Below are 144179 nucleotides of genomic sequence, written 5' to 3'. Positions count from 1 at the left end.
ATCCATGCATATTTTGAAACGTAACGTGTAATGTACACCACCTTTTATGAGAAAACTACTTGTTCAGAGTCTTATATTCCCAATAATTGACTACGGTTCAGTCGTATACGACGACTCATCTGAAACTTTGAACGTTAAACTACAGAGGGTACAAAGCACATGTGTTCGTTACGTGACAAATGCCAGGCGTGATGAACACACAACACCCTATTACATACAGCTGCAATGGTTGGAGCTCCATGGACGTCTGGAAATCTTAGTAGCAGTTGCTACGCACAAAATTCTCAAACTGAAGACGCCATCCTACCTTCATAATGCATTTCAACCTGTGGAGTCAGTACATAACAGAGATAATAGGTTTACAAAAACAGAAGAGTAAGGTAAATTATGAAATAAAACAGTTGTTTATAATGAAGGGAAGGTTCACATACAGTCAACGGAATTTATAGGAAATCAATAGTATAAGAGAAAGTGGAGGAAAACCGTTCTGGATTTCCTATAAGCCCCCGTTTATTCAATGATTTTAAAATTATATTCATATCGAAACCTTCCCCGGGATGAATATACACTAAATATGACGTTTGGTCGACATCTATCCAGCCGTTTCGCCGTGATGGTGGAACAATCAAACAGACAAACGGACAGACAGACAAGAAAAATAAAAACCACCGTTTCGATCTTGAGTTACGGACAAATATCTGAAAAATTGGTAAAACAAACTACATTGCAGACAGCGGACCCCCTACAACTTTATTTATATAGATTTAATAAGTTAATATTATAAAAATGTAGTTGGTGTGTTCATAAACGTGTACTGTCTTATATGAATCGGCTACATAAAGGGGCTTTTGAGCCTCAGCGGCACGTAAATTATCAATAAATTCAATTCAGTTCAACATTGCCATGTTTTGATGCCGTAATGACCGTTTATTCGATTACGTTTAAGGCATGACCTTGCGAATATCGTGTCATTGTATCCCCCTTTGCATCGTAGGTGGCTGATGTAAAGCTGCCATCGCTTGTTAGGTTCCTCGTCAAACATAATGAGGTATTTTACGCAGGCCATAGTGGATTGGGTAGTTAAGACCAACGCTTGATACGTGTCGCTCGTGAATCTTTTCGCTTCCTCTGGATGCATTTGAATGTTCTCAATATATGCCAGTAAATCATTAATTAACTAACTGAGGCGTTCATCTTCAATGCTGAAGAATGCCAGTTTGTTCTCATGTCCCATACGGGGTGTAGCAGACATCATACGCATCGAACCATTTCATAAAATGCACCTTATAACAAGTTATTTCTTTTAAACTGTCTATGCTCCTGCCAGCCACCACTACCGTCACCATCCGCACGTAACAGTACTGCGGGCGGCCCTGCGCAGGGGCACACCTCTACTAGCAGCCCAGGCGGGCTGTCTCACAGCGTTCTATCTCCAACTATCACATGGGATGAATCCACGGTTACTCACTCTAGGAGTGACCTACACACCTGACGAACCAGGCAGAGCCGCTCGTATCAGCACAGCAGCTCAGTAGCCAGTTCAAAAAGAGCCATTTTTAAGATCATAATTTGTCTTACGGCTACTTGGTCTGCCTGCCTTCCACTGTACTGGGTGATATACCTGGTTTCCACCGTGGGATTATCGCCACCTTGCTGGTAGCCAGGCACCAATCTAGCATCAGGTGGCGGCCCTAGGCTCCCCCTATTTTTTCCAAGCCGAATAGCGGCCAGCATATCTTGCCTTCGTAGCTGGGTTCGATAGTCAGCCCCACTGTGAGACTCGCCGAAACCTAACGGTAACAACATAACCTTGGCTCACAGTGGTAAGCCGCTGTGCGGTTCCTCTGTGTCCACGCCTAGGCGTGTTGACAACCTCCCCCCCCACCACCATCACCCTTCTAAAATCACGCTTAATTACACCAATTAGGATATGGCTGTAACGTTGCGCGGGTAAACAACGTGGGGGTACCGCCCCCACACCTTTTAAAATCTTCTACTGACCTCGGCAAGAGTCAGTCATTCATCCTTCTGTTTCGGATTAACACGTTGGATTAAATATCAAAATTTAGCATGACTAAATGCGGCCCCAAGCGGCTAGTTTCAATTAAGCGCGTCTTCGTTCGAAGGCCAGGGTCTATCTCGCCATGCGATGAATTATATACGGCCAACAGCTGGCCCCGCCTCCTCTATTGCCGCGATGATGTCACCGACCCGGCAAAATAGCCGCACTCCGCCAGTCACCCCCATCTCAAACCCCGATCGTGACAGCCCTGATAGTCCTGATGCTTAGAGTCAGTAAGTAGGTCTATAGGTTACGATACAAACAGGTGCTTAGTCAATGTGACTTGAACCCCAGACACTATTAGTAAACCTTCAATGTAACAAGAAATTCATCTTTTTTTTTGTTTTGCTATTTGCTTCACGTCGCACCGACACAGATATGTCTTATGGCGACGATGGGATAGGAAAGGCATAGAAATGGGAAGGAAGCGGCCGTGGCCTTAATTAAGGTACAGCACCAGCATTTGCCTGGTGTGAAAATGGGAAACCACGGAAAACCATCTTCAGGACTGCCGACAGTGGGGTTCGAACCCACTATCTCCCGATTACTGGATACTGGCCGCACTTAAGCGACTGCAGCTATCGAGCTCAGTGAAATTCATGTTGAGGTAAATCTGAAAACTGCATTTTAAAACAAGTATGTGATGCAAATTGGACTGTTGTAAAAGTAACCCAGTTTTTAATTTTTTTTTCTTCAGATTTGGCGATTTGGAGCTGACATTTTTCAGATAAATTATGGGTATAAGAAGACTATTTTAATTTTCCTATATTTTTTGACTCTAAATATGTGTTTATGAACCAAAAAGGTGACTGTTAATGTGCTCAATTTCATGCAATAAAGACAGATGCAAAACTCAAAATATCTCAATTCCATGTCTGTGTGCGTTAGCTCCCTGTCGCATTCTAGCACTCAATTACTGTTTGTCACTGTGATTAAACTTCTTAATTAAAGTCTTTAGATGCCCAAGATTTGTAACACCCACTGTTCCTCAAGAATCACTGCTGCCAAAACACAAACATGGAAAACATAAACAGAAAAGGGCATTTCTAATCTCGCATCCGCACATCCAATCATGTTCATAGACTTTTCTATAAAATTTTCTGGCGTATGCAGATTTGTTAGAAGTGGCTTTCTGAGCAATATCTAAAAATCTGGGTTAGGTCTACCTAACTTATTTACCTGAGATTTTTCTTCCAGATGCGGTTTCCAAGAGGTTCTTTACTGAGTTTTCAATACTGAACAAACTCGCAAACAACCCCAGCACATATACACATTCCTCATACAAAACTAAGTAAACTCACAATAACATCTGCAATGACAAAACAATCACGAACTTGGAAACACTTGGTGTGAATGTGCAAAAATAGAACTTCTCAATATTTCCAAAAGCATTGAAATAAATCCAGCAATGCCGTTATGCAAACTTGCATGTTATGTTGCTAAAGTGAAATGAATAAACTAGACATTCTGTAATTAAAGAGAATCACAATATTATGTCCTTATTTTGACAATATAAAAAAGTATAATTCTTAAAGTTCGTCGATCGATTTAAAAATGTGGCTGTAGAATAGGCAAGTTGGGAGTGTTAAAATACCTAGCGGGAACAGCTTACACCTTATACAGCATTTTGTTTTCCCGTTTGCTTTGAGCGATCCCCTCTTAAATACTACCGCGGAGTCCAGATGGTGCCACCTGCCACGTTCTCATTTCGGTCGAAATGCAGGTGTGACCAATGCTGCCTCTCTGTGGTCGAACGAAGAATCGCTGTAAAGCGATGTCTTGACTCTTGTTCCCACAGCACAGCACATCGAAAAAGTTGGGTATGCATGCCAAAAGGCAGAGTTCCTGCTTTCGGGCAATAAAGTTAGAAATTTTCGCTGAGCTGTGATTTTCACAGCAAGTACCGGACGCGCAGTACTGCGCATGATTAGTTACCTGGTTGTGAGGAGAGTTTAATGATTTCCTTTTCTTTGGCTGACGTCTTTTTAAATGCACTATATTTCATTGTACTGGTTTTTACAAGTTGCTTTACGTCGCGCCGACACAAATAGATCTTATGGCGACGATGGGAGAGGAAAGGGCTAGGAGTGGGAAGGAAATAGCCGTAGCCTTAATTAAGGTACAGCCTGGCGTGAAAATGGGAAACCACGGAAAACCATCTTCAGGGCCGCCAATAGTTAGATTCGAACCCACTATCTCCCGAATACCGGACACTGGCCGCACTTAAGTGACTGCAGCCATAGAGCTCGGTAGTTTTGGTTCTAAATAATATTATTTAAGTACAGTAATTTATTTTCAAATAGACAGTGTGCTGCAATACTTCAGCACATAAGGTACGGCCGCCTCTGATTGTAAATACGTTGTAAATACGTTGGTCGTCGTTCGCAGAGTTGGTGAAAATGCCGGGTTGTTGTGCTTTCGGCTGTAAGAACGGTGTCTTCCCGTTAGCGACTGTTCCCATTAGCGACGGATCAATAACTGATCATTAGGGCCGATTGTATAAACATCATTGACTGGAGATCAGTTTTAATCTAAGTTCAGAAAATGGTCTACGATCAGACCGGTGTCTTGTTGTATAACACTGATCTAAGATCAACGAATCGAAGTTCAGTTTTGATCCCAGTTCATATGTGAGCGCTTGGCAACAGCGCAGAAACAGCTGAGTATCGTGAGTCGCGTGGAGCTGTGTCAATCTGTTTTCCTTCGTATTCTGTGTGCCGAGCGAAAGAAAGAAAGAAAGAAAGAAAGAAAGAAAAGAAAAGAAAAAATGACTGAACTGAAGCAGAAAAAGGACCGTTCTAATTTTTCCGAGGAGGACAAAGATGCCGTAGTTAAAATCGTACCGAGCGAATTGGCTGTGCGGTTAGGGGCGAGCAGCTGTGAGCTTGAACCCGGGAGATAGTGGGCTCGAGCCCCACTGTCGGCAGCCAAGAAGATGGTATTCCATGGTTTCCCCATTTTCACACCAAGCAAATGCTGGTGCTGTACCTTAATTAAGGCCACGGCTGCTTCCTTCCAACTCCTAGGCCTTTCTTATCCCATCGTCGGCACAAGACATATCTGTGTCGGTGCGACGTAAAGCCAATTAAAAAAACACGAGGTAACTTCACTCTTAGCCCCATACTGAGACAAGGGAACCGTCTTTACACAACTCCAAATGTTCTTTCTATAGCTGAGCTGGTTGCTTTATGGGCTTGGTTCTAAACTCGCTCTGCAGCTGTTTCGGCATAAGGGATTGGAGTGAGCAGGTAACAACACTGATAGCCATTGTCTCCTAGGAGTACGCCTCCTGGAATGTATCCTGTTTCGAACGGAGCATTGCATTGCTATCGTGAGCAGATCCTAGCCATCTTGCTACGATATTTAGGGACCTGAGCCGAGCATCACAATTAACGAAAACCACCCATGACGATTCCTATAAACTTCTGCGTTATCACGCCCAGGAGATATTATAGGTATGTGGGTACAATCTATAGCGCCTAAAACACCAGGGAAGTGTTGCACATCGAAAAAATCACGCATGATTTTCCTCACGTCAATTTGTTCGGAAGGCATTTTGATAAACTCGTGTTTCAGAGCAGTAATAAGATTAGATAAACGATGAATGGCTATGCAGACTGTCGCTGCGTCTACATGCAGTAAACCACCAACGACTAACTGAAAACTTTTCGTGGCAAAGAATCTCAAAGTTAGTAATAACATGTGCATTGGAGACAGAAGTTTGTTTCTCTTGGTAGGTTTAACTAGAATATCGCGCAACCTGAGTTCTAGCTGCTCCACCGTATCTTTTCCCAAGCGATCCCTCAGTTTAAACTTCTTATCATTCAGTTCTCTCATTGGATTTCCTCTTTCACAGACCACACGGGGAGCCCGACGAGATTAATAATTTTCATCATCAGAAGATATATCCGAGAAATCAAAGTAATCAGACATCTGTAAAATACGAACGAGATATGATAATAACGTAAGCAATTTATCGAGGTTATGTTATAGAATTATTACATTACACAGCAGTAAAAGAAGGGTTATATTACCTATATACGGATAACAACTATAACTAGCAATGTATGAGGTTAGACTGCAGTGTATTTTTTCACCATTTATTGTAACAACATAGGTAATATTTTATTAACAATCAGCTGTTCTTGTATCAAAAATCCATAGCCTGTTTCCAGTCATTCGACTGGGTCAGGAATGGAATGAATGAATCCCCCATCCAGCAGCGAGGATGGCAATCGTGCCGGCTGCCGAAGCCTGTCGCACTCCTCTGAGGAAATGATTAATGAATGACACATGAAATGAAATGATATTGGAGAGTGTTGCTGGAATGAATTATAACAGGGAAAACCGGAGTACCCGGAGAAAAACCTGCCCCGCCTCCGCTTTGTCCAGCACAAATCTTACATGGAGTGACCGGGATTTGAACCACGGAACCCAGCGGTGAGAGGCCGGCGCGCTGCCGCCTGAGCAACGGAGGCTCTAGCTGTTCTTGTATCTCAAGTAGAAAACAATTCCTTGAACTAAGATCAACTTTGACTGGAGAAATTTCTCCTATCAAACTCTTTGATCTTAGTTCAGTGCGAATTGATCTCAGATTAACGTTTATACAATACAAATGTCCGAGTTTTGCGTGAACCGAGATCAATGAGTATTCATATTCCTGAGTTTCTCATTAGCGACGGTATGTTGATTAAGTGTGACAGGCCTATGGAAGACCCCTATTCGAGAATTAAGTGCACATATCTGAGATATAAATGTACCCCCCCCCCCCCCCCCGGCTGGTTTGATAACTCGTCATTTTGTGTCTAACTTGGTTTCAGTCCGGTTCATTACGGAGTTTATATCAAATAAGATCGTTATACACATGAGCTATAGGCGACTAAGACAAAATAAAAACGGGCTAGTGAAGTGGTCGTGTGTCGACGTAAAAACACGAAACATAGTGTTAAACTTAGTTATTAAAGAGAATGAATTAGTGAGAGTGACTCATCATCAGAGTGTCTATCTACACTTAGACGGTAACGCCTCTCTCAGACCAGGAAGATTTAATGCAGTGAAGGAGATGCTCGGAGAAAGTGATGGGGATGGCGGCCGTGGCGTATACTAAGAACTGTCCGGACATTCACCTTAGTGCAGGAGAATGGAAACCACGGAAAACCATTCTCAGGACAGCCGACGGTGAGGACTAGCCCTTCCCCGTCTCCCGAATACAGAGGCGTAGAGTCACGGTAAAGCCATGGCCACCGGTTCTCTGCTCGGCTAGTCGGTCGGAGTGCAGATCTGTCGAACAAGGATAAGCCGTGGGCACTTGTAGGCCGAAGCCTACTCTGCAACCGCCGACAATCAGTGTGTTTCGGACGAAGCAGCGCTGGACGTGAGAAGGGCCCTGACCGTTGAGAAGAAGGGAAGCCACGAGGACGACAATGTGCACGCATGCACAGAAATTGAGGAGTGGAGATAGAAAACGGCGTAAGTGCCGCAAATGTAATTTTGAGGTTTTTATTACGACATGTGTCTGTGTGTTGTGGTGATCCCTCTGGAAAGGATTCATGTACCAGAAACATTTAGTGTATATTCGTTCCAAGCACGGTACACATATAGCTTTAGCATTTCGAGCAGACACTAGTGCCAGTGACCGTGGCCTGGAGAGTGACGCAAGTGCCTAGGGAGGTCCGGTCGTCAATGTGGGTAGTGCCGCAGCTCGCACCGCATTACATCGTACTAGCCACTACTGTTATAGTGGTTGTGTGATGCGTTATTACATTGTGTGAAGTTCAACTAGTTGCTTCCCAACTACTTAAAACAAATGTTTCTTTTTCAAATTTAAATAATGCTGTTTTCAAAATTCTTCTGTGTCACCCCTTGGAAGGACATTTAAGGGGGGGGGGGGAGATCTGTACCGGGTGGTACACCCCTACGCCGTACTTTTAAATCTTGCGGCAAGAAAACCTCCTCTACAGGAGAAACTCTGAACTTAAAACTAAACCTCATTAAACTTTTGCTCAGAAGATGTCACTACCTTAATTTTGTGATTATGAAGTTGCCAGTACTGTGTGAATTTCAACTTGTTTTGTTTTCCGTTCTTCAAGAAGTGTAGACATTCTCTCATAGATTTCTCTACTAAAAATTATGATCATGCACCTTAGTGCGAAGTGAAGAAACTTTTTTGAAGAAATTTTGTACTCATAAGTTTTTTCTTTACTAAATTTCGTTCATTCTTTTGTGGGTTGGCAATATTGACCTTTTCTTTCTGCCAGTTTCGAATTCAGCCAATCCCTAATTTCTGAAATTAATTTTCAGCCTATCACAGGTTTCTTCTTCGATTTTGTGTGTAACTTTACATCTACCAATAAAAGTGATAGGGTGTGGCTTGTTTATTCATGAAAGGTCTCGAACTTTCCCCGAGGGTTTATAAACTGCGGATTTTCACGTCTCTTGGCCATTTGATCACCGTCTATGTAAGTGTGTGGATGTGAATCAGGAGGCGGGAGGCGCCTCTTTCATGAGGCAGCAGGTCTTCAGCAAGGTAATGCCCATTTAACATCTTTATTTCTTGCTAGTTCAGCAGTTTAACCCGCGGGGAAGGTCCGAAACCTTTACCATGTAACCTATCTTTCTAAACATGTAATTTTCTGCCGGCTTATGTAAAAACTTAATTAAATCGGTAACTGTAATTCGGGGATAGAGAGTGATTTACCCTCTCCAGCTCCCCTTCATTTTGGTTTGAGGTGACTACGTTTTGGTAACTGATTTTCTTCTCTTCCTTAATGTTTTAAAATTTCTTTCTTATACGGATCATCTCCATAGTTTGGGAATAGCCCCTTTTTCATCGGCCTAGTGCCTTTTAGGTTTTAAGAAGCTACATAGAGGAGTGCAAATATCCGCCTCCTTCCTTTTTTGTTTGGGTCTTTTATTTAACGGTTATTTCTTTTACTCGAAGGCCCTGTAGGTTGGGTACGAGATACTCCTGTTTCAATTTGTAAGCTGGGCCATGGAAGGCCAGAAAGAGTAAGACATTTTTGGTGTTGCCTTGACTAGGCTGGAAAAGCTGAGAGCGTGTCTGCTCTTTTCAAGTATTGTAAAAGTGCCTCTAGGAGGCTTGATATTGTAAATTAGGGAGCAAGTGCTCCAGGTATTAGGTGATTTCTGCCCTTTTGTAAATTTATGCTCCTCTGTAAAGTTTGATCTGGAAGCTCAAAGATTGTAAAATTAAGGGCTGGTAGCCCAAGTGTGTTAAGGATTTGAAGTCTTGGATTTTTCTAAAGCCTTATTTTTAATTTACTATGTAATTGTTATCTCACTAAGTGAGAATTTGTTAACTTGTTGCTTTTCGAAAATATAACCTTCCATTTCAGTTTAAATTCTTTCTTGACAAGTAGTTAGACCCATTCACCCCGGCACCTTCTTTCACCTCTGCTGATCCACCAAACCTCGGTAACAAGTGGTAGCAGAGCGTGGTTGAATGGGTATTAATTTAGCCCCTTTTGACGGCTAAATATTCGATCTGACTTGTACTCTAACAATTTTCTCTGTCGCTGGAATTTTCTTTCCTATTTTCTGAATTTGTAAAGTTTCTGTCATCATGTCCGGCCCTCGCGAAGTCCTCCATCCCGGCTACTTGCGCAAGGAGGAATTGATTTATGAATTAGCTATTAGAAATGTTCAATCTGGAGGCACGGTTGCGGCCGATACCACCAAGCTTAAGGAATCCCTTGGATTGCCAATTAGTATCCCAACATTGGAAGAGAAAGATATTGATGAGGCTCTCTCCACTAGTTAATTTTTTTGAAGTAACTTAAACGGGTGCGAGCTAGACTTTTCCATTTTTACTTTAGAGTTAGCGATCTATTGTCTCTTAAGTTAAACGAAGTTCAGGGTAAGGAGTCAAGTAATCTTGTTGAACATCTTTCTAAAATGTCCAGTAAAGTTAGTCAATTGTTAACTGGGTCTGCTACTCCCAAATCCGACCAGCCCACTGTGATAAACATAGCTAATGAGGAGGATTCTTCCAAGGGTGAAGAAGGTAGAAGATCGGTAGCTATTCAACAAACTTCTGCCCCATTAGGAAATGAATCTGAGCGTTGTACATCCATTCCACCATTTTTTGAATAATGCAATCTCTGAAACAGCTTCTTCGCCCCCTAGGCCTTTACCATGTTACCCGGGTTCAGTAGTTTGCCTCATCCTTTAGTGATGTTACTTAGGGGAATTTCTAAATTTTCGATCAATTCTACTAGTGTTGTCATTTCATTTTTAAGATTTTTAGTTCCTATTCCATTGGTGTCCTCTCAGATAAAATAGTAAGAGCAATTGCTGAAGAGTCATCTATAGAAGACTTCCACGCCCATCTGTTAGCTAATTTCATTCCAGCTAAGGCAATGTCCTCTCTAATACAGAAGTACTATTACCGAGTACAGCGCCTGGATGAGAATCTTGCCGACTTCATACAAGACATTAAGTTCTACACAAGGGTATTTGCTCTTCATTTCCCAGAAGGCCAAATTGTGCAGGCCATTGTGGAAGGAATTTCACCACCCAACAGGTCATATCTGTGTTTTGCGTCGCGTCCGCAAACTTTTGCGGAATTAGAAGCTATGGCTGTCTCAGCCGAAGGAGTTAGGTATGCCGACACATTAAGTGTCGCTAAGGAGCACCCTCCGTCTTCGAGTAATTTTCGGCCTCCACCTCGCCGAACTTCCACAACCCGCAAATGTTATGCTTGTGGGTCGGCAGATCATCTCCGGAATAAATGTCCTTTGATTAAATCCAGCGGGACAAAGAACGGAGCAGGGCCATCCCAAGGCTGTTTTAAATGTGGCTCGTTTTCTCATATTGCCAAGAATTGTCCGAATGCTAACAGCACCTCCTCCTGTTCAACTTCTGGTGCAACCTCCAACAACGTAAATAATCAAAAGTGACTAGTGGCATCGGCTGAGTCGGCGTGCTCACCTTCTTCAGGATCAGCCCCTGTTAAACCCGATGAAAACTCAGGGAAAAGTCAGGGCTCTTCTAATTTATCATTCGAATGTCCCAAAGAATGCCTTAGGATTGCGGCGGAGACCCCCGCACTGGTTTCCTTTCTCAAAATTGGGTTGAATAATGAACCGATTACTGCTCTATTAGATTCTGGGAGAGTGTGTTCCATTATTTCAGACGAATGTTACTCTAAATTAAAGTCGGTCTGTAAATTTTCTGATTATTGTTCGTCTTCGGTTCAATACGTTTCGGCTAACTCTTCTCCATTAGAAATTTTAGGTTTCATCTTTGCCAATATTAGGATTGCTAAATTCACTTGGAAAGTTAAACTGTTTGTGGCCAAGCACTTGTCTTGCCCCATTATATTGGGAGCGGATTTCATGTCTCATACTGGTCTACTGCTCGACATTCAGAGCAAGTCGTGCACTTTCAAATTTGCTAGTAATTTCAAAATCCCCTTACTAAAATGTAATTCTGTGTCATGTTCATCTGTTTCGCCTTGTGCCGTTACCTTGCCAAACACCACAACCACAACCATAACGGCCAGCCCAAGGTATGAACTGGCAGTGACACAACTGGACCAGTTCGTAAGAAATAAGTGGAAGCTCAATCAGACACTATACACTCCTTACAACAACAAGAGAACAAGAAAAACTTACCTTAACAAGTGGAGAAGTGTCATAACAAACCGTGGATCATTTCAATTAACCACTGTACTGGACATCGGAACACCAAAAAGTGAAAGAAAGAACAACAACATACCTTTAAGAAGGTAAAATAATTTAATCTTGATACCCAAAGTAGAACGACTTTTTTTTATTAAATATTAAAAAAAATTAAATAAAACCGTCCATAGAAGAGAAAAACAAACAATAATATAAGGTAATAAACAACTGAGGAAAACTCCTGAAAAACTGAGGTCGGCCAACCAAAAATAAGTGTTAAAGTTACATGACTACATAATAGTTACTTCAAGCGAAAAGTGCCTTAGGGGTGCTTTTCAAAGGGTCACCTTCAAAGTACAAGTTTTCTCTTCATTTACTCTTACTTTCATTTAATTTATATATTCGTCCAGATAGTGTGATCATGGAGCTTTCGCAAGGGGATTAGGGTAATTACGTCTCGAGTGACATAACCACAAGTAGAATAAACAGACTTTAAGACAGTCAAACAAACACAAACCGGGAAAATATCACGTAATGAAAGTTTAGATAAAGTGTTAAAGTCACACAGACACCAAAATAAAATATTGACTAAAGCGTCAGTATCCCAAAAACAACCACTACCATCACTACAGAGTAGCCATGGTAACCAACATATGCAACCAAGAGTTAGCAAAGACCAATCACAAAGCATAAGCATAACAATGGTCGAAACATAAGGTACCCAGAAATTCCAAAACTCATTTACATTTTACAAGAAAAAAATAAAAGGAAAACCAGGAATAAAATTAAAAGAGACCCAAACTTAATTTCTGATACCCTGGAGAAAACTCACATGGACCTAAAACCTTTCCAAGAGGTAGAGTTCCTTTGAAGTACATATAGAGGAGATACAGCTTATCTCCCAAAACTCCACATTAATAATAATCATAACCTTTCATAATTTCCTAAACTAGATGAAACGTAATACACCTTCATACCACACATATCCAGATCATTAGGATATATATATATATTTTTACAGAGGAAACCCGAAAACTTGAACAGTTACTGCCTTTTAAATTATTGAACCAACAATTAGCATTATGGCTTTTTCAACGGTCTTAAACACACGAAGTTCTAGAAGAGGGCATGTTTTCCAAAACATCATTCCGGTCTCTGGAGACTAAGTTCAATTTAAATGAAGAAGAAACTTACAGTTGCAGAATCAGGCTTGTAGTAACATCAAAGCGTCAGTTGCTCCATACTCACGTAATGATATCACAAAATATTGCATTTACTGAAGAAAGGAGGACGGTCTTCAAAATTTAAAAATTAAACCCTTAAGAATGGCAGACAGCCATCGCACTAATATATTATGTCGGATCCATAATGTGCGCTAAGGCCAAAAGCCGGAGCGAGTGAGTAGCATGTCCTTCCTCCATCATGGTCAAGCTTCTTCTCCTTTCATAATGGTCGATTACTCCCGCTGGAAAGGAGCAGTTCAACAAGATGGCGGGGAGCTCCCTGATTGGTCGGAGGCGAGGTCACGTTTCGACCACACCATAATAGATGGCAGCACACAGCAGTATGAAAGTATCGAGAGCAAGTCCCAGAGAATAAATTATTTACTTAAGAAATATGATGGTTTACAAGTAGGAGAAATCCAAGTTGAGAATATAAACGTGACACAGTTTTCTACGGCTAATTGGCCAAATCAAAACCGTTCCTTGGGAAAGCAGTTTTAAATCCGTAATACTGTGTCAGCCTACCCAGGATGAGATGTTGTTAGACCTTAGACATCTACCTAAGGAGCAGGCTGAGAGTATTCGTAAGTTGTGTCAGTCGTTTCCAGATGTTTTCTCCAATACTCTTGGTGTTACTGACCTTATCGAATACAAGATTGAGGTTATTGATTCGATCCAGTTAGGTTTCCAATTTATAGGTTATCCCCACCTAAAATTAAGGCTCTCAAGGAGATCATAGATCAGATGCTGAAAGATGGTATAATTCGGCCCTCTAAGTCGGCATATTCCTCGCCTATTTTCCTAGTTCCGAAACCCCAAGGCGGCTTTAGGCCTGTGATTGACTATAGGGCTTTAAATCGGAAGGTGGTGTTACAATCTGTGTCCCTTCCCGACCTTCACTCTTGATTCCATGGTTTCGGAAAGCTAAGTTCTTTACCATCTTAGACCTTAATCAGGCGTATAATCAAATTCCTCTAGCTGAAGAATACAAGCATCTCAATGCTTTTGCCACAGATTGGAACTTGTATGAGTACAACCGCGTGCCTTTCGGGCTCCCCACGGGAGCAGCCGTGCTTACGAGACTGCTAGATAGGGTCTTCTTCGACATCAAATTCGAGTACTTATACCATTATCTTGATGATGTCGTCGTATTTTCTGAGACCTTTGAAGTACATCTAGATCATCTGAAAGAGGTCATTAATCGCCTTCGTAAGGCAGGGTTAACTGTGAAGTTATCCAAGGTTGCTTTCGCTAAGCCTTCCATGTCATTTCTAGGGCATATTGCGTCGCCCGATGGCGTTTCCATTGATCATTCTAGAACACAGGCCATCCGTGATTTCAAACCTCCTAAGGACATCAAAGGTATTGCCAGGTTCATAGGCATGGTGAATTTCTTCTGGAAGTTTATTCCTAACTTCGCTAACAGAGCGGCGCCCTTGAACTTACTTCGTGGGAAAGGCGTCAAATTTGAGTGGGGCCCTTCTCAACAAGCCGCTTTCGAAGACCTAAAATTAGCCCTTTGTAATGCCCCTGTTCTTGCTATGCCGGATTTCTCGAAGAAATTCATCGTTCAGACCGACGCGTCATCGTCGGCAGTGGCTGTTGTGCTTCTTCAAGAGATCGAACTCGGAAGGTGACCCATCGCTTATGCATCTAGGACACTATCGGCCCAAGAAGCCAAGTATTCCATCTATGAACTTGAAGGTTTGGCAGTCTTATTTGCACTAGAGAAGTTCAGCCTCTATCTGGAACACGTCAAGTTCGACTTGGAAACTGATAACCAAGTCTTATGTTGGGTCTTAGCTAGGCCGCGTCATACTGGTCGTATAGCCCGCTGGGCCATCAGGATTTCTGCCTTCCAGTTTGATGTTAGGCATATAAGAGGATCTGAAAATGTTGTGGCGGACGGACTAAGCCGTATGTTTTCCAATGATGTGGAGACCTCTGAACAGGAAGATAGTTCTTCTCTTCCCGAGTCCATACCTCCTGGTGTAAATGCCATTCTAACTGATGCCTCCATGTTGTTTCGGGATATTGAAAAATATCAACGTTATGGAAACCCTTTCTTCTGGGGAACATGTCGTCCCTTATGTGTTGAGGAATGGGGTATTATGTTGCCCGTCGAGGCATGATCAGAAGACGAAAGTTGTGGTTCCAGCTGTCGCGCCCATGGAACGCCTCTATATCGACCACGTAGGACCCTTCCCCCAATCAAAGGGGAATGCCAACAAATTCATTCTCGTGTGTGTAGATGGTTTCACAAGATTTTACTGGTTATTTCCGACTAAACTGGCTACCGCTCAGTCCACCATTGCTTGTTTAAATACCATCTTTGCTTCTTTTGGTCCATGTCAATATATTGTTTCTGATAATGCTAAAGCCTTTACCTCCAATCTTTTCCGTAAATTCTGTTTTGATCTGTCCATCTCTCATGTAACTACTTCGGCGTATTATCCTCAACCATCTCTGGGTGAACGGGTCAATCGTAAGCTGAGATCGGCACTAATTGCCTATCATCATGATGATCATTCCAGGTGGGATACGTCTCAGCATTGGTTAGCCTTTGCTTTGAATTCGGCGGTTCATGAGTCCCATAATTTCACTCCGGCTTCTTTGATATTTAAATTTGTGTCTAACACGCCGCTCTCTAACCTTTGGTCTCTTAGTGATATTCTACCAGAGACAATAGATCCCGATAATATTATAGATCTTTTGGAAGAAGGCTAAGGCTAATCTTAATGTTTCTTATGAAAAGGTTAGGGAAAGATACGATCGTGGACGGAGGCCCACCAATCTAAAAGTACGAGATCAAGTCATGGTTAAAAACTTTGTACCCGCGGGCAAGCTTGCCCCCGGATTTCATGGGCCGTGCATCATTTTAGATTTCCTGACTCCTGTTACCTTATTGGTGAGCAATCCAGCCACCGAGAGGATCTTTAGGGTCCATATCTCACAGATAAAACCTGTGTAATTTCTTTGTTAACATAATCATTAACATTTTGCAGGATATTAGAAGGTTATATTTTTTGTTTTATGTTAAGGCCTTTTCTCCTATGGTTTATTTTCCCTTTGCGTAAGTGTTGGATGTACGATCTTTCCCTCGGGTTTTCCTGCGATCATTTCCTTTGCGGCCATTACCAAGCTCCCGTCTCCTGCATATCCACACCTGTGGCTAAAATCTTCCACGCCGCCCGGCCCTCAGCATCACCAATAAAGATCGTACCCTAACATCACAAGTCACCAACAACTCTGTTCTGTCGCCGAGATCTTACTGTTTCATTGCCCCATAGCCGTTCGTCGCCGTACCGCCACTGAAGTGGGGTACGGGCCCACTCCACTCCCGTGATGTCTACTTGTGTACGGCGTGCCTGAGTCCATCTCCCGGCATAGGCTAAAGTGCGGCGCAACTACCCCCAAGTCATCTGAGGACTGTACATATATTTTGGATCTGCGGCGTCCTTCACCACGACTCCCCCTCTCATAGTAGCGGGAGAGGTGTATCTGAGGGTACTTGAGGGGTCCGGGCGACCTCAAACTGGATGTCGGCAGCGGCGGCAGGTCTTGCCGTCAAAATTAGCAGAATGTATTTCAAAGTACACAGCAACAAAGACTCTCTAATGCTGAAGCTCAACTAGTTGCTTCCCAACTACTTAAAACAAATGTTTCTTCTTCAAATTTAAATAATGCTGTTTTCAAAATTCTTCTTGTCACCCCTTGAAAGGACATTTGGGGGGGGGGGGAGATCTGTACCGGGCGGTACACCCCTACGCCGTACTTTTAAATCTTGCGCCAAGAAGACCTCCTCTACAGGAGAAACTCTCAACTTAAAACTAAACCTCATTAAACTTTTGCTCGGAAGATGTCACTACCTTAATTTTGTGATTATGAAGTTGCCAGTACTGTGTGAATTTCAACTTGTTTTGTTTTCCGTTCTTCAAGAAGTGTAGACATTCTCTCATAGATGTATCTACTAAAAAACTATGATCATGCACCCTGGTGCGAAGCGAAGAAACTTTTTTGAAGAAATTTTGTACTCATAAGTTTTTTTCTTTACTAAATTTCGTTCATTTTGTGGGTTGGCAATATTGACCTTTTCTTTCCGCCAGTTTTGAATTCAGCCAATCCTTAATTTCTGTAATTAATTTTCAGCCTATCACAGGTTTCTTCTTCGATTTTGTGTGTAACTTTTCATCTACAAATAAAAGTGAGAGGGTGTGGCTTGTTTATTCACGAAAGTCTCGAACTTTCCCCGAGGGTTTATAAACTGCGGGTTTTCACGTCTCTTGGCCATTTGATCACCGTCTATCTAAGTGTGTGGATGTGAAGCAGGAGGCGGGAGGCGCCTCTTTCGTGATGCAGCAGGTCTTCAGCAAGGTAATGGCCATTTAACATCTAAATAAATGAATGTCATTATCATCCTGTTCCTGTTTTGAGATGCGCAGTTGTCACACCATATAACAACGTTTCGTTTGTTTGTATACCCGGATGTCATCACTTTGAATAAACAAGAAGATATTTCATTACCCCCTTGACCTCCGCTCCCTTCATCCCACAAGCACATGAAACTGTCATTGGTGCCTGAATCATGTATACATTGATTATAGCAAGGTAATTGTCGTGAGTAGAACATACTGGAATGCGTGAGGGTCGGAACAAACAGAACCTGTTGCATATCCATACTCACTGTGCAGGTACTGGTGGCGAGTAACTGAGAATCACAGATATCACTTTTCATAAGTGTTTGTGTTTTTTCCGCTCGCTCTACATGTAGCTGTAGTTCACCGTTTTGATCCCCCTGTAGGTGGGAGCGGTGGAATAACACCCACGGTATCCCCCGAGTACCGTAAGAGGCGACTAAAAGGGCCCAGGGGCTCTAAACTTTGGAGAGTGGGTTGACGATCACGGGGCACTTAGCTGAGTCCTGGCATTGCTTCCAGTTATCTGTGCCAGGCACCTCAATTTCATCTATCCAATCCGACCTCCCTTGGACAACTCTTGTTCTTTTCCTACCCCGACGGTATTAGGTTTGCTAATCTTAGGGAGTCTTACATATTCACACCCTTAGTGGCCCTTGTCTTTCTTTGGCTGGTATCATCATTTTTCGAAGTGTCGGATCCTTTCTATTTTTTCTATGAGTAGTTTCTCCCCGTGTGGGTGAGGGCTGTAGAATAATACCCACGGTATCCCCTGTCGTAAGAGATGACTAATAGGGGCCCTAGAGGGTTCAACGTGGGAGCGTGGGTTGGCGACCACGGGGTCCTTAGCTGAGTCCTGGCATTGCTTTCACTTGTACCACGCTCCTCACTTTCATCTATTCTATCCGACCTCCCTCTGTCAACTCTTGTTCTTTTCCTACCCCGATGGTATTAGATTTGCGAATCCTAGGGAGTCTTTCATTTTCACGCCTTTCTTTGGCCGATATCTTCATTTTTCGAAGTGTCGGATACCCTCCGTTCTTTCTCTCTGGTGGTGGTGGTCGTGGTGTGGTGATTTTAGTTTTAAGAGGAAGTGCAACTAGGCAACCATCCTGTACATGGTCTAACACTAATCAGAAAGAAAAAAATGGAAGGGATTCGACACTTCGAAGAATGAAGGTATCAGCCAAAGAAAGACAAAGGCCACGAAGTGCATGAAAATGAAAGACTCTCTAGGATCCGAGTGCTCTAATACCGTCGGGGTCGGAAAAGAGCAAGAGTTGAGCAAGGGAGGTCGGATAGGATAAACGAAAGTAATGTGCCGGGCACAAGTAAGTGGAAGCAATGCCAGGACTCAGCTGAGGGCCCGGGGTCGCCAAATCACGCTCCCAAGTTAAGAGCCCCTAGGGCCCCTTAGTCACCGTTTACGAGAGGCAGAGGATACCATGGCTGTTATTCTACCGCCCCCAACCACAGGGGGTTTCTTCCTATCTGATTAGTGTTACATAGAGGATGGTTGCCTAGTTGAACTTCCTCTTTCAACAATAATCACCACCACCACTCATCGTTTTGAGATGACTTAACACCTAGCATGACAATTTCGGGGGAGGGGCAAAACGGCACTCTGCCCCCACTAAGATCTTTTTTGCGTGGGCAGAAAACGCTTTTCCCCTCCCAAGTCGGCGCCACTGCGACGCAGAGTTACAATATTTGTTATAGACCAGCTATAGAAAACACCGTAAGCTAGTTCTCTTTGAAAAAACAAATTCAGTGCCATTATCACAGGCCTGGAAAAGTACGGTATTTCAAGCAGTGGCGGTTTCTGGTATAGCGCAATGGAGCAATGAACCTCCAGTTTATATCAAATTGTACTCAACTACGTAATTTTCGTAACTCCCTTGTCAATCTCGAAGCTCTTGCTAAGTCCCTCTATCCGTAATATACTCGTACTGGCTTTCAATTCATGTGAGCTGCGCAAGGTCTGTGGCTGGATACTTGTCTGGAATGAACCCTCTTGCAAAGACGATCTCTCCGTCCGTACATAGGCGAAGGGAGCGGCGAGGTGCGGGGGGGCGAAAGCCAGCACTAAGGCAAGACCAGGATATCGCAGAAACGGATCTCTGTTCTTTACGCATGCGCAATAGGCCACTGTCTCAAGACTAGCTAGTCGTGTTGTTGGGGTTGGGGTATGTGCCTGCCATCTGTTGGCCTTACGGGAATTTGACTAGGCAACAGCACCGCCGTCTCGATCCTCTTATACTGCCTGCTCTATGCCACTAGTTTAACACAGGAAGGCGCGACTACCAATAGTTCTCCAAATCGCCCTAAGAGTGCAGCAGTAGACGCACAATCTTCGCTGTCAGTGTGGGTGTAGCACTGTAATATTGGTGCATGAATGTGTGTGAAAACGTGAGTTATTTTGTACAATGAGTAAACGTGTCTGGTCACTTTCGTTCGTACAAGATGTATATTGAATAGAACTGTGAAATGAATTAATTATGTTATGTTTATAAATATTTCAAAAGTGATTTTAAGGTGTTGGTACTTGATTCTTTCCGTTCGTGCAAGGTATATTTTTCGTAGAACTGAAACTTCAGATTCTTTCCCCGAAATATTCAACTGTTGTATACTATTTTGCCAATCTCGGCAAGGTTGTTCGCAGCCTGAAAATATACGACTCCATGAAATACCGTCTAGAAGAGAATTGAGAGAAAAGCGGCTGTCGGCTTTATCTAGGCAAGGACCTAATGAAGGAAGTAATTGGATATCCTCAGATTACTCTCGCATCTGTGCCTTTACACCTTATTTCAGCCTCCGCGGCTCAGGCGGAAGACGCCGGCCTCTCACCGCTGGGTTCTGTGGTTCAAATACTCCATGTGGGATTTGTGCTGGACAAAGCGGAGACGGGACAGGTTTTTCTCCGGATACTCCGATTTTCCCTGTCATATTTAATTCCAAAAACATACTCGAATATCATTTCACTTCATCTGTCACTCATTAATCATTGCCCCGGAGGGGTGCGACAGGCTTCGCCAGCCGGCACAATTCCTATCCTCCCTGCTAGATGGGGGCTTCATTCATTGCATTCCTGGCCCGGTCGAATGACTGGAAAAAGGCTGCGGATTTTTTTCCAGAAGGTGATTAAAGCCGTGGAGGATAGTGGATTCCTTGTGATAAACATTGTGACGGACAATCACAAAACGCCTTCATGTTTAGACATTTTGGACAACCTCAGATATCCAGACGATAATATTCCAATCAAACTAGAAACAGGAAATCAAATCCTAACTTGCGGGTACTAGGTTCGTGTTGTTGAAGAGAGGATGGAGTGTGACATTTGTGTCAGCAACATCTCACTGCCTAGAGCTTCGACACCTCTAAAGGGAACTGATTACCGGTATGCATCAGGACAGAGGAGGAGTTTGATACCCAAAACCTAGTTTTGTTGCTCTGGTGAAGCATCTCCAGGAGTTCGTTTAAACTGATGTGCCCTATTGTCGAAGTCCTTCAAGCGTATGAGCGTAATACGAAGACTTGCGACGTCTTCCCTTTCAGAATACCGGGCGAGTTGGCCATGCGGTTAGGAGCGCGCAGCTATGAGCTTGCATCCGGGAGATAGTGGTTTCGAACTCCACGGTCGGCAAGCCTGAAGTTGGTTTTCCGTGGTTTCCCATTTTCACACCAGGCAAATTCTGGGCTGTACCTTAATTAATGCCACGGCCGCTTCCTTCCCATTCATAGGCCTTTCCTATCCCATCATCGCCATTAGATCCACTTGTATCCGTGCGACGTAAAACAAATATTTAAAAAAAACTTTCAGAATGTGTTTTGTTACAGTGTGAGGTCAAAGAACATCAGCAAAATGTTAGTGATATTATCCTAGCCAAGTTCGTAAGACCTCTATTATTTCATATTGCATTGGCAAGAACACAAAAAGTACGGTACCACTCCAAGCCTTCGTCCAGGAAAATCTTCAAATTGTGCATGAAGAGGCCAACTGCGACATCGTGCAGGTAATATTGCCGGTATTTAATATTACTAATGTAATTTACAAGCTTCAGTGAACATATGACCATACTGCATAGTGTTTTGTAGGCTGTCGTCATTAGAATAAGTTTAGACCATTGTGCGTCCATGTCTGCCATCTAGCGGAGAAATTTTGTCGCAGCGTAGTCGCAAAAAGGCTCGCATAGAGCAGGCAGTATAGGAGGATCGAGACGGCGGTGGGCAACAGAGAATAGAACACGTAACTAGCGCTAGTGTTGAAAAGCATCGTTACTACCAAAAGTCACATTAAACTGTCAAATTCCAATTAATATCTTGTCCCAAATATATCGTTACTTACTAAACACCTATTAATTTGCCTTCTTTGGAATAATTACCTTTTGGAGAGAAACTTAACTCAAAAATCATTGAGGCAAAGAATAGCGGCAAGGTAATACCAATGAAAACTTTTAAATATAGTTGTTACTATTCCCATGACATTGGAAGCAGAAAGGTGTTTCTCTACCCTGAAGAGAATAAAAACTTTCTAGCGCAGCACAATGACCGAGGATAGACTTATTGCTCTTGCTATGTTGTCAATTGAAAGGAACTTTGTTCGAGACTCTGCGGACTTCAATGAAGCAGTTATTTCTTATTTTGCATGTGCTAAAACTCGGCATGTAGGCCTACCGTATTTTCTGCTCCTCTTGTATTTGATCACTTTCTAGAACTTATGTCGTCTTAGTTTAGGAGGTTACGGCCCACGATGGAAGAGAAGCTGGCGGAGATGGGAAGAGGAGAGGTTGGGGGGGGGGGAGGCAATTTTTTCTTCTTTTGAACCCCCAGTGATGAAAGTCACGCGCCGCCACTGATTTCAAGTTCGATTATGAGTCCCTTTGTACCACGATATCTTGAACGGTTCGCGAGTTATTTGAGGTGGACATCTTAGCTGAAGAATTCTGTATAATTATCTAGGATATTTATTTTGTTGAGCGGGTAAAATATAATTTTTGATTGGTTTGCTATCAGTAGGCCTACATACCTACAATTCAGAGGATATTAAGAAACACTGTTTTAACTATTTCTTTCTTTCTTTCTTTCTTTCTTTCTTTCTTTTAATTTTGAGAAAGGTCGGGCATCAATTGCTTTGTGAGGTAAAGTATGTGAGAAGTGGGTAAGCCAACACCTCCCCTCTAGGAGGTGCTGGGTAAGCCAAATATTGTCCATACTTCTATCGTAAGCGGTTCTAAAATCATACGTGGAATTCGCTGGTTGGCTGGCTTCGTTCTCAACTACTATTCGTCGTTACGTCATGATGTGATGTGGGGATGATCAGCTGTTGAGGTGGTTTGGTTCTTTATGTTTTGGTCAGGCCCGGAGGTCAGACGTAGGTACTCTTCATCGGAGCCAGAACTTCTTCCACTAACGCATCTGCTCGAGGTAAGATGGTTGAATGGAGCATAGAGTTAAACCACTATTTTACTGAACACATTTTCACAACGTAAATTAGACTACATACCGGTAAGTAAAATAGCATCGTGTGTCTATAGAAATTTCATGTAAAGCAATACAAATCTAAAATATGTTAAAGAGTCTAGGGTCTTCTACATTTTAGTCTTCCTCGTTATTACTTGTGCATCATTTTCTTATATTGTTACTTTCAGTCCAGCGTATTCATTGCACGATCCAATAAACCAATTTCGTGAAAATCTGGTTGGTATATTCGTCTGTTTGTATATGAAATTCTGTGAATTTAAAATAGTCCTAGCTTTGAGTTTGCACTTTTCGTAACTTCGCACTGAAGATTACTCTAGAAGCCTTAATTTATAATTTTATTCCACATGTGGTCACTTCCTACCCTATTTACGATTTTCATCTCTTTACTCAGTCGTGTTCGCATAGCTGATGTGGACGACTAAATCAAATCTATAATGAGTATTTTATTTTAAAAATACCAGTTTGTATCCAGTATTCGGGAGATAGTGGGTTCGAACCCCACTGTCGGCAGCCCTGAATATGGTTTTCCGTGGTTTCCCATTTTCACACCAGGCAAGTGCTGGGGCTGTACCTTAAGGCCACGGCCGCTCCCTTCCCACTCCTAGCCCTTCCCTGTCCCATCGTCGCCATTCTTATTTGTGTCGCTGCGACGTAAAGCAACTAGCAAACAAAACAAATACCCGCTGTAGAAAAATCTTGGCCTGTTTGTAACATCGAGTGAAAATGTTTCGATCTCAAAGTTAGGCAATGGGCAAAATTGTTTCATGATTAAACTTTTCGTAACTCTGTTTCGTGCTTCGGTAGAAGCTACGTTTGGCTCTGGCGTGTGCAAAGATAGATTCAAAACTATTACATCCATTAGGAAACGGCAACAGGAGGTGATAAGTGATGTTACCGTAATGTAAATAACTTAACATTTAATGTTCTAAGTAAAAGATAGGAATACCAAACAGAAATGAACGGCGGTCAGTCTTACTGGGTCACGGATGGCTCGTGGCAGGTGATTCATATTGGCGTTCTTTTACCAACACCCTTATACCTCGAGGAAACGCCAGTCTATGTATTTAGTTTCTTCACTATTGTTACCGAGATTTGCAGGACTCCCAATCTGATGGCGAGGAGCTGCTACTGGTTGCTTGGCATAAAATTGAACGGTTTTTTCTTGATGCAATGATATAGTCAAATTCGTAACTCCGAAGTACCAATAAAATTGCTACTAACCAATCCTCAAACGTCTGTGAACTAAGTTTCCTTTAAATACCTGTGAATAATGGTGTCGGCCTTGCTTAAATTTGCTTCCAGCGAGTTAACTGAATCATTTACGGTCCATTATTGTGTTGGGTGACAACTTGGCGGGTTCGATCCCGGCTCAGTTCGTTAGTATTTAAGGTGCTCAAATAAAATATCCTCGTGTCGGTGGATTTACTGGTGGTGGAGGGGATGCGTGTGCGCCTTCGAGGCCGCCCATTGAAATTATCATTTTGATATTTCGGCTGTTATACGAGGGTCAGCTGGAAGTAAGCTACAGTACTAATTTTGCTAATACTTGGGCGCACTGAATGCCTAATAGGCTAGGTACTCTAATTTGTTTCGGATATTCGTCCAATACACTTGAATACTGTATCATTCAGGAAGTTAAATCGTCACTGGTTAAGTGGGGTAACGAAGTTAAAGTAAAATGTGGATTAAAGTGGTACCGGGCAACGCGCGATGTGACATGGAACCAGATTTCTAAATCTATATCCATATTAGTCATTATAAAATTATTGTATGTTCTCTGCTACCGTGGACAGAATTTCTGAAGTGATGTCCTCTAGGCATCCTGCCTAATAATTTCGACATTCAGATTGAGCTAACTAGTATCGCAAGCTGAATTCTACTGTGAGTTCTCATTTTGTCGAGTGACAGATCAACATGCTAACAATGGCATGGACTGAGATGATTTTTTGCAGTCCTTCAAAAGTAAACTGCCGTAGGCCTAAATCTGCCGGGATTGAATCCGCGAACTAGGGCTGTTCCATTAGTCACTCTGCCACTGATCCACCGAAGTGGTCTGTTGAAACAGAAGACTCCCTCGTAGACTGACTTAGATAATATGTACGTATTGTTCTTGAATTCAGGTAAAGAGCATAACTACGCCGTTCTCACAGTTTACCCGAAGTTTTTAAAACTTCCTCGCTAGTGGAACAGCTCGGCTAGCTTTCCACCCCAAATCCAGAGATATATTAAAATCTTGAAGTTAAAGCTTTAAAAAAAAAAAAACAGCGCTGAGTCTGACTGTAGAGCGCTGGTCTTCTGAGCTCGGGTTCAAGGTTCGATTGCGGCTCAGTTCAGTGGTATGTTCAAAATACCCCAGCCTCGATTCGGCAGATTTTCTGGCACGGAAGAACTACGGGACGAAATTCCGGCACCTCGGTGTCTCCGAAAACCGTAAAACAAAGTGGGAAGTAAATCCTGTAAAACTGACGTTAGCATTAACCTTTATTTTGATTTTATGAACGAATTTGAACTATTGAAAACTAAATCAGTATTCTCGTAGGGACGATTTCAGTTTTCTCAGTCTGGAAGTTGTAATATGTTTGTCAACTGCGGCATTCTATATGGTCGACTAGCATGTACCCGCGGCTTCGCCCACGTTTATTAATTCAACTGTTAGTGTTTAAAGCATTCATTTTAAAGCAGAATATTAATGCACATTGTTTTTACATACATTTAATTTTTAATAATGTAACTTTCGATACTTAAAGATATCAGATTGGTGGATGGTAAAAATATTTTTAAAACGTTAACTATTTGTTTTCCTTAGAGTTTCCAGGTAAGCTATATTAAGTGTCCTTCCATTTTGAGCTAAACTAAGATGTATAGTACCAAGCTCGATAGCTGCAGTCACTTAAGTGCGGCAAGTATCCAGTATCCGGAAGATAGTGGGTTCTAACCCCACTATCGGCAGCCCTGGTTTTCCATGGTTTCCCCATTTTCACACTAGGAAGATTGTGGGGCTGTACAATAATTAAGGCCACGGCCACTTCCAACTCCTAGCCCTTTCCTGTCCCATCGTCGCCATAAGACCTATGTGTCGGTGCGAGGTAAAGCTACTTGTAAAAAAAGTGTATAGTGCATTTGTCTCACTCTTGAACAACCCACGTAGCCTACCAACTGTTTAGCATAGCACAGTTTCCGAAGACAGTCCGCCAACTTTAAGCGATTGTCCTTGTGCCTTGTTGACGCACATAGCCAAATTCAAACTGGGAACTGCAGACATCTGAATTAACAGTATATCAGAAGGGATGATTTGAATCTAAGAAATGAATAGGCCCGCTACGACTGGTCACATTGACTTTCTATTTTATCCTCTTTGGACCAGTCTATCTCGTAACATCTCTGGAAACAAAGATGGCTATGATAAATACATTCTCCTACTTTATTATGAGTAATTATTGTTAATATTACCCATAAAATGACTAAAAATCCTATATTTGGGACCTGAAAATATTCAAAATGGAAACAAATACATAAATAAATTTAGTTTTTTACTGGTATATCAAATTAATGAAAGCAGATCTTTACCTGTATAGAGATTCATCTAAGAATATGCCTATGTTAACAATTTCAGATCTCTGCATGCCGTCTCTCTCGTGAGGGCAGTAGAATAACACCCATAGTATCCCCTGCCTGTAGTAAAAGGTGTCTAAAATGGGCCCCAGGGTCTCTTAACTTGAGCGTTGGTTGGAGACCATGGGGCCTTAGCGGAGTCATAGCACTGTTTCCACTTGTGCCAGGCTCCCCACTTTCATATCCTATCAGACCTCCCTTGGTAATCTGTTTTTTTCCCGACTCTGACACTATCAGGTTAGGAGGGCTAGTCTTCATATTCACGCAGTTCGTGGCCTCTCTTTCTTTGACTGATACCTTCATTTATCAGTGTTGGATCCCGTCAATTTTTTCTGATAAGTCTTATAGAGGATGGTTGTCTAGTTGTAGGCCTACTTCCTCTTAAAACCATCGCTACCACCACATCTGCATGTTGTAGATTTGGCTGGGCATCGTGCACGCACTCATTTACACTTCCGGATATTATGAAATGAATATGGTTCCTTGTGCCGGGAGCTGACAAATGACTTCCTACGCCATAGACTTGAAATGGCTCCTTGACGTGTGTTACCTATCTTATGTATGTTTCCCAGTGACAGCGAATCTGTGCATTTAATCCTGGAGATGACAGCATGTTGGATTGCCTTATTCAAACAAGTTTTCAGCAATTTTTTCATAACTCTCCAAGCATGTAAATTAAAAATCTGAATTAGACGTGCATTTGGACTCCCATCTACCTATGTTAAAACTGTGCTGTAGATATGGCTGGGAATCATGTGCTTGTGCACACACACGTGCTTTCTTTATTATTATTATTATTATTATTATTATTATTATTATTATTATTATTATTATTATTATTAAGCTCATGTGCATGGAAGTTTTGTAAATAAAATTCACATCTCAGTAACATGCCACATCGTGCTATTACTTTTACACATTACATTCTACATTACAGTGGTGATGTGTGATGTTTCGAAAAATGTTATCACACTCCTCCTTGAGGGTATATTGTTGCTCGCACTGCAGCTTTTTTTATTAGTACAGATGCAATTTCATAATGACAGGCTTGATAATTTATATCGATTTTGTATAAGATAATGTAAGTTGAAAATGATGAAATGCATGTAATATATTGAGCATAAAAATCATAGAAAGTAGCCAACCCTTATCTTCCACTAATTAAAAATGGTTCAAATCATGCAAAATGTATGTTAGGCTACTCATGCACTCATTAGCATAAGGGTTAAAATTAATTTCTAACAGAGCTTAAAGCTTACCTTAATATTTACTATTTGTACTTCAAGCTGATACGATGGCATGTTGTGACATCTAAAATGTCCATCACAGCGTTGTAGAAATTAAGCTTATTCATTAAGTTACTGAGAAATTTTTTCTAAATCGTAATCAAAGAAAGTGCAGAGGGCCTGTCCTCTACTTACGAATTTCTTTGGAAGGTGTGTATCCCTTTTTAAGGTTGAGAAACTTCTTTGAACAGATGTGCTAGTTGTTGGTATGGTGAGAATGAGATCAATCAAATCTGTTCCTTCTGGATATGCTTTATTACTACCACTGGTGTGCAAATATTGGTAGAGGTCATATGCACTATTTTTCACAAAGTCTGATTTCATGTAGAGGACAAAGTTGTTTTAAGTTTCATGCAGTCAAAATTTCGTCCATGGATCTTCACTAATGACTGATAGGCGCTGTTTGTGAACTTCTTTACGAAATTGTTTAACTGGTTAATTTCAATTACATACATCATTAGAGACGGTTACTACTTTCAGCGTTCAGTCTGCATGCCTTCGTGAATTTACTAAACGTTGCCACAATCCTCTACTTGCAACTAATGCTGTGGCCTCATTTAGTTCTATACCTCCTATCTTTAAATCATTAAACTGAGTCTAACCATTGTATTGGTCTCCCTCTTCTATCCTCCATAACAGCATCCATTATTCTCCTACGTAATATATCCTCCATTCACCTCACATGACCCCACCACCAAAGCTGGTTTATGCATACAGCTTCATCCATAGTTCATTCCTAACTTAGCCTTTATCTCTTCATTCAGAGCACCCTCCTGCCATTATTCCCAGCTGTTCGTACCAGCAATCATTCTTGCTCCTTTCATGTCTGTTTCTTCTAACTTATGAATAAAATACCCTGAGTCCACCCAGCTTTTGCTCTTGTAAAGCAAAGTCGGTCTGAAAACAGACCGGTGTAAAGATAGTTTCGGCCAGGAGCGGACTTCCTTCTTTGAGAATACTGTTGATCGCAATGTCAATTAACTGAAGGAAATTCAGGTTAATATCAGAAAACCTGTCAAGATAGTTGCATGGACAGGTCAATTATTTCCAAATGCAATCGGAGGTACAATGTTTTCTTCATTCCTATAAAATCAATTATCTGGCGCTTTTGAGGGTAATCTTGTCTCCATTCATTATCTTGCAACTTTGACCACACAGTTTCAAAATTATTTAAACTGTTGGATCTCTTGGAGCAGAATGCGATATCATATTTTAAGTATCTGATACAGAATATCAGATTGAGGGAGCACTTCAGCAAGTAAATTTAATAGGAAATAGAAATCAGTCTTGCAGGGTAACATAGTAAAACTTAGCTTGAATTCTCATCCGACAGTCCAATTCATCAGTGTTATCTTTCATTTCTCTAAAGAATTCAAGGAGATCAGTACAGAATTTCTATATGCCCATTACAGACTTCGAGGTCTTGCAGTAGGGACGAAGACTGTTAAGTTTAGCATAGGAACTTGTGTCCAGAAACGTACAGTCTTCGCATTACCCACAAAAATCCACCAGCACACATTCAAATTTCCCACATTTACAGCACCACTGACTGGAGTACGTATGTCATTAAATTATCACATGTCCCATACCCCTACAAGTTTGATATTCCATGCCATTCATTTGAGTGTGTGGTCCACACTGAGATGTGTTGTACCTGCTTTTGTGCTTGTGATCTTCGTTCATACTACAGTACAGCACTAATTGTTTACTATGTACACAGCAATAGCTGTATGTACTGTACAGTACTGTACTTGGGGTAGTTCATTGGTAGTGGTGTTGCTGTTGACCATGGCAAACATGTTTACGGATTGTGCAAACATGTTGATATTCTCCAGCGAAGCTCGGTGCAATGGGATAGCTGCTAGTCGGTTGTAAGGGAAGAGCTTTCCAAACCGCCAGACACCTTCACATGCCCTCTTTGCTAAGGTGTATCAGTGAGCCTCGGAGACGGGTGGATTCACCGCCGACAAGACTGGTGCTCCACGGTGGCACTGCACACCAGAGTTTGAAGAGGCTGTACTTCATGCAGTGGAAGAGGACAATACTAAGAGTACCAGAAACATAGTAAGGACACTAAATGTGGATCACACAACTGTCTGGCATGTTCTGCATGAGCAGCAGCTACACCTGTACCACCTCCAGAGGGTACAGGCAATGTAGCCTCAGGATTTTGCATCAAGAGCCCACTTCTGCATGTGGTTCTTGCACAGTTACGGATAGTATTGGCCAGATTGCTTGACCTGCATGTTCACCCAACTTGACATCACTAGACTACTACCTGTGGTCATACAAAAACCTTGATTTAAGAGACCCCTGTTGAATCCAAAGACGACCTACTGGTGCAGGTTATGGCTGTGGTGGATGTTGTAGGACCAGGGATTGGTGATCATGTGTACGAGAACATGGGACGGTGGTACAGTGTCTGTGTTGACCTTGGTCATCACATCGAGCCCCACCTGTAATTGGACCCAAACAGCAGGAGTCAGATAGTAAAAAATGTGGGAGCTGTGAATGTGTGCTGTGGTTTCTTGCGGGTAGTGGGAAGACAGTACGTTTCCAGGCACAAGTTCCTATGATAAACCTAACAGTTTTGGTCCCCACTGCAAGCCCTCAGTCTGTAATGGGTAATTAAAAACAGTGTATAGAGGACAAAACTTTAACCAGCTTAACAGCATGTATCCATGGGACAGATGCTACTGTTGGTAATCTTTGTTACTTTATTAAGGGCAGCAGTCCATTTAAGGGACTACGGAAAAACCCAACACACATAAAAGGTCTGAAAAAATACTTCGCATTCTTTGATGTGGTTAAGATTGCTGTAATACCAAGTTGAGCCTATGACCATAGCAGTGAAAAATATAGTTTGATCATGCTTATGTGACGAGCTTCTGCAACCCACTGTGCTGTCCTGCGATCACTACTGTCATCAAATGTCTGCAACTAACTTTTCACCACACTGAAATTCTTGTAGCACTCAAGGAGATATTTAAATCACAGTATCTGTGTGTCTTTAATTTTGCCTTCAGGACTAACATATCCAAATACAGTCAAGAGTTGTGCTCTGTTAGAAACGTCTTTACTTTCATCTGAAATTATGGAAATAGTTTACTTTCTTAACCTAGTCTTCAATTTTGTTGGTCATAAAAGTAGCTATGACTTCAATACTTTGTATGTCGGATGAAAGTCCTGAGAAAACTGTAGATGGTTCCAAGTGGTGCCAAAATGTAATCTTTCTTAGATTCTTCACTTTCTTGATGATCCCTTAAAGGTAATTCTTGCTTTGAAAGAAAACTCTGAATCTATCGGAGTACTGATGTTATTTTTTACTAGTTCATTATGCTCGTCAATTTTCTTTCTGTACGATGTAGTCTATTTGGGACCTTCTGAACTGAATCATACTGGCAATAGCATTGATGTATGCTTCAGATACCTCATGGCATCTCTTTAAAACTCTGAAACTACTGTATATAAATTCTCCAGTCCTTTTTACAAATATTATTTCCTGAGGAAAATGGAACACATTGCCAATAAGTTTATTTTTGCACAACCACATAACCAATGTAGATCTCTGTACCTCAAGTCATGAAAATATCGTACTGTTCTTTTTGATTCCTTAATTAAATTTATAAAAGATGTGGGTGTAACGTTTTCGATTATGTTTATTTTCTTCATAGGTTCTTACTGAAACTGGGAATGTTCTTTAAACTTTCTATTATACATAAGGAATCTGGGCCCTGAAACTTGCTTATTTTAGAGGTAGAAGTGACAGCACTCATTTTAACATTTAATATGTAGTGCAGTATTATATGCTATCCTTTCCTAACACAAATTAAATATAAATTCACACTTTAGCAAGAAGTTCAATTCTATTATAACAGAAAGCAATAAAACAAATTATAAAATGTACTGTTGACTGCGGTGGGAAGAACAGACAGAACTGCTCAGCACCGTTATAATCATTTGTTACCACTTGTCATTGTGGTAACATGACGAATGTAGGATACACCTGTGTCTGAGGAGAGGGGCTTTGCTTTGCGCAGACGCAGTAATACTCATCTAGCTGTTAGAAGAGATTAAACGCATATCCCCTGCCTGAAGTTGGTCTCTCTCCCAGCTTTGACGGTTATCTACTGCAATTGTTCTTGGGACACATCCTGGTGAAGAAACAAATATTTGTTCCGAGGTATCTGTGGAACAGCAGAGGTGAAAGAAGGTGCCGGGGTGAATGGGTCTAACTACAAGGCCAAGATATGAATTAAAATTGCATTAAAGGTTATATTTTCGAAAATAGCAAAACTTAACAATTTTCACATAGAATTTCAAAATTTAACAAATAACAAGAAGTCAACAAATAACCGCCAATCAGGTACAAGACCAGGAAAGCCAAGATTTAGACAAATTAACAATCTGGGCTTCAAGCCCCAATTTTTCCAATTTCTGAGCTCTCAGCTCACAACCACATATTTATCAAAGGGCAGAAAACCCCTAATAACATGGAGCACTTGCTCCCACCTAGCAATGTCAGGCCTCCTAGAGGCACATATCCAAATACTTAAGAGCTGACCCGCTCTGTTTTCCAAGTCTATTAAAGGCAATACCAGGCTTTACACTAAATTGCCATCAAGGCACAACTTACACAAAATGAAACGGGGGTATCTTGTACCCAGCCTACTGGGCCTTAGTAGAAAAAAATAGGTTAAGTAAATTGCCCAAAATGCAAAATGAATGGAGGCGTGAACTTGCACTCCTATATGAAACTTCTTAAAACCTAAGAGGCACTAGGCCGATGAAACAGGGGCTATTCCCAAACTATGGAGTAGACTCGGATAAGAAAAATTTTAAGGTATTACAGAAGGGAAGAACACCAGTTACCAAACAGTCACCTCAAACCAAAGGAAGGGGAGCTCGAGAGGGTGAAGCACTCGCTATCCCTGAATTGCAGTTACAGATTTAATGCCGTTTTTACATCAAACGGCAAAAAAATTACATGTCGGAAAGACATTGTAAGGGGATTTGTACCTTTCCCGAGGGTTAAACTGCTGAGCTAGCAAGAAATGAAGATGTTGAAACGGCCATTACCTTATTGGAGAGCTGCTGCCTGATGAAAGAGGTGCTTCCTGCCTCCTGCTACATGTCCATACACTAGGTTAGATGTTGAAGTGACAGAGACAAGAAAATCAGCAGTTTTTATACCCTCGGGGAAAATTCAAGACCTTTCATGAATAAAACAGCCACACCCACTCAATTTTATTGGTCCGTGTAGACTGTACTCAAAATCGAAGACACGATTGGTCAAAATTTACAGAAATTCTGGATTGGCTCAATTCAAAACTGGCAGAAAGAAAAGATTAATATTGCCAACCCACAAATGAAAGAACGAAATTTAGTAATAAGAAAACTTATGAGTACAAAATATCTTCAAAGTTCTCTCACTTCGCACCAGTGCATGTACATAGTTTTTTTTTGGTAGTGACATCTGAGAGAATGTCCAAACTTCTTGATAATTAGTAAACAAAAACACTCAAAATTGAGTGACATCTTCAGAGGAAAGGTTTAAGTAGATCCAGTTTTTAAAGTTCAGAGTTTCTTCTGTAGAGGATTTATTGGCACAAGATTTAAAACTGCGGCGTAGAGGTGTACCGCCCGGTACAATATTAAATACTAGCAAATGTACCCTTGCTTTGCTACGATATTCTGCATTGTATATGGATATCAAAGTAAATTACTGTACATGCAGTGAATGAGATTTTTCATTTGCATGCCACTTAGCATTATCCAGAAACAGCACAGGGAGGTTCTCATGTTCTTTCCAATGTAAAGCGAGAGTTGCAGAATTGTGATAATGGCAGGCTCACTAGCCTGCTGCCATTCATAATAGAGTAAGAAAGTTCTCATATTTGGAGGTTCCATTACCTACTGCATGGTCACAATAGATTTTGGGAGTTTTCGCTACAATGGCAGGTGCCCTTTCCTACTTCCAGAGAGATTACAGTTGAGTTTTTAGTATAAAATTGGGCACCTTCCCTACTGCCAGTCAAAATTCAGTTGTGCTGTTATCGTTATCACAGGTCCCTTTTCTTAACGAGTCGCACAGTTAGTTTCAATTATAATAGCAAGAACACTATGCCTAATGCCAGTCATATTTTAGATGGGTAAATTTGTTTATAATGGCAGGCACACTTGCCTACTCCCAAACATAATCAGTTAGTATAGTTTTGAACAAAATTGCATCCTCCCTTGACTTCTAGTAGTCAAATCAAGAAGTGATTTATTATTTACAATGGTAGTCCCCCGTTACTAATGCTAGATACAAAGGAGTTGGAAAAGGATCCCATTCCTACTGTGTCAATCCATGAGGAGAGTAATGATTACAATAGCAGATGTCCTCCTGCTGAGTCACTATCAATGTAAAATATTAATTACAATGGCAAACACACCTTTTCTACATCGCTACAAATTGACTTCAATGAATCTATATAGATCAGCATACGAAATATATGCATGTTTACAATATTGCAAACCTTCATTTACAGATTAATTGCTGCTAAACGATACATCATCGGCAAACGGATTGTACTAAAAGATTCCTCATTTAGCGGTCTAAATGGCTGGTCTCAAGATATTTTCTCCTGTCCCACCTATTTATGGGTGAAATTGAGTTAGAAATGTTGAACAGGGTGAAATTTGCGTAAGGTTTTCTCACAGTGCATTACTTTTGGGTACTAATATGACAACTACAAACATAAAATTTGGCTCGCGTATATACTGGGCGGGCCACGCTCGTGTAGAATTAGATGATTCTACCTTTCGTATAAGTGATTCGAACTACAAATCGTGTACAAAGAGCAAAATGTAGGTATAATTGTGAAATAGACAAATCTAACATAAGGAACAGATAAGATGAAATGTCCTAGGACCAAATTTGTAGATCACACCAAATTGAAGTGAGATTGTGCCATCCGTTTTGTGATATGACTTATGGTTTGGCTGCGAAATACCTTAAAACGAATGTTTGCACAGTCATTAAAATTGCCTCAATATTCTGATATTTTTTTGGGGGTAAAAAATGAAATATTTAAAGATCTTAGCTTTCCGTTGGTTACAGGTTAAGACATATAACTTCGCCAAATTTCAATTTTCTAGCTCGTCTGGCAGATAATGCCTCAATTGTGATTTGGGGGGGATTAAAATTGAGGACTATCAGGAAACTATAGCTAACAACTATGCAGATTGTCATTACACTTGAAACAGATCTGTACGAAAATTTAGCCAATAAGGTCAATGTACAGACACACGGTCGCTATGAATTAATTTATATAGATAAGGAATCTGCGATATGTAAAACACATTTTGGGCTATGTCCACTGGACTTAAGCTGCAAAACAGACCATTCATGATACCTCAATTATTAATCCTACTGAAAAAATGTACATGAGAAAACTTTTTTGAAATTGACTTCCATGAAGGTTGGTCGATTTCCAGTCAGATTGGTCTTGTATATATTGTGGGAGAGTAAAATCAGTTTCAGTTCCCTATAAACCTCCAGTCTATCCTGAGAATTTGACATGGTATGAACCTAAAAACTTACACTTCGACAGGTGGATGCCAAATACGACGTTTGTGTAGAATTATGTCGTAAATACACATTATTTTTGTATCAACTAATTCAGTTTTCAACATTCATAAACAACTTTTATTTTATAATCAAAACATGTTAACGCCCGACCACAGAATACACAAAAACCCAAAGAGTAAAGGAATAAACATAGCCAACTTTAACATCTACAAATATCTCGACATACTCCCACCTAATTTACAATTTTCTCAAAATTGGAAATTATCAAAACATTGAGGGTAACTGAACAATGGATGCCAAGTGGATTCTCTCTCCCCGGCCTCATGAAATCAAAGATTTAGTCTTTTAGGAGGAACCACATTTCTTCCTGCTCTTGTTCTTATTTCTTCAGGGGATTTAGAAAAAAACCTCTTCCTTGAGCTGGGCTTTGTTTGGCAACTCTCGATGCTAGAGTGAACCTCTAAGGGGTACACTCTCTGTAGAGGACGCACAACGGTACCACTGCTAGTCTTCAGTTGAACCACCCGGACTCTTCCATCTCGCCCTGGAATGAGATGCTCAATTCTTGCCAAAGGCCAATCCATCCTCTTTCGATTGTCCTTTTGATCTTGGAATACTTGGAAATTCTTAAGTCTCTGATCGTCTGGGAATTCGAAGGACTCTGCCTGAATGAGCAGAACAAGTTTATCTTCAGCTGCAGCTACCTCACTTGTCGATAACGAACCTCTTCTTTTAATTTCAGTGCGTCGACAGTTGTTGAGAAATCTGAAGATCCATCCCACCATCCGGACAATATTTTCATATTTGCTGAACCGGTGATACAGCCACGTAGTATTGTGAGTGACTGCAATAAGATTATATTCGTTTGCCACTCCGTAGCTTATGTGAGATTCAGGCCAGTTTTCTTCTCCTTCAGCAAGCCATTTAGGCCCTTTCCACCATTCGGATTCGAGCAGTTGCGCGACAGTACATCCTCTTGAGGGCAGATCTGCGGGGTTCAACTCACCTGGTATGTGTCTCCAGCTTCGTACATCAGTGAGTTCCCTTATCTCCTTCACTCGATTCCTAACAAACACAGTCTTGTCTTCATTGCCAAGAATCCAGGCCAGCACAGTGCTTGAATCGGTCCAACAATGAACAGGGACTTCTTTCCAATCTAGACTTTCTCGAACTGATTTCAGTAGACGAGCTCCAATAAGAGTTCCTAATAATTCCACTTGAGGAATGGTCAGGCGCTTAAGCGGTGTTACTCTTGCTTTGGCTACCGCTAACCGAATGTGTACCTCTCCCTGGTAACCACTCCTGATAAAGACAACAGCTGCATATGCATTCTGACTTCCATCACAGAATACATGCAGTGAGATATCCTCCTCGCTGCCGAGGTGGCGCATCATTCCGATTTCTCTTAGGTGAGGCAGGTCCTTCAACCACCTCTCAAATTGTCGTCGAGTATCTTTGTCAATAGGGTCGTCCCATCCTAACTTTCTGGTCCATAACTCTTGAATTAACATTTTCAACCTTATCGTTTCTGGAACGGTTAGTCCAATCGGATCAAAAATGCGGTGAACTATTGAAAGAACAGTCCTTTTTGTCAGATTTTCCATTTCCCACGATTTCTCCCACCAATCCATATTGATCTTCAAAGTGTCATCTCGATGATTCCACCTAATGCCAAGCAGTGTAGACTCCTGGGGAGAGTTGTCTCCAGTCCACTCCCACCCTCGAAGGTCGAACCCGGCCCTCGCCATAATGGTCTTCGAAAGATAAACGAATTCCTCTACTTCTTCTGCTCGGTCGAGGCTTGTCACTAGATTATCAACATAAAAATTATTCTTCAACGATGCCGCGATTTTTGCCTCCTTTGGATCAGTTGATTCCACACATTTTTCTAGGTGGTATCCAATAACTGCTCCAAGAAGAAACCGACTAATGGTAACACCGAATACCACTCTGGCATGACGAAGGACTAGTAGGTCTTTCTCATTATCTTCATACCACAAGAACTTCAAGTAGTCTCTCTCGTCTGGGTGTATTCTTATCTGCAAAAATGCCTTTTTTGTATCAGCTGTGATACCTATCCTCCGTTGTCGAAACCTCAAGAGCAATTCTGGTATGATTTCAACGAGGTTCGGTCCTTCTTCAAGGCAGTCGTTCAGTGACGGGATACCCCTCTCTTTCGCCGACGCATCGAATACTGGACGCACTTTCGTAGTTGCACTAGTTTCCTTCAATACCGGGCGGTGAGGAAGGTAGTGTCCTGTAGATAGATCCATTGCACCTTCGACAATGCCTTCTTTCACCCAGTCTTGTAAGATGGTATCATATTCTTCGTAGACCCCACGCTTTGCCTTTAATTTTCGGGTCATTCGAACTAATCTGCCTTCTGCAATCTCTCTATTGGTTGGAAGGTCTGGAGCATCTCTCCTCCATGGAAGACGTACCTCATACCTGCCATCTACAAAATTAACCGTATTTTTGAAATATCTGAGTGCTGACATCCTCTTCTCCTCCTTTGTTGCATTCTCTACTGGATCGGTGATCCCAATGGTCTCCATTTTCCATAGATCAGATACAGGTAGTTGAGTAATACTGAGTGCAGTGACTGTATTCGCAATACTTGCATGCTGAGCTAGATCGTTTTTTCCTATGGTGCATACTTTCTTCTTCTTCCCCGTTACCGTCCATCCTAAACGGGTTTCAATGGCAACCAGGCCAGAAGGTAGAGTCTTTATTTTGCCCGTCCACAACTTTCCCGCGATGTCAGAACCTATCAAGATGTCAATCGGAGCCCTAGAATCTCTGTACATTGGAATGTGTTCTCTCAGCAACTCTTCCCTCACTTCCTCCCTGACTTCTACTGATGGAACCGCAGCTGTAATTGTTCTCTGGTCTAGCGCCATGAAGTTGCATGCAAAGTCATTACATAAGCTGAGTAAGTGCACTTTATAGCATCTGTGCTTGACTACCCCTGTTGGCTTACCACCAAAAAGAGAGTGTATAATGTTTTCTTCCCCAATTGGAAAGTAGTTCATTTCTTCGACCAAACTACTAGAAATGTACGAACGTTGGGATCCACTGTCTATCAGTACCCTGGCCTTCTTGATTTTGTCACCATTCTTTACATAAACTAGCAGAGTCTGTAGATAGACCTCCGTTTGGGAGCTAACTGTCAAATTGTTATCAACAGATGAAGTATTGAACAAGGAAACCTCTTCTCGTTTGCTCTCAGGATGGCTACCCTCAATACATTCTTTCTCTTCCACTTGGTACTTCTCAACAGAGGGGCATAATAATGGCACATGCCGCCCACGACAAACAACACACCGTGCTCGACATTGCTGCGCAGAATGGCCTGCTTTGGTACAAGAAAAACAGCGCTTAACTTTAAACAGAACCCCTTTCCTATCTTCAAGTGACATTTTTTGTGCATGGAGGCATTCTGTCGAATAATGATTCACTCCTTTACAAAATACACACTTCTGAGAGTCAGATTCAATTCCGAGAGTAGCAAGATCGATTGCAGAGGCAAAATTAACCTTGTCCTTATCATGTGATTTCCCCGGATTCTTAGCCTGGCTATAGGAAAGGGACTGATTATTTGCCATTGCGACTCTCTCCTCCCCTTCTACTTCTCTTTTCAAAAACAACATTAAGTTATCCATTTGCTCCTGCAGTGTCCTATTGGGTTCATTGGAACGTTGCCACACCTTCAATATGTCTGTAGGCAGACACGATTCTATTAGCGGAAACAATAATGCGGCATAATTATCCGAGAAGACATTTAATGCCTCCAGTGCCCGTAACTGAGTTTCTAGTTTGTCATATAAAATACTGATCTTGACTGTCTTCTTTTCCAAAACCAAACTTAGTAGCTCCCGAACATAATACTCGATAAGGAGGTCATTACGCCCAAATCTGCCTTTAAGTGCTTGAATGGCCCTCCCGTAATTTTCACCTGAGGGAGGAAAACTCATAACAACCGCGCGTGCTCGTGAATTTTCTTTCGTAGCTTGAATCAAATACTGAAACTTTTCCTCCCTACTTAACGACTTACTCTCGTCAATTTGTGAGAACTGTGACCAGAATGATATCCAACCGGCTATTTCCCCGTCGTACTTATTTAATTCCAATTTCGGTAGACGAAGAGATATTTCGTTTCCCGAACGATCACCAACACAACTAGATGAAGCATGGGCAGCACTATTCATTGTGATCAAATCAGAGGCCTTACCTTTAATGCTGTGGTAACGTAAGGTATACTCCTCTGCTTTCTCCATTTCTGCCATCAGCACCTCTTCAATCTCCTCTTCCTTTGTTTCAGCACAGATGTTTTCACAAATCTGACTGTCCAGTTCCGATAACTCGTTTCTTCTCTCTTCGAGCACTAGTAAACGCGCGCTTATTAATTGTAAATCTGCATCCGTATGCGTCACTAGTTCGTCTATAGCATTGCAATTTTTCGTGAACAATGTGCGGATAACAGCTCTTTTCTTAGTTGCTTGTGTAGACGTCATGATTACGATGTACCGGTACGAATGTAAACAACAGGATACGGTATACTGGATATACAGACACAGTTATACTCGTTATCAAATTAAAACTCAACGAAGTCTACGCTATGTCCTGTCACGGTCGCCATATGTAGAATTATGTCGTAAATACACATTATTTTTGTATCAACTAATTCAGTTTTCAACATTCATAAACAACTTTTATTTTATAATCAAAACATGTTAACGCCCGACCACAGAATACACAAAAACCCAAAGAGTAAAGGAATAAACATAGCCAACTTTAACATCTACAAATATCTCGACAGTTTGGTTGAAAAATCTTCAGTAGTTTTCAAGTTATAAGAAATATGCTTTACATGCACCCGCTCTTAAGTCCGGTGGGACTAGTACCAAATACCGGTCCATTAATGATATCTCCCTTATTAATCCTCATATCAAAATGATGCACATGAAAAAAGTTTTAGAAGTTTATTTCCATTAAGGCAGGTAGATTTTCATTAAGTTCGGTTGTATATATACTGTGCGAGTGCAAAATTGCGGTTCGGTTTCACATAAACCGCCAGTCAGTTCAGAGATTTATAAACATTAGCCCTAAAACCTACCCAAGGACAGGTGGAATCTAAATATGAATTTTGGTAGAAATATATCCAGTAGTATTCAAATTATAGACAGGCACCAAAGCTGAAAAATATGCAGATGGTCATTATTACACCTGAAACGGATAACTGTATGGAAATTTTGCCAAAATTGTCAATGTAGACACATGATCGTTGCTTTTTGTTTATAGATTAATATTAAAGAAAACTAGATTTTTATATTTTCAAACTGTTACCAGTGGTAACAGTAGATACTAGCACACCTTGCCACTGCCACAGAACCATTTTTCAAAATGGCAACTATCACTAAATTGCTAATCAGTGTAATATTTGTGAGAACTAGACTAACCCTGTGGAAAACATACCCAATTTGTGTGTCTAATGTTCCTGTTAAATTCTGAGTGGTCAGACACCAGTCTCCCAGTCATGAAGGCTCTGAAATATGGCTGAGGATGTAGTCACATGGACCACATGGCACTGTTACTTGCAGGCCATCCAACAGGGCAGCAGCTATTTTGGCTGGCAAAGTCCTTTATTGGATTGTTATGCCATAGGTTTGTTGAATCCACAATGAAGTCAGTTCAGTTGAACACTGATCCTTCTTCACCTAATCACTTCCTACTAGAGCAGTGCATAGATGTAAAAGATGTGTAACCACTGGGTTAGGTGTTGATGACCAGAAACATAAAATGGAATAGTTATTAATACATTGTATTAATGAAACATTACTGCAGAGGCCTATGATCAGACTTCCTAGGTATTTGTGATAATGTGGTGGATCAATTTATACCTTTCTCTTATGTTTAGATTTTTCCAGAATTGTCCTAGAGACAGTCTGTCCACATGAGATTTAAAGTTTTCAGTCTATCTTTTTTGTGCGGTTAATGTTACAATTTAACATGACAATTCTTAATGGTTTGTTTTGGACTTGCTTCTTTAACAAATCTTGTTTGTGCTGGTAGCCCTAGCTCACTTAATATGCTGGTCGGGCCATTGCTTCTTTTCTACACGGTATGCTCTAACAGTGTCAAAAATTGTAGAATTTGATCCGTGAATTGACTTTTACTGCCAGTCAGCCTGTTGAACGTCCCCAGCACTGAAAGTTCCCTGGAACTGAGCTACTTGTTGGTCAAATTGTTCTTGACTAACAAAACCTATCTAAGTCCCTTCCCCTTCACAACTAGTGGATATTTTCTCTGAATGAAGGGGGTCTGTTATATCTCAAATGATTCTGTAAAAGGTGGAGATGATCAAAATCCCTTTTATTAAGATATTCACCGGAGCTCAGATAATACATAACAATTACCAGGATTCAATTTATACATTTATACCAAAACAAATGAAAGTACTAAATGCATTCAAAGTTGGTGTTACTTGTTTCATGTTTAGGCTCCTGAGTGGATAGTAGTATTTACAAGGATGTATACAGGATTGTTTTTTGGCAGGTGTGGGAGGGAAGGTTAAACGAACTTGAAGGGACAAATATCACAGTTATCTCTTAAACTTTCTATTGCCACAACTATTCTATTGCTTACCAGTAATATAAATATTTCAGCATACCTTGGAAGCAACTGATTCCAAGCCTTGGCATTGTGAGGAACCGGTTGTCACACCATCCAAAAGCACAGGAATATTGTCATGCATGAAGACAACCAGTTGTATGTTTCGACTAGTGGTGTTCCTTAAATAACCTTTTAGGTATTTGAGTAGAAAGGTCTTTTCTAGGGTAGCTGTAAAAACTGGGTATTTTGTGAATTTGTAGAAACTTCCTTATTTTGGGGTGGGGGGATTTGATGACAAGAAAGTTACACATCCAATGCATTTTGAGGTCTTGAACTGGTATTCTTTCATCCACATTTCTTTCCACATGTTGAACTCTAGACACTGTACATGACCTGAGTATATTTTCTATTTTTTGAATTGAGCCTCTATGGATTGCGTGGTAACCAATCTCATTTTCAGTGTCTGTGTCTTGTTCATCTGCCAGCTTTGACATCCTGCCAGTATCTCTAGAGCCTGTGTATCAGCACTTTCTTCCCCTCCTCTGGTAAAGGTTCTCTGTCTTGTGGGTTCTGTCTCCACCAGGGAATCCTTATAACTTTTCAGCATCCTTCTGAAACTCTCATTGATTTTATTCTCTCTAATGCCCATCTCTCTCCAATATTTCTCTCTTGGAACAATCTCAACTTAAATGCCTTTTTGATTTTAGAAAATTCCAGATTTTCTTTGTGAGCCAGTCATTATATGGAAGATGTGCCCATAAAATGCACTCTTCTCTTTCTAAATATCTGTTCCATCTTGCTGTATACTGGATTTGTTGAACCTGCCTGTCAACCCATGTGTTGCCCAGGATCTTCCATTGTAGCCTGCGTTCTCTTAAGTAGTTGATTGACTTGTCCTTTTTGATTCATGTACAGGGTCTGTGAAGCATGTAAGCCTTCTGGTCCAACAGTGCTGTAATGTCTTAATTTGACTCTGAAATTGAGTTTTATTATTGATTTTAGTCAGTTGGAATGCTCTAATTTCCAGATATGGATATTGGTCTCTTGTTCTAGCCCAGGGTTTCCCAAACTTTTTCTGACCATCGCCCACTTTCGAGATTTATTTTAAAAAATTCGCCCACCTGATTTCAAAAAACTCGCAAATCTTAAAATTACTAACACATACATTCAAATACCTACGTATAAGTTGAGAAATGAGGATTTTTACAGACATTTTTCTCTTAAAGGGTAAATCGTGTTTATTTAGGTATAATTATGTGCATTAAAAATTTGCAAATAATAGGTCTAAAGGAGTATCAATGAAACTAATTAAAGAAAAAATTAAAATTAAAACTACATGAATTTTTATATCTAAACTACATGAATACCTATGTCTAATGTGAGGGATGGATTTGAGGACTATCAATTTGTCAGGAGCCATTTTCGTTAGAAAAATTCTAAGATCACCTCGCTTTTCAATTTCTAACCCGTTTCCAGACTTCGTGGCAAGATCATTTAATGCAATAAACCCTCTCAACCATGTAAGAGGGAAAGGCTACAAACAACTTTTCTGTGATGCACTACAGTCCAAAATAGAGCTGGCAAATTTCATTTTGAAGCCAAAATGCTTGGTGGCCCAGTTTGAACTTGGGCTTCAGTTCATTTGCAACAAGCTCAATAAACTTTTCTTCCAGAGTCGGGCTGAGATCACCTTGAGAATAACTGTTGAAAGGGTCAAGAATCCAGTCACGTATTTCCAAGGATAAAATATCCTCTAACCTTGAACACATGTCTGAATGAAGCATCTCCAAATATTGGCAGTATGCAAGTAGGTCTTCTTTGGTCGCGGTTTCTAACTTGAAGCTAGGAAATTGTTTTAATTCGTTTCGCTCAAGAGTTCTTAACGAAAACCTTCAGCTTCGATACGAAAGATGAGAGAATGCTCTTTTTTATTAAATTGAGTTCATTCCTTTGCAGCTTCAAATTTATTTCATTGAACTTACTGAATAGGTCTGCTAGATATGCAATGTCACCAGTTGAATTCATTATGTGTCCGTGCAAAACAGTATCTTTCTCCTTTAAGAATTCCAATACGGAGTTTAGTAAAGAGTAGAATCTCTCCAAGCAAGCTCCTTCGGACAGCCACTTCACTTCAGTGTGAAGAAGTAAGCGCGTAAAATCTTCATTCTCCACACAGTTGTTTAAATAGCCTACTACTGAAGGCACTGGTTTTATCTTATTTACCGCCATGACTCTAGAGACCTGCAGTCATTCACTCAAATTTTTGGCCACAAGGTGTTGTCGATGAATGACACAACGAATTTTAAGTAAATCGGGTACACTTTTCTTCAAATATGCGAGGAGCACTTTGTAGCAACCAACCATTGCAGGAGCACCATCAGTAGCTATAGTCAAAATATTGGTTAGTGGTATTTCTTTTTGTAGGAAAAAATCTTCCAATGTTTTAAAGATAGTTTCCCCTTTCATGTCAGTCTTTAATGTTCTGACAAAAAGCAATTCTTCTTGGCACTTTCCTTCTTTTATAAACCGTACATATGATAGCAAGAGACTCGTTTCCTTGCAGTGTTGTGACTCTTCCAGCTGTAATGCAAATCTTGTCATTTTCAAGTGTTCACACAGCGTCTCTTCAATGTTCTCCGAAATCTCGTCAATTCTTCTTTGTACTGTATTATTGCTCAAAGATAATTTCTTAGTAACATCAAAGGCAGGTGTATGGAGCATTGTTGTTAAAACTTATTTAATAGCTGGCAAAATCAACTCTTCCCCAATCGTATGTGGTTTTCCTGATTTTGTAATCATCAATGCAATATTGTAGGATGCACACATGCCATCGTTATTGTTTTGTAACTGCAGAAAACATGCTAGTCAGTGGCCTTGTTCAGATAATGAGCTTACAGATTTTGAAAATAAGACAGGGGTTTATCTCTTTGAGTCCTGGTGAAATTATCCACAATCCTTCATAGCTTCTTTCGTGAAGGTTTTTAGACACATTAGGCATATTGGTTTAGTTTTATCAGGTTTAAATGGAACAATTCCGTACTTAAAATAATCCACTTGATACTGTCATACAGCGAATTTTGTTTTTAGCTCAGACATAATTAGATTGCTTCCTGAAACCAGAAATAGATTACCTTTAGCATTTCTCTGAATTTTTGGAGTATGTTAAGATAAAATTTATTAAAAGCCTAGGTTACATGGTTTATCTTGCACTGAGGGCCTGAAGCCTAAAGTGAAATGAAATGTAAAACCATCATTAGGCTACCATGTTTGGTACCCTTCATTTGTTTATATACCTTCAATCTTCAGAGGGTCAGTGGTTCAAGGCATAGTTTGGTATCTGACTATTAGGGGACAAAACTAGTGGGTATTGATATTTTATAAATAGAACTAAGACTTGAATGATTGTTTACATTATCTTACCTGGTGACCTTTATGTTAAAAACTAACCCATCTAAAACTTAACACGTTTTCTTGCCTTACGAATAAAAAAAGTAAGGTTAGAAATAATATGAAATAATAGTACGTTTATTTACTATCACTAATATATAATTATGGTGAATACAGTTAAAACGTATGGTACTGTACATTAATATTCATCACTATATATAATTGCAAACTTAACCTAAAAAAAAGTGTAAACAAATTTAACTTGTTGCTCAACCAAATCAACACACTAAGTTTAAATAGACGTTATAATCACAACACTAAAACTCTAACCTATCTCATTATTTGTGTACACTACATGCCACTTTTTAGTTGTAGACCTAACCGACACTAATAACAAACAACATAACTCTGCGAATGTTGGTAGGAGACTAACAGAACAGTAAAGTAAACTTACAAACTCTCGCCCAGAGCAGAGCGCTGCAGTCGCCACGCACAGGTGCAGACAATACACAAGCATTTAGTTTTTCAGAATCTAATGTATGCACTGTGCACAAAATGTAAACACAATAATTTAATAAACTAATGTAGTTATAAATAGAATAAAAAAGAAAACATAAGTTGACATAATTAAATTACTTGTTAGTAATTTTATTTTATTCCTTGTTTTTATAGGCAAAAACTTGTAATTTTGTATAAATAAAAACTGAATTACTGGCCCACCAATTTTTTCAAATCTCCCATCGAATTCACATTCTGTCGGTGTCGCCCACTCGCGTGCTAAAATTGCCCACTACTGGGCGAATTCGCCCAGTTTGGGAATCTCTGTTCTAGCCCATTCTCTTCGATTACTTCACCCAGGTACTTAAAACTTGACTCTTCCAATCTTTCCATGGTCTGTTAGCATCCATTCTGGACCATCACTGATAGTCATGTATTTAGTCTTCTCAAAGGAGAGATGTAGTCCTACTTTCTGATTCTTTAAGAAGGCTTATCTTCCTGATTGTTTGCAAATATGGCTAAATCATCCACCAAAACCAGACAATCAACATACTCCTTTGTGTTTGGGGCCTAATTGAAACCGATCTTGGTTTCCTTCTTTGTTATGTGAATAAGTCCATCCCCTTGTCTGACCCCAGTCTTTATCTTGAAGGGTTCTGAGTATTATTGTATGGTACATTACACAAAACATACATAAATATTAAGCACTAATATACATGTATATATTTTGCACTTATGTTTTATAACAGCTGAAAGAATCGTGCAAGCAAAAGTGTGTTCAAAGATTTAGATCTCAATTTTCTATCCATCATATGGTATGGCCTCAGTAGAAGCAATTGTGAAGTCCTGTGTTGATCCAACGAATGACTGGTAGAATTCCACCTGGGGCAATATATCTTCTGTACTTGAAGCTATACACTTCAGTGGAATTACTTTTTCTAAGGATACTATTAGATTCTCAAAATATTAATGTTAGAGAGAAATTTTGATGTGATTAACAGCAAGAATATTTTTTCAGGAACATTCATTCATCAGAGAAAATATAGTGAGGAAGGTAGCAGAGGAAATATATACCAGAGATCAAGAACATTGAAAATTAAAGAATCAGTTTGGTTTTCATTTAGTGGAGGACCAGGCTGCATTGTATTTAGATAATGAGATCATGAAAGAAAGAGAAAAAAAGGAATTCTCTGAGAAATATCTTGGACAGGGATAAAATGTAGTAACAGTGGTGTTCAAAAGATATGAAATACAGAGTCAAGTGCTACGTATGTAAATGGCTCTGGTTAATGATACATGAAAAAAGAGATTTTTTTTTAAAATATAACCAAACGGCTGTATGTACAAAACACATAGTAACAAGTAGTGGAATGTTGTTAAGTCTTCTATCAAACTTGGATGAAAAATTAACTCCAAAGAAATTTAATCCAGCTAGATTGGCCAGAAGATGACTGGGGATTTTTTTACCTTAAAAGTAAGATTTTGTGATGTTCAAAAGACTCTCTTTGTAAGTTAATAATATTAAACTCCAAACCAGATGAAAAAATGAAGCAGAAGCACTGAAAAAGCATATTGAAAGTTAACTAGTTCGCATGCTAGTTTTTTGCTGAAAAATATTATGAACAACAATGTTGTCACACTTCAATCGAAGAGCATGAACTTATCTAAAGCAATAGGGCTTTTGCAAAAGTACATTGAAGAAATGAAAAATTATCCACCACTCGACATACGAAAGTGATGCCACCACAACGAGCTCTGTCAAGACTAGAGATTAGGAGATCCTAAAGGAATAAATGTTTATTTGTCTGATGCTGTAATATATTTTTTTTAAGTTGTCCGGTAGCTTCAGTGAAGCGATATCAAATATCGGTGTGATGGAACAAAGACATTTGGTTATCTTCTGCATAAAATTATTTAAATGGCTAGGAAGGTCTACTTTGAAGAAGTAATAACTAACTACAGAGGTGAAAGCAAGAAGAAAGGAATTTTAAGGTATGAACATTTTTGAGGTCTATATCAAATGTGATAAGTTTCGTGTATAAAATTTTCCTTCCTCTCTAACAGTCAATTTGTGATCAATGTTCAGTCTCGGTTTGAAAATGTGGGTGCAACTGTACCAATTAAAACTATAATCAACATACTCCGGAAAACATTTTACTAATTTTCAATAACTTCTTTCAGGAAAGTGTAACTTGAACTTTTTTCCAAGACTTTAAGCAATTTAAAAATATTAGGATGAAAATAAATTCAAAATAATTTGGGTATAACTTGTAATTATGTTAAGTATCTATTTCAAATATGCAGGGTATAACAAAAATTGTTACACATCATAAAATAATGTCCATTAGAAAAATTGGAAGGGGAAGAGGGCACATAAAATTTTCCAGGAGCCTGTAAGTCTAGTTATGCCACTGATTGTAGATAGTGCTATTTCTGTCACAGGCTATTGTTTTTTAGTGGGGTTATGGTTTTAGGCATTTGGTAATGATCTGTACCATTTCGTTATGGTACACACTTGTTTTTCATAAGCAGAATTCTTCTAAACAGGTGCTGCATATTCTGCTATTGAGAAACTAAGGTCCATAGCTGATCTGTGGAAAATGTAAGGTTGGGCAACCCATAATGTACGGTACCTGTTTTGAGGAGTTACTGATTGTGCAAACCTTCTGCTTCATGTCATTGCAGTGTTTTCTGGAAAGTAAGCATCAGTCTAGTTTCACAGATGTTTTGGTGTGTTACTGTGTTAAAGCTCTTGTCTTCACCTGATGTTTCCTCTTGGCTTCTATTTCTTGGCTTTGGTTTGAAGTGATTCATTTCATAGTAAACAGAAAGTTCCTAAAGGAAAATAACTGTTTTCTTTGACCCCTTCAAGTTGTGTGTGTGCGCGCGCGCGCACGCACGCGTGTAATGATTGCAAGAGAAATTGTGATTAAACTGTAAATAATTCAATAAATTTAGTAGATATCTAATGTATTACCTCTTTGTATAATTTTAATTCTATTTTATTGCAAAAGACATAGCATAAAATGAACAATACAAAGTTTGATACTGATCTTCCATCAAAGGGCCTGCTCATGTTTCTTCACGAAATACACTCAACCACACAAAAGTTGGCCAGTAAAGCAATATTCAATTTCATACATTCTCGAAACTCAAATATTTGTAAATCACTTCATAGCCAGTGGCTGAAGAGATGCTTGGAATCCTACCACCTGCATGTGGTGTTCATCTTATTTCATAAAACAGGATTTTGAAATAAAGTAATCTTCTGCGATGGCCAATTTTTGTACGTTAGTATACATATTTTCTATTGAAGGGTTAACAGCTATTATGTAAAATACCAGGATTAAAATGATCATTCTGGCATTTTTCATAAAGATAGTAGTATTGGTTCCCTGTTATATACATTAACTTCATGTATAGCTTTCATAGAAGGATTTTTATTTCTATATTTCCTGGTCCTTACAGACTTGCTCGTTAATCCTTCCAATGGATCTAGTCAAGGACTCCAGTTGGAAAGTCTCCTTACCTGCACTGCACTCAGGCTGTTTGAAGTTGTCGCCAGTAAACCCATGAAGTCCGCCCACAAGATTCTCTCAACTATGAGAATATGGTAAGCAACTACAAAATTTATTTTCTGAAAATTTCAATTGAAATTTTCTATTCTGACAGATAAAATATACATTTATTCTTCATTGAACATGGGCTGGAAATCTTGCACAATGAATCAGTCACTAAAATCACTACTGATCTGCATTTAGGGCAGTTGCCCTAGTGGCAAAATCGCTATCTGTTGTTTTCCTAGCCTTTTCTTCTATACTTCAGAAGAAATTATGCTGCGGAATCTTGAACATGCTCGTGGAACATGGAATGAGAGTACTGCATGTTAAATGGAATTTTGGCAAACTCGTTACCTGAATTAGGTATACTTCAGTGGGAAAAAAACTAGTGATTCAGTCATACGTAAGAACTAGTGGTACTCTTCCATTTTTGATGCATGTATAAATTGCAATTACTAATCAAAAAGTTTCACACACATAACCAATGAAATTGCACTCTTAGAAAATAACTAGCAACATACCCGTGCTCCGCTACGGCTTTAAAATTAAAGTTATTACATTTTTACATTTGCGAGTCCACTGTCAGCTGAGCCTGTAAAATATGTCCTCAGTTCGTACATCAGACGGTTTTGACTGAATGATTGTTACAATCTAGCACTCACTCGAACCCCGTATGGAAGAATTTGAATGTTTTAAACCATATCTGATGTAACGTCTAGGACGTAAAAGTGACCAACCTGTGAAGTTTTCATTTTTTATGTCTAACAGTAATTGAGGAATAAATACATTTTTAAGGGGTGAGTTTTGAAATATTTATTAAAATCTAGGATATAGAAGACAACCCTTCAGAAAAAAAGTTATGTTCATACCTGAAACAAATTTGGAAGAATGGATTCTGTTTTTGAGAGTGGAACGTTTAAAAATACTTCCTATTTTACACCTAGGATTTAAAATATATACTGCTATTTGGAATTTTGTCTTTGTATGTTGAACAGTTTCGGAGGAGGGAATTAATAAATTTTTTGGATCTTAGCCTCCGTGGCTCAGGCGGCAGCCTCACCGCTGGGTTCCACGATTTCAAATTCGTCACTCCAAGTGAGATTTGTGCTGGACAAAGCGGAGGCAGGACAGGTTTTTCTCTGGGTACTTGGGTTTTTCCTGTCATTTCATTCCAGCAACTCTCTCCAATATCATTTCATCTGTCAGTTATTAATCATTGCCCCAGAGGAGTGCGACACATCGGCAACCGGCACGATTCCTATCCTCGTGAGATGGGGGCTTCATTTATTAAATTTCTGACCCGGTCACCAACTGGAAAATGTGTTGTAGATTTTCATTTTTTTGATCTTAACCCCTATTTAACTCTGAGGGGTTAAATTTGTTTCAAACCTTCTGTTATTTAACACCGAGGATATCATTTGACATTTTACTTCGTAATTCAAATGGTTTCATATAAACGTATATTTATCATTCCCAATCCCCCAGTCAAAACCCCTTAGAGATGTATTGCTCTAAGTCTTATTTATATCCTCATGAAAATAATTGAACTCATTTTACATCCTCCTCAAGATTATTTCCTCCTCCCCTCCCTCCAACAAAATGCTTGTTTCTTTATTTTTAAATGAGGTTCCAAATACCAATTTTACATTGTTTTTGTGATATAAGTATCCTCATACAAACAATTACTCATTTTTCAGTTCATTTACCCACCCTTAATTGGATTTTACAAAAATATAAGAATGAGTGTTTATTTTTAAAGAAGATTCCAAATACCAATTTTCACATCTGTAATGTCTTCAGATTTTGAGATACCAGTATCCTAATAAAAATATTCAACCCTTCTTTCAGTTCTTTTTACCCCCACCCCAAGTACTTTTTCCGAAGACAAAAAGGTATGTTACTTTATATTTAAAAGATTAAAAATACCAATTAGGCCACGGCTGCTTCCCTGCCATTCCTAGGCCTTCTTTATCCCATCGTCGCCATACGACATGTGTCGATGAAATGTACAGCAAATAGAAAAAAATATTTTTTTTATGCATGTAACATATTCAGTATTTGCTATAGAAGTATCCCCATAAAAATATTTCAGCTAAGTCCACTCTTCACCCACCCCACCCCCTCAAATGGATCTTCTAAAAACAAAAGAATACATATTTATTTTTAAAGGAGATTCCAAATACCAATTTTCATGTTTAAACGGATCAGTTTTTGAGATATACTCCTTTTAAAAATTCACCCCCTTAGCGACTGAATATCTGAAAATCCTCCCTCAGTGAACACCTACATTGTAATATGAATGTATCCCCAAAAATTTCATTTATGTCCTGTAGTCTTGACTCGGTGGTGATGAATCTGTTGGGACAAGTGTGTGTATGTGTGTGTATATATATATATATATATATATATATATATATATATATATATATATATATATATATATATATATACATACTAGCAAATGTACCCATGCTTCGCTACGGTATTCTACAATGTATACGGATATCGAAGTAAATTGCTGTACATGAAGTGAATAAAAAAATTTAATTGCTTGTCTCTTGGCATTATCCGAGAAAAAGCATAGGGAGGTCCGGAGACGTTGTTTCCAATGTGAAGTGAGAGTTGCAGAGTTGTGATGATAACGACAGGTCCACTTGTCTGCCACAATTCACTGTGCATAACGTCAGTCACATTTTGATGGGTAAATTTGTTTATATACCTAATGATAAAGAGAATCAGGTAAGAGTTTTTTTTTAAATGCACGCTCCCTTGCCTTCTGCTAGTCAAATCAAGAAGGGAATTATGCATTACAATGGTACACAGGCGTTGGAGAACTACCCCATTCGTATTGCTAGTTAGTCGATGTGGGGAGTAAAGATTACAACAGCAGACGCCCTCTTGCTGAGAGTCGCTATTGATTTGTAAAGTATTAATTACAATGTAAGACACACCCCTTTCTAGATCGCTACAAATCGACTTAAATTAATAAATGTAGATCGACATATGCAAGTATATGCATGTTCACCTTCATTTACAGAATAACTGCTGCTAAACGGTGCATTCATATTGAAAAACGGATTGTATAAAGACTCTGGCCTCATTTAGCTATCTAAATGGCTGGCCCTATATTTCCTCGTATCTCGTCTATTTAAAGGCAAGATTATTTTAGAAACGTTGAATAGGGTGAAATTTGTGCAAGGTTTTCACACAGTGAATTACTTTTCAGATACTTATGCGACAGCTTCAAACATAGAATTTGGCTGGGTGGGCCAATATTCGTGTAGAATTTGATGATCCCATCTTTCCTATAAGTGAATCAAACCATCAATTATATGTGTACAAAGTGCAAAATTTAGGTAAATCCAGAAATAGACAAATTTCACATAAGGGGTAGAGATACGACAGTCATAGGACCAAAGTTGTAGATAACTCCAAATTGAACAGAGATTGTGCCATTCGTTTTGTGATAAGACTTGCCATTTAGCCACCAAACACCTCGAAAGGAAGGTCTGCACAGTCATTAAAATTGCCTCCATATTTCGATATTTTTTTGGGGTAAATTTTTTTTAACATCTCGTCAATTTTCCATCGGTTACAGGCAAAAAGCTATAATTTTGCCAAATTTCTATTTTGTAACTAGTCTGGGGGATTGTGCTGCCATCTTGATATGGGGAGGGGGTTAAAAATGTGGACTTTCAGGAAACTTTTAAGCCCATGAAACCTATAGGTTATTGTTCAGGATAAATTTCACCGACTGTTCTTATGCAGATTTGAAACTCCCAATGTGTCCCTCTCAGAATTTTGAGAATTCGTGGTTTCTAGGGATCCTGAAGTCATCAGCTTGTCTCGTACCAAGTTTTAAGTTTCTAGGATGCCTAGAATGGTCTCGTTAATTCAAGTCTGTTTTCATTTTTATGCTTTAATTTATATATGTACAGTACAGAATATATAGATCGCGCCAAACTGACTTCTATTTATTAATATGGATTATATATTTCACCCGCTTCCGAAGTGGTTCTAGGGGCGTCTTACTCCCACAGTATGTTTTCCAGGTAGTAAGTCATACTTCAAAGTAATACTGGAACATACACACATCTATTACCTTGGGCATTCTTGACAATTTATTTTTTCACCCTTTCTCAACCTCTATGCCAAAGGGGACTGAAGCTGGACTTTAAAAATATGGAATGTTACTATTCATCTCAGCGACCCGAAAACTATGGCTTCGACACTATTTTCGATTATTTTTCACCCTCCACCAGAAAAGGGGATGAACTTGGGCTTGTAAAATATCCGGGGTCTCGCCATTCATCTCGGCGACCCCGAAAAGTATGGATTCGACACTACTTTCGATGATTTTTATATCTCAGCCCCCTCACCCCCCCCCCCCCGCCCCTGGGGTGTCCTACCCCCACGTGGTTTATCTCCTGATACTAAAATTTTGAAGTGTACAATTCACCTCGGTGAAATCGAAAACTATGTATTCGACACTATTTTCGATTAATTTTATATATCACTCGCCCCCAATCCCAAAGGGGGATGAACTTGGGCTTATAAAATAACCGGAGTCGCACTATTCATCTCAGCGACCCCAACAACAATGGATTCGACACTATTTTTTATTATTTTTATGTATCATTCTCCCATCTCCCCCACTACGATGGGGGCTGAAATTGGACTTTAAAAAATTCTGGAGTGTCGCTATTCATCACAGCGACCCTGAAGACTACGTATTAGACAGTATTTTCTATTATTCCTATATATAACTCCCCCATCCCCCCACCCCAACAAAGAGGGCTGAACTTGGACATTAAAAAATTCTGGATGTTGCTATTCATTTCAGCGAGCCTGAAAAGTATTGATTCGACACTACTTTAGATTATATATCTCGCCCACTTAAGTGTTCCGTAAGATGTTAAGTCAATTTGAGGAATCAGAGCTCTGTCCAGCTTATCTTCACTTTTTTCCAAATCTCAACAATTTCTGTACATACTTCTTAAAATTAGGCCCTAATCTGGTTCCGTTCAAGAGCTGTTGGGAAACTTTCAGATTTTTAAGGAGCATAACTATGGCTCCAATTTTTAGAAAAAGAATATGTAGAGGCAAACCATTAAACAAGGAATTAAAGAATTATGTAGGAAATTGATTTAATTTTAAGTGGTGTATTTTGAAAGGTTCAAAGAGATTAATAAAATTATAAATACAGTCCAGAAAACCAAGAATATTGGCCAAGGGGGTTAATTGTGCTGAACCCACACCACCTCGTAATCTGCAGGCCTTCAGGCTGAGCAGCAGTTGCTTGGTAGGCCATGTTCTTTTGGGGCTGTTTACACCATGGGGTTTGGTTTTACAAATAAATAATTGTTTGGTGATAAGCATGTGGCAAAACAGACAAAACCTTTATGAAATCTCTCCAAGAACAATTTGTCCACCAGAATGAATGGAAGTAAGTTGCATATGATACATTTTTTAGGAGATTCACACATATTAATGGATGATTTGCCATTGGGGCTTTATCCCATACTGAGCAGTGCTAATGTAATATTGCCAGGTGCTTTAAAATTTAATTTTAAACCACAATGAATTCTCATTAAAATTTAGAGGAATGTTAAATGTATCTGCACTGTTAAACAGCTGGGCAGCAAAACGGTGGTTATCCTTGTCTACTAAGTACCAGCTGACCACTAAGACACTGACTGCATGTGTGCCTACTTCCCTTCCACCTCTATCGTGCCTGCTGCTCAGTGTTCTAACGCTTCAGGTGAACTAGGGCTTGCCAGTAGGAGAATGCCAATCAGAATGCTACATTTTATTGAATAATTCAAAAACATCTGCTCTGGTCATTGTCCATGTTTCAGAACCACAAGTTGCTGATGGTTGTATTAACAACCTACAAACTGTTTTCCAGTCTTTGACCATGTCAGGAATGTAATGAATGAATCATATATAGGCTATTAGTACAATGGGGTCGCCACTCCCAAAGTGATTATTAATGACTGAGAGATGCTATGAAATGATAATGGAGTGTTGCTGGAATGAAAGATGACAGGGAAAACTGGAGTACCTGGAGAAAAACCTGTCCCACCTCCGCTTTGTCCAGCACAAATCTCGCTTGGAGAAAGCAGGATTTGAACCACGGTATCCAGTGGTGAGGCCGACTCGCTGCAGTCTGAGCCACGGAGGCTCTGTACTCACAGTTGTATTACCGTTCGATAAACTGTCAGCTTATCTTGTACTAAGGCTGCATGATCTGAAAACTTTCAAGCTAACTAAGTCCTATTACCTGCAGCAATCGTTGCTTTTATTTCCTCTTTCATGTCGTCTCATCACCAACACTCCTAACACTTCCCACACCTCTTGTAGTTTATCCCATGTAATTTTGAGTTTATCTTCTATAAGCATGGTCATCTTAATGGGAACAAACAGTTTTTGGTGTTATTCACTCTGTCCCATTTCTCCTGCCTCCTTTTCTAAGCTTTCTCCAGTCCTTCATCTAGGTCTTTAAATCTTTGAGAAAGCATATCAACAGAGGCCAGATTCTTAGTTATGCAGTTAGAGTACTGCCTGCATTTCTGGCCTCCATTTCTCATTATGCACTCCAGAACCATGTTGAAGAACAGAGTGGAAAATACATCTCATTGCCCCAAACCTTGATTTAGTTCAAATTCTTTAGAAAGATTTCCTTCCACTTTAACCATACATTTTGTATTCCTGAGGGTCATTTCAACAAATCTTATCAATTTAGCTGGCAATCCCATGTCCATTGTTTGATAGTTTCTTCCTTTTCACACTATCCTAAGCCTGCTGGAAAACCACAAACAGCTGATGTACATCCATATTATATTCATAACACTCCTCCATTATTTGCCTGACAGTAAAGATGTGGTCTGTTGTTGATCGGCCCTGTCGAAGTCACTCTGGTAGTCTCGTATCTGCTCAACCAGTGGAGTGAGTCTCCTAGACAAAACCTTGGCTAAGACCTTATAATCCATACTAAGCAAAGATATACCTCTATAATTTTCAGTTTGCTTTATCTTATGAATTGGGCAAATAATTGCTAAGCCCCAATGTTCTGGCATATGTTCTGTTTCCCAAACTTTCACAATTAGCTGGTGAACAAGATGTCAGCTTTTCACCCCCCTGCATAATAATCTCAGCTGAAATGTTATCACTTCCTGGAGCCTTATTTAAATACTTAGTCTTCACTGCTTCTATGGATGGTGCAGGTACTGGTTCTAAATCCAGGCTAAGATCCTCTTGTTCTGATGTCTCTGTAACCACATTAAACAGTTCACTAAAATATTTAGCCTATTGGTCAAGTATCTGGTCTCTTCCACCAATCATTTCCTTTATCTCTACAGAATACAGCACATGGTTGAAAACCCCTCTGAAAGTCCTTGATTTTCCCATAGAACTTCCAAAATTCTTGATTGTCATGCTGTTCCTCCAGCTCTGTAATCCATTTTCTCTCTGCCTCCTTTCTTCTACAGTCTTTCCTTCCTAAATTCCTCAACATGTGTTCTGGTTTTTCTGCTTAACATTTTCTTCCTTGCCTCATTTTTTTCTAGTGGCTTTACGCTACACCGATACAGGTTTTATGACGATGGAATAGGAAAGGCCTAGAAGTTGGAAGGAAGTGGCCGTGGCCTTAAGGTACAGCCCCAGCATTTGCTTGGTGTGAAAATGGGAAACCAGGGAAAACTATCTTCAGGGCTGCTGACAGTGGGATTCGAACCCACTATCTCCCGGATGAAGACTCAGCCGCGCGTCCCTAACCACACAGCCAACTCGCTCAGTACCTTGCCTAATTTCTATTCCAACTCCTCTCTTGCAATCATCAAACCACCCTTGTCTTTCAGTTTTCTTCCATCCCTAATACTTCTTCAGCAGTTTCCTGCAAAGCATTCCTCACAAAATTCCACTTTCCTTAGATGTTCTCCACTGCCCAGCTTTGTTGTTTAACCTCAAATTTCTTCTCCAACCTGGATTTATATTGCTGGGTGGTTTCCTTATCTTTCAATTTTGAGACCATATATCTCCTTGGCAGATCTATTAATTGCAATACGTTGCCTGTATTTCACTTGTAGCAAGTGATGGTCCGAATCAGTCAGCCCCCCTAAAAGTGAAGACTTCGAGGATAATGGATACATGTCTCCTAGATTTTTAAGTGGTCTATTTGATGAAAGGTGTTACCATCTGGTGAATACCAAGTGGCTTTCTGGATATTCTTCCTCTGGAACCATGTACTCGACCATCATTGAGTTTTTCCTGTGGCAAAATCAATCGGCCTGTGCCAATTATCATTTGACAAATCATAAAAGCTTTCCTTCTCAATGGTCCCCCTATAGGCTGCTTCTTTGCCTACCTTAGCATTTAAATTTGAGTATGATTTTTTTTACATCTTGTCTTGGGATGCATTCCATTTCATTTTCCAATTGTCTGTAGAACATCTTTCTCTTCATTCTCAGAACCTTCTGTAGGTGCATACACACATACAAAGGTGATAATTGAAAAAAATGGGTGTTAATCATGTTGCAGGCTTCTAAAAATGCCATTTCCTTCTCATCTGAGTACCTGAATTGCTGCTATTCCAATATTGTATTTCTCCATTTTTTGTTTGATTAGAGCTCCTTGTTTATGGAAGGTTCATACATTCAAAGTTGCTATATACATATCATAATTCAGTTTGCATCTTACATTTCCTTGCATGAGTTGTTTCAGTCTGGCTATTTTTGTCTTTGAGTTTCATTTTGATCCATTTTTTCAATATGGAGTTGTTAGCCCCTTGATGAACTCCCAACATGGAGGACCAGGATATTCCTCTTAGTCTGGTCTATTACCTTTGACCTGTCTGGCTTAGAAGGCCACATTGTGACAAGATACCAGTGAGAGATGATACAGCATCTGAAAATTAACTCTTCATGTGGGCACATTGCAGTAGGATAATTACCACACTGAAAACTTGATCTATGTTCATTTAACAGTTCAGAACATTTGTGGTCTTTTGATTAGCCTTGAAGAATAGGGGTATGCTGATCCTTTAATTCAGTTACATTCTTTGAGGCAGATTTTTCTGACATAGCTTTCTCCTAAACCTTTTTATACATTAAGAGAGTCCATGGGACTGCAGGAACCAGTTTTGTCAGACATGCTACAGATCAATCTGTCGAGTAACATTTCTTCAAGATCAAGAAATTCTCAAGGCTCTCTTAATCGTTGCAACTCCTATGTAATATGCTAATGATTCAATGTCTAACCGATCACGTTTATTAAATTTAAATCTTTGGACATATCTACTTGGTTTCTGCTGTAATGATATAAAGTAAGACCATCAATGTGTGATAAATCTTGCCTTGTTAGGAGCCGCTAACAAGCAGAGTATTGCGTATTGTCCCCTTCAGATTTGGCCTATAATGAATATTTTATTATAAGTGGTAAATGGATGGTATCATTCTTTCATTGAGTGTAATATTACAAGTTTTATTCTGACCCAGTCGTGTCTTCGCGCAGGGAACCAGTATGAACAGGTAGGGTGGACTGTATCGATTTTTCAATCGACCAGCTCACCGTAGTCATGTGACCAGCCAGGAATTTCTCAAGGTTGCTCCAATTGCCAGCATGTGGCGAGTGTTCTTGTAGTACTTTCTCGAATTGAGAACCTATCAGGTGAAGTACGATGTTCAATTACGAGGCAATGTAAGGCCACACTTCGAAGTGTATATGCATAAATATCTGTGCTTCAGGAATAAGTGCTCTCTTATCTTCGCTTCTACTTCAACGTGACTTTTTATTGAGACGTTCTCAGAGTGAAGCAGATTCTCAAGGACAAGTTATGTATTCTATGATAATTTCCACGTGGTCATGTGTGTGATTGGGGTGATCACATGCTAATACTTTCGTGTCAGTTTCAGCTCTCATCAAGGCAAGAAAGAAAAGGACCTTTACATACTCGATTATCTCCGCCCGGATGTCTCGCCCATCTTCTGCAAACCGGGCGAGTTGGCCGTGCGCGTAGAGGCGGGCGGCTGTGAGCTTGCATCCGGGAGATAGTAGGTTCGAATCCCACTATCGGCAGCCCTGAAGATGGTTTTCCGTGGTTTCCCATTTTCACACCAGGCAAATGCTGGGGCTGTACCTTAATCAAGGCCACGGCCGCTTCCTTCCAACTCCTAGGCCTTTCCCATCCCATCGTCGCCATAAGACCTATCTGTGTCGGTGCGACGTAAAGCCCCTAGCATCTTCTGCAAGAGCGATTTACGTGAATTTGGAACTGGAGTCTGCTGTCGACATGCAGTGTTAAAAAATGTAGGCACCATCTGACATGGGGAGGATAACAACTGGACGCAGATTGCTATGTGAGAAGATTCCTTCGACGGCAAGATCCAATTTCGTCAGAAATTTAAGTACGGTACCTTTTTATAATTTCTATGTTCATCTTTGTAGAAGTAGTATTATCCTATGCATTGATGGTAGCATTTCTGTTAGATTATTGCCTTTTGGCAATATTTCCATTCTTCTTTCTTATGGGGTAATGGTAGTGTTGTTACATTATGTGTGAATGATTTGTTGGACTCTATTAGCATAGTCAGTTAATGTCTTCAAATATTGTTCTAAATGTCCCTCTAAATGCTTAGAATGTTATTTAAAAATCCTAGACCTCTCCGATAAAAGATAATTTTATGTGAGATTAATTTCTAATATGTGAACTCGTGTGGGACAAAATTACATCGTATCTGATATGCTGACTTTGAGTATATTTCAACTTAACACATTTCAATGGATTTATGCAAGGTAGTGTCATCAGATTCAGTGACGAATTCAGATTTTTGGCAGAATTAATAATCAGCACATAATAATAATAATAATAATAATAATAATAATAATAATAATAATAATAGTGTTGAAGGTCGGGTTAAACTGAAATTTAATTGTCATGAGTGCTAAATGTTATTTGCTATTATTGTGTTATATTTGATGTGTGCTCTATTAGTGGATTATGAGCCTGGAATATGGCAGATCCTGAGGGATTAATTATGTAATTTTATTTGGTGAAGCATGTGTCTAGGGAACCATGCCTTCTGTGAATTCGGAGCACGTGTTAATGTGGATGAGATTTAGGAGTAATAATAGTTTATCGCGACTCATGAACCACATGACCGATGACATTAACGTTTAACCAATATTTATGTGCGTGGTATTTGTCGACCAATTCTTCTGAATAATGAATCGCTGATTTTCTAGAAGATCGACGTTGTGATAACTCTATTTCACTTTTCAAGTGATTGCCCAGATTCAATCACGTTTCTATGAGTGAGTGCAACAATTTATCAGAAACAGTCATCTGAAAATTCCATGGATAGGAAAATAAAAATCTAATCTTAAATTTAAACAGAATCTGATTGTAAAATATGTAAATTATAATAGTGTATGATTTGTATGAAAGTGGAATGAGTGCATTAGTTAGTGATATTTTTCTGTGATTTATTGAAATGTGGTTCTGACCTGGCCACGTGTTCATGTTGGGCCCAGGTTGTTCCGACGTTGTTTGTGATGACTTATTTTGATGGGATTAATACCTTTAGTAAATTTTATTTAATTTTACGTAAAGTTCACATTAACATACCAGTCAAAAATGAATAGGTGCATATTATTTCAAAATCCTGAGACTTGTTCTCACAAAAAACTGTCGCTTCGGTGACATCAATCATTACGATGGATTGCGAAAGCACATGAAGAAGGGTGTATTTACATGTGATATTATCATACATCCAGGTGTCTCCTGGGGAACAGACCAGGACTATTCCTAGATGGGTGATGCTCTTACTCCAGTAGCACTATTACTAATCAGTATGGTCCCTAAATATTTCAAAGGGTACTTTTCAAGACCAAAGCTAACAATACTGTCAGTAAACATGGAGGGCATGACATTGAATAAAGAGGCCATATTATAGCAAATGTGCCACACACACACACACACACACACACACACACACACACACACACACACACACACACACACACACACACAACATTCTTTGTGTACAGGAAACTCACCAAAGTAGTACACAAAACTGACCAAAAGTACCAGAAATGCGACCTTGTCACTGAGACCTCACAGAAAATATGGCAGTGCAATTTTTGCATGCCCTGAAATCAATATACTATCAACCTCCATTTCTGAAGATGATATAGAACTGATATCAATAGAATTACCAAACTGTATAACATTAGTTTATAAACCACCAAATGTTCCATTTCACTTCTCCCAGTCTGTTAATCTTCTAGGAAATAAGATCCATTTTGTTATGGGTGACTTCCATAGCCACAGCTCCATTTGGGGATATAGAGATGACAGCAAAGATTGACTAGCTGTTAAAAATTGGGCTGAAATGAATCACTTGTCTTTAATTCATGATGGCAAGCTTCCACCATCCTTTAATTGTGGCAGATGGAGATGCGGATACAATCCTGATCTCATTTGTTACTGATACCATATCCCATCAATGTGTAAAGGAAGTCTGTGAACCTATTCCTCATACTCAGCACAGACCAATTATCAGGTGTTCTCAGCGGTTCAACCTCAAATAATACCTTTTCAAAGAAGGTACAATTTTCAGAAAGCTGACTGGGATAACTTCACCAAGAGTTTAGATGAAACGATCTTGAACATAGAGCCAAGTCCAGAATCATACTGTAAAAGTTCACTGATGCTATCAAGAAATGTTCATGCAAGTCAACCCCACGTAGTTGCTGAACACAGTACATACAAGGTTTATATCCTTGTGCAGTAAAAGATCTGGAAAAGTACATTTCGCTTTTTGAAGCGGACCCTTTTAGTGAGGAAACAATACAGGCTGGCAATAAACTGATACTGTTGATAAATCGAAAAGGGGATGTTGGATTAATTTGATGGAAGAATTGGATATTACATGTAACTAATCTCATTATTAGACCCGTATTGAACTATACTATGATATACTAACAATTTGTTGGTTATTTTGATCCACCTTCTCAATACAAATTTGTTTATTTGTATTTATTTGTATTTATTTATTTGTATTGAAAAGGTGGATCAAAATAACCAACAAATTGTTAGTATATCATAGAATTGGATATATCGCAGAGCAGCATGAAAGCCTGGAGACTACTAAAATGTTTGAATAATGATCCCACCAAGGCATCTGTTCATTATAATGTACCTACAAATGATCATCGCCCATCAGCTCTTGTTGAATGGCAAAGTTAATAGCTCACCACCAAAATTTCTAAGGAACAATGAAGATGAAACCTGTGAAATATCCAAACCTTTTGTTTCTAGAGAGCTGGAAAACTCCAAGATGTGTAAGAACAGAAAAGCACCTGGCCTAGACGACATTCTTATAGAGCAAATCAACATTTTGGAAATGCTACCAAAGAATGGATACTCACTCTTCAATAACTGCCTGGAGCACTGTCACATCCCAAAAATCTGGAGGAAGGCCAGAGTAGTTGCTATCCTTAAACCTAGCAAGGACCCTAATGACCCTAAGAACTTTTGACCTATCTCCTTTTGTGTCGCCTCTACAAGATCTTTGAAAGAATGCTTCTTAATCATCTTGTACCATCTGTGGAGCCTTTGTTAAGCCCAGAGCAAGCTGGTTTTAGGCCAGGCATGAACTGTACTGCAAAAGTAGTAGACCTAACAGTATACAGATGGTTTTCAATCCGAAAAATCACAGGAGTAGCGTTTGTAGACCTTTCTTGTGCCTGACACCGTACAATATAAAAACATGTTGCAAAAACTGCACAGCCTTACAAAGGATTTCAAGCTTACCAGAATTGTTGCTGCCCTTTTACAGAACTGACAATTCTTTGTTGAATTTCAGGGTCAGCGAAGTTGATGAACGCAAAATGGTCTTCCTCAAGGAAGTGTGCTAGCTCCCTTACTTTTCAATATATATACGACCAGCCACATCCACCTCAGGTACTAAAAGATTCCTATATGCTGATCTGGCCTTGGCTCTTGGAGTGAATGCTTTGAAAGAGTAGAAAACAATCTTGCTTCAGCATTATGAGAGCAATATTCTCAAACCAAATCCATAAAAAAAAACTCAAGTATTTGCTTTCCATCTGAAGAACAAAAAAACTTAAAGGAAGCTGCAAGTGAATTGGAAGGACAAAGTCCTAGAACATAATTACACACCGAAATACTTGGGTGTTACTTTGGATCGTTCTCTCACAGGGAGCACTGTTCAAACATAAAGGCAAAGGTCTCCTCTCGGAAGTCCCTGCTCCGTAAAGTGACAGGTTCAAAGCAGGGCGCTTGCCCTCATACGGTAAGGACAACAGCCATAGCACTTTGTTACTCAGCAGGGGAGTAAGCTAGTCCTGTTTGGTATAAATACACATTCCAGAAAGGTCGATGTTGCCCTCAATGAAACGTGCAGACATATTACACGATGTCTGAATCCAACACCGACAAACTGTACTCCCTTGCAGGAATAGCCCCTCCTGAGATCAGACGTGAAGTAGCTGCAAATGTGGAGAGGTCAGAGGCTTCTACCAGCTCAGCCCACCTACTACATGGACACAAACTACCACCAACTCGATTGGAGTCCAGGAACAGTTCTATGCACTCTTCATCCCCCACTAGTGCAGATGCAAGGAAGACCAGACTTCTACTCTGGAATCAGAAGATCCTTTTTCATCCAGAATGCTTAAAATTGGAGTAAAAACTTCCTGCTGGTCATGAAGAAACCTGGACTACATGGAAGGCACTGAACAGACTACGAGCAAGCATTGGAAAATCAAAGGACAATATGAAGAAATGGGGCATCCTGAAGGGGGATCAGACCCTATGTGAATGCAGCATGGTACAAACAAGGCACCTTAATTGCCCTCTATGCCCTGTTAAATGCACAGAACTTGATCTGGCACAGGCCAGTATCAGTGCTGTTAATGTGGCCAAATTCTGATCTGATATTTTGTAAATAACTGTTTAATTTTATGTAATACTAGAAAGATACCCGTGCTTCGCTACGGTATTATACTGAAATTTATAATTGAATGCTTATTGTTTTAGATACATAATCCGCCGAAATTCGCGATCTGACTGGTTTTCTATTATTTTACGGCACGTTTCCTCCCATTTTTCAATCTTCCTTTCCAGCAATCGATTTCGTACCTCCCGGGCTAGGCACAGGTATTCCTCCCGGTCAGTTGGGTCTGTAAATCTTTGCCATCTTTTCCTATAATCATTGTTAATATGGATAAAATCCTTCAGGAGATCCGGCGTGGTGTCATATTGGGTGCCTTGGCGGCACTGAACCCGCGGCCGGACTGCATTCTTAGTCATTACCCATCCAGGAGCAGTTTCCAGCACGGTCCGCACATTTGACGGTCCGGAACATTATTATTATTATTATTATTATTATTATTATTATTATTATTATGTGTTGCTGGAATGGCTGATGACAGGGAAAACTAGAGTATCCGGAGAAAAACCTGTCCCGCCTCCGTTTTGTCCACCACGAATGTCACATGGAGTGACCGGGATTTGAACCACGGAACCCAGCTGTGAGAGGCCGGCGTGCTGCCGCCTGAGCAATGGAGGATCCTTATAAGTACATTAATAACAGTAAAATCTATTGGTCTCGCCTCCTACACCCCACTGCCGTTAAGTTTATTTACTGCCACCCCCCCCCAAAAAAAATTAAAAGGCTTGTTTCTTTATGTTTAAGGGAGATTCCAAACACCAATGTTCACGTCTATTACCTTCAGTTTTGGGATATATGTATCCCCATACAAATTTACTTTTTTCACTTCATTTCACACTACTCCGCCCCCCCCCCCCCCACAAGTGAATTTTCCCGCAAAAAATACTTGTTTCTTTAATAGCACATGATCTTTTAAATACCAATTATCACGGCTCTAACTTCTTCAGTTTTTGATTTGTGTCCTCATGAAAGGAATTAAACCCCTTTACACTCCTGCCCTCCAAAATGGTTTCCCCCCAAAACTCGTTTTTCTTTGTTTTTAAAGGAGATCCAAATACGAATTTTCACGTCTGTAACAACTTTAGTTTTTATTATATGTATGAGGTTTGTCCGGAAAATAGGTATAAAAGTTGAATAATAACTTTGACAAGTATTCAGGTATTACAATATGGTCTCCTTCAAAGTACTCTCCCTGAGACAAGATGCACTTCTGCCAACGCCGTTTCCACTGTTCATAACATTCTTGAAAGTCTTCAGTTGTGATGCTGTTCAGTTGCCGTGTCGTTTCTCCCTTGATGGCTTCCACATCACCCAAGTGCCGCCCCCGAAGCACCATTTTGCATTTCGGGAACAGGAAAGAGTCGCAAGGGGCTAAATCGGGTGAATAAGGCGGGTGGTCTGTCACGGTGATTGAGCTTCGGGCCAAAAACTCACGCACAACGAGCGACGTGTGAGCGGGCGCATTGTCGTGATGAAGGATCCACCTGCCCCCTTGTGCCAAATCCGGTCGAACTCGGGCCAGACGAGCTCTGAGACTTGATGTTGATGCGCTGTTCCTCAATCAGAGAGCTCCATACCGACGGCAGCTGAAAACGGGTAACTTTCAACAAGCAGCCACACACTACTACTGACACGCAGAGCTCTCCGACTCGAACTGAGCGCTGAGAAGATTGGCGACAACAGCAGTGCCACCTGACGGCGCCTCCACGATACGTGATACGTCACCCCGACGGATTTATACGTATTTTCCGGACAAACCTCGTATGTATTCTCATACAATTAAGTCAATTCATTTTTGAATTCTTTCACCCCCTCCCTCCCCCCTTCATTGGATTTTCTGAGAATACGTGTTTCTTTACTTTTAAAGCAGATTGCAAATATCAAATTTCACGTCTGTAACATCTTCATTTTTGAGATATCAGTAGCCTAATTAAAATAATTCAACACCATTTTGTCACCTTTACCCCACCCCCTCCACCCAAGTGGTATTTCAAAAAACTAAAAATACACGTTTCTTTATGTTTAATAGAGATTAAAAAAATAGTTTTTCACTTCTGTAACATGTTAGTTTTTTTTAGATATACTGTAAAAATTCTCATTTTCAAATTTCAGCCCCCTTTTCACCCCTTTAGCAACGGAATATACAAAAATCCTCTTAGCGAGCACCTACATCTTAATATGAATATATCCCCAAAATTTAATTTCTTTATGTCCAGTAGTTTTGGCTTGGCGATGATGAATCAGTCAGGACAAGTTACTTTATATATATATAGATTGTAATTTCATATTTTTTATCTAATTTGCACCTGTAATCTATTTTGTGCTACTGACACAAATAAATAATAAATTAATTTCAAAATCGTATGAGCAAAGTACCAAAATTGTAAATCTTGTAAAATTTAATTTAGAGGAGTTGTTAATTAATGTTATACATTATTCAAAGCAGTTTAGAAGGATTTTCATGGAAATAATCATTCTTAAGAATGAAATTAATTTGTAAAGTCTTGAATAGACATGATTAAGTAAAATTATGTTAATGGAAATATTTTCAAGAGTGTAGTTCAGCAGAATTCACACCAGAAAGTCAAAATATTAATGGAATTTGTCCATGAAGAAGAAAGATAATAATGTAATATTTGCAAAGTTTAATGACACCATTATCAATTGATTTTCTTCATTAAATTTATCAATTTTCTTGTGTAAAGGTAGATGGTATCACAATAGCCTAGGACAGTTTAAGATAACATGGGATAGCTTATTGTTTAATTTTCTAATTTGCTGATGATTCAACCAGTGTTAGGAGGAGGTTCTCCTGCAATAATTTTTATTTTCATTCAAGCCAGATGTGGGCTAATTATTTTATTTACATTGCAGTAAAATGCAGGCTTTATGGTTGGAGAAGGAAGTTGTAGTGTATCAGACCACCTTAGAAGAATTCAAACCAGTATCAAGATAAAATTGTTAGTTTATTTTGTGTTATATGAAGTGCTAGTTGTAATAAATGTAAAACCTATTGTTTTAAGTGTTTGTTTTTCAATGGTCATAAGTCCTTAAGTCTTACCTGCCCTTTTAAAATAAGCAAAGCCTGTCAGCGAACGGTCCACTTCTGGAACTCTGACCCTCTGGCTGAGCTGACTGGGAATAAAGGGGGCAGTATGTACTGTAGTTTTACTGCAAGCTGAGAAAAGAATTTTCTTCTTCACCTTGGAAGTAATACAGTTTGCTTCAAAATAGAATTCTAGTCCTGCATAAATCTCCCATGATTCAGATGAGCCTCGGACAATTGGGAAGAGACTAAACTAAGATTACTGCAGAGATAAGATTCACCAAGTGTACACCAGGGAACACATAGCGGGACATAAAAGGAATCAGGAAGTGATAAAGCAACTGAATTTGTTAATGTGCCTAATGCCTGTTATACAAAATTTTATTTTTTCCTTTCAATTCAATACTTCACAAGGAAAATTGTAAAGACTTGTCAGGTTGTTCAACATTGCTGAAGGTTTAAGATTTGAAGATATGGCAAGGTTTGATAGCATTTTGTGTTAACATGGGGGAAAGGCAAACAGCAGTTGTGGTTCTTGTATTACCAGCAGGATAATTCATAAAAGGAAAAGAAATGTGCAGTGAACCATAATTGATGTTCAGTTTTACTCTAAGCATACTGCATGGCAGAGTATACTGAATTTCTTGGGCGTCTAGCTGAGTTTTAATGAATAGCCTGTTGTAGGGCAAACACAAACATGTTAACACATATCTTTTACATGCAGACACCTTACGATGTGGAATGCTGAATGGACTTCAGTTTGGGAGGAATCAAAATGTTTTCAATGTATATGCTGCCATATCATTTGTAGAGGTTATATTGAATTTACTAGCATAAAAATGAGCAATGCAACAGAAATTCATATATATTACATGAATAAAATATGCAGAGATCATACATTGATCATGGCTGATAATCTTTACTTATAGGTTATGTACAGTGATAAACATAAAAGCTGTCCACTTCCATGAGATTTTTCTCTTGGAATCTCTTCATATGCTAGAGTTTTATTCATTTTATTTTGTCCACAAACCTACTACGCTGGCGTAGCAGGGGAAGAGGTGATTGTCCTACGTGGCGCATTCCAGGTGACGGATAGCTGGGTCCTAACCAGCTTGCTGGCAGAATTGAGCGAAACAAAATGGCTCTCGCGGACCAAACACACAACCCGTTGTGGGTGGGGGATGCAGACAAAAAATACACCCACGGTATCCCCTGCCTGTTGTAAGAGGAAACTAAACGGGTGACCAAGGGATTATTTTAGAACCATGATACTGTTACTGATTAGTACAATTGAGGAACACCATGGGTTGACTTTTCTTGCAATTACTACCACCATGTGAGGAACACCATGGATCTATGTTACCTAGGAGTAGTACCCTTAGGTGATGAACACCACGGGTCTGGGCGTTGCCTGTGGTTAGTACTATCATGTGTATTCGACCGAGGTGAGGGGTGGGGAGCATTTGGCTGTGCAGGCTGTCTTGAGCTATGATGATGATTGTTGTTTAATGGGGCCTAACTGCTAGGTCATTGACCCCTAATGGTACAAGGTGATGAAATTAAAATCAAAACCCTAAAATGCATCCACCAACTAGTTTAAAGTGAATGATGATGAAAAAATGATTGTGAAACAAAAACAATCAGTGGTTCCCACTTACAATACCCCAAGTACTGGGATGATACCCATCTTAAAGGGTCCAAAATCCAGGAATTTATCCATTCCCCTGTGTTCAGAATGGGTTTGTGCTACCTGTGAGTAGTAGTACTACTTTATGAGAAACACCATGGCTCTATGTTGCCTGTGATTAGTAACATTGTGTGTGAAACACCACAGGTTTGGCTGGTGCCTGAGATTATTACCACTATGTGAAGAAAACCATGGGTCTGTTACGTGAGAGTAGTTCCATTATGTGAACACCACCATGAGATTTATTACCTGTGGGTGATACCATGTCAAACACCATGGGTTTACAGTGCCTAGGATTAGTCCCACTATGTTACAAACACCATGGGTTTGTTACCTGTGACTGGTGTCATTGTGTGTGTGACATACCATGGGCCTACATTACCTGTGATTAGTACCAGTATAGGAGGAACACCATGGCTCTGCTTTACCATTAATTTGTACCGTTATGAGGGGCTGGTGACCTGGATTATGAACCCCTTTAGATAATGTGAATCATCCCAGTGATTCAAGATATTGTGAATTGAATCCACTGATTTTTTTTTCATCACCATTAGTTTAATATTCTGGTCAGCGGATACATTTTGAAGTTTCAATTTTCATTTTGTTGCACCTTGTACCATTAAGGGCTGATGACATAGCTGTTAGGCCCCTTTACACAACAATCACCATTTTGTGATACTTCAGAGTGTCCACTGAATATAGGCAGGGATGTGTATCATACTTAACAATTAAGATGAAGTCATTTTTATCATTTTGATTCCTGTCCTGGCAATCGCAGCATGCCTAGCAGCATAGTGTGCACTGTTACTTGGAATTTCATTGGTCAATTTTGTCAAAGACTTAGCAATTCTTTAATAGATTAGAACATATTTTAATTCACTCTCAAGACTGTTGAAGTGTTGCAAGTGATTTGATAAGTAATCTTGTAAAGTATTGACAATTCTTATGAAGTCTTGAGTTTGACATATTTGTGTATAACAGGCTTTAGATAGTGGAAGGACCATGTAAACAGAATGGAAATGGAAAGAAGCCTAGAGGAAGTGTTAGTGGATGTCCAGCAGCTAAGAGGTGGATAGACTGTAACAGGATACTTGGTCTAATACCTGCTATGATTATCCTTTTCAAGAAATTTGAAATGTTGCAAGACAATGTTTGCTTCTACTGTTTTTTAGTTCTCATACTTAATAATTTGTTTGAAAAATATTTGTGACAAATATTTGTATTTTTGTTTTCAGATGCTGTTAAATCTGGTTGGTGCTTATGCATAACCTTCAATCCACATAAATGAACGAGTTGGACTTTGTACGGGCAACTGTAGGCTTAAATTTGGAAGGTGGTTGTTTGAACCCCTTCATTACCATGAAGATGATTTTCTGCAGTTTCCTATTTTCTTACCAGGCACATGCTGGGGCTCTTCCTTAATGCCAGAGCTGCTTCCTTCTCAATCTCATGGTTGCCAGAAAACTACAAGACTTTGTGTTGTTAAATAATTTGCAAACAAAAAATTTGACCTACATCACTAACTGGATATACAGTATATACTGTAATATAATTTTGAGTGGAATTACAATTTTTATAACTTCCTAGATTTTCCAATGTGTTGACACACATAACATTTTAACATACCAGTAAAAAATATATTTGTAACAGAATGAGATGTTTTGACAGACAGGAAAAATTGTTATATTAACTGAAAATGAACGGCCTCCTTAAAGACTAGGTGTAAAATCTTCTTACATTGTGATAACTGAAAGAGTAAAATCATTAACATAATGGTTTAATTTATTTGTTGGAATTGCCTATTTGATTAATTTTAGTGATCCTCACTTCATACAGTACTGGGCAAGTTATTAAAAATATAAATCTTAATCTTATCCCAGGTATTTCTAGGGTGATAGTCATTGTGATGCATTTTGAGCTTGGGCAAGGCTGAATGATTTTAGTTTCCAGGATAGAAAAGTTTTAATGCAATTATAGAGGATGTTCAGGGTTATGGCACACCAAAATATTACTACCTACTTTTGTATTTGTCACATAAGTTAATATTAAGACTTCATGACAAGGTTGTGGAAATCTAGAGTTGAAAGCAAGTAATGTTTTCGAGGAGTTCTTCCTCACACTTGACTATTGTAAAAATGAATCTGTCAAATTTTCTATATTCTGTCCTGTGCTCTTTTCAAATAAAATATTTCTTGCCTTTTAGTATATACTTCGCCAATAAACTTGTAGTTCTATAGGAAAATGACAAGCATTCAGGGCAATTCATAGCAGAATACAAACTTCCCATGAAAACATTTTTTTTAATGGGGTATGTACAGTATTAGAAGCAATAAAAAAATGCTAGAAGCAAGTAGGACTGAGCTAGATGGCTGCAGTTGCTTAAGTGCGGCCAGTATTCGGAAGATAGTGGGTTTGAATCCCACTGTTGGCAGCCCTGAAGATGGTTTTCTGTGGTTTCCCATTTTCACACCAGGGAAATGCTGTACTGTAATTAAGGCCATGGCTGCTTCCTTCCTTCCTAGTCCTAACCCTTTCCTGTCCCATCGTCGCCATAAGACCTATGTGTTGGTGTGATGTAAAGCCAATAGCGGAGAAAAAGAAGGCAAGTAGTGGCACACATGAATTGAAGTTTCAGAAAGTAGCTGTTGCATGACGAAGAATAAAAATCACTGTTTAAAAGTTTGTGCAAACTAAGGGACCTGGATTAGCTGCAAGTCTACATTGTCTTATTAGATTCATAAATTAGTGTGTAAAATGTGAATTTCTATCACAACAAATGCTTCAATAGATTGAATCTGGTCAGATAGTCAAAGTAACTTCTAGTTTGAAAGGGAGACAATGAAAAAAAAATGTATGGCTTTGAGCAGTGTCCAGTTGGCTCAGTGGTAGCATGTTCTTCTCTGATCTTTGCAATGGTATATATGGTTTATTATCATGTAACACTTTGGTTACTGTACAAAAATTTGATTTACTATTACTTTTTCTTCTCAGTTGTGTAACTCTGAATATCATGATCTCATCTTTGAGATGAACCAGAGATGCAAACATGACAAGGAGCATTGTATGGATTTTTTCTACCTTCAAAAAAATCCTACCTCTGGCAGGTTTGAACTATGATCTTAAGATCTTGAGGCCAACATACTATCACTGATCCAGAGGGGTCAACCATTGAATTGTAATAGTCATAGTTGGAGGGCTGATGGGAAGGAGGCCATAACATGAGCATTTTGTGAAGTGTCAGCTGGGAGAATGTAGATAGGGGTTGAGATTCATCTCAAGTGACTAGTAGGACCCTGTCAGAATGTGTGTTTGAAATGATGTATGAAAATACTAGGTAAATGGATGAGGAATCTGCCATATGGGTGACTGCCTTAAAGGTGGTGATTAATTGTATGGCCTCAGCTGTCATGTGCAAGCATTTTAAGTTGACATCTGGCTGCTTCCTTGTCTAAACCAAACCTGTTGTCTGGTTGATTTCTAATAAATTTTATAGTATGTTATTGGATATTTACATGCAGACGTCTTACAAGATGGAGTGTTGAATGGACTTTCTTCTGCCCATCAAATCAGACTACCTCTGCTAGGTTTGAACCTGCTACTTTAAGAACTGGAGGCTGACAGTGAGACTGATCTACAGAGGGAGCTTTGGACTTCATTGATTAGAGCCCAGTTCAAGATGATTCATGCTATGTGAAACTGTCAAAGGTTGGTGCTCTGACTGTTTTATTGAATCTCTTGTGATAGTGTTGGAGCTTATCTGTAGTTAACTGCAACCCACTAAGGAACAGAATTGTGGGATGGAGTTCTTAGGGCCTGGAAAGATTTCTTCCAGGATGATTATTTCTGCAACTAGGTGGACTCCATGCTGTGGACAATCCAGAGAATTTGGAAAGCCTAGGGGCTGTTTAGCAAAAATACTTAGCCATTTCTTTTTTTCATTGCTGTAAGGACAACCACATCATTTGTAATGCTAAAATAAACTTAAGTTGGGTGCTATGTGAAAGACTTCAGATGCCTAGGCTAAGGAGATGTATTGGACAAAAATGACCATATTCCTTTCTGAGCAAAGTCTAGTCTAATTTTAACCTTAAAAACACTGGCTATCATGTTCATATAACACCACCTTGTAACATGTTGTATAGGACTAACTAGTACTGTATACTAGTGCACAAAAAGTGGCCACTGCAGAAGATTTTTTACATCCTCTTTGAAACTGGATGAATGTTTGAGCAGGATTCAAAACTTAACCTCTTTAGCCAGCTGCTACCCACTGTTTAGGAATATCATTGTTTTGAGAATATATAAAGTTAAATATGCTGCTGGCCAATTTCAGTGGACTAGTGTACATATTCATAATTTCTTACTGGATTGGATGTGGAAACAGTTTGTTCATATTTGTATTAATACTTCTTAATGCAAGATATTTGTCTTATGTCATTAAACTTAAAATATTTTCATTCTGTTTCCAGAAAGAAGACATGAGCTTGCATTCTCCATCAAAGGCACAGAAGAGCTATTACTGGAAGAGTTCATAAACTGCAGTGTACTAACTAGCCAAGAAATGTGAGGAAGGTTCTGTACTGCTTTAGGGCAGGATTGTTAATGAACTGTTAAAGGTTCCTTTTGGCTAAATGTCATTCTTTTTTGAAACTAATGTTTATAATTAAGCAACTAAGATATTTGCAGTAAATTTTAAAAACCTACCTTGTGTATTGTAACATGAACTTTTGCTTTGATTTCTTTTTCTTTCTGTGCTAGTTTTTGTCTCAGGATGTAGAGACTAAGCTATAATTTCAAGTTTTGGAAAGTGGCAAGGAATAGCTCAGTTTAAGAGGTAGGGCTTAATTGGGAAGTTATGGTACTTGTGCAAGGGGTTTGTTTTGCAGAATGCATTTGTCATATTCCCTTCTGAAGTGTTTCAGTTGGTTGCAAGCTGTTTTGCTTCATTTCTTTTCTGTTAGCATAGGTCACTCAAATTTTGATACTATGATGTTCTGGCATAGTTTGTTTTCAGAACTTTGAAATGCTTTATCTTTTGTAAATATTGTCATTAAAACTGTAAAAGATTATATTTGATTGTAGACACACACTATTCTATGAATCTTTAATGGTTATGTCATACTTAGCTTACAGAATTTTTGTGTAGAAGTATTTAATACTAGTTCATTTCTTATGAAGTTCTGTTGCAAAATTGCTGTTAAACTTTGAATAACATTTGTTTCTTTGTAATATGGGTGATAGAAAAAGTAATAAACTGGACTTGCATTACATCATTGTGTATTATCTTACCTTCCAATAATCCTGAATATTCATACCTATCTTTATTAAATTGGTTATTTAAAAACAATACTTAAACTTGATTTTGTACTAAACAGGTTTATTCAGTTTGGACTTAGTTTTTTTAATTTTTTTTAACTCATTATTCAGTTTGAAACAAATTACAAAATTCAGTATAACAAATAAAAAAAGCTTTACAATAAACCTTAAATTTTATTACAAAATTGCTTAAATACAAGAAAAAAAGCTGTTTCAATAACAAAAAAATCATGTAATTTCTGAATTTTTGCTGAAAAAAATGCCTACAAATATACCCTAAGTCCAACACCTTATTTCAAGCGTCCAGCCCCAGCGTCGAAACTTCTATGAATCGAAGAGTTTCCTGTCCAAAAAGAAAAAAATAATTACAAAAGTAATTAAACAGGTACCTACTTCAAATGTAGGAAAGTTAACACAAAGCAATTATAATGCAATGAGATGGGATTAAGACTAACATGTTGATCAGCCAAAAAATCTGGACACATTGTTTACATTTTGGACTTAGTTTTTTTTTTCATTACTGTAAGAATGTTTATATTTTGGACTTTGTGTTTTTTCTTAATGAAAAAAAAAAAACATTTTACTATGAACCCCATCTTCTGTTACTGCATTATAATTGCTCATTGTTATCTTTCCTACATAAATGTTTTTTCTTTCCAAAACCTCACCATACACATTTTAATATAAAACCCATTTCCAGATACTGCATAAAATTGCTCACTGTTAACTTTTCAACATTTTTTCCTTTCTTTCAACCTCACCATTAACACACAGGGCAAAACAAATTTAGATGGTATTTAAAAAAGAAAACTGTATACAACCAAATATCTGCCACCACATTAATTACTTGCAAATAGGAATGAAAACTTCTCATTGGTAATATACATGCTGTGAGATTCTCAATAAGAGTAAGCATGCATTTGCAATGAATCGGGAGGTGGCCTGGTCTCCATGCACTGCAAATGAGCAAATTGCATAGATGTATGTGCAAGGTTGTAAGTGGACTGATTTACTTGAGGCAGCTCACAGAATCTATCCATTTTGAACTTTCACTTTATGGTGGATGGGAAGATCCACCATACAGTACACTGAATGTAATATTCTTAGTGCACATGGATGGCTAAAAATGAAAAGCATGAACATGCTATTCCCGGTGTATTAGTTTCAAAACCAAAAAAAGTCAGACGAGATGAAACATTGTAAAACGGTCGAGCATCAGCCAGTAGCCTTTCTGCTTTGCAAACTGCATTTGTAGCTTGAACAATGTTCCATTCTACTTCATTCCACTTTTTTTTCTTTCGAACAAGTAGTTATAAATACTTTGTATTTAACTGGAAAGTTATAACAAAACATTCAACGGAATGACAATGCTCACTATTTACCAGTATTTAATTGCAGATAATATTTTGTCTGTTTTCAAAGCGCCCCTAACCTGGGTTTTGTTATACTTGCTTTCTTTTTGCAAATAAGCACAGGGTCTTTATTTATGCTTGGAAGGGACTTTATCGCTCAAACTTGGCCGCTGATGACCGGCCGCTGGCGCGCGCGGTTTCCACACTCTGCAGTTGTTGAGAGCTGAGCTCCGAGGTAGTAGGGTGTTCAATGAAGCTACTGCGTACTGTATGTCGTATTGTATTGTGTTTTATTGTGATTGTGTATAGTGCTGTAATGTATGTGAAATATTCATTACGTGAACATGTATATCTGCATAATACTTACATTAAGTGCAGAAAATCGTGTGCTAGGACAAGACAAAAGTTTCAAGCGAAATTGCCAGGGAGACCCATTCCTGTCAATGGGACAATAAAACAACTGACCAAGAGATTCAAACTTACAGGTTCAGTAAACAATAAAAATAGACGTAAAGGTCGTTATCTTCTTACTGAAGCGTGTTTGGTATGAGGATCATAAGTAAAAATCTGTGGCCCCCTCGTAGCCCAGATTTAACGGCATGTGATTTTTATTTGTGGGGAATGTTAAAAAAAAAAAAAGAAGTTTGTGGGAACAACCCTCACACACTAGATGAACTTAAAGAGTTGCAATTGCATCCATCAGTGTTGAAGAACTTGGCAGAGTAACCGAAAACTTCATTAGGAGATGCTGATTATTTTGGCAGCGCATGGGGAACATTTTCAGCATAAACTGTAAAAATGGTGAGTAAAATGCATGATAATGATTTTTGAGCATAAACTGTAAGCATGGTGAGTAAAATGCATGATAATGATTTTGAGCACTGTATTCTGCCGTACATACGCACGCGCGGTAGCCGGCAACTGAACCGCCACTGGCGGCCAAGGTCGAGCGAGAAAGTCCCTTTCAAGCATAAATAAAGACCCTGTAGTTATGTTGATGCAGACATTAGCAAAGAAGATCCACAATATATGGTACTCTGTATGCACGGAATTCTAAAAAGATGCGTTTGAGTCCCGCATTGAACATGCTGTGACTTCCACACGAACACAGAGAGCATACTGCTATTCAATTTTACTCTATATTTTGATTGTTGGCCTCAAAACTCTCAATGAAGAAGGATTCCCATCCCTACTTGCCAGTGTTGCAAGGAAAGTGAGTTTGAATTCCATGTTGTACAGGAAATCATTTCAAGAATGACTTACTGGAATTGTATTTTCTTTAAAATGTTCACCTGTATCATTTCTCATCCCATCCCTAAAAAGTCTGAAATATGTGCATTAAAACAAACACCACAGTAACACACATAGCCTTGGCAGATGATCTGGCAATCCTTGTGAATTATGTTGAATCAGCCAGGAGACCAATCAACATCCTCAGAGAAGTTCCTATGACGACTGGTCTACAGATCTCATTTGAGAAAACAAAATACAGTACTGTATATGACAAATATAAAATTGGCTCCAAGAATCATGAATAGGAACAAAGGAAAGATAAGTTAGCTTCAAATATCTTGGAGAAATGGCTTAGAAAAGGAAGAAATCAAAGCAAGAATACAAATGATCGAATTGGCATACCAACAAGAAGTCGATTAGTTTGAGAACAAAAGACGTTATAACACAGTGTTTAAATCAGAAGGATTGCATGTTGCTGAAACAATGGATCTAACAAGCAAAGGATTGAAACAACAATTAGAGAAGAAGGAAAGGAAGATTCTAAGGCCTAGCTATGTTAATGGACAACAAAGACCAAGGCCAAACAAAGAAATGTACAAAGAAACAGAACGAATTGTGGAATCCATGAGGAAAAGACTAGACTAGAGTAGTCTTATGGGCATCTCTTAACGATGAACCATGAGAGACTTGCACAAAAGATCCTGATGCATTTTGAAGGGAAGAAAGTTGTTCCTAGGTGGCTCACTGAAACCCATTTAGATATGGACAAAATAGGCATCAAACAATATGATAAATTCAGAAAAGAAACTCTTTCAGACATATGATATTAGACTTTAAGAGTTTTTGAGAGGAAAAGGGAAGGAAACCTCCAAAAAGGTGGTTTTCTCGGAAGAATGCATGAAATGAATAAGCCACTAAATGAAGCAATATGGCAGAACGTCAAAGCCAAGGGTAGAAGAGGATGAACACAATTCCAATATACTGAAGTTATTACTCCATGGTCCATACTGGCCCAAATCAAATAGAAGAAGAATATACACAGAAACACAGACATGGGCTTTTGCAGCCATACTTTGAATCCTAGCTGATGTATGTGGGATTTAAAAAATATGAGAAAGTTACATTCTTATGGTTCAGAACCCACATAAAGCAAGAGGGTCTATGATTATTATACTGATGTTCATGTAAAGAGGGTTTTCTTTATACAGAATTCACATGGATAATGCAAATAATAATGCTGTATGTTTCTTAAAATCTATACCAATTGAAGAGATCAGAGTGCCATAATTGTGCGCTGCCTGCTTAAACATGCCACTAAATCTACTGCCCACAATCTACTGTATTAATGCATTTTTGAATGCCAACCAATTAGGCAAGGATTACTTTTACAATATTAAGTGTAGGAGGAGAGTGCCTAACCAACAATTCTATGCAGCTGATCTTTCATAAGACATATGACATATGCACAGCTGCTGACAACTATGTAACCCCAAAATAAAACATCCTTTCCAAAGGAATTAGGTCCTACAGGAGCTGGAGTTAGTAAGCTCCTTTCTAAAGAACTAATTTCAAAGAGTTCCTGATACAGAGTGGAATTTAAGCCACTCCCTTACTGACTTAATTTTCTATATTAAGGAAGCTTGTATTTCTAACTAATCTTTTGCCCTGTGTGTTAGCAATGCTGATTCCATCAGAGCCATTTTGCTTGACAAAGCAAGACCACCATATTGTTTACATTACTGTATATAGGGAATCATCACATTTAAATTCTAACAGTAGTCTACCATACAGTATTGTGCTGCACAGAGTGTATTTCAAAAAGTAAATAAATATGAAGGCATAACTAGCAATTTTTAACATCTAATAAGTTGAAACTATACCCACGTTTATGGTGGATTCTCTTCTGTCAAACAGAATGTCTCTCAGGCTATGTAAGACTCTACATATCATACTAATTGCTTCACAAGTCTTTACCATCTGCAGAAATCTGTAGTCTCTAAGAAGATATAATTACGATATACAGTATATAGAATATAGTACTTCAAAGTGAGTTGTTCTTAGAGTCAAATCTGTTCTAAATGTGGTGAAGTTTATACTTCAGGATCCTATCTGTCCAATATCACATATAGATGATGGATTACCTACCCGAACCAAATCACTTGCACTTCATTTCTGTAGAGGTACTTTCATTTCGGAAATATCTGGGGTGCAAGCTTTAGGTGATTTAACCTGTATATTTTTCAACTTCATCTAATCACGTATGGAAAAGAAATAAGGTCCAGAGATGGTTAGCTAAACACGATGAAATCAATCAGGAAATTGAGGACTTGTGGGCTGAGACAAAGCGTATCATTAGGGAGAATTGGCCTGACCCCGCCTCAAGATAACCTTTGGGATCTAGCCGTTGATGTCTGGGAGGAGGTTGCTGAGAGCAAGCAAATTATTGCTCCTCTTATGGCTTACGTTCCTCGCAAACTTCAAAACTATTTGATTTCTCATGTGTTTGTATAAAAGTACTGATTTCCATTCTACAATACATATTGACTACAGAATACTGGAAATAATATGACTTATCCAGCAGATAAAATAATAATATTCCACGATTATTGCCTGTATATCCTCTAAAGCCTTAACGACAGTCAGAAGTTTCCAGACACTTTATAACTATCAGAATTATAACTGTAAAATGCTTACTGATTGCAGTTGTTGTTATTATTATTATTATTATTATTATTATTATTATTATTATTATTATTATTATTATTATTATTATTGTGTATCAATTTTGATGTTTGAATTACTCCACCAGACAGCAGAGAAACATATCTCTACTGAGCAAACTATGACAGAGTTTTAATTAGTTTTGTCGGGTAAACACCAAATGTGTCACCAGAGATCTTTCACATACCAACAACATCATACAATGTGGAGTGTGTCAAATGCACTTTTTTCTGTCCTTCAAAAATTCAACTGCCAATTCACCTGAGATGTTGGGGTCTGGAAAGTGACACTTCACCATTGATCCATAGAGGTCGCACAACTATGTCTCGATAATGAAAGAAACAAAACTATGCATATAACGCAGTCATAATGTTAGTTTCGGTCATTGTTCTTCAGGGGAAAAAGTGGTCAATAAAGCTTATCAAGAGCTTTGGGCTGCTAAAATTACTGCTGTCCAGTCAAATGGCCTCCAGATATTGGAGTTTTGTGTGGTTAGCATAATGACTTCCTCAGTCACATTACTTGGCTTTTCCACAACTACCTCAATTGAAAACCTAATCCATTCCTCAGCCCAAAATAGAAATCTATGGACAAGCAAGGAATAGAATCTGAGGCCTTTAAGCAAGAGGCAGAGGCACTATTCCAACACCATGGATGTGGTGAAAATGTAAAGTCTAAATGTTATTTTATAGTTACACTAGGAAAAGTGAAACTTAAAAAAATAACACAAATTCAAAGTTTTCTCTACCTTTGGATGACATATTTTTGTATCTTTATTTTATAGTTACACTAGGAAAAGTGAAACTTAAAAAAATAACAGAAATTCAAAGTTTTCTCTACGTTTGGATAACATATTTTTGTATCTAAATATGCCTTTTGATGAAGAAAATTTCCAAGTTAGAAACAGTAAGTCCCTTTTGATACAAAATTTGCTAAATATGATATTCTCGGGCTAGAAAGCCAAGAATAATGGCTGAGAGGATTAGTTGTGCTGACCACACGACACCTCATAATCTGCAGGCCTTCGGGCTGAGCAGTGACCGCTTGGTAGGCCAAGGCGCTTCAGGGCTGTAGTGCCATGGGGTTTAAATATGGCATTATTAGAACATAAAACTATTCTCTAGTATGTCAGTTTGATTTGTAAAGGATTAATAAAATCTTTTACTAAATTTCTTCAGAAGTTTCAGTAGTACTTAATTTTTTTCAAGTGCCATCTCCTCTCAGAAGTTTGCCAACTGTCACAGAGATCTGGGCTTTAGATGTTGCAGCACAAATAGCTCAGTAGTGGTACGGTAGAACTGTGTAGCCATGAAATGCACCTTGTTCCATGTGATCTTATGCCTTGTATCTTCCCTTGAGTGACCAAGTGTAATAGGTGATAGTTCTCTCCTCGACATCACATAACCAAGGTATTGCAGCTTTCTGATCTTGACTGTACTTAAGAATTCCTTTCTTTTCCCTATATGTCTCATCACAACATCATTTGTGAACCAAGCTGTCTAACTCAACTGCAATATTCTTCTGTAAGCCTCACACATTTTCCTGTCCTTCAGAGTCCATGTTTCCACTTCATAGAATAAGATCAAGAGGATGTAACATTTCAAGTCTGGTTTTCAGATTTAGGCTAAGGTCCTTATTGAAGAGCATTTTCTTCATTTTATTGAACACAGTTCTTGGTTGGCATAGTCTAGACTTTATTTCATCAGTTCAGTTGTCCTCATTCACAATTTGTTCCTAAATACTTGTATTTTGATACTTTCTGTACTGTTTCCCCATTGATCATTAAGTTATCTTGGGGTAGTGTTTGAGATATTACTATATAATATGTCCTCCAGACATTAAGTGTTAAGCCACAATGCTCACTACCTTCCATGACTCAGTTGTTTGCTTGTTGTTAATGTCCAATAACGGACCAACTATATTGGTATTGTTGTTAACCTTCCAAACATTCTGCCGACAGTATTGTGTCACCTAAATACCTTAAGGTTTTTTTTTGCTATTGGTTTTACGTTGTATCGATACAGATAGGTCTTATGGCAACGATGGGATAGGAAAGGGCTAGGAGTGGGAAGGAAGCAGCCGTGGCCTTAATTAAGGTACAGCCCCAGCATTTGCCTGGTGTGAAAATGGGAAACCACGGAAAACCATCTTCAGGGCTGCCGACAGTGGAGTTCGAATCCACTATCTCCCAGATGCAGCTCACAGCTGCGCACCCCTAACTGTACGGCCAACTCCCCCGGTCCTTAAGTTGTTAACTGGCTTACTGTTAACTTTGATACCTGCCATTTCTTCCTGCAGAACTACTCAAATAGGTTAAATAATAACAAGGGGAAAGGACACAACCCTGTCTCACACCTTGCTTTATTTCTACCCTCATCAGAGAAATTTCTCCCTCCCTTAATTACAATACTCTGATTGTAATGGAAGTTGCTGGTGATTCAAATGTTCTTCATCTCAAAATTATTGTTTCTAAGCAGTTGTATGGGGTAGTCATGACAAATGTTGTCAAACACTGGTTGGCTGACTTCCAAGCATCTCTGTACTAGCACATTATGGGCGAACAACACTTTTCTTCTTTCTAGCTCCTTTCTGAATCCAAACTGCGTTTCACTCATATCCTGTTCTAATTTTCTGAAGATATGCTGATGGGAGAATTTTTAAGAATATTTTCAGTGTGTGACTCATTAGATACTGCAATGACGAGCGTTTGTCTTTTTAAGCCGTGGGACAATGCAGAGTGTAGTCACTCACTGACTTTCTAACATTGGGAGTCAAACTGTTAGCACACATTAGGCGAACCAATGCTTTAAGTGTGCATCAAATAAATTCATTCTTAATTGGAACTTGGTAAACTTCATTAAAGAAAATGCACTGCCATGTAAGTATACTTATGTTCATAAAAAACAGAACACCTTGAAAGACTAGAGATAAGAAATTCATACTCACAGGACATGTTCATTAGTATATTCTGCAGAAACAATTAGCATTTCAGTCACCTAGGTTCAGCATGTGTCCTGTTGACTAACAGGCACTGGATTCTTGGAAACCCGGAATATAGTGGGGAAGTGTATGCTGAAGATTGTAATTCATCAATGTGGATGAACGTGCAAAATCGCTATCTGCTCTATACTGGGTTCAAAATCACTGTAACTGTATACTTCGTCTACATCATCATTGTCCGACTAGTTCAATATATCATCCAGACTATCTGCACTAAGTCTTCTACTGCTTGATTTACTCATAGCGACTTAAAGAAGGGAAACTCACAGCACTGCACACATACATAAACAATCCGTGTGCGAGATAGACAATGACTTTGTCATCCTACAAAGCACTCTTGACGTACGACCCGATATGAGGATATGAAGTTCAAAAACTTGACTGGCCTCACGTACCCAAATGGGGTCGCTTAGCACTCAACGTGTTAATGTTATCATTATTCCTGAAACATTGTCTTTGTCTTGTATACATATGTTAAAGTTATGACATGATCTGTTTAATTTTTATTTGGCTGAAGATGGCCACTAAGCGGTTGAAACTAGTCCCAAGACTGATGTAACATTATTTACTTGATATATTGTATTGAAGAGGTGGACTCTCCTGTCAATTTATTTCTTATACTTACAGACCCATCTCGTCGTGTTCTACGGCCTTTTGTGAATCATTCTGTACACACCCATTGCACTGCCGACACACTTCATCCCACACGAGCAGCAATTTCCCAGATGGATGCATCACGTGCTCTCATACCAATAATGCGCCCTCTTTCAAACTCGCTCATCTGATGGTACGGTTCTTGCATACATCTGCAAGGCAACCTGCATGTCTGCTCAAGTCACACTGATCCATTACCTTCGGTTTATAGCGACGACGAGAGCTGCAGGCACATTTTACCAGTCAGTGGTGGTGCACCGAGATATTGATGTGGACCTTGAACCTGAGGGCCGACATGGTTCAAATGCTAATCATTTCTTCAGAACATACTAATGCACATGTCCTCAGAGTATGAACTTCCTATCTCTAGTCTTTCAAGGGTGTTCTAGTTTTTATGAACATGAGTGTATGTTATCCCAAACATGCTTATTAATTGAACTGTCAGGTTGAACCGATAGTGTTGTGCAAAGTAAAATTTTTCCCTTCAGCTTACGATTAGACTGGTACTCCATATAGAATTTAACTGTAAAAAGAGATGCAAAGATAGTAAAATCCGAATCAAAACTAGCAACATTTGCTGAACTTCTGTTTAAATGTCTCTATCATGTAACACAGCCGGTGACTCAGTGATGAGATAGGAAGCCTGACGCGGTCAGCTCCAAGTTGTTGGCGAGACCCACATTTAGCTCTGCTCTCAAAGCCACATTTGTTCATCACTGGCATACAACTTCCTTTGTTATATCCAGACCATATTCATCACCCATATCTTCATTTGCTTGCTGGTCTTGCCTCTCATCTTTGAAAACCTCTTTAATATATTCTTTCCATTTCTAGTCTTCCTCGAGTTATGAGGTATGATGATGTCATTTTTGTCAAGCAATATATTCCCCTTTATGGAATGAATATCAACCAGTTCTTGATTTTTTAATACTCATTTTTTGATATTTTGATATTCTTCAACCTTCCTTTCTGAATACAATTTCTCCTTTGCCATTCAAATCTTCCTTCCTATCTTAGCATATTCGTCTAGGTTTCTTACACCGTCTTCTCTTCTCCATTAATTGCAGTATTTTATCAGTCAATCATGACTCTGTAACTCACTGTACATCTCTTGACTTGTATGCAGAAGTATGGCCTTGAAGGATTTCCATTTATCATTGACATCAATGGGCAATCTCTCTCGATTTTATCAAGTATTTCATTAATTCGTTCTGCAAGTTGTTCTTTGATTGTTGGGTCTTGTAACTGAAAGTTAAGTATCCTTTCCTGATGCTGTTTACGGAGTATATTCTTCAGTTCCATTTCAAGTCTTGCAACTAGTGTATTGGGATCTCATTACACATTTGCTCCAGGATAGATTTTTGCTGTCTTAATGGAATTCCAACAGAAAATAAATTTCATTTAGAACAACTATTAGCTCATTTTCTTGACTGTACTATGCCATAGTTTCTCCTCTTCCATTCTGTATTTCCAGTCCAAAATCTCCTATAAAGTCACCCTCATGTCCTTTCCCAAGTTTTGCATTAAAATTACCCAGGATGATTGTGATATCCCTGGATTTTGTAGTATGTGATGCTTGTTCAATTTTATTATAGAACTGTTGCAGTTCTTCTTCACTCTTATCAGCAGTTGAGGCATAGGCTTGAATTATGTAAGTTTTACTCTCAGTGTTTGCAGCTGAAGAGCAAATAATATGAGAAGCTTTTATAAAATACCGATAGTGTTGTGCAAAGTATAATTTTCCCTTCAGTCTACGATTAGACTGGTACTCTATATAGAATTTAACTGTAAAAAGGAGATGCAAAGTAAAATCTTTGGCATAGGTTGCCAAAGGCAGGAGCACTATAGATGGACCTACAGCAGCTTTTGGAGAAGAAGTTAGTGATCATGAAGCTTGTCAATGATTACAGCAACTCCATTCTAGTGATAAGTTATCACTGTTATTGGAGTAATACACTTTCATTCGAATGATGAAGAGCTCCCCTGAGTTAGGCTATCTCGTTTCACTCAATCCCAATATATTTATTTTTAGTGATTGTATTTCTTGGACCAAATTATACTCAGTAGTACTTCTAGGTCCCATCCGATTTTCGGCAGAATGTTGTTATACCTACTCCCAAGAAAGCCGGTGCTGACAGGTGTGAAAACTACCGCACCATCAGTTTAGTATGTCATGCCTGCAAAATTTTAACACGTATTATTTACAGAAGAATGGAAAAACAAGTTGAAGCTGAGTTGGGAGAAGATCAATTTGGCTTCAGAAGAAATGTAGGAACACGTGGAGCAATCCTGACTTTACGTCTGATCTTAGAGGATCTAATCAAGAAGGACAAGCCCACGTACATGGCATTCGTAGATCTAGAAAAGGCATTCGATAATGTTGATTGGACCAAGCTATTTATGATTTTGAAGATGACAGGGATCAGATACCGAGAACGAAGAATTATCTACAATCTGTATAAAAATCAGTCTGCAGTGATAAGAATCGAGGGCTGTGAAAAAGAAGCAGCAATCCAGAAAGGAATGAGGCAAGGCTGCACTTTGTCCCCTCTCCTTTTCAATGTTTACATAGAACAGGCAGTAAAGGAAATCAAAGAGAAATTTGGAAAGCGAATCACAATCCAAGGAGAGGAAATCAAAACCTTGAGATTTGCCGACGATATTGTTATTTTATCTGAGACTGCAGAAGATCTCGAGAAGTTGCTGAATGGTATGGATGAAGTCTTGGGTAAGGAGTACCAGATGAAAATAAATAAGTCCAAAACAAAAGTAATGGAGTGCAGTCGAATGAAGGCAGGTGATGTAGGAAACATTAGATTAGGAAATGAAGTCTTAAAGGAAGTAGATGAATATTGTTACTTGGGTGGTAAAATAACCAACGATGGCAGAAGTAAGGAGGACATAAAATGCAGACTAGCACAAGCAAGGAATAGCTTTCTTAAGAAAAGAAATTTGCTCACTTCAAACATCGATATCGGAATCCGAAAGATGTTTTTGAAGACTTTCGTGTGGAGCGTGGCATTGTATGGAAGTGAAACATGGACGATAACTAGCTCAGAAAGAAAGAGAATAGAAGCTTTTGAAATGTGGTGTTACAGAAGAATGTTGAAGGTGAGATGGATAGATCGAATCACGAATGAAGAGATACTGAATCTAATTGGTGAGAGGAGATCAATTTGGCTAAATTTGATGAGAAGAAGAGATAGAATGATAGGACACATTTTAAGACACCCAGGACTTGTTCAGTTGGTTTTTGAAGGAAGTGTAGGTGGTAAGAATGGTAGGGGTAGACCAAGGTATGAATATGACACGCAGATTAGAGCAGATGTAGGATGCAATAGTTACATAGAAATGAAAAGGTTAGCACAGGATAGGGTGGCATGGAGAGCTGCATCAAACCAGTCTATGGACTGATGACTCAAACACAAACACAGTACTTCTAGAAAATAAATTCCTTAAAAATGAATTTAAAAGATGTTAAGATACAACCTCATGACAATGGAGATTTTGTCACTGCTACTGAGAATATTACTTGCTACAAGCTGAACTACAGTATTTAATCTTTATTGAAAATAAACTGCTCAAAAAAGAAATCTGGTCAAGTCTTTGGATGTTGCTAACTACATTGTACAAATGCATAGTGGGATGGGGATTGGATTGTTGCAGCAATAACATACCCAGTTTTTGTAACAGAGAGCTACACTGCCACCGGGATGTTTGGAAGGTGTCAGTATCAGTTGAAAGGTACGAGTGCCTCAAATCAAAGTGTGTACAAAGGTTGGACTGTGTGGAGTGTAGTGTTTACAAGTCATGGCTGATCGTGCAGACTGAGGTAGGCAACAAGGGGAGCAGCTGTCGTTGAAGGAAGCCACTCGTTGCATTTACTGCTTCAAGAAGGTTACTTGCATGTTGCTAGAATACTAGGGGTTGATCAGAATGCAATTTCGTAGCTGTGGAAACGTTTCCAGGAGACTGGAAGTGTTTCCTAGAGCCCTGGCATAGGTTGACAAAGGCAAACAACCCAGGGCAGGAGCACTATAGATAGACCTACAGCAGGCTTCTGGAGAAGGAGTTAGTGACCAACAGTCAGAAACACACTTCAACAGACCAATTTAAGATCCCAATGTCCCATTCTGGACAGAGAACATCATGGCAAGAGATTGCAGTTTGCTAGAGGTCTTCTGGACTGGCAGCCAGCTAAGACACTGGTATCCTGTGCTGTTCCGGAATGAATCCCAGTTTACTTTGTATCATTCAGATGATTGTCAGGTAGTCTGGAGAAGACATGGGGAGTGATTTCATCTGACAGTGTACAATCTACAATTGCTTAAGGAGGTGGATCTGTTATGGTGTAGGCAGGCACAAGTCTTGACAAAAGAAAAAAAAAAAAGGATCTCCTGATCATTAACTTCTCAACGGTACACAGGCGAGATCTTCATGTCACGTGTGATTCCTTACATAAGGCAACTTGGAGTAAACACATTATTCATGCATGATAATGCTAGAGCACACGATGCCAATGTCAATTGGAAATTACTGCAAGAGTACCAAGTGCAACGAATGGAGCGGCCATCCTGATATCTTGACTTGAATCTGATCAAACAGGTCTGGGACAAACTAGAATAATGCATCCAAGTGGAAATCCACCTCCCAACTAGCCCACCCACACTAAAAGCCCTTGAAGATGCTCTCTTTGGAAGAATGGGGATGTCTACCTCAACGGAATGTGCAGTGCCTTGTCAGAAGTATGAGATTTTTCCTTTTCGTTTTCTGAGGGGGGAAAAAAGTATTAGAAGGCGTTGTGAAGCAGTTATCCATGCATAGGGTGGCAAAACTTTGTATGATGACACTTAATTACCACATAGCCATTTCGGTGTATGACCAAGAACTATATTGCTTATGACATGTTGTGCAATGACTTTGTGTACTCAGCGTCCAAATAACACTTTTCATTTCAATTCTTAATTGTTGCAAAGAAGGTTTGTTTTACGAAGGATATGCCGAAAGTTTTTAGCAGTGCGTAAACCATAATTCTGAGGACAATGGGATTATTTTTATTTGAAAGAGCGATGTTTTTCGACCTTGGAACATGCGCGTGCAACCCCTCCTAGCGGTAGTTCCTCCACAGTGAGGGAAGAAAGCACAGGCAGTGCTGAGTCAGACACGTTGCAACATGGATCTGTCGCGCTGCGATTTTCAAGCAATGATTTTTTATGATTATAAAAAGAAATTAAGTGCCAAAGAATGCCATTCTTCTTTGCTGCGCATTTTTGGTGAGGCTGCCCCTTTTAGAGCCACATTTGGAAATTGGTTTTGCGAGTTTTCAAGGGGTCGGGAGTCAATTGAAGATGAACCTCGTCCCGGTCGCTCAGCAACAGCTGTGACTCAAGAAAACATTGATGCTGTGAGGGAAATGATCAAAGCAGATCCACATCTTAAATTTTATGACATTGAAGGGACCTTAAATATTGGGTCAAGAGCAGCACAGACCATCGCTCACGATTATTTAGGCCTTACCAAGAGATGTGCCCGTTGGGTGCCACATTCCCTGACAGAAAGCCAAAAGGAGGAGAGAGTGGACTGGTGTCATTTCATGCTAGAAGAATTCAATGGAGGGCAGTCCGAAGACACCTACAATATCGTCACAGGTGATGAAACATGGGTCTACCGTTATGACCCTGAAACGAAGAGACAGTCTTCTGTGTGGTGCTTTCCAGGGGAGGAACCACCCACAAAAGTTCGACGAAATCGGAGCTCCGGGAAGAAGATGGTGGCAACTTTTTTTTTACGAAAAGGGGCATCTCACCTCTGTGACCTTGGACACATGTCGTACAGTCAATGCTGAATGGTATGTGAATGACTGTCTTCCCAAAGTCCTCACCACTTGGAGGTCACAGCACCCAAAGTCCAAGAGTGGCACCTTCTGTTGCATCACGACAATGCATCTGCACACAGGGCTGCCAGAACAATGGACTTTTTGGAAAGGGAATAAGTGAAAGTGTTACCTCATCCCCCCTATTCACCTGACCTGGCCCCATGTGACTTCTTTTTGTTCCCTTAGACCAAGGAAAAAAATACGTGAGTAGCGTTCTTCGTCAGATGAAGAGGCCATTGCAGCGTACAAGAGGGCACTAAGTGACACCCCGAAAGAAGCTTGGACTGAAACGTTTTCTAAGTGTTTCAGAGAATGGAAAAATGTATACGTGCTAATGGAGAGTATTTTTAAAAGTTGTAATTGTTGTTTCGCAAATAAAATTTTTTTCTCACACTCTGCTAAAAACTTTCGGCATAGCCCTCGTAACTGCATGCCTATTTTCATTTCAATATCGGATGCATATGAAGGAGGTATGAATATACAAAAAGTGACCAAATTTCTTTTTTGAGTAGTATGCCATCTGATAATTTTGCCTGATGTTGAGGATAGCTGATAGAGATATGGGATGAATATACAGTCATTATTTTCCCTCTGCATTTATGCATTAATGAGGCAAGTTTTAGTGATACAGTACATTATTAGAAATACAATGATTCATTCTATGTATAAAGATGACTTTGTTAGCATCAAATGATGCTGAAATAAATTCTTAAACTTTGCAAATACAGTATTATACAGAGCACAATGAAAGCGGTCCAAATATATTTTTCACTGTATATGTCTCGAAACTTTTGACTGTATGTTCAGAAGAAGTCAATTTTCAAACACCACTGTGGTAGGCAGAAGTTCACTTTTGTTCAAAATAATTTGTATTTATGGCTGGTTCTTAGATAGTACAACAGTTTTTCACCCAGTTGGAAAGGGTTTGATTCCTGGCTCAGCCATAATTTTGAGCCAAATCTGACAGCCTGGAATTGAGTATGCCTAGAGAAGTAGGTTAATTTTCCATTCTTGGCTAACCTAGAAGATGGATCTGTACAACTGATAGTGATACATGTAAGTTATTATTACAAACTACTGGATTAAACTGTGCAGATAATGTTGCATGTGTTGACTAGTTGAACAAGGAAACATTTTATTTTTAGATATAAAAGCGAGTCATAATTAATTCCTACAAAGAGAGGTTTGAAATATCAAACAAGTAAAAGAATCTAGAATGGAATATTACATTACACTGCATAAATAATGATTATAAAAGAACATGTAGCCACCAGAAAGCAATGCATCTTTTTCCAACCCACATGAAGCCACTGCTACCACTATTTTTCTCCTTGATTAACATTGCATTAAAAAGCTTTACGCTTGTTTCATTTGAATTCTATGTACAGTATGTAACGTGGTAGACTACAGTAATGAAATAATTATTTTTTTAAATGTCTACTTCAAGTCAGCTATTGGTAAAGACTTATGAAACCAAATAAAACAGAGGTTTCTGTTACATGCAAAATGAATAAGCAGGTATGGGCATTCTAGAAATTAAACAAGGTAATTCTGAATTATAGCACAATTAAAAAAAAATAGATAGCAAGTTAGATGGAGATGAAAGATTTATGCACAAAACAATAGAAATATGGGGTAAAATCCTCCTTCCCTCCAGTCAACAGCATCAGAGCCTTCAATGCTCCATTTAGTACCCACATACTGCCATTTTCTTCCATGCTGTGAATATATGCATTTGTCTGACTCTATCTTCTAACTGATCTAATCAATATCATACATTAACCCTCAACGGGCGACTGTCAGGCATTTTCTGACATCGTCGTTTTCTGTCCTGTTGGGATATACCTGCCACATGTTTCCGTAGTAACGATATTTCACATGCAAAGCTATTATGTGTGTTGCTGCCATATGTGGTTATCATATAGAACTTCTAGCAATGTCACAGCCTTCTACATGTATTTTAACTTTGTTTTGTGAGTTTTACAGGTAAGTAAAGAACGAGTTGTTATTTACGTTAGTCAACTGTGAAAAAGCTAGCTCCAAAGATGCCTGCCTTTTACCCGGAGGCCACGTGTTCATCTCCCGGTCAGGTCATGGATTTTTACCTGGATTTGAGAGCTGGTTCAAGGTCCACTGAGCCTACGTGATTGCAAGTGAGGAACTATCTGACAGTGAGATGGCGGCCCCGGTCTAGAAAGCCAAGAATAACTGCCGAGAGGATTCGTCATGCTGACCACATTACACCTCATAATCTGCAGGCCTTCGGGCTGATCAGCAGTCACTTGGTAGGCCATGGCCTTTTGGGACTGTTGTGCCATGGGGTTTGGATTTGTTTTTTTAGCTGTGAATATGGCAGCGCGCTGTAGGATAGCGTTAGTTCACTGGTATAACTAGATATTTGGATAAAACTGCTAAGAGCGATGATGAATTATGTCTGTCATGGACAGTGAGTTTAATGTTTCTGAGAGTGAAAATGAAAGTTCTAGCAAAGTGGATGTAGTTGAAAGCAAGAATGGCAATGCAAATGGCAGTGAATCAGACATGGTCAGAGAGTTATCGCCCTGATTGTGAAGAAACTACACATTCTTATTAGTGGATTCTCACCTTTAATAGGTAAGAAAACATTTACTCCCATTGAATTTTTCAAGCTTTTTTTTTTTACGGAAGAATTATTACAACAAACTGTTCATGAGATTAAATGTTATGCCAGAGAAAAAAATGAACACACCCCTGAGGGAGAGTAGCATGTGGGCTACTTGGACTGATGTCATACTCGCAGAAATGAGGGCTTTTCTTGGTGAGATACAATAAAATTCTAGGACAGGGGCACAGGAGAGCAGAGGTGGAGGCTCGGCACAGAGTGATGCTCCTTTGTTGTTAGTTCACCAGAGTGCCAATAGGGAGATTCGTTAGGTGCTAACAACTGCTGAAGGAAATGTAGGTTTGTTGTTTCCTTCATTGGTTTGCGTACGTCTGGGAGATGAGAGTCAGCCCCCGCATAGTGGGAGAGACTCTGTTTCACGTCAGCCATTGGCCCACACTGTTGGCGCCTGCGACGCATTTGAGATTATGACCGTTTTCTTCGGATCCAATAGAGACACAAAGTTGGCTATTATGTCTAACTATCCTGAATTATGGGAGGGGAACCATGTTTATGAAATGCAACCAATGGTAGTGAGTGGATATTTATGGTAATAGTGGAAAATTTCTCTGTGTTTGGATACAAAAATAAGTTTCTTTTGGGGGTGGGAAGGTGGGGTTAGCACTGATGATGTAAACACATCTCCTCTACAAGTATTTTTAGGTAACATTCATACCTCCCACCAACCAATGGTAGTGAGTGTTCAGTAGATATTTATGGTAATAGTGGAAAATTTCTCTGTGTTTGGTTATAAAAATAAGTTTCTTTTGGGGGTGGGAAGGTGGGGTTAGCACTGGTGATGTACATACATCTCCTCTACAAGTATTTTTAGGTAACATTCATACCTCCCACCAAGTAGTATTTTATATCCTGTGCTACCATCCTAGAATGCTACCATGTGATACTCCATATGGGCATGAATCTTAACACCAGAACCGCGGCTGGGTCATTTTTGACCCAGCTGTTAGTACTTTATTCTCTATACTCTAAAAAAAAACCCTATTTGTAGCAAGTGTAAACAGCCAATGAATATACCAGTGCCTGTGCTGGATTTTTTAAAAAAATTTAATATTCATAATATATTCTGGTGTAGAATATTAACCATGCAAATAAGGAATATGTGGGCAACAGGACTGCCCCACTTTGCTGACGACAATGAGTCCAGTTATAAGCCCCTGCTCCTATGACACCGCGAATGTGCAGTATAGCAAGAAAGGCTTGCACCTCCTCAATATTTAGAGACCATTCATCTGACATCAGTACACATGATGTACATTACGCTGCATATAATTTATTTGTAGGAATGGCACATCAACATGATGCACGCGTTGTGAATACATAATATTCATTGAGTGTACACATGCTACAAATATTCATTTTACTTTTGGCAGAAGATAGGGAAGAAAGAAATAACAGCTGGGTCACAATTGACCCAGCTGCGGTTCTAGTGTTAAACCAGATGTGAAGGATTATTTTGCTGAAGACTCTATAGACAAATGCCCATTTTTGAAAGATGGGTTTTCCAGGGACCGTTTTCTAACCATTTTTTGGATGATTCATGTGTGTCCTTCTAGTCCTGCTACTACTAGAACTAGGGGAGACAAATTATGTAGTGGACTGTTTGAAAGTGAAGTTTAGAAAGTATTATATTCCAGGGCGTAATATATTTATAGATGAAAGCACAGTGGGCTTCAAAAAATGCATCATTTTCAAGTATTACGATCTCTAAATACCCACTAAGTGGGGACTGCACATGTTTGTAGCTACAGACTCGAAGACAGTGGTTGTATGCTCATTCATTCCATACTATGGTTCTCCCACAACAAATGCACTAACACATGCAAATCCACCATTCAAAACAAGAACACTGTTCTTCACTTATGTCAACAAATGCTTCAGAATATCAATGGTATTGCTAGCTTCCACAGCTATGGCAGATTCTATACTAGACGAAATTAGGTTTTCACACAACAGGAACAGTGAACACCAACAGGAAAGGACTGACAACTCAAATTAAGTCAATGGCTTTGAAGACGATGAAGAAGCATGATGTTGAGGCATATAGGAATGAAGATAAAATAGTTGCTCTTTCATGGAAGGACAAGAGGATTTGTCAATGTTGAGTACATGGCACAATAACAGCATGCAGAAATACGCATCTAAAAGTAGGAAAGATACTGATCCTATTTCGAAGCCTGAAATTATTTGTGATTATACTGATTATATGGCAGGAGTGGACATCTTCGTCAACATATAATTTTGGGAGGAAATCTGACAAAAGGTGGCATAAACTTTTCTTTTGGTTGCTGGATGTCTGTGTGGTAAACAGCTTCTTACTACTAAACTTGGAGAGGAAATCACAACTGCAGAAGCCACTAAGGCAAAAGCAGTACAGGAATCTACTCATATGAGAGTTGGTTGGTGATGTCCATAATGGAAATGTCAACAAGAGAAGACAGCCATCAACTAGTAATAAAGAAGAACTGAATAGGAAGTCACACTTGATGTAGTCTAACCCTAAGGGACATTCTAAAGATTGTGCTATGTGCAGAAACTGGCATAAAATGGAGGAAGCATAGAAACAGTGTAATTCTGCAACACCTGTACATAGAAACCTGGACTTCACCCTTGAATTTGCTTTGAAGAAGAAATATATGTAGGAAAGAGCCCGGTCTTTGGCATGCAATTTAGTGATTATTGATTACGAATTGTATACCACCACCTTTCCTCCCCTGCCGGCCAACATTCTGATGGTGACTTTTTTTTTTTTTTCCACAAATGGGATCAAACCAACCACAGTGTCAGACCACGAAGACCAGGCAGGCTTTCCTACACGTCTTTTGTTCCCTTTCCATCACGAAAACAGGTATAAATAAAAACACAAAATAATTTGAGGTCTTTGTTCATCAGTTTTATGAAAGTGGCTACGCTACAAATTGTGTTAGTTTCAGTGTGTTTAGAGAGTGTTTAAAGAGTATCTTGTGCAGCTGAGAGGACCAAATGTATGATTATGAGAAAATAGGTAAACAATTGAGTTTACAGAATCCTTTAACCTGGGTGCTATCAAATTTTACAAGATAATTATTTAATTTCTTAAACACAATGTGTACAATCAAGTTTTTCACCACTCTGTCATTTCTGTGATTGCAGATTGAGGTCTGTTTACACATTCCACTAAATGGTATTTAGAGCATGGATTATAAGAAAATAGTGTAAATTTGATGTATGATTCAACATTGAAAAAACAATGAGCGTGTTGATAAAGAAACAAGAAACAGAGATTACATAATTCAACATATTAATTGTTGTGTTTCAAAGCACACTGCATCACAGTAAACTAAAGTACAGGTATTTGGAATAATGTTACTGGTTTTAAGTCTAAATATTCTTAAGGTTTTTGGAGATGCCGAGATGTCATAATCTTGTCCCACGAGTTTTTTATGTGCTGATAAATCTACTAACATATGGCCAGTTTATTTGAGTATCTTCAACCTGCTATCTTGGGCTCAGAAGGCTAGCGATCTACTGTCTGAGATACCCAACCCAGCAGCAAAAGGGACAAGGAATTCATAGCCAGTCAAAGTTGGGCATAATGTTTCATATGCAGAGAATGGACTATGTTTTCAGAGGAGAGGACTATCTTTATTTAATATCAGTGCTGATTAGACTTGAATTCCCTAAGACAAGTCGGACAGTGCGATACTGCTGATGACTGGAGAGGTATTTGGATAGACTCATTTCCTCTTTCACAGCAGCAGCTAAATGATCACAGAAGCTATTTCAGTTTCAGTTTTCAAGCATGACTGCTGGCCACCATTCCCCCACTTCAGCTATTCTCATGATGATTACTATTAGTTGGGGAGCTACTGAATAACACTACATTCTTACACCAATCTGGTCCATGGATCAGTTACATTCTTAAGAAACAATATCTGCATTCTGCCTGCAATTCAAAGAGATTGCCCATGCCTCCTTATCCTAATCACGGAAATCCACCTTACGTTATTCCAAAAATAATGATGCTATGATGAGATAATAAATTTTATACATTATATAAATGTAACTCTTCAGAGTTGGAATGAAGTACAACTGAATGCAAACTACACTAAGCATGTCAATTTTCCATTTTACATTAGCCTTCGATTATTAAGTGAACAATCCAGTCAAGGAAGGAGTGAAATACACAGCAATATTAATGAAATCCACACCACAGAATATCACAAAGGTATGGTATGTTATAGTCTATGAAAGTCTTTGAGAGAGAAAGCCAGCCCAGTGATATTGTCATAAACTTGCAACCAAAGCGGCCATGAATCAAATCCCTGCCAATATATATACATTGGACTTCTTAAATGAAGTTATGTTTCCATCGTTTAGATACCATATAAATTTCGAGGTCTTGAGACTATGAGAACAGCAGCAACTGTCATGTATAACTCTAGCATGCTTTAATCCTTGTTCCCTCATCAAGACATCGAAGATGTCCAAATAATATCATCATCATCATATCATCATCATTATATGTTTACAACAATTCCTGGCTAATATATAAGACACTTACCTTAATGGACAACACATTTAACAGTTGTGTAAGCATATACTTGGAAGCTGACTTCACGAGAGGTGACCAACTGGCAATAAAACATATTCATGGCAGCATACTTCAGTGATACCAGAAGTAGTCAGAAAAGCTGTGTGGGAAGAATATATTTCTATCAGATACACATCAATCAAGTTATTAAAGGCAACTTTTCAAGACACAAGTAATTTTAATTATAGAGTTATTAGGTCATATCATTTTGTTATGTATACAAACAAAATGTAGATTTAGAAAGAGTAAAAAAGATGTACATATCAACACAACTGACATAAGCCACCTAACAGTACTCAAGCTGGCAATGTTTGAGTGAAGATTTTCCCATATGTTAAAGAATCCCTTTTTCGGGCAAAATTTCACCAGTCTGACCCAGGAAGGATTGGAATTGTGGATGAATTATTTCCAGTTTCCATTCTTTAATTATTATTATTATTTGCTTTTACATTGCACCGACACAGATAGGTCTTATGGCGACGATGGGACAGGAAAGGGATAGAAGTGGGAAGGAAGTGGCCGTGGCCTTAATTAAGGTACAGCTCCAACATTTGCCTGGTGTGAAAATGGGGAAACCACGGGAAAACCATCTTCAGGGCTGCTGACAATGGGGTTCGAACCTACTATTTCCCAGATGCACGCTCACAGCTGCGTGCCCCTAACCGCACGGCCAACTCGCCCGGTAGTCTCCATACTCTCTGGCAATGGTCTACTATTTCCAGTTTTATATTGTCTGGCATGATGACTGATAATATACCATTACTGGCTTATTTTGAAACCAAACACTTCATTCCAAATATTCCAACTGCTCTGCACTTGAGCTTTAGTGAGCCCTTATACAGATGACTGCTCGGAATATATGCAAACGACTGCAACTGGTTACAAGTATAAACTGCATTGAAGTGCTGCATATGGTACATCTGGATATCTTTCTTCATCAGGATCCAGAGTGAAGCTTGTATAACAGGGAAATGGTGTTGAAATTCAATTGATATTGAGAAGAGTAAATAATGGCCCTTTTACCAAGTATAGTTCAGTTACGGAAGAAATGTAAAAGGTGAATCGAGGCAATAGATTAACAGCTGGAAAGACGTACAGTATGTGCATGTTACTGTAAGGGTCTAGGGTTAAACAGTAATCTACAAAATGTATTTCGAATCAGATACCACTGAGAGTACTGAATTCTCTGCTGCTGAGCATATGTTGGAAAACTGCCATCAGAGATAAGAAACCAGCTCCTCATGCCCACCGAAACTTCACCAGATGGAGTGATACTCCTCTCTCCACACTTGTTCAAACCCATGTCTGCACAGATTCAACTCGCCTGTCTCTGTACTCATCCCGTGCCCGCACACTCGCGAGATGTTGACTTGTTTGTGCTGGTTGTGTACTCGTACGCTCACCAAACAGGTATAAAGAGTCCTGAACTGTCTGGAGAGGAGAGCAAGCACAAGTGTACTTGGACTCGCTGCATATGTAAACATACTCCAAATGATGATCTCTGTTTATCACTGAGATGTAGACATAATTACAATGAATATTATTACTCGTGTAGATATTTATATTAGTTTATGCATTTCTTTATCTTTCTTTTTTGATATATTTTCCTTGACACACAAAAAAATGTATTATGAAGTGATATTATTGCTGTTATATTATATGAATTTTAAATTATTTAAAACTACTGAGCAAGATGCAATATCCAAATATTAATCGAGAGTACACTAATAAAATAAGTTCAAATAAGTGCAGTTGTATTCTACAGCTTACTGTACATTGCAAATTCTACCAATAATACTTAATACATCAAAGAAAGCTGTCGATTACTATGGTCGGTACACTTGAATACACTGAGGGAAGTTTTGGTTTGATTCTGGGCAACTTTTATTATTATCAGAACACTTTATCTGGATGCATTTACAACCTAGTGCTGCACCGGTCGACCTCGGCAATCTTTGAGATTCGTACTGGCAACCTTTGAAACACAAACTATGAATCGCTTAAGCATCGTTGTGCGACATCTGGCGAACACTTTACACACTAGTACTGTTGTAAAGCCAAACTATAGAATTCATGGTAGGAACAAGATTCGCATCGAGAAATGTTATATAATGTGTATGTGACACAGTTAAGGTTTAAGATAACAACGGTTTAGAAACTTCATATCGATCGATCATATTCTCGATTCAATTCAGATTTCAACCGAGGAGGAAAACAAATATGCTCATAGATGGCAGAAGCTGTTGCTTCAGCTCTACTGATTAGGGAAATCAGCTCAGTATCTTGCAATATTTTTTTCTCTCGTTACTGGCAGCTGCGTAATACACACATTGCGTGGCGCAGTTTCTCCGTGTGCATAATTAATGCGTTTTTGGGATGAAATGGCGTCGCAAAAAACGGATTAGTGACACTGACAGGGTGTCAATAATGGATGATACAGAGAAAGAAGTGTCGGATTTTAGTGTATGTGACTCTGAAGATGTAAATTTTTTCTGTAGCTCATTTGAAAGCAACAACCACACAAGTGACAGAGTGGATCTGACATAAGTAATAACAGTCCTGAACTATGACTATAAGTCTTATTCATAATATTGATCAAGGGCCAATGTTGCCATCAAATTCTGATACTGAAACACACTTTGTAGAATATTTATTATTTATTTATATTATTTAACTGGAGCATGGGTTCAACTGCTATGACTGTTGTTTGACTAATTTTTTCACTTTTTTTACGAACAAAGACACAAAATGAAATAAAAAATCATTGAAAGTAGCTTTCTGTACCTATATTTGATAATAGGAGTAGCCATACTAAGGCTATGGAGCCATGCTCTGCATTCAGGAGATGCGCGAGTTCAATCCCCACCGTCGGCTGACCTGAGAATGGTTTTCTATGATTTCCCATTTTCACTACCAGGCAAATGCCGGAACAGTTCCTATTGATAGACCACAGTCATTTCCTTGCACCTACTTACCTAATATCATTCACCATCATTCATTTCATCTTCATTAGCTCCTCAACTGAGGGAGATGCCAGGAAGGGCATTCGGCTGTACAAACGTCCATATAAATTCATCTCACCTCATCCCCAGCCATATAAAAAGAAATGGGACTAAACTGGTAGACATACAGAGGATTAACTGTGTATTTCAAGTTAACCACTGTCGGAACATATGGAGTGTTCCTTGTGCCACGAGATGATCTTCAGACCATTTCGAAGCTGGGTTTCTATTCTTATCACAGTGGCTGCTGCCTGACGCGCATGTGTGTCATGTCTTTCCTGCACTACATGCCGTTGACATGCATGTGCATCATTGTATATGATCCGCTTTTGCTTGTCTTTACTAGTTGGCACAGTGACTAGGATTTGTTCTTCTGTAACGATACTCACATCGAGGTTTGTGTTACCGTATAATCCTGAATACCACCCACACTTTTTCCCCCAAAATATTGGTTCTAAATCTTGGGTGCGGGTCGTATTCAAGCCGTTCATTCTCGTAAATATTTACTATGTTTACATGGAATATTGAAATATATTTGAATACGGTTACCGTACTCAATATACCACATGTAAACGGGCATTCAGGTCTTATTGTGTTTTAGTTGCGCTCTGGAAAACAAGATCGATTTTTTCTCAATACAGTTACAGTGGCATGTAAAAGCGAAATGTAGATAGACAGATAGATAATGCCTTTATTGGTGGCGAAGTTAGGGCTCAAGGCCCTCTCTTACACTTAACCACTAGATAAGTATACATTTACATAACTTATAATTTTGAATACGAATGAAACAAGTAATATTAATAGCAATAGCGATAATAATAATCATGAAAGAATCCTTAACTTTAAAATACACAAAATAAAGAACACTTAAATGATGTTACTACAGTAATCCATTCATTCATCTCATTTAATTCCTTCATTCACTCAACAATTATCCAGCAAGTCAGCGGGATCTACCCAGTAAATGCTCGCGCCAAGCCACTTTAAATTTGCGATGAGAAGGATTGTCTCTAATGTTCGCAGGTAGCGAATTCCATGACCTAGACACAGAGATTAGGAAGGAGCGGTTGTACACAGCAGTGCGGTTTATAGGTATGGCAAGAGAGGATCCAGATCTTGTATTGTGCTCATGATAGGATGAGAAGTAAGAAAAATATGAAGACAGATAGTCGGGAGTATTAGTGGAAAGCACTTTGTGCAGAAGTAATAGCATGTGAAGTTCACGGCGCAGGTGCACTCGAAGCCACGATGCTCCTTATAATGTGATATATGAGCATCATATTGCATATTAAAGATGTATCTTATGCAGCTGTTCAGGCTCCGGTCCAGTTTCTTGTTACTGTCACAGGTTATCTCAGTCAACACAGTGTCACAGTAGTCAAATATAGCAAATTATTTGTACTTTAAGTCGAACAGAGAATACATTAGCGAACCGTTTCAGGGGATATAAGCATTTATGTACTTTATTACATGTGCTTATCACCTGTTGAATCCAATTTAGGGTCTCAGTCATAATAATTCCTAAGTTAGTCACTGAAGTAGAGTAGGGTATGATTTTCTTGTTTAAAATTATTGGGGAGATGTCCTTTTGCTTGAGGGAATATAGGTTTTTACTGGTACCGATAATAATAACTTGAGTCTTATTTGGGTTCATTAATAAACTGTTTTTATTTGCATAGTCACTAAGATGTTGAAGGTCGGTATTTATTTGAGTAATTGCAATATCAATATCACTCGGTTTTGAATGATAGTAAATCTGAACATCATCCCCATACACTTGCAGTTTGCAGAATTTAAGAGCTTTTGATATATCATTAATTTGGATGATAAATAACAGTGGTTCGAGAACCGACCCCTGAGGGACACCGAAGGTCTTACTTTGCCATCCTGAACTCAAATTTCCAACTGTCACACGTTGCCTGCGATTTTCAAGTTAAGATGAAAAGAAATGAAATGATACACTATTAAAATTTAGCTCTCGAAGTTTCTGCAGTAGCAACTGAGGATTGACAGTGTCAAAGGCACTACTGAGATCTAATAATGTCAGTACAATCACGTCCCGTTGGTCCATTGCACGTCTGATATCATATGTCACTCGTAGTAAAGCTGTCGCAGTGCTATGTCCTTTCCTGATGCCAGATTGAAAGGGATTAAGGAGAGAATGCTTGGTAAGGTATTCAGTAACTTGTGTATGAACTAGACACTGAAGGACCTTGGATAAGGATAGTAGGATGGATACAGGACGATAATCTGAAGGAGAATCTAACTTGGAGTTCTTCAAGATGGGTCTAATTAGTGCATTTTTCCAAACATCTGGGAAAACTCCGTTTGTTAGGCAGTGGTTAAATATATGAGTTAGTATTGGCAGAACAGCTCCCAAGATATCCTTTTTTTTTTTTTTTTTTGCTAGGGGCTTTACGTCGCACCGACACAGATAGGTCTTATGGCGACGATGGGATAGGAAAGGCCTAGGAGTTGGAAGGAAGCGGCCGTGGCCTTAATTAAGGTACAGCCCCAGCATTTGCCTGGTGTGAAAATGGGAAACCACGGAAAACCATTTTCAGGGCTGCCGATAGTGGGATTCGAACCTACTATCTCCCGGATGCAAGCTCACAGCCGCACACCTCCACGCGCACGGCCAACTCGCCCGGTCCAAGATATCCTTAATAAGTGATATAGGAATGTCATCATTACCTGTGGAATTAGATGTAATAGAGTATATCACACCTTTAACTTCATTCGAGCTGACATTTCTAAAAAAGAGAATTGCTCATACACAGACTGCTGTTGTAACAAGGGTAGTGAATTGTTAGGGAAGGAGGTAGAGGCTATTTTTGGTCGTGCGAAATGATCTCATTTATAGCCTCTAGCGATATGCGTGGTACATGCTGCTCTATGGCTTTACCTATACCTAACGTGCGTAATTTACTCCATTTTTGTCTTGGGCTGTTATTGTTCATCAGTTCCTGAAAGTATTTATATTTAGAATTCCTAAATAACTGCTTGGTTCTGTTTCTCAGAATCTTGTACCGCTCAAAATCATCTGTTTTATGCGTCTGTCTGTATTGCCTTATTGTCTGTACAGTTTGTCCCAACTGGCCATAGCAGACCTTATCTCGGCCGTTAGCCACGTGGAAGAATGACAGGTGATTCTTACCTGTTTTTTTGGTGCATGCTTGTCAAATATTTCCAGTACCAGTGAATTGAATTTGTTTACTTTAGAGTTAATGTTCTCAAAATTACGTATACTATCCCAAGGCAAGTTATATGCATCGTGGTGTAGTTTATTCTGGTCAAGTCTCGTACTGTAATGTAGCGTGGTTTGTACTTAGGTATTCGTGTAGAGTAACACACGTACAATAGGTCATGTGAAGAGATGCAAGGAGCAGGGATCTGTCCGTGCTTAATTACTTTTTGAGGTTGATTTGTCACAAGAAGATCAATTAAGGTATGACTTGTGCGGTAAGAGTAATGAATGTGATTAGTAGCGTTGAGAGGCAGAATTGTCATGTTTGTAGCGAGAAATAAATTCAGTAGATTGTTCGCATCACTACTCTGCTTCAAAAGGTCAGTGTTAAAAGTCGCCCATGATTATAATGTCATTGTATGCCGAGATAAGAGCAGTAAATCAAAGAATATGGGTAAATATGCAGTAAATGTGAAAGCCGCTGCTGCGGATGCTCAATCGTCATTTGTTTCACAAGTGTTGTTGGCATGCTGGGTGCGCGAATAGATGATCTCGCGGGCTATCGTACTTTGCGAGAGTCGAGACTGTTGGTTACGGCAGTCTATCTCACTCACATTCGAGTTCTGTATCCGTCCCGTGAAAGTGCTGTCTCGACAGTAAGCGATGGATTCAAAATGGCGCCTGCGATCATTTACTGTACGTGAGAAACTTAAAGTTGTAAACGAAGCTGAAATATACGGAAATCGTGCCGTTGGCAGAAAGTATAATAATGATGAATCGTGTATTCATGATTGGCGGAAGAAGAAGGAAAAACTTCTAAAAAGTAATGGCGATCGCAGGGCGTTCCACGGGCGGAGTGCAGTGTTTCCGGAAATTGAAGAACGACTCCACAAATTTGTGATAGAAAAACGTGAGTTAGGATATGGTGTTTCTAGTGAAATGTGTCAATTGAAAGCATTAGAGATCTCAAAAGAACTCAAAACACAGGGCTTTACTGCAAGCCGCGTATGGATCCAAAACTCCCTGGGGAGTGAATTAATGGCCTTTCAGCATCACATTATTCATTTGAGGAAGCAAAATTCTTATTTGCTGTCGCAAATTGGAAATGCTGACCAGACATTGGTCTATTTTGAAATCCCGTTGGAAAATACAGTGGATACAAATGGTTCTAAAAGTGTAACCATCAGAACAGGTGGTAACGAAAAGCAACGATGCACGGCAATGTTGTCCGTATTAGCGGATGGAACCAAACTCCCTCCATATGTGGTTCTGAAAAGGAAAACACTTCCGTAGGAAACTTGCCGTCCGGCGTTATTGTTAGAACACATGAGTCCGGCTGGATGGACAGTGCGTTAGTTGAGGACTGGATGAAGTGCGTTTGGCAACGTCGCCTGGGAGCTTTGTTACAAAAACGAAACATGCTTGTGTTGGACAATTACCGAGGACATACAACTGACGGAAAAAAGATATGATGAGGAAAAGAAAAACCTATCTTGTGATAATTCCCGGAGGACTCACTTCTATTCTACAGCCGTTGGATGTGTGCGGCCTTTCAAAACTGCAATGAAACAATTGTACACCGAATGGATGTCTGATGGTGATCACACGTTAACACTAACCGGACGAGTGGAGAGGCCTGAAGTGGGACTAATATGCAGCTGGATCAAGACCACATGGGCGCACATTCCCAACGATCTAGTGTCGAAAAGCTTTAAGAAATGTGGAATTTCAAATTCAGTAGATGGTAGTGAAGACAACTATTTGTGGAAAGATGCCAGCGACGAAAGTTCCTATGGTGAAACTTCAGATAACGACCGTGAATTGTGACTGATCTGAGTATTGGACTGATTTTATTTTCTGTGATGATTTTATTAACTGTAAGCTGTTTGAATTTATATTTGTGGTATATTTTAAGAAAATTACATACCTATTTAATTTGATTTTTTATTTTTTTTCCCGTATTTTGCCGTCTCAAAATTTAGGGTGCAGGTCTTATTTGGTGGCGGGTGATATTCGGAATTATACGGTACATGTTTCGGTTTCTGGTTTGTGACCTGGTGCTTTCAAATGTGATGTAATAAGGGATGAAATTGGCAATGACAATTCTACTGGTCCTTCAAGTTACAACACAAAAAGTAAATCCTAAAGGCAAATCAATGGGAAAAAAAAGCGATGTACATTGTGCCAAGACAGGGGGAAAAACTGACCCCACTTATTACTGTCCTCAATTCCTTGAGAGTCCTGCACTTTGCTTAGAGCCTTGCAGTAGGATTTACCACTAGTGTAATACATTATGTGAATGACTATCGTAATATACACTACTGTATCAAAAACAGTTACTGAAGGGTAATCTTGATGTAAACTATTATTACATAACAATGTAACATCATATGTTACAATGGATTGCAAATATTCTGGATCAATAACATGCACATCGATGACGAACATGTGCGTCTACTTGCATCAAGGATATTATATCATTGTTCAGTACTGATGATGCACATGCCTGTCATCAATGATTTGTCATGTATGTGTGTAAAAACTTCACTTAACATTAAAACTATCATCTATTGCCTTCTAGCTAATACACAGAAAGAAAAGAAAAAGCTTCAGCTCCTGGGGCAATTTATAAGATTAATTAAGGTGGCAGTGAATGTATTAAACAAGGTATGTGGTTAATATGGCAATATTTTTCACGGTTTTAGTAAATTTTCCAAAATTTTGTATGCATTTTTTCAATTTTTTTGCTGCCTACAGACATAAATTACCACCGCCCGCCAAGAGTGGAAAGGTAGCAGCTGAGCCATATTCCCTTAAAGAGCGAAAGACCAATTACCATAAACAGTATGAGTGCCAACTGATGGGCGACAAGTGGAAGTTTGTGCTCATATTGGATGAGACACACTTTACCTAGACTATAGCAAAATATGTACCATTACCTACTGCAGCATCAAAGAAAAGTGCTTAAAGACTATTTCTATAGGGAATCTATAACTCTGAAGTTTTTCAGTCTGTCAAAACTAATTCAGGATTAAATAAAATGATACATTACCTGAAAAAAAAAAGAAACATTTAATTAAAAAAAGAAGAGCATATTATGTTCCTCAGATATAATCTGTTATTAAATGTTTTCCTTTTCAGGTAATTTCTAATTTTATTAATCCTGCGTTAGTTTTGACAGACTGAGAACTCCACAGTTATACGTTAACTAAGTCAAAACTAAAAAGAAATTGCTTCCACTATAGAAAGATATCAATAGGGATCCACAACTGTTGCAGGATTTAGTTATATAGTACTAGGATACGGCAAAAGAATACAAAACATCAAAGTGAACACTGCACACTTCCAGAGAAACATTGTGATACCACGTCTTCAAGACACACAGCCAAACAGCAGGATCACTGCCTCGATTTTATCCCCAAAGGAACAAGAAACAGCAATTCGTTATCCTATTTACTTGATACGTAAAAATTGGTAAAGAGCCCTGATTACAATCTCAAGAATTTTTATATTTTTGGACTCCTTCAAATACTGCTGAATATAAACAAAAATTAGTCCCAGAAAAATTTCCAGATAAAAGGGGAGAGGGAGATAACCAGAATAGTCCCTTAAAATGGAAATAGCCCTGTAGAGAAATTATCAATGTTGGTAGACCAACAAAGAACAAATGATGATGTGTCGTGACTAGAGCCCAGAAGTTAGGCATTTATCTTTGGTTAAAATAGGCAGGCTAAAAGGCACTTGAAATACTGAAAATAGGCAGTACTGTAATTAAAATAGGCATTTGTTAAGAGTGAAAGCAAAGAGGAATCTCACTTATTATTAATGAAAATATCTATTTTAAATATTCATTCATTTCTTTATTATCAATTTATCACATAATTAGTGTGCTTACTCTTACTTTCCTTGGTTACATGCAACAACAAGGTGCTTTTTCAAAGTATCAACTGTCATAGACAGACGCTTGTCAGAAAGAATGTTTTTCATCATGCAAAAGGAACGTTCTACTTCCACTGAAGTGATTGGCGCAAATTTGAAACAAGCTATTTCGGAAGGACACATGCCAGTTAATACAGAATTTTCACCTTTCAGAACATCACAATTGTTCTTCATTTTCTCAATGTCCACATTAGCACTCAAAACACGTTCACACTTTTCACTAATACTGCTTCCTTTTTCTCCTGGTGCTTGCAGCCGTTGATTTACTGCATCTTCGAAGATCGCCATAGATGATACCAGCGAATCATTTCTTTTCTCCAACTTCAAGATTGCTTCAGGTATCACACTATAATGTGCTGTTATAAATGCCAGATCATTGCTGAGCTCTTCAGGGTCCAATAACTTTTTTACCTTGCGAACTGAAGCAACTTCATCTACTGATATGGCATGAAGTACCTCACATATCTTGTCCAAATTGTTGCTGACTGCTGAGACTCTAAAGAGATGGGAACTTCACCTCCCCCATCCAGAATCTGACGCCAGCGTTGCGACATGGCAGCACTCCTCCGCTCCTGCCTCACAGAGCACTATCGCCACCAACTGGCATCGAAGCCTGACCAGGGGAAGATAATGCAAATCTCATCCCGGAATGCTCCATCTAATCATTTTCTACAGTCCGGGAGATACACAAGGTTCACTGACTGGCGATTTATTCATCGTGCCCACCTAGGAGTGCTGCCTCTCAACGGATGCTGGAGATACGACAGGGTGAACAACGACAGCCGTTGCCGCAAGTGCGGTGATTTAGAGGAGACGACGGCCCATGTTCTAAACTACTGCCATCCTCATCTGGCCACGATGCCAGACTGGGTAAAGCTGTACCTGCCAGGTCGGGAACATGCCGCAAGAATCAACAGGTGCCTTACGACGAGCTGACTGGGTCAGGCACCAACATCCCTCAGGACATCAGAGCTCTAAGAACTGACCTAGTAGTTGTCAACAAAGAGAAGAAGGTTGTGTCAATAGTCAACGTCACAATCCTATTCGACGACGGGTACGAATCACTCCAGAAGGCTCGTGATTTGAAGAAAACGAGCCAACTGCTAGGATTCTGCGTGACGCCGGCTACACTGTAAACTTGGATGCCTTCGTAGTGGGCTCGCTCGGTACCTGGGACGGCGCCAACAGCAAGACACTACAGATCTTGGGCATAAGCAAGACATACTCCAGAATGATGTCCAACCTGTGCGTCTCAGACTTGATACAGTGGTCTAGCGACATCTACGTCGAGCACGTGACTGGACACCGCCAATACACCTAGGTGGCAGCGGTGTGCGGTAGTGCTTTTCCAGTGCTGTGGCAGTGAGGGTGCTAGTGTTGGGTTAGTGCGGTGAAATGAAAGTGGAAGCGCCCTTGTGCAACTGAATGGAAGATAGTTAGATAGATTGATAGATAGATAGATAGATAATGCCTTTATTGGTGGCGAAGTTAGGGCTCAAGGCCCTCTCTTACACTTAACCACTAGATGAGTATACATATACATAACTTATCATTTCGAATACAAATAAAACAAATAATACTAATAGCAATAATAATAATAATAATAATAATAATAATAATAATAATAATAATAATAATAATAATAATAATAATGAAAGAATCCTTAATTTTAAAATACACAAAATAACATACACTTAAATTATGTAACTGCAGTAATCCATTCATTCATCCCATTCATTCCTTCATTCACTCAACAATTATCCAGCAAGTCAGCGGGATCTACCCAGCAAATGCTCCCGGCAAGCCACTTTAAACTTGCGATGAGAAGGATTTTCTCTAATGTTCGCAGGTAGCGAATTCCATGACCTAGACACAGAGATTATGAAGGAGCGGTTGTACACAGCAGTCCGGTTTATAGGTATGGCAAGAGAGGAACCAGATCTTGTATTGTGTTCATGATAGGACGAGAGGTAAGAAAAAGATGAAGACAGATAGTCGGGAGTATTAGTGGAAAGAATTTTGTGCAGAAGCGATAGCATGTGAAGTTCACGGCGCTGGTGCACTCGAAGCCACGACAGCTCCTTATAATAAGGTGATATATGAGCATCATATCGCAGATTAAAGATATATCTTATGCAGCTGTTCAGGCTCCGGTCCAGTTTCTTGTTACTGTCCCAGGTTATTCCAGTCAACATAGTGTCACAGTAGTCAAATATAGGTAGTATAAGAGAGCGAATTATTTGTACTTTAAGTCGAACAGAGAATATATTAGCGAACCGTTTCAGGGGATATAAGCTTTTATGTACTTTATTGCATGTGCTTATCACCTGTTGAGTCCAGTTTAGAGTCTCAGTCATGATAATTCCTAAGTTGATCACTGAAGTAGAGTAGGGTATGATTTTATTGTTTAAAATTATTGGGGGGATGTTCTGTTGCTTGAGGGAATAAAGGTTTTTACTGGTACCGATAATAATAACTTGAGTCTTATTTGGATTCATTAATAAACTGTTTTTATTTCCATAGTCACTAAGATGTTGAAGGTCAGAATTTATTTTAGTAATTGCAGTATCAATATCACTCGGTTTTGAATGATAGTAAATCTGTATATCATCCGCGTACACTTGCAATTTGCAGAATTTAAGAGCTTTGATATATCATTAATTTGGATGATAAATAGCAGTGGTCCAAGAACCGACCCCTGAGGGACGCCGAGGGTCTTCCTTTGCCATCCTGAGCTCAAATTTCCAACAGTTACACGTTGCCGGCGATTTTCAAGATAAGATAAAAAGAAACGAAGTGATACACTGTTAAAATTTAGCTTTCGAAGTTTCTGCAGTAGTAACTGAGGATTAACAGTGTCGAAGGCACTACTGAGATCTAATAACGTCAATACAGTCACGTCCCGTTGGTCCATTGCACGTCTGATATCATCTGTCACTCGTAGTAAAGCTGTCGCAGTGCTATGTCCTTTCCTGAAGTCGGATTGAAAGGGATTCAAGAGGGAATGCTTGGTAAGGTATTCAGTAACTTGTGTATGAACTAGACGTTCAAGCACCTTGGATAAGGGTGGTAGAATGGATACTGGACGATAATCTGAAGGAGAATCCAACTTGGAGCTCTTCGGGATGGGTCTAATTAGTGCATCTTTCCAAACATCTGGGAAAACTCTGTTTGTCAGTTGGCTAGTGAATGATTGCAACGATGTGTTAATGTATATTATTATTCAATAAAGCTGTGTATTACTGTAAATATTATAGGATGTATGCAAGTGTGTATGCCAGTGAGAATGTATGGATGTGGGTGAATGCCGTGAGAATGTGAGGATGTATGATGCATGACTGAGTAATTATGCGTGAGTGTGAATGCGAAGTAATAGCTCAGCCAATCACTGTACATTTTGTTCCTATGTCATATTATGTAGTAATAATCCTATATTATTGTGCATTATATGAGAGAATGAATGAGTAAATGTAGAGTAATATCAGCGTTGTGTCACCTAGGATTTAGATCAGTCCAGGCCGACTGCCCAGTGCTCTGGAAGGGTCCAACTAATATACTCTGTTAGTTAATCAGTAGGCGGGATACCTCCACCCAACCTCACCCGCACTTAGGCCTGTAAGGGGGTCATGGGGATACAAGGGTGGGAGAACTTTGGACTGCTTCCAGATGCCTTCTTTTCTAACAATCAAAAACAACTAGTAAGACACGACACTGGTAATACTAAGTCCGAATGAGCGTGTGAATGGACATGTACGAATGGAATGAGCGCCTAGTTCAGGGCTAAGCCCAACTATTTTTAAATATAAACTGTACATTACTATAATTATTATCAGCAAAAGCCACACAGACTCCAAATAGCAAACTCATAGTGGACTCACCAGCAATCTAAATCTATGTCTATGTAAAAAAATATATGTTCAAGAATATTATCAGCACTTAACATCCTATTATATGTAAACACTCTGACATGTAAATATTTTAATATAACTGCTGAGATCCAGGTTCCCCATCTCATGAGAACTGGCTGTGGAGGTAAAGGGAGCTCTGGTGCCATGTCCTTGAAAACTCGGATTTGGGAGGTGATTTTAGGAAGATTTTCTTGGTATTTGAAACTAACTTATCCATGTGAGGTGGAGCATTTTAGGAAAGAGAACTTTCAAGGCTGTAGCTGCTTTTTCATGTAAGGTGCCGCATCTGTGACAAAAAGTAGGACATCATTATGCCGTATTCCATCTGGCCAAAGTAACATTAATGAATTTGTGAACAACTGTGCCACTGTGGAACCATTTGCTCTCTCCATTTCTTCTGTCGTCAAAACAAATACTGATGATAGGTCAGTTTGCGTTGCTTCCATAGTTCCAATGATGATGTTGGCCATGTAACGTCCCATTGCATCCGTAGTTTCATCAGTGGAGATCCAGATCTTCCTTTCTGCAACTCTGCTTCGAATCGTCTGCAGGGTCTCTTCAAAGGAGATATTCAAATATGTTTTTCTTAATGTGGATTCTGATGGAACTTCTTCTTTAGAGTACTTCTGCAGAAACGTCCTGAGGGATTGATTTTCCAGTTTCCAGAAGGGAATTCCGGAGTCCAAGACAGCTTTACATAGGTCCAGGGAAAACTCAGATTGTTTACTGGATGTTGTAAATGCTGTTGATATTAAATTGATCTTAGTGCCAACAATATTTAAGCTAGACTCATGTTTCGTTGTTGTGAAATGTTGAGTTATAAAGTAGGTACTTTTCTTCATGATTAATAGATTTTTCACAGATTTTGCAAAACAGTACAGCTCCATCAGTAGAAAGTGTATCCGAACCAAATTCGTGATCATAGCCATGTAATTTACCACGCAACGATGAAAATTTCGGCATGATAAATAAGTCAGCGCGAACACCCAAGTTGCCTTTAACAAGTTCAACAGTAGACTAACAACTTCTTTTATGTATGACCTGTTAGACAGAAATGATTTCCTCCCTTCCTCTGCATTATCTTATCATTTCAAAATCGGGAATACCAGGTAATACGCATTGTCACGGCAAAAAGGGTGTGAGAAAAGAGAAGAGACGTACTTCCCTCATCCTCTCTCTTTCTTGGCATTCATTATGCTTGCGCATTCCTTTTACTAATGAAGGTTCTGCTATTTACAGAGGTTAAATGAATGGGTTGAGAAAATAAGCTTTCGAATGCCTGAAAACAAATAAACGATTTACAGGGAACAATTTAAAGTTAAATATTTCATTGTTCCGTATTGAAGAATATTACAGTTAAAATTGAAATAATTGATAAATAGATTCAATCTATTCAATACAAAAGAATAAGAAATGTAGTAAATTACATTCCCATTTAATAATAAGTAGAAATGGTACCGGTTTCGACCCTAGTCCAGGTCATCGTCAGCCGATTAAAACATGAAAAACAATGCATAGGAAAAGGAAAAGATTAAGTACACTCCGGATCAGTAGAAGAGGCGGATCAGTAGAAGAGGCACTCCGGATAAGTAGAAGAGGCGGAGTGTACTTAATCTTTTCCTTTTCCTATGCATTCTTTTTCATGTTTTAATCGGCTGACGATGACATGGACTAGGGTCGAAACCGGTACCATTTCTACTTATTATTAAATGGGAATGTAATTTACTACATTTCTTATTCTTTTGTATTGAATAGGTTGAATCTATTTATCAATTATTTCAATTTTAACTGTTACAGGGAACAATATTCTAAATAGATATTTGTGACGGCAATATGTACTTTAATTTGTGCAACCTTTTTTTCGTCTTCGATGTAAGAAAATTCATTATGTGCCTTTTAAAATGTGTAAATCGCAGAAGAAATTGCATAACGATCAAAAAAAGGCATGAAATCTTAAAATAGGCAACGGAAGCCAAAATAGGCAAAATAAAAATTGTCTCTACACTTCCTAAATGCACGAAAACATATTTATCTCTATAGATATACTCTTTGTTATCCAGTCAGGTAAAAAAGGCATTTTGCCTAATGATATCCAGTCAGATAAAAAGGCATTTTGCCAGTGGCGGCTCGTGGCTGTATAGTGTAGTGAAGAGCTGTTACCCGTTCGGTTTCGAGTGACAGATTTAGGAACTTCTTTCTTTCTTTCTTTATTTCTTAATCTGCTTACCCTCCAGGGTTAGTTTTTCCCTAGGACTCGGCGAGGGATTCCACCTCTACCGCCTCAAGGACAGTGTCCTGGAGCTTCAGACTCTGGGTCGGGGGATACAACTGGGAAGGATGACCAGTACCTCGCCCAGGTGGCCTCACCTGCTATGCTGAACAGGGGCCTTGGTGGGGGATGGGAAGATTGGAAGGGATAGACAAGGAAGAGGGAAGGATGCGGCCGTGGCCTTAAGTTAGGTACCATCCCGGCATTTTCCTCGAGGAGAAGTGTGAAACCACGGAAAACCACTTTCAGGATGGCTGAGGTGGGAATCGAGCCCACCTCTACTCAGTTGATCTCCCGACGCTGTGTGGACCCCGTTCCAGCCCTCGTACCACTTTTCAAATTTCGTGGCTGAGCCGGGAATCGAACCCGGGCCTCCGGGGTGGCAGCTAATCACACTAACCACTACACCACAGAGGAGGACAAGATTTAGGAACTACGTGTTGTTTTTGGTTGTTTTGTACTCGTACCTCGTACCTGTGACTGGCGGAGGGTCCAGAACGTGACCACGATTTATTGAATTTAATGTTTCGTCATGACCACGAAAAGCTAGTTCTTGCTTACTTAAATAGAGCACTGTATCAATTACAAACTGAAGGAAAAGCCTATTTAAATGTACATTTTCACTGAACTGTACAATTACAATATACAGTTTGGCATTTTCCTTCAGGACATCAGAGATCGTATTTTGGTTTGATTCCAATGTCTTGAAATCTAGCTGCCGTATTTTATGTTCTGCAGAGTCTGAGTCCTTATGTAAAGAACGTGTTGTGTTCAAAAGGGCTGAAAATCCTTCTTTATTCCATACGTTATTTTTATTGATAAAAGGCAAGCAGGCCCAACAAAACAACTTCTGTAGAGCTGGAGAGGAGCACAACCATAGAAATCCCTTAAACCACGATCGTTTGAAACTAAGATTGTAAGATTTACCGGAATGTTTCAGTTTTTTTGTAGCACAAATTTGCAGTGATTCAGTAGGGCGATCAAAACGTAGAACTTCATTCTGATCTTCGTTTCTCCAACGTGAAAATGGTGTTTCTAATGAAATACACACTGTCATAAACAGGATACATGTTTAAATAAAACAGCACAACACTACGAATGAACCACGATGCGTTAGTACTCGTACTTTACACAGGATGACGCAGCGAAGACAAAACATTCCGATCTTCCTGCAACTTCACTTGTACATTTCGCACTGAGTTGAGTACGCGGGTGACGTCACGGTTGTCATGGCAACTGCCAAGTCCAAGCGGCACTTGGGAGGTAAAGCCAGCTGCTGAATCTCTCGTCTTCACTCAAGCTCACGCGCCGTACTGTGGGTGGCCAACAGCCGGCGTTTTCGTGAGTTTCCCTGGTTCTCATCAAGTAATGCGAACTCCTGGTGCTCCAAACACCGTACAAAAAACATTTTCTTTCCGTAAAACCAACAAATGTCATCAGAAGAGTAAATTTAAAAAAATCATTGAGGTAAAAATAAATAGTGAAGTGGCACTTCACCTACTTCACCTGAAAAGCCGCCCCTGCATTTTGCTTAACTTCCGGGCTCTAGTCACGACATTTCTTCAAGAGAGCACCATTACAAAATCATTCATATATCCCAATCATCCTTCTATAATAATACTGAAATGATTAAAAGAGGATTTGTAACAGTCTGGCAAAATTCTGGCAGCACTTGTGCTTCAGATTCAGTTTTGTGAACTGTTTTATGGCAATATAATACTTTTTATTTGAAAATGGTGGAAATCATTTTAAATTCACAAACTATACATTTGCTTGTGCATGTATTCTTTCTTAAAGCTGTTATAGATATTGTACTATTTCAATCACAACTACTGTGCTTTTAACAACAAGAACTAATGCCTTTGTGTTTCATTTCAAGGAGTAAGTCTGGTTACAGGCAAGGAAAAGATAAATATTATTTGGATAACCTAAAAGCAGAGGATAACGTGTAAAGTGGATGGGGTCTATTTTCAGGAAAGTCAAGGAACATTTACACAGATGCTTTACTTGTGATTCTCATTTTCCTGATAATAAAAATCAAATCTGATGCATCTGTGACTGAAGAAAAACAAGTTCAAGTCTCATACAGTGGTAGAAATTCAAGCCTACAAATTTTCCAAATGTGCTAATTACCTATCAAAAGTTCTGAAGGTAAGGAAATCACCAATCAAACAGTAAGCGCAAAAAATTGTGTTAGTGCGGAAGGAATCACGTACCATTTTGATAATAGTTGTCAACATGAACAAAATCCTAGTGAGTCGACAATAAGAGTAATGACAGTCTTCTGCACATTCCTCTTCCCGGCTTTGGTCAGCACGTGACAGGGGCTTGGCTCAGTTTTACAGCTGGATGCCCTTCCTATGTGGAGGGATGTATTCACTGTTGCATGTTTCTGTGGTAGTAGTGTGGTGGGTTGTGTGTATATGAAGAGAAGTGAACGAAGATGAACACAAAAACCCAATCTCTGAACTAGATGAATCATATTAACCATATGTACTCAAAATCCTCGGCCCAGCCCAGAATCGAACCATTTAGCCAAGGAGCCAGACAACCTAATTAAGGGGGAAAAAAAAAGAAAGAAAAAAAAAAGAAAAAAAGAAACACCTTGATGGAAAATCCGTAATTCAAAATCTGAGGTTTAGACGATCCCAGATCAGTTCTAATCCATAAGTTAGTATTAGAGATAAGGCTGTTTTAAAAAGTCTCATTGCTGTATCTAGGGTTCATTATGGCTGAGATTGCTCTTGTGGCTGCTGCAGTTCTTTCTTGAATATGATATCTAATTAATTTGTAGTAGTTTTCAGGGTAATTACAAGGTACCTAAAATGATTGACAATTTTTAGATATTTTCCATTAAGAGTGAGGGAATCTCTACAGGTGATATTTCCTCCTTTCCAAAATGTCATTTGGACAGCAGTGATGACAATGGGATTCAATATGAAAAGCTTATGGAATTAGTGAGAGCACACAGAAATATTTCTGTGGCTTGGTTCTAAAAGGGCCAATGTCATTTTTTATCGAAATTGAGATATTAACTGATACAAACGTGTTTTATCCTCGCTTGCAACATGTTGAAAGGGCCAATGTCTCTGTTACGTACTAAACAAACAGTTAACGTTTAATTAAATAAGCCCTTGCCAATAATGTTAGATTACCAATAAAGATTAGAGACCTGGCAATTTTTAAAGATACGAAAGAAAAACATTAGCGTTTAATAAGGTGACTTCCACAAAGAAAGTATAAAGTTGGTTGTTGAAAAAAATAATTGGAAAACTATAAGCAAAACTTCAAATGCTCATAGCTCAAAAACTGGTTTTTTGACATTGGCCCTTTTAGAACCAAGCCACAGATTGATGGTAACATCATATTCACCACATAAAACAAAAACGTAACTGACAAAGTATGGAAAGATATTGCTTCTGAAATGGATGCTGAACATAATAAGCACACGTATAATGCATGTCCACCCCTTAGTCCCGTTTCCTGATATGGAGTCGGGCATGAAGCGAGATGAAGTTCACGGTATATTTTTACGATATAGATGTTGAGGGCGAAACGCTGGCAACCAAGAATGAGCTAGCTGGAAAATTTATAATGTCCAATAACGGACCATTTATATTGGTATTATAAATTTGCTCATTCGGGACAAATATTTCAGATTCCCTATGGGAATCAACATCTATATCATCTGATGGCCAAGCAGGCATCAATTTTTAGTGATGAGACAAAGTCTCTTAGTGCATTGGCACTGCCGGTGGCTCCAGTTAGCCTACGCAGTGGCCTCCACGGTATGCACTAGCCAGCGTATTGGTAGGTGTGCTAGGTACCAACTGATGAGCCCACCCTAGCACACGAGGGCGAAACGCTGGCAACCAAGAATGAGCTAGCTGGAAAATTTATAATGTCCAATAACGGACCATTTATATTGGTATTATATTTTTACGGCCGGATGCCTTCCTGATGCCAATGTCAGTTACAGCGGTAATGAAGAGGAAATAAATGATGGTGAATGGAACTGGCTAAGGTGGAAGAAGGAAACTCCTGTGGAGTATGAATAGGAACTGTCCTGGCATTAGCCTAGAAGTGAAAATGCGAAACCACAGAAAACCAGTCTCAAGAAAACTCACTCACTCATCTACCGAATGCAGAGCTTGGCTCCATAGCCATAGCACATTAATATGCGATGCTACTCAATTTGTTACACATATAATAATGGACATAATTTATCCATACTGTAATATTTATTCTAGCGGTGGTGGTGGTGGTGGTGGTGGTGGTGGTGGTGGTGGTGGTGGTGGTGGTGGTGGTGGTGATTATTGTTTTAAGAGGAAGTACAACTAGACAACCATCCTCTACATAACACTAATTAGAGGGAAGAAATGGAAGAGATCCGACACTTCAAAAAATGAGGATATCACCCAAAAGACAAGGGCCAGGAAGGTCATGAAAATGAAAGACTCCCTAGCTCTCGCAAACCTAATAGTGTCGGGGTAAGAAAAGAACAAGAGTTGACTAAGCGAGGTCGGACAGGATAAATGAAAGTGAGAAGCCTGACACAAGTAAGTGGAAGCAATGCCAGGACTCAGCTAAGGGCCCCGTGGTCATCAACCCAAGCTCCAAAGTTCAGAGCCCCTGGGGCCCTTTTAGTCACCTCTTATGACAGGCAGGGGATACCGTGGGTGTTATTCTACTGCCCCCACCCACAGGGGGAAAATATTCTAGCATTAACTATATAATCATATCAAGCAGTAGGTGATAACAGCATTAGTCTTGTCTCTTGTCCATCAAGGGCACCAGTACAAAGTACCTTGTACTTTACAAATTCCATTCCCGCTCCAGCTGTTCTTTGTAAAATAGTGCGGAGTCCATCATAGCAATTCAACCGGATTCATGAAGGATACGTAGTCCATTCAGAAAAAACTTACATACTTATTTTCTTTGTCCAATAAATCAGGATTAAGATTGTGAAAATACCGAACTCTAGTCTTCAAGTAATTATTGGGTAAATCCACATGCTTCAACCCAATTCACCTATCTACATCGTTTCCTCCTCCCTACTCGAGGAACTGATGTTTGTTATCAGTTGAACTGTAATTAACACTTTCAACACTATGACCGTATGGGATATAGGCGCACTGCTTTCCTGGTAGTGGACGGCGCCTGTATCCAATACGGGCGTGATTTTCACGCGTTTTTAGGAAGCTGCATGTATCCTACACGGTTCCCGTCCCCTGCTTGGAGGTATTAGTTTATCTAGTGTCCACTAGAATGCAGCAGTTATCAGGGAGTTCAAATCTAAACGATAAAATGGTAGTTTCTTCTTGCTGTGACTTTACGGAAGCACTCGATTTGCCAGGAGCTGAGTGTGCCAAATCTGTCAGTTGTGTTACTGTACAAACATGTCCTCACCAGCTCAATTACAGTGATATCTTGGATATTTCATCGGGAGAAACGGGTTCAGAAATGGATGACAGTTATGAATACTCTGCTTACAAACCAGATAACATATCAAGTGACAGTTCGGGCAAGATTTATATTTTTTACATCACTTTCGAGTGCAAGTTTTCTAGCTGCACTATTTTACTCTGAATACGAACGATAGAAATACTTCACCTCTCCAGAAATTTGGGCTTACTTTTTCGTTTACATGAAGAGATGCAGACTGATGATTCACCTGTACCGTAAAAAGAAAGCAGATGGTGGTGCAAGGAGTGCAAAGTTGGACTATGCACAGCCCAATGTTTTCAGGGCTACTATACCAAAACAAACTGTTCCTAAATACGTAAAATGTGTATTTCAAATGTAATTGTGTTTATGTGCAGCTTAAATAGCCACATTAAATGATTCACTTTTATTGTTTGAGCAGGCTTATTGGCAAAACTTTAATGTAAAAGTTTTTTCTCATACATGTTTTTATGGTTTTAGTAAGACTAGTAAAATTAAAATACTTTAGATACGTACTTCCTAATTAACACCTTCATACAATACAGAAATCAGGTATGCACTATGTTTTGCTGTTGTGTAATAATGTATTAAAATTCATGAAAAAGACCCAGCTCACCGCCAGGGTCCATGTTGAAATACGGTAGTGTTAAATAAAGCGTTAAAGAAATGACTGCTTCAGGACAGCCCAGTCTTGTCTAATCTAGTTTAGTCCAGTCTAAAAGATGACCTCAACTGGACTAAATAGGAATGGACTGTGCACTGGTCTAGACAGGGAGTGGCTTGGTGTAAAGGCAGCCAACTCAGAAGTTTCAGCCACACTGGCTGGAAATCATCCAGAGATGGTGAGAGTTTGTGATTCACTAACAACCCAAAAGCCTGCTACAGACATCAATTAGATGGCCATGAAAGCCTACATCAGTACATCAACATACAGATTCTCACCATTATTGCTGAAGTCCACTTCTTCCAACAGCGTTATCTTCTTAGGTATGATGGATGCTATGTTGAGGACCACACAGCTGCCAACCGGTAGAACTGACCTGAAAGGAAAATTTAGAACACAATGTAGATAGGAAAGACTATTATATCAGAAGGACCTTTGATTTCTAAATTTGTAGTTTAGTTTCACAGATGGTCTCATATAATTCCTATGAGAAGATTACATTTATACTATCACTTTGCTGGTCTTCAGACATAGTATTTACACTTGTATATCTATTACAGTTCAAAAGCTACATAGGAAAATAAGCTTAAATTCAATAGAAAATCTTGTCCACTGTCGAGCAGAAAGGGGAGACCAAGACAAAAATAAACCACAATAACAAAGACAATCTTCACATCTACATACACACAGATGAGTTCTCTCCCATTTCAGTATTCCTACATCCACTTCTCCTCAGATCTGTGAACAGCATTGAAGTCCCCCATCTAGATGAAGCTGGAAAGCAGAAGCGAGCTTGTCAGGTGCTGAGGAGAAATGGATGTAAAAGAACTGGGACTAACGAGGAGAGACCCCATGCACGACAGGCAGTGCCTGAAGATGCACTCTCCTACTGTGTTTTCATGTTTGTCCAAGTTTCCTCTTTCTGTTGCTTTGTTTTCTTAAGCTGACTTGTGCTTATTCTAATATATGAGGGGCTCACGTATCAAAACCTGCTTAATGCATTTTTGGCCAATTTGGGTTCTTACTGGTGCCTCGAAGTCCAGAATATAAGCTACTGCGAACGTCTATATCACACTCATTTATTTAACCATGTTAAAGGGCTGTTGAATATGAGGCTCCGCTGCAAAACCTGCTTATTGCACAAGGCAAGCAATGAAAATCCCTATCAAAACCAGCTTAATGCACTTACAAATTAGGAGCCATCTGTTGGAATGTGTTGAAGGTCTACAATCAAAAGATTAGCTGCATTATTACAGACATCACAGACGGTATTGCAGAACACATTAGCGCGAGGTTGTTACATTATGGAGGGAACATCAAGACCATTGACTACAAGTCCCGGAGAAATTTTTTTTTAATTTTTTTTTTTTTTTTTGGTCAGGAACCTGATAGTTCACATAGTTTGAAAGATTAATTATGTTTGCATTTTTTCTGTAAGTACAGCACAAAGCCACCAAAGTGTCTGGCATATGTTCACAAAACAAAAGCTAAGGCTTTTAAATGCAATGAATTGACAAAAGCAGATGTCCGTCAGTTCAATAAAATATTTTATTCTCATAGGACCTATATATATTACATACAGGGTTATTCACCTAATGTTACACGGAAATAACTTCTAAACCATTAAAGATATCGGCATTCTGTTTTCATATTCGTAAATGGTACCCAGGAGCTTGTAAAATAATGTGCTACGTATTCTTATGGGGTGATTAATAACTGAGATATTGATACTAAATCCATATTTTTAAATAGAATGGCACAAATTCATACAGCTGGTCTAAAAGTTCAACTGCGTACAAGTTCAAATATGACAGTTTTTGAGATATCAATAAGAACAGAATGCGCTGTTGTTTGCATGCCGCATCAAACAGCATGAGGTCGGGCAAGGACATATTGATGCACAAGCAGATTCTTGGGTGTGATTCCAGCCACAGAATGGATACCAGGATTGTAAAGCATATCATACATATGTGATGGGTTTGCAAAGTGTGTATGACAGGCAAACTCATGACAGGATAGGGAGGTGTGATGTTTTTAAGAGGAATAAAATAATTACTTTGACTTCAAAGAAACATAACGAAAGCTATAACTGTCACTGCTTTGAGTGTACAGTACATAGTACTGTATGAATTGAGAAATAAACGTAATACAGGACACCGGAAGAGCTCCTTCTAGAAAAGAAAATGAATAATGTCCGAATAATCTCCCTTCCCCATTGTGTGTTCGCCAGTCACATAATAACGTTACACACCTAGGGTATGTTACGGTACATCACATTATGTGTACGACAGTTTACAGTACATACCTGGTATCCGTTCTGTGGCTGGAATCAATGCCAGGAAACAGCCTGCATGCCAATACGTCCTTGGCCGACTGTACGTTGTCTGATATGGCATGCAAAAGCCCAAATGTGTTCTCATTGATATCTCAAAAAGTAACTGTCCGATTTTGAAAATACTTAGATATTTGAACTTGTACACAGTTGAACTTTTAGGCCAACTGTATACATTCCTACCATTCAATTTAAGAATATGGAGTTAGTACGTAAGTGTTAATACATGTCTGATATGGGCTGAGAGTAAGATGACTGGACAGACATCTATCTGCACACTACTTTGTGAGAACTGTTGATAATACCTCGGTTATTAATCATGCCATGAGAATAAGTAGCGTGTTATTTTACAAGACCCTGGGCACCATTTACGAATATGAAAACAGAATGCCGATATCTTTAATGGTTTAGGAGTTATTTCCGTGTAACATCTTAGGTGAAAAACCCTGCATATCGTAAGGCTTTACAAGTACACAAAATATCTAGTATCAAATGGAAATGTCTAAATTTGACAACCAGTCCACAGCACTCGGAGACACTTGGTGTATAAGTCTCAGATCACCGTTAAATGTTCGAATTGGGCACTCCTTAACAAGGTCAGCAGATGAACGGAAACCCCATTTCTTCAACATACGACCAAGCAACTGCAAGATGCGTACATACACTTGTAAGTACGTAAGTGTTAATACATGTCTGATATGGGCTGAGAGTAAGATGACTGGACAGACATCTATCTGCACACTACTTTGTGAGAACTGTTGACAAGAATATTTTGCCTATGTTATGTGATGCGTTTCTAGGTATACTGAATAGACAACTAATGCGTGTGGAGGGAATTGCTTCTCATTTTAATAATACTGGACAGATGTGAGTTGAACACTGTAGAGGTGACAGAAAATTGTATCACATTTGGGAGAAGGAGGCTGGCCGTGAAACCATTCATAAAGAAACTGGCTGTTAAAGAAGTTCACTATTGCAGGGCAGAATGTAAGAGACAATATTTGCCTCCTAATCTAAATATGCGTAAACTATACCAAAAGTATGATCAGGAATGTGCACTCCTGAATTCCGTGTGAGTCTTCATTACTTCAGGGATGTTTTCAACGTATCCTTTAACTTATGATTAGGGACACCTGCAACGGATGTGTGTTTAACTTGCCCAAGCTTGAAAACAATTCTGAAAAGAACCAAGAGCCACAGAACAGGACAAGCTGCGCACAAAAGTTAAAAAAACCATCTTACTCGAGCCAAAGCTTACTTACAGTCTTATGAAATTACACGAAGACCACACTGTGACACAGGTGTTTGAATGTCAGAAAAACCTGCCCTTACCTAAGACTCAAAATCTAGCGAATAGTTTCTAGAATCGACTAGACTGATGTGAACGAACACAAACAATAGCATGCGAGAAAAAGGGATTGACAATCGATATACAGGTTTCAATAAACATCACACATTTGCGCATATTTCTCGTATTAATAAACATTGGTATTTCATTTGAAAGCGGCCAGCGGGAGAAGGACTTCCGGCCACTGGCGTATAAAGCCGAAATGGCGGGATTTGAAAATAAATGTTTGAAGTTCACCAAAAATAAGCTTAAAATCAGGAGAAATAAAAGAATAATCGGGGGGCGGGAATAACTGTCGAAAATCGGGAGTCTCCCGCCTAAATCAGGAAAGTTGGCAGGTATGCTTCTATCAATCTGGGTAAAGTTTTAATTTTCAGGCATTTGACAGGCAACAGTGCCGTGAGATACAGAGTTCTGTTATAGGTGAAAAAGAAATGTGTTGTGCTCCTCTATATAGGACCCACTGACCCCATGGATGATCAACAAAGAAGCATATGTAAACAGCACAACAACTGCTCTCTATCCCCTTAAACTTATGTTTCCAAACTGTATCTTTTGATGAGCCATTCACTATTTAAGTCATCAAAAGGCTTATCTGATAATAACGCTTGTGAACCTTCAATTGCCACGGATTTTAAGAGATATACAAGTGCAAGCCCTGTAAATTTGGAGATTATAAAACCAGTTTAATCTCATGCCCAAGTCACATAGTTCCATCTTGACCATCCCTTTGCTCTTTACATTCAATCATTAAACTTTTTCTGATGTATCACCTTCGTTATAGATTCTCTCTTCTTCAGATCACTTGACAGTCTATAGTCTCATCTCTTCTTTGACTGATAAAGATCAAAATAGTTCTTTTCCATGTCAATCTTTTCTCCCATACATTGCTGCCCTACCTCAATACAAAGACATCACAGATTGTTTTGAGATAACAGCATTTAAACATTTAGTTTTTATGCTGTAATTCAGCAAATGTATTAAAGAAACACAAGGATATTGTACTCAGAGTGTGAACACACTGGAATTCAAGATATCTTAGTATAGAATGAGAAAGAGTCAGATTACACTGTATGTCCTTGTTTATATCCCAACATCTAAATTTTTAAGATGCCTTAATACTGAACTAGGGCATTATACAGGGTCTTTATTTATGCTTGGCAAGGACTTTCTTGCTCGATCTTGGCCGCCAGTGACGGTTCAGTTGCCGGCTACCGTGCGTGCGTATGTACGGCAGAATACGGTGCTCAAAATCATTAACATGCATTTTATTCACCATGTTTACAGTTTATGCTCAAAATCATTATCATGTATTATCATGCATTTTACTCACCATTTTTACAGTTTATGCTGAAAATGTCCTCCATGTGCTGCCAAACATAATCGGCATCTCCTAATGAAGTTTTTGGTTACTCTACCAAGTTCTTCAGCATTGATGGATGCAATTGCAGCTCTTATATTGTCTTTAAGTTCATCTAGTGTGTGGGGGTTGTTCCCATAAACTACATTTTTTAACATTCCCCACAAATAAAAATCACATGCCGTTAAATCTGGGCTACGAGGGGGCCACAGATTTTTACTTATGATCCTTGTACCAAACACGCGGCGTAATTCAGCAATTGATGCCTCAGCTGTATGAACTATGACAGAATCCTGCTGAAAATATGCCAAAAAATGTTCTGCGTATGTCAGTTCATCAAAGAACTGGTCAAGGATTTCATCTCTATAATGCACATTGTTTATTGTGCCCTCATAAAATATCGGGCCTATAATTCTATGCCCGTTCAAAGCGACCCAGACCCCGATTTTCTCATCATAAAGCGGTTGCTCAAACACTAGTTCTGGTTTTGTTGCACTGTAGTATCTGTTATTTTGTGAGCTTACACGGCCATGCAAATGGAAATTAGCCTCTTCTGAAAAAAAATTAACTTGGGGTCAATTTCACCTGAGTCTACCTTCCCTATATCCCAATTGCAAAAATTCACTCTCTTAACGGGATCTAGCGGTTGTAATTGTTGCACTGCGCTAATCTTGTATGGTTTCAGTTTTTATAACATTGTTGCCTTCCAGGCAGAAGCATGAGATACCTCAGTTTCCTGCGCCAAATGCTTAAGTGATTTTTGTGGTGTGTGTTCCAATCTTTCGCCAATGTCAACTAATTTAGCCTCAGTAAGGAGATAATGACCTTTACGTCCATTTTTATTGTTTACTAAATGTGTACGTTTGAATCTCTTGGCCAGTTGTTTTATTGTCCAAGTGACAGGAATGGGTCTCCCTGTAAATTTCGCTCGAAACTTTTGTCTTGTCCAAGTGCACGATTTTCTGCACTTAATGTAAGTATTGTGCAGATATACACATTCACGTAACAAATATTTCACATACATTACAGCACTATACACAATCACAATAAAACACTATACAATACAACATACAGTACGCAGTAGCTTCATTGAACACCCTACTATCTCGGAGTTCAGCTCTCAGTAACTGCAGAAGTGCCGGAAACCGCGCACGCCAGCGGCCGGTAGCGGCCTGTCATCATCGGCCAAGGTCGAGCAAAATTGTCCTTGCCAAGCATAAATAAAGACCCTGTATTTCCTTCATAAACCTTCTTAAATGATTTCCTCTCCTCTATATTTTTGTCTGGCTGTGATGATCACTGTATATTGAAAATCCACAGTCTGTTTCCAGTCATTCCAGGAATGGAATGAATGAAGCCCCCATCTAGTGTTGAGGATAGGAATTGTGCCGGCTGCCGAAGCCTGTCGCACTCCTCTGAGGCAATGATTAATATTAAGTTGAAAGAAAATATATGATGGCTCCACCTTTCAATATTATTAAAATAAGAAATGTATTACATTTCTACTTAATTATTATTGGTACCGGTTTCGACCAGTATTCTTGGTCATCATCAGCCGATCACACGTAAGTATAAAAGACAATGCACAGGTAGATAAAATGTGAAGTTTAAATAATTCCGTCAGTTGTTGTCTGTGAAGCACTAAAACACTTTAGGGAACACTGTGTGTTGAAAATTCAGTTATCACAAATAAGTATAAAAGATAATGCACAAGCAACCAAATGTGAAGTTCAAATGATTCTGTCAGATGCTGTTTATGACATAATATAACATTTTAAGGATCACTGTGTTGAAAATTCAATGTTATGAAGTAGTCTAGAATCAAATACGTATTATTCAGTTGTAGTTCATGAGGCACTGTATAATTTTAACACTGCATGTCGATAGTTCCAAAAATCGTGAAGAAGTCGTAGATCAAATACGTAAATGTAGTACAGAGCAAGTTCTAAAAGAGTAGCAAGACGTGTGCCGATCGGCATTGTGCTTCCAAAAGTTTGTGGAAATCCAATGAAAACATTTAAAAAGTTCAAGTCTCAAGCCTTTAAATGCTGATATGAGTGAAACAGTACAATACAGTTGTATATTATTTTACTAATATAAATGGTCCATTATAGGACATAATAAATTTTCCAGCCAACTCATTCATGGTTGCCAGTGTTTCACCCCCGTGTGCTAGCTTGGGCTCATCAGTTGGTACCTAGCACACCCACTAAGATGCATGGCTAGTGTATACCGTGGAGGCCACTGCTTAGGCTACCTGGAGCCACCAGCAGTGCCAATGCACTATCAGAGACTTTGTCTCATTACCAAAAATTGATGCCGGTACCCTCCACCCCTCTTTCCATCCACCGCGCCTCCCACTGCAACTCCGCAATCAGTCGTCGAACAACTTCACTTGCTTTTGTATCTCCTTGACAGCTGCATGACAGCCTTACGCAGTACTTATATTATAACATCGGTAAGTTTTAATATTTTTACGAGGTGTATTCTCATTTTGTTATGTTACAGTCTTCCAGTTACAGTTACTATTTTACTTTTCCTTCTTACAGACCATATTAAGTTCATATCGACCTGGCTGCATAACACACATATTAACGGAGGGTATCGGCTTGACAACAAGTTTTTATATCATTTTATATTATTCATTGGCCCATTGCCATTTCTTGATGGATGCAGTACTTTTGTATCCGTCTCTTGGCCCAGGCCAGAGCAAAGTGTACCTTCCACCGAAGTCCAGTCTCATCCATGGCTGTGACAATATGGAAGCTGCTGGGGTATGGGTGGTGCTGAGTAATGACATTTGGAGCACAACTAGTGTCTGTGTTATGAAAAGTGTTGTTCATAGGATCAGTCGTGCTGCAGTAGCACCTTCTGGTCCAGTGAGGAAAGCAATGGCAAACTACCTCACTCCTCATCATGCCTAGTACGCCTTATTTGGGCTCTGCCATTGGTTTTTACAGTTTCCCTATAACTGCATAGCCTTTGGTGGTGCTATTTGAGGATCCAACCAGCCTCTGGGCTGATGACCTAGCAGCAGATTATTCTTAATACCACTCCACCTGAATTTTACAAGAAAGTATTGGAACACCAAGGACTCAGTGCTCAACATTTTAATTCATACAGACATCATCCTACTGTGTTTTACTGTATATGACAAGATGTAATTTAATTCCATGCTCCCATCAATTTTTAACATGTTACATTGTACTGGTCATAGTTTTAGATTTCTTAATGGGGAGGCCCCATTTTCACTAGGTCTTATTGTATACAGGAATTTTAATTTAACTGGCTGCAGAAGAGAATGTGCATATTCTCAAAACATGTACTAGACATAATGTTAAGGTGAAAGGTAAATAAAAAATTAACACATAGTATTTACTAGGCGGATCATCCACCTCTCTATTTATTGTGCTAGATTGGGCTCATCAGTTGGTACCTAGCACATCCACCAAGACTCATGGCTAGTGCATACCGTGGAGGCTATTGCTTAGGCTACTTGGAGCCACCGGCAGTGCCAATGCACTATAAGAGATATTGTCTCATTACCAAAAATTGATGCCTGCTTGGCCATCAGATGATATAGATGTTGATTCCCATAGGGAATCTGAAATATTTGTCCCAAATTAGTAAATTTATAATACCAATATAAATGGTCCGTTATTGGACATTATACATTTTCCAGCCAACTCATTCCTGGTTGCCAGCGTTTTGCCCCCGTGTGCTAGGTTGAGCTCATCAGTTGGTACCTAGCACATCCACCAAGACTCATGGCTAGTGCATACCGTGGAGGCCACTTCTTAGGCTACTTGGAGCCACCGGCAGTGCCAATGCACGATGAGAGATATTGTCTCATTACCAAAAATTGATGCCCGCTTGGCCATCAGATGATATAGATGATGATTCTCATAGGGAATTTGAAATATCTGTCTCGAATGAGTAAATTTATAATACCAATATAAATGGACTGTTATTGGACATTATACATTTTCCAGCAAACTCATTCCTGGTTGTCAGCATTTCTCCCCCGTGTGCTAGGTTGGGCTCATCAGTTGGTACCTAGCACACCCACCAAGACGCATGGCTAGTGCATACCGTGGAGGCCACTGCTTGGGCTACTTGGAGCCACCGGCAGTGCCAATGCACTATGAGAGACTTTGTCTCATTACCAAGAATTGATGCCTGTTTGGCCATCAGATGACATAGATGTTGATTCCCATAGGGATTCTGAAATATTTGTCCCAGTCTGTTATTGGACATTAAAAATTTTCCAGCCATCTGCAAAGTGTACAGTGTGAAGTTAGCTACTCTGATAAGACGTCTGTCAAAATTTCAAAACTTTGAAGCTGAAACTTCCTGTTATAACACAAGATTAGAGAAGAGAAAAGTACAGTATTTTCTGAGTTCAAAGAAAATTGTTTGTAGGAGTACTTGAAAACGATTGCAAAAATGACCTATGGTTTAACCAGAATAGGTATTAGGGAACTGGCTTACAAGTTCACCCATACTAGCAATAAGAATTACCGTACCCTCAGTTATGGCATAAGCAAGAAATAGCTGGAGAGGAATGAACGAGGGGATTCATGAAATATCATCCTGACATATCCATAAGAACCCTCAGGATTCAAAGGTTTAATCAGGGTGACCAGTTTTAACAAAATAAATATTGCGTTGTTCTTTGACAATGTTGAAAGTGATCACTGACACCTGGGTCGATTTGTACTGCTACTTCTTCTGGGTGGTCAAACGAAGAAACCTTCCTATATGAATACCGTATTTAATTTTCACAACCACATGCACTCTAAATAAACTTTCAACATATTAGGTCGTGTTCAGAACATTACATATCAAAGAAATGTTAACTGCGGAACAAAAATGGCCAACCGGACACCAAGGAGAATGTTTTCTGCTGGTGAATGACGAGCTCATCTCAAGTATGGTTTAAGCCTACAAGGCTTAAAATGTACTCGAGAAAACACTAATAACATTGGAGAAATATGAATCCCAGTTTGCCACATTAATTGTAACAAGACTGCCAGGTTCTGCAGACGTCACACCCCCCAATCTACCTTATTCTTTTTGGAACTACTATCTTTCCTAATGTTTAGACTCTGGACACTCCAGCCTCAACGCACCTTTAGAACTCCTTCTTAACAAATCATCCACTCTTGATATGGCAATCTGATTCAGACATTGTAATAGTCACTCCCCCCCCCATACCTCTCATAAACTATGGCCTCTTGATTGAACTGTATACTTACCTCGGAAGTCTTCAATTAGCTAAAAGATCAGTGGCTTCTCAACAAACTTTTTTTTTTCTTTTTTTCTTTTTTTTTGTTTTTTTTTGCTAGTGGCTTTACGTCACACCAACACAGATAGGTCTTATGGCGACGATGAGATATGAAAGGCCTAGGAGTTGGAAGGAAGTGGCCATGACCTTCATTAAGGCACAGCCCCAACATTTGCCTGGGTGAAATGGGAAGCCACGGAAAACCATCTTCAGGGCTGCTGACAGTGGGATTCGAACCCACTATATCCCGGATGCAAGCTCACAGCCGCGCGCCTCTAACCGCACGGCCATCTTGTCCGGTCAACAAACCTTTAAGGCATCTACTGTGTGGAGGAAGTTATCAGGGAAGTCTGTCCACTTGTATTGACTGCTGGGAACAAAAAAAAATGGTTTCCAAATTCTAAATTTATTTCAAATATTTATTTCAGCCATTTCCCATCTATATATCCTATGTTCCAAGGTACGAACGGGTACATGCCATGGTACATGATCACATTGTACTATGGAACACTTCACACCTTGCTTCAATCTTTTTAACCCTTAATAAGACTGTAAAACAGAAAAAGTTAATCAGGACGTGTTCCATGGTACTACATCAGTCTCCGCTACCATTCCAAATCCTACACCAGAATAACTTACCTAGAACAAAGTGCAGAATAGTTAAAACTTTACTAACAGGGGTGCAATAGAGAGGTCAGAAGTCCCACATGGTACGAATTGCACATTGTAATAACACACCACACGAGGCTGCCAACTTACGTGTGGCTAGTGAAAAGACCATAGATGTAGTTTGGTTAGATTATACGCTAGTAACAAGATCATTGGTCCATTTTGCTTAGACTACTTGCTAGTCACAAGACCATTGGTCTGGCGGCAAGCAAAGAGGGCTTGTGCATTTAAGCCCTCAGGTCAGAGATGCAAAGCAGCCCACAGGCATCTAGTATCCTCTACAACAGTTTTGGCTACTGATAATACCATTGGTCTCTAATGGTTAGACCAGAGTTGCTCAGCTGGGCGCCCATGACACTAGCTCGGTGCAGCCGGGCTGGCTTGATGTACATGCAGGCAGTTTATGTATCAAGCATACGTTACAGTCAAGCGAGTGGACACATTTGGTACGGCACAGGAAGAGCGGCATTCGATTGTGACTATGAAGCTTTCCTTGCATAATTTTTAACGGAATGTTGATTGGAGTACAGCATAAACTATAATTGCAAGCAAATGCTTTTCTAAATATTTGTGTTTGATTTATACCACGCTCGATGTTAACAGACATTGTTTTATTTTCCTATAATTACACTTCAAAGAAAAGTGACACGTTACAATTTTTATTACAATGTACAGTCACTCAAACATGGAATGAGCACATGGTACTGTCTGTTCTTCACACTTAATATTTTACAGTAGACACTAAGGGTCGTATTCATGAACGTGACTTTGACTTCGACTTACGTAAGTTCGCTTAGTTGAGTTTCGTGGAAGTCTGTTTCATAAACGCAACTTTTACAAAGTAGACTCTGGCGTAAGTAGACTTTGGTAAGTTACGATGTGAAGAATTAGATATGAAGTTGGCAATGAAAACAATGGAAGAGCAGTGTAGCATCTCCCATCACTCAATGTTTTTTTCTTAATAAAGAGGTAGAAGAAGAAGAAATTCAGCTTTTTTCCTGCATTATAGAACGCATTGGATTCTAAACTCAATCCAATCCAGTTAATACAGTTAATTTTTATTTCCCGACGATGGATGGAAAGAAAAAATTGCCTTCAACAACTATGAAAGGGAGGTGTTGCTAGAACTAGTGAAAGAGAAGAAAGATATAGCTAAAAACGAAATCAATAAACTTCATCACGTGGTTGGCTATGTCCTGATAATTGAAACTAAAAATTCCTTTCCTATCACGGAAAACCTCAGCATGGTTGCCACCTGGACTTATTATTGGTACATGGGTGCAATCAATAGCTCCAACCACTCCAGGGAATCGGGATCTTTCATACACAGGTCGCGCATTATTCAGCTTCATTTGGGAACGAAACAAACTGTGGTCTCTTTCGGGCAGTCAGGATCGATATTCGATATTCTTTTGATTATTCTACATACTGAGGGCTGGCTTACTCCTCGTAAATCAGGGGAATCAATTTAAAAGTTACCTGAAAACCATGGAAGTGTGAAAGACTATTGTATTTACCATAAGAATGCATTAAACTGTGCTGATCATCCCTTTACCTAAATAGATAACACGATGAGTAGAAAGTGCAAAAGATTTGCGCTATAGTAACAATAATTTTACTCTTATCTGTAGCATAATATCTTAACGACCGGGCGATTTGTCAGTGTGGTTAGGGGCGCGCGGCTGTGAACTTGCATCCGGGAGATAGTGGGTTCGAACCCCACTGTCAGCTGCCCTGAAGATGGTTTCCCATTTTCACACCAGGCAAATGCTGGTGGGGGCTGTACCTTAATTAAGGCCATGGCCGCTTTCTTCCCATTCCTTGGTCTTTCCTATCCCATCGTCGCCATAAGACCTATCTGTGTCGATGTGACGTGAAGTTAAAAAATAATCTTAACGAAATTAGCAACTGTATTATTGGAGATATGGGTGATCCTCGATTAATATATTTCTGAAATTCGTTTTCAAACATGGTTAGTACATCTAATAGGCTACTGTACGTTCGTCAAATCTATATCGTTTGCTGAACTCATTATCTGTATTAAATTCAACTGGGTTCCGTGCATCTCTTTATAATACGCCGAGGATTAGGCACAACGTACCGAATACGTTCCTGGATCTCTTCAATTTCGTCTACAAAATTAACTACACCAGCAATATCTGCCATTTTATTATTTTTCTGATCTCAGAGTCTACTTAAGTACGGAACATCGGCGACTTGGAAGTAAGTCGCCATCTAAGTTTACTTACCTCCAAGTAGCGATTATGAAATGGAAATGGCCGACTTACCGCCCTCTAAGTCTAAGTCTCGTTCATGAATACGACCCTAAGACTTAATTTTATTATTATCAAAGGATAACTCACCTCCCATGTAGATAAAACCCTGTGGTTACCCACAACAAACATTATATCTATAAGTTTCAAGTGTTTCTGAGAAATAATATATATATATCTGCGAGGAACTGATACGACACCATGGGCTCATTCTGTTTTTGAGCAGCTGCACAAAGATACAGGGTTGATGCATGCAAGCTACAATTTACAATTTTTTTGGCTTAGAATGACAGAATTTCCACTAACAAAATTCCTGTCATCCATTTAGTAAAATGTAATACATAATTTAAAAAGTTTTATGCTTGATTTTACACAATATTGTAGGTTGTTTTTTTTTTTAATGACTTTCCCTGTTCACTGAGTTTCTGAAAATAGTACTTAAATTCTATCTTCAACAGTTTTTATTCGATCAGCCCCTATAACAGTATTGTGTGAATGAGCATGTTTCATTTTTGTAGCGACGCTCAATATTATACCTTCTCGATACAACAGACTGCCCTCATGGTAAGCATTTTGCATGGGATCCTGCTTGCGTACAAAAAATATATATACATACTGTTTATCCAACTGGCTGTGTGCAATTAGATTCGGTGAGGCCCTCTCTTTTTCAATAGTTTGTTTTTGCCTCCATTTCGAAGTAGGGTGTCACCGCAGTGATCAAGTCCGACTGGCAGACCTTTGCCCACCATGGGGTGGACATTTCATGGCCGTGACATATACCTATAATATTATTACTCCAGCCCAGTCGACAAGACTTTCCCACCTGCGTAATGACTGTCGTTTGTTTACATGCTCCCGGCCTTCTCGGGAAGGGTGTTGTCAAGCGGTGCTCAGTGCTGCCAACCTCTGTACTTAGGAACTGATGGTTAGGACACGACCTGGACGACAAGACCATTAGTCTGTAGTGGTTCTTGCCATGCGGACATCAGGGTAGGATTTGGACAAGACCTGTGATATAGGGATAAGCAAAGGGGGTCTGGGTTAGAAGCTGCAAAGCGGCCCTAGGCCTCTAGTTTTGTGTGGAAACACCACTGGTCTGGACTGGTTCTTGCTGTGCAGACGTTAGGATAGGACCTGGACAAGACCATTGGTCTGGAGTAGTTCTTGCCGTGCGGATGTTAGGACAGGATCTGGACGAGACCTGTAGTATAGGGACAAGCAAAGGGGTACTGGGGGCGTGAGCCTCCAGGTTAGAAGCCACAAAGTGGCCCTACGCCTGTTACATTTCCTTGCGCTTTTACTGTGCTGGGTTTGGTAATGGATTATGATTAACATTATTGATAGGAACGAGATCACGTGCCACTTTACAGTGGCCAATAGGAATACAAGTAACTACTTCAGGAATGAAAATGGTGTTTAATACTCTTCATTAAGTTATAAAAGTAAATGTACTTCTTGGGGCGGATGGTGGGTTCCTGGACATCACAATGAACACATCTCTCCTCTGAGACGCACTCCATTACGATTTCATTCGCTTCCACTTACTTATAACATTAGAAATATGTTGTCAACCAGGCTGGAGTAATACAGACATAACCACATCACTGTGGCTCAACTATGCACAATTGTCACCTGCTCGCCCACTTAAATGCAGTGTGCCCATGGGACGAAAAGCCTGGGTTAGACCACTGGCTGGTGACAAGACCACTGGCCTGGCTAAAATATCAGTGAACATGTCATGGACACATCTGACCCAGGCCAAGACACCTTAATATATTTACATTGCAGATACATCTGGCCCACGCCACACACTTTCAAACTTCGTAGTTTTGTTTTCACAGAATGTGGCAGCCCTGTGGCCAAACATGATGTGAGCTCTATTAGAGACAACAGCAAACTGCTCAGCTAATAGGAACACAGAAAATGGTAGGCCTACTAGTATTGCATAACCCACAAAATATACAATTTCTTGAACTATTCATACAATGTAGGTCAAAGCGCACACAAATGATGATTTTTTTAATAGAGGCCCACCTAACCCTTAAAACAGAGCACTTACAAATTTAAAAAATTGGACTGATAAAACAGATTATTTTTCTTAAAATTAAAATTTTCCCACAACATACATATGATGTAAAAGTACCGGTACTCCTGCAAGACAGTCTTCTTGGAATCTGACATCCTAGAAGGGTATTCCCAAGCCATTAGGTCTACGTTACGAATTATAAGTTTGTAGATAATATAAAAAATTTCCTCTGATAAGTGAACTGTTAAACCTATAACATGAAACGAATCAAATGGAAATCTAGAGTTGTCATGTGAATATAAAGGCAATTAAGTGATGACAGAAAAACAATGATCAAGAAGTGGATCTCCCACCACACAGGTTTGAAAGAAAATAATTAGCCTATAAAATTCCATCCTCACATTAAAAAAATTATACAGGGACTGATCCATTGCTTCCTAAAACTCAGTCAATCAAAGGTAGATGAAATAGTACTCTAATTAAACATAACATAACCTCTTTACATTTGTAGGTAACTTATATACAATTAGATTTGTTGTATCTTATTGTGTTCAACACGCATAGGAAAAACTTACCATTTTCATAATCTGCCATACATTAAGAAGCACCATTCTCTTGCAAAGCTGTCAAATGATACAAATCTTCATAAGTAACCGATAACCCTTCCTACGTAGACCTACATAACCAAAACATGCAAACGTCAGAAAACTGAACAAACAAAATCTGCTTTGATTCTATAAATGAATAACAATAACTATATTGTATACAGCTATTGACAATTAAATATATGAACTACTAACACGGTATATTTTAGTCATTTCCAATACTAATCTCATCCCTATAACATCAACATAAACATAAACATGTTTCCACCAAAACAAAAATAGTGGCCAGTGTTGTCAACTTACGAACACAAAAAGTAGCTAAATTGTATTAAAAATATCACCTGGTATCAGACTGAATATTTCTGATTTTTATATATGCAACACTGCAACCAATCCCTGGCTTAAATTAGGTGCCCACACCTTCTGAATAATTTTTGGGTATTTACCATTTAGTGCGGTACGGTTTTCCAATCTTGTTCGACTTCATCTCCCGGTCCTGACAATGTATCGTATCAGATGCTTAAATTATTACCACTTAGAGCTAAGAAAGTATTATTAGAGATGTATAATGACATCTTTCGAAATTTTATTACGGCACCTACGTGGAATGATTTTTTTCTTATTCCTATTCTTAAAAATAGACAACTACCCTCTGAACCGAACAATTACCGCGGACCGCGGTACCGTATAGTGTTAGGTTCGTGTATCCGCAAAGTCTTTTTAAAGATTTTACTTCGGAGGATTATATGGGCACTGGAGTATTATAGTCTAACGCCGCAATATCAATATGCCTTTTTCAAGGGACGTAGTTCAAATGATGCGTTTGATATGTTCGTTATCGACTTGTTACTAGCTCGTCACAGAAAACACAGCACGATTGCGGTTTTTCTAGATATCCAGCGGGCCTACGACTCTGTACCACTGAATATCCTATGGGATAAACTTGCATCACTTAAAATACCTGAGGGGATTATTATCATTCTTAGACAACTGCTTACATATCGAACATTGTACTTTAAAACAGCACAATATGCAATACAACCACGTCAGTTGAGTACAGGTTTGCCTCAGGGAGATATACTGAGCGGCATTCTTTTTGCTATATTTATGAAGGATTTCGAAACAGTCATTCTCCGTTATGCCCGTATACAGGCGTACGCAGATGATTTTTTTGATTTATTCCACGCATGAGAATTTACAGGTCTGTAGACAGCATATCATATATACGCTTAGAGAGGCCATAACATGGTTGGATGCTCATGGACTACATCTTTCTACCACTAAATGTCGAGCGATGATATTCACACACCATCGTACCTATGATAGATCACCGATTTCTTTTGATCCTTATGAAATCCCCATAGTTAGTCAACATAAATATCTAGGATTATTTATAGATCATAAGCTTACATAGAAGCAACATTTTCTCTACTTACGCTCGAAAAGTGATCAGTATATACAGATAATAAAAGCTGTCACCCGTAGACACTGGGGAGCGGACCCGTGTGTGGCAATATCACTGTACAAGTCCACTATAAGATCGATCCTGGACTATGGAGCACATATCTTTGACTTAGCAGCGAGTACGAATTTGAATGCTCTTAATATATGTCAATATCAAGCACTACGCACATGTATAGGAGCTCTGAAATCAACGACTACAAATGCACTTTTGGTGGAATCTTGCGAACCTCCCTTACATGTGCGTAGAAAAATGCTTGCTATGCAATATTTACTTTAAAAATTTTCTCTGACGAGGGACCCTTTAACCCCGAAATTGCAGCTCCTCCATGAGTATTATTCCATACGGCGTCAAGGTTTGCGAAGACTGCCTGCTCCATATCATGCCTTCGATACGTTAAAATCAATCCAAGGTACAGTACTGCAGAGTGTAACTTTAATGCCCTATACTTTACCGTATTCTGTTCCCCATTATCGGCCACAGATAATCTGGCCTACCCGCAGTAGCTATACTGACGTCATTCGTGCACAGGAGCCAGATTATTTGCCTGCTAAAGGGCCCCATAGACGGTCCGTCTTACTGTCCGTCTTGCCTGCGCAGTTCTAAGATGAGAGGTAAGACGGAACACGGAAGAGGACACAGACGCTCCGTTTTGCTGTCAGACTTGCGATCAATTTTCGCTAGTCGTGCACGGATAACATGCTAGAGGAACTTCTAATTTACACCGCTCTCGCACTAGCTTTGAGATCAAAAGCTAAAAAGAAAAGGGCTTGATCAAAATGGGCAAAAGCTTGGTTAGTTAAACGAGATACACTGTCGCATATAAATTTAATGAAAGATTTAACTATTGAACCAGGTGGCTGGTACAATTATTTGAGGATGGACAGTGAAACGTATTTATACCTTCTTCACCTGGTAGCGCCCCATATCAGAAAGAGTGACAATGCAATGAGACGGGCAATAACACCGCATGAAGACTCAATGTCACACTTCGTTTCCTAGCAACCGGTAGAAGTTACGAAGATCTGTAACTTTCCGCTGCAATTTCAGTCCAGTCTTTGGGAGTAATAATTCCTGAGACTTGCTCTGCAATATATAAGGTGCGCAAGAATCAGTATCTCAAAGTAAGTAAAATTTATTTATAAGTTTCTTGCACAAGGTAAAAGGAAATGTATTTCATGTTAATTTAATATAAAAAATGTATAATGTATGCTTAGAGTACAATAAGAAACAATTATATAAAGTAGTGTGAAAATTAACAGTCTTCGTCCAACCAACCTAAAAACAAAAAATATGATTAATTACATTGGATTAAATTATATTTTAGTTGCATGTTTTAATAATTATTATTATTATTATTATTATTATTATTATTATTATTATTATTTTATTTTGTTTCAGTTTCCAACAAAAGAAGATGAATGGATATGTATTGGACAGCAGTTTGAAAGAAAATGGAATTTTCCAAATTGTCTGGGTGCGGTTGATGGAAAACATGCAAAAATAACCTTGTACCGTGTACTCTTTACTTTTGGTTTTCCACAAGCACGGATTACAACGGCATATCTGTATGAATTCCATTAGAAACGCTCGAGGCATGATTCTTAAATCCGACGTTATGTCCTACGAGCGAACTGCACTGTAGGAGCAATTGGTTAAAACTGACGCTAAGTCTGAAGACCCCACACACGCTCCAACTTGCTCGCCGACTTACCTGTACACGCACAGAAAAATCAGGCGCTGCCAGATTCACTTCGAGCCAAGCCTAAGACGGTACAGGGATGAAAATTCTACCACACACGGTCCGTCTTACCTGTCGTCTTAGAACTGCGCAGGTAAGACGGACCGTCTATGGGGCCCTTTAAAGATTGAAACTTTCCTGTATCTCTCCAAGCATAAACATATACACAGATGGGGCCAAGAATACCACTGGAGTTGGAGCCGCTTTCTGTATACCTTCAATAAATGTCAAGAAACAATATGGTTCACCTAGTGATTGTTCGATTTTTTACTGCGGACATATTCGCTATCCAACAAGCTTTACTCTTTGTTCAGCGGCATGACGATAAGCGAGTGACGATATATACGGATGCGCTGAGCGCGTTGCAGTCCCTGATCTCCTATGCGCTATCTTATAACTGGTATGTATATAACGTTAAGTCTTCTATATATGCTTGATAATTCCGGTATTTATATAACATTAGTCTGGTTACCCGGACATGTGGGTATTTTGGGTAATGAACAAGCGGATTTCCTTGCAAAACAAGCTTCTCGCCTCCCTGTTCCGAATTCTAATAATATCGTTCCTTCGTCAGATTATGCAGTTGTAATTAGACAATCAGCGCGTAATGAATGGCAAGATGAATGGAGACAGACTGCACAAGTCAAAGATTCCTTTTATTATCACCTACAATAATCTATACCGGTAAAACCATGGTTTATGAGAGGATTATATTCCCGAAGACATATCACTAACATCATTAGGTTGCATTTTAATCATGCCCTTACACCCCTATATAAATTTCGGTTCCATTTAACGCAGGATTCAAACTGTTCGTGTGGTGCAAGTAATGGAGACGCGAATCATTTACTTTTTCAGTGTCCTCTATATGTCAATCCTCGCAGGAAATTTATTAGTAGTCTCATGCAACTCAAGCAGGTTTTTCCAACCAGTGTTTCTTGTTTGCTATGTAATCCTTCTACTGAGATCATCAGAGTTATAAATACGTTTTTGGATGAAGCAAATATTGTGTTATAAAGTTCTATGTAGTGTATGGCGGATCGTATTCATACGCTTCTAAGTCCATTGGGGTGATTCATCATATTTGTGGAGTATTCAGTGAGAGTGATATAGTGGAATACAGTAGAGTGTGTCCCTTTCAAAGAAGCGGCTTTTCAAGGTTTGAAGTGTTCATCTGTACCAGTGTTATTCAGCAAGTAAGGAATTATAGAGTGATATAGTGGAATACAGTGGTGTGTATCCCTTTCAAAACACAAAAACAGCTTTTCATGGATTGAAGTGTTCAGTTGTGCCAGTGTTATTCAGCAAGTAAGGGATTATAGACTGGGTGAAATATATTTGATAAAAGGCCAAAAAGCATCACCACCACCAACAACAACGGTACAAACGAATGTCAGAAAATGTACTGTCCGAAAAACCACGTTTACTGAGCTCTGACAAGTGGTCACTAGCGAGTAGAACACAATGTTCTGACAAATATTGATATTTTACCTCTGCCTTCCGTACGGTACGCCTAATGAGCTTGAACTTGTAAGGTACTGTGGGTGGGGGTGGACCTTGTACTGACGCCGACAGGTGAAAGAATCGGCTGCTCTTCTATGTCTATTGCGTAGTGCCTGCGTTCAAACAACTTAGATTGTATTTCACACTAAGAATATTTGCAATATGCCTTAGTTTTATGTTTTATCACTAGAACCAGGTTGAGCCGCCCTTTAAATTCGCCAACGATTCCCATTCTTTTCTATATGCCATACTGTTGCGTATAATTAGGCGACATTTCGTCATTTTATTAATTAGGTGCCGGCGCTACAAAAATGTATAGACAACAAAAGGTCAAAAGATACCCTGGTCTGGGGGTTATAGCGGGGATGGGGTTAGACATCAAAACTGAAAAAAATAGCGATAAAATGGTAAGTTTTTTATGCCCTGTGAGCGAATGTCGATAGACATAAAGTTGACGGTCTACCAACCTATGTGCTACACATTGCTCCGCGGGTCTCCACTACTTGCTGTGGCGCTGTACAATTCGGTTAGCCGCAATGAACAATATTTTATGCGTATTTCCGCTAAGTATTTTTCTTAATAATTAAAGAAATTAAAGGAAAATGTTAGCTGAAAAGGCAACAGTTTGCACTGTTTTTTTATAATTCCTTTAGACGGCTAAAATGAAGTATTTTTTTTCTCCACAAAGTGGGGGAGGGGGAGCGACTGGCCCCCTCGCCTTCGTAATCGCTGCTACTGGGTACCGGTACACTAATCACTAATGTCAACCGCAATGGTGAATGCAGTTTTACTATTTATGTTACAGTAGGGTGACCAGACGTCCCGTTTTTCCGACTGTCAACCATTTGTCCCCATGACATTCAAACGGAACGCTAAATTGTCCCTTTTTTTATTAATTTCGGTCCCATTTTGACCCCTCTTTTTAATAATGGCATAACCGCAGTAGTTGTAGAAGTTTTGAATTTTAAATACGCGGAAGCCTCTGCAAATAGTGCGTTAAGTAACCATCATATTCCGAAATCGAATACCGGTACGTTACCTGTACGTTGCGTGATAGAAAATTACAATAAGAACTGGATTATGTGGATCAATTGGAACTAGGGGGCGTCCAAATAAACAAAAATCCGAATAATCTCATTCAAAATTGTAATAAAATAAACACACAATAGGTAGCCTACAGTACAGTACCTAGTAGTACGGTATGTATATGAAACATTTGTGAATAATTATTATGAATACAAAATTTTCAACATTTAATATAAACATCCAGTACAATACACAAAACATTTATGAACAATTATTATGAAGCTTACGTAAGATGTCGACGTAGCAAAGGAAAAAAATAGCTTTTCACGTTGGGAGCTTCGGATAATAGAATGTCTACAGAATTCTAAAAGCTCTCTCTCTCTCTCCCTCTCTCTCTCTCTCCCTCTCTCTCTCTCTCCGATAAGTCGAAACTTGATGCTGAAACGTGAGGCAGCACAGCTGTATCAGCTGTCCTATCAACAACGGTAAAAATGTCGCGTTGAAAGATCACAAACTTTTGGAGGAAAGTTTCCTCAGAAAAGTATGTAAATGATGGCAATCATAAGTGGTAGTGCAATTCTCATTTCTGTGAACACGTCCACCAGTGGCGTATACTGGGATCAAGACGTAGGCTACCACTAGACTTAGGTTAGATACCCTTTTCGATCGTTGGTTTTGAGCTGCAGCCAATAGTCAATGGAGAGGCCTCAGTAGCGTATGCGACGATGGTATAGGAGAGGCCTAGGAATGGGAAGGAAACGGCCATGGCCTTAATTAAGGTGCAGCCCCAGCATTTGCCTGGTGGGAAAATGGGAAACCATGGAAAACCATCTTCAGGGCTGCCGACAGTGGGGTTCGAACCTACTATCTCCCGAATACTGGATACTGACCGCACTTAAGCGACTACAGCTATCGAGCTCGGTTTTGGAAATTTTAGGCAATCCATTGATCTAATAAAATTGTAACCATTACGTACTTTCCTGTCACAAAATGGATATTTTCAAAGCAGCTCACCAAATGTAATGATTTTCTTTCCGTACACTTCTAGCTGCTCTACAAGAAATAGTGACTTAAAATCACCATTAATAGCAATTTTTACCATTTTATTTACTTTCTTCTATAAGTTTGTAGTTTTCACCTTCTCCTGAGATTTTTTTTTCATGTTCTGTCTAAGCTTATAAATTGTTCTTATATCTATAAGTTGACTTTCTCAACAAGATAGAGTGCCTGCTGTTTCTACTGTATTTAGCTCTTCGAGATGCTTTTGGAGGTGAGGCAGATACTATCTGCGTCTCACGAGCAGTCGCGGCAGCTTGTAACCACGGAACGAGTAACAGATACTACACTATATAAGCTACAAACATTAGTCGTGATAGACAGTGCGAGCTCTTCGAAACAGATGCGTGTTCATTATGAAACTGCTCATTACGCAGTATTCCCAGTAAATGTGTAAATAAAGCTCAATTTATTGCACTACCACTCTGAAACTTCTTAACAGCACCTCGGTTCGCGGACAGAACAGAATAGAGATGGCTGAAAAATAACGTAGCAGTTACTTTGTCACAGTTACATGCATGTCACTGTTACAAATGTAACGAGCGCAAAAATAACAGGTTACCAAATAACGACAACAGATTAACGTACTAGTGAAAACAGTAACTGGGAAGTGGGAACTGTCACTAGTAGCAGCTTACACACACAGAATGTGACCGTCAGAGTTGAAATCGTTTTCCAAGTGAGAGCGCTTTCGTAGGAGATTGCTTTAAGTCAAAATAGTGTATTTTTTTTAAGTTTCTGCTGTCATCTGGTAACTAAAGTGTAAACTGTTATGACATATTCAACTATTCAGGGGTAATAGTTGACTCAGACATCGCGCAGGGCTACCTACATTATAATATTATTATAAGTTCCACCCGTATAATTGTTCTTGTACCATAAATAAATTAGTATGCTAACTTTCCATATTGATATTATAGATATCATATTAGCCTATAGATAACACATCATCACTTCGTTTTACTTAATCGACCCTCTTGTACCGGTTTGTGTCGAGGTTTGGCAGACAGACCAACATGTTTTCTTGTCTTCTATCCTTGATCGGGATATTGTCAAACTCACTCCTCTAGATTTCAGAAAAGACGCTATGTGGTCTTATTTCATCCGTTATCTGCCTTTCGTTAACTTTATAGCAAACTGGCTGATGTACCCGTGCTTCGCTACGGAATTCTACATTGTATACAGAATTGTAGGTTAGGTAGAGTACACGTTGTGAGCAAGACTGTATTAAATTGCATAGCTCTTAACGTTACCCTAGAAACGCGACGAAGAAATCACCAAACGTCTTTTTTCATATTAAGACTGCGTTACGGAATTTTCATTGTAATGGTAGGCCCGCTTGTTTACCATCAGTCGCATTCAGTTTGGGGAATTGCATTATAATGGCAGACAATCACTCTCCACCTGCCTATTTACATCCTCAGAAAGACTGTCGTAGTGGTTTTCCCAAATGAAATGACCATAGGTCATTACAATGACGTCAGTAGGAATGGCGCGAGTAAAAGCAATGACTTCACATGAAATACTTGATCGAATGAAAAACCACACATTTTCTCACTTTTAACGAACAGTACTACACTGCCGATCTAACAGTCCAAAGTTCCAGAGCTGGAATGACCAGGCCGCAGACAGCCATGATCCGTGAACACTCTTAGTCATTTTTCGGGCGGGGGGAGGGGCGAATAGTGGAGAGTCCCAGGGCAAAAACTATGCCCTTTTACTAACCTGTTTCTAGGAGTACCCGATGAGTCGGAAAATCTCAATTCACTACACTGGCGGCGGAAAAATCTATCTGACTTGGAGGCAATTTTTTCCTCCAAGCCAGAGGAGAAACCCCCTCTTCATTGCTAATTTTAATAAAATGAATGTAGAATTTAATAAAAGTGAAGAAGAAGAAGAAGAAGAAGAAGCTCTTTTTAAGTAACGGCTATTTTCAGGGTTGAATTTTGAGTTATTTAGTGAATTGTGGTGCTAAATTGTAATTCTAGACCAGGTACTACTACTACTACTACTACTACTACTACTACTACTACTACGAACCAGTGAGTTACGTACCAGCAGTATGGTATCAGAAAATGTATGAACCAGAGGAATGGCATGCTAAAGAAGAAAGTTTTCTAACTCCCCAGCTATTTCCCGCCAATATTGTCAGGCTGTTATACTCGGTACGCAGCAGTAATCCCATCTATCGGAGTTGAGCTGCAGCATAAGAGACAAAGAACATCACAACAAACAATGGTCAATGTAATGTTATTGTTGATCAATGTTATGCGCTTTCAGTATTGTAGAGCTTCACAATCACATCGATACCTTAAAGCACACAAGTGCTATGTCCACTTTTTGGGGATATCGACATATTGGTACCACCAGATTAGTCATGAGAAACGGCATTGAATGCACAGTTGTTCTTTGTCCATACCAAGTGGGAAATACGAGAAAAATCGAGAAACCTAAAATTACTATGTCCTCCCCTGTCTTCTTTACAAGCGCACACAAGTAATCATTGTTGACAACTTCAGTGACAAGTCGCTAAATCTAGGGAATTCGGGAACCTTGTTAGCGACAAAATTTTATTTTTCCGATTAGCGACTTTTCTGGGGATTATTCAAGCACTTTAGAGGGAAAACTGG

The 144179-nt window shown here is 39.3% G+C and overlaps 2 long non-coding RNA genes across 3 annotated transcripts; one reads left to right on the top strand and one right to left on the bottom strand.

Moving 5' to 3' along the window:
* Positions 1–22651: 22651 nt before the first annotated feature.
* On the top strand, positions 22652–59342 carry LOC136875525 (uncharacterized). Its single transcript, XR_010860457.2, has 3 exons — positions 22652–22765; positions 49262–49406; positions 59259–59342. It is a non-coding gene; the product is annotated as an uncharacterized lncRNA (long non-coding RNA).
* Positions 59343–74444: 15102 nt separating this feature from the next.
* LOC136875524 (uncharacterized) lies at positions 74445–135028 on the bottom strand. Of its 2 annotated transcripts, XR_011018406.1 has the most exons (5): positions 134957–135028; positions 134732–134832; positions 119140–119237; positions 96418–96547; positions 74445–74723 (listed from the first exon to the last, which is right to left on the bottom strand). It is a non-coding gene; the product is annotated as an uncharacterized lncRNA (long non-coding RNA). The 2 variants fall into 2 exon arrangements; XR_011018405.1 differs by lacking the exon at positions 134957–135028 and having other exon boundaries at positions 134732–134950.
* Positions 135029–144179: the final 9151 nt, after the last annotated feature.

The sequence above is a fragment of the Anabrus simplex genome, chromosome 6 (assembly GCF_040414725.1).
Source record: "Anabrus simplex isolate iqAnaSimp1 chromosome 6, ASM4041472v1, whole genome shotgun sequence".
Classification (NCBI taxonomy): Eukaryota; Metazoa; Arthropoda; class Insecta; order Orthoptera; family Tettigoniidae; genus Anabrus; species Anabrus simplex.
The sequence above is the reverse complement of the archived record's forward strand: the minus strand, read 5'-3'. Positions and strand labels throughout refer to the sequence as shown.